The 144,179-nt window shown below is 42.8% G+C and overlaps 2 protein-coding genes and 1 pseudogene across 5 annotated transcripts; all 3 read right to left on the bottom strand.

The window, feature by feature from the left end:
• Window positions 1–232: 232 nt before the first annotated feature.
• Window positions 233–8,418, bottom strand: POLR2M (RNA polymerase II subunit M). Its single transcript, XM_040226617.1, has 4 exons — window positions 8,160–8,418; window positions 5,826–6,473; window positions 2,647–2,851; window positions 233–1,619 (listed from the first exon to the last, which is right to left on the bottom strand). Exons 1-4 carry the CDS (start codon window positions 8,270–8,272, stop codon window positions 1,473–1,475), a joined length of 1,113 nt encoding a protein of 370 aa, XP_040082551.1. The 5' UTR covers window positions 8,273–8,418; the 3' UTR covers window positions 233–1,472.
• A 17,479-nt stretch (window positions 8,419–25,897) lies between these two features.
• LOC120853768 lies at window positions 25,898–25,964 on the bottom strand (annotated as a pseudogene).
• Window positions 25,965–26,732: 768 nt separating this feature from the next.
• Window positions 26,733–143,389, bottom strand: LOC120853037 (myocardial zonula adherens protein). 4 transcript variants are annotated; one of them, XM_040226613.1, is made up of 13 exons: window positions 143,260–143,389; window positions 129,478–129,564; window positions 113,506–113,661; window positions 109,835–109,927; window positions 105,860–105,973; window positions 101,825–101,977; window positions 96,426–96,551; window positions 95,330–95,458; window positions 91,234–91,313; window positions 89,702–89,807; window positions 68,693–68,776; window positions 46,687–46,787; window positions 26,733–27,670 (listed from the first exon to the last, which is right to left on the bottom strand). In XM_040226613.1, the coding sequence occupies exons 1-13, from the start codon at window positions 143,323–143,325 to the stop codon at window positions 27,574–27,576; spliced, it is 1,392 nt and encodes a 463-aa protein (XP_040082547.1). In that variant the 5' UTR covers window positions 143,326–143,389; the 3' UTR covers window positions 26,733–27,573. The 4 variants fall into 4 exon arrangements, with proteins under 4 accessions (XP_040082547.1, XP_040082550.1, XP_040082548.1 ...); XM_040226616.1 differs by lacking the exons at window positions 129,478–129,564; window positions 143,260–143,389 and adding an exon at window positions 113,834–114,013; XM_040226614.1 differs by lacking the exons at window positions 26,733–27,670; window positions 46,687–46,787; window positions 68,693–68,776 and adding an exon at window positions 81,070–81,342 and having other exon boundaries at window positions 143,260–143,358.
• Window positions 143,390–144,179: the final 790 nt, after the last annotated feature.

Here is a 144,179-nt window from a genome sequence, read left to right as displayed (position 1 = left end):
TTAAAAACTAAAAATAATGAAACTGTGCAGGATAGTCCTACACTTGCTTTTTGAGGGGAGGAAAGCAAAAGGGCGATAAAGTTACTCCCAAAAGGACAGGACACAGAACTGAGCCTTTCCTACCACACCTACATCTCCCTAAATGTATCCTAATTCAAATTTCATATATGAAAAGCCTCCTTCAAAGCGAAGTTACATTTAATTAAGCAGCAGTAAAACATCACCATCAGCATTTTCAGGTTGCTCTAATTAATATTTTATTCTTTCAACACTGCTTAAAGGCACCAACATGTTAGACAAAACTTTGACAACATATTTGTTAATTTCTCTGGAGACAACCATATAATCCTTTGAAATTATACATGAAATTGAGATTTTTGCAGCCTACATAAGTCTCTTTGGGGGTGGGGGCGGGGAAGCAATATATATTGATAACAAAACAATTGTAGCTTTGGAAATTTTTTTGGTTGTCTTATCAAATTGAACCTATCATCTGCTAGAACAATGAAGTCAAGTCAGGCCAAGCCTAACAACAGATAGGGCTTCTCCAGTAGCTCAGCAGTCAAGAATCTGCTTGCAATACAGGAGCCACAGGCTCGATCCCTGGGTCAGAAGGATCCCCTAGAGAAGGAAATGGCAACCCACACCAGTAATCTTGCCTGGAAAATCCCATGGGCAGAGGACCCTGGCAGGCTACAGTCCATGGGGTCGCAAAAAGTTGGACACAACTGAGTGACTAAACCACCAACAGCTATTCCCTTCACAAACATCAGTCACCTTAAGACTTCTCCTGTTCCTCATGTTACTCATGACCAGGCCAATCTGGTCATCTAGAAAGACCACCCACCCTCTAGAATTAACTAAAAGTACCGCATATTCCTTATCAGAAGAAAGAAAACATATTTCCTAAGGGAAGACAGAAACAAACAAATATTTAAGCATTTTCTTTGAGTGTCTTCCTTGGTATTTAACATCCAATACTGTAATAGCCCCCATGCAAACATGCACAAAATTCTCTAGGCTTCTTCCTTTGTTATTCAAAAAAAGAGGGAATTATATCTTCATAATTCATTTTAGGTGATGCCTGGGACAACTAAATAATTCACTAAGACATGTAATAAACATTATTTGGTAGAGGTAAGTATAAAGAAAAAAGCAGTTTAATCACCTGCTTTCATTTGGCTTAGAGAAAAAATGTGCTTACTATATACTAAAATATCAGACCAACACAGGACATACTGCCAAAATTTAATATAGTGTCATTAAACACAATATTCAAATATTTAACTTTTCAAGGACATGAAAACTATCATCTGAAAGTGGGCTCTTTTTATAGTTTCCTTAGCGTAACTTTACAAAATTCTTTCTCTCAACAATGTCTGACACTGATCTTGATACTTGTTAGGCAGTCTGATGTAAGATAATGAGATCTCAACAGGCAGAGATTTGGGAGATGATCTGAACGTCCATCTTCAGAGTTCATCCTCGGAGGACTGATCATCATCTTCGTCCCTTACTTCTCGGTATCTCCTTGAAGACTCCCCTTCTGGATTATAGCTCTGCATTTTAATATTTAGTCTTTCAGCTAGCTTCTGTGCTGCGAGCTTGGCTTGTATCTCCTTTAAGACAAAAATGCAAAAAGTTAGACACTCATACCTTTTCCCTACAATTTTTCAAGGGGAAGTCACTGGAACAGAACCAGTTTCACTGGAATGGCATGCCCCTTTACTTCTGGGCTCTCTACCGCCCTCTGAGAGAATGAGGCACAGCCATCACAGGGCAGGGCTGGAGAGAGCTACCAGCCTGCTACAGTGGCAATGACAGACTTCCACTGATGAACGGTGTGCACTGATATCCGACTTCTATGCGAGAAACTGAGCAATCAGCTTGGCACTGTGACAGTTATACACAGGAAACTACTTTCTAGCATGTGGGCATGCGCATGTGCATAGACAACCCTGAAGAGCAATCTGAGCCATCCCTGTCAAAAGCCACCAGTGCTGTACTGACCCTCCAACTGGAAGAGCCTTCTTTCCTAGATTAGATTACGGCTTCTAGGCTCGAGAGTGACATTTCAGTGCCACAGTGAAAAATCAAAGAATACTAAAAATTGATTATCCCTCACCAAATTAACTCCCATGAAAATCACTATGCAATAAAAAGCCTAAGTAAATCTTAAACAATGGCAATGTGCTTGCAGACACCCAGTGACGGTGTCAGTGACTGACTGGCAAGCCACAATGCTCATTCCTCATCTGGTTCACTTTTCTCAGGCTGCCCCCAACCCAGTCAAACTCATTTATGTCCCTCCTTCAGGCCACGGGTAGTACAGGTAGGTGGGACTGAAGTGGAATTATTACTTCTCTGCCAAGGAAACCAACTCCAAACTGAACAGTTTAATTCAACCTAAAAATAACTTCAGACAGGCATTTAGGGTCAAACAAGGTAAGAAGCAATTCCTCAATGCTTAGTCACAACTATGCAATAACCTGAATGAACTGAGAGGACGAAAACTGGCTTTTAAAAACGGGTGCCTTGAAAATCCATGCCAACCTAGCTTTTGTGAAAACCAAAGGCCTAGAGTAAATTCTGACTCATGTAAGCAGCATCCAACATGCAGACAGGAACAAGCCATGCTCTAAATACCTCGTAACTCTGCTTCTGCTGTCTCTGAAGTGCCAGCGACTCCTCTATGGAGAGCAGCTGTGTCGGCAGGTGGTGCAGTGGCAGAAGCCGGGCCGCCGTGATGTCATCAAGATGCTTCCTGTCCCTGCGCCGCCTCTCCTCTGAGGAGATGGGAGACCCTCTCCTCTGACAAGCACTCGATGAATCATGCGGCTGTGAAGGTAATCTGCAGGCAGCAACCCTTATGTTACACCACCTTTTCACAGACACACATTTGTATCATTCAACAAAAGTGGCCTTTAACCTTAGCAGCTAACTGTTCTACAAAGGTAATAGTAAGGCCTTTACCACTATTTACATGCAGAGATAAAATGTTCTTTTTAAATATATTTACCTCAAAAACAAATATTTAAATTGGCACCTTTTTTGGTAATTTGACAATGCATTCCTCTAACAGCAGCTACACTCATTGCCTCTCCCCTCTCTCCAAATACTAGAGTGGGTTGTCATTTCCTCCTCCAGGGGGCTCTTCCCCACCCAGGGATCGAACCCTCATCTCCCACGTCTCCCACATTGGCAGGCAGATTCTCTACTACTGAGCCACCTGGGAAGCCCCCCCAAAAGCTTATACTCGAGCTGAAGCCTATTCTCATTCAAAAACGCCTGCAAAGGGGCTTACTATCTAGCAGAGGGAATTAAATTTGTGAACGGTTTCAGTGTAATGTAATGTAATATGGGTACTATGGCACAGGCCCACTGGAACACAGGCAAGGGAATGGCCTGTTGTAATGGGAGACAAGACGGCTGGCAGAAACACTTCAAAAGGAGTGCAATCTGAGGAGTCTTGGAATAATAAGGATTCAACATGTAAATGATAGGATCTCTGATGGCATTTCACCAGAGAGTAAGGACTGACAGGGCTGCAGCTCACAGGAAGCATGGGAGCTGGAGAGTACAGAAAAGGCTGGGGCAGCAGGCTGGGTGCAGGCCACATAGACGACTTCTAGTCTGCATAACAGGTTCAGGTTAGTATTCTACAAATTGCACTCTGGCAGCAGTGGACAGGATGGACTGGTGTAGAGTTAAGACTAGGCCAGGACAGACCACAACTACAGGCCAGGACAGTGATGAGCATCTTCACTTGGACAGGAGAAAAGATGAACATAAGGATGATTAGACGAGGGTCCAGGAAATACACTGTGAGGCCCCATGGCTGGCAGAGATGGAAAGGAGGGGAAGAAAGAAGGTGCTGGCACTACTGGCTTAGGGAATATGGGACAAAGTAGTCTGGGAAGAAGTGAGTTCTACTTTGTACAGGACAAACCTTAGGTGCACAGATCACCCCCATGTGGCCGGGTTTCATAGGTAACTGACTGCAAATCTGAAGTTCTGGGTAGACAAGGGCTAGAAGAGATGAGAGGCAGCCTCCCGCATCAGAAGAGCCGGAAGAGCATGCAAGAGGCGGCCAAGGGACACCTGCATCCCCCGCCACTTCCAACTGTCTACCGCCTGGCTCCCCAAAGCCCAGCCTCTTCTGATGAGTGCACCTGTCTCTATGGCTCACAAACTTCCCTTGGGAACCTTCACAGATACTCCCTTCCTCTCCTCCCACTTCCAGCTAAAGGACCACAATACAGAATCAGGGTCAGTGTACTCTCTGTTTTATGTATTGACTAGATGATGCTTCTGGTTTTCTGCCTCCCTCGAAGTGAGGAAAGATACCTCACCACACACAAGATGAGTAATTACTTAATCAAAGATTACTTTTTATTCCTAACTAAAAATTAATTCTGGTTTTCTGCTAAGTCACTTCAGTCGTGTCCAACTCTGTGCAACCCCATAGATGGCAGCCCACCAGGCTCCCCTGTCCCTGGGATTCTCCAGGCAAGAACACTGGAGTGGGTTGCCATTTCCTTCTCCAGTGCATGAAAGTGAAAGTTGCTCAGTTGTATCCGACCCTCAGCAACCCCATGGACTGCAGCCTTCCAGGCTCCTCCATCCATGGGATTTTCCAGGCAAGAGTACTGGAGTGGGGTGCCATTGCCTTCTCCGCTGGTTTTCTACTCAAAACTATTTGTTCTGGTTTTCTATGCAGAACAAATAGTTTTGAAGTTTAAAAAAATGAATAGTGAGATACAATTGAACTTTAAAGTTTCTATAATAATAATAAAAAAAATTGGTTTAGGTACTTGTAACTACAAGCTTTCAGTTTTTCAAAGAAAAGCAGTAGTGGTTAAACTTTGTATCTGTTGTTGTTTAGCTGCTAAGTTGTGTCAGACGCTTTGCAAACACATGGACCGCAGCCTGCCGGGCTCCTCTGTTCATGAGATTTCCCAGGCAAGAATACTGGAATGGGTTGCCATTTCCTTCTTTAGGGGATCTTCCTGACCCAGGGACTGAACCTGGGTCTCCTGCACTGGCAGGTGGGATTCTTTACCACTAAGTCACCAGGGAAGCTCCCTGTATCTGATATTAATGTCTTATAAAACTACTCCCTGATTTGAGTGTTATAACTGCACATAAATAAATAATACTCTTTTTGAAGAGATTTTTTTCTGAAGATCTCAGAAACAAAACTATGACAAGGAACTTAGTACAGTTCACTTGCCCCTCCTGCCCAAACTTGTGTTGCCTTTTTAACCCTTTCTCAGCTCCCTTCCTCCTGAAATGATTATATACTTTAATGTTCTTCCAAGTGTGTAAGCCTCGAGTCCTTATCTAGACCCTAAACTCTATGAGGAACAGAATCTTTACTTGTGTGTCGTCACAGCACCTACTGCTTACATACAGTGAGCACACAAATATTTTTTACTGAGAATGGCCGCTGGTACCTACAATTGTTTTCCTCTTAGCTTATAGTCTAGTTAGAGGAGGAGCTATGTACAAGAATATGGTTCTGGAAACAATTATAATAAATTCTCTAATTCTATGTTTTATATAAAATTTTGCCTAAGTATCCTGAAGTTTAATGCTCCATCTGCTACTGAAAACCTTTTCAATTACTTGGCTAAAAAAAGAAAGCATTTTCCAGCCAGAATCCTCCACTCCAGCCATGTTCGTTTTACTGCTTCTACAATACGCTCATTCCCAAGTACAAGCAGTTCTCACACCAAGTCCACTGAACTTAATGCAGTCTCCCAGTTTTGGGAGTTTAACAAAGATCATGCTCCTGTAACAAGCCTGTGTCTGATGGCACTTACACATTGGTTTTAAATTTATGTGGCGGGGGCATGGGATTTTTAGCTCGCGTTTCCAGCACTTCCATGTAATGAGGCTTCTTCTGCGGCCTACTCCAGAGGCCGGCCAAGTTCTCAGGACTCTGGTTTCCTTCTGAGTGGTGTTCAGTGGGATCCGCAATTGTGATCCTTTGTAATCTATCAATGAACAGGTTGTCTGAGCTGCCAGGATGATCCTCCACTTGACCTACAGCACGGTGCTGAGGGAGACCCTCACTAGCTTCAGATGAGGAAGGCGCTGGGGCTCTGCGGCTAGAAGGTGAGTGCTTGCTCACTGTGTGTTCAGCCTCAGTTGCCTCAGCATCATCTCCGCGAGTCGTGTGTGCCAGTCCCTGTTGTCGTGAGGTTGTCTGAGATGATGTGATATTAGCTACAGAGGAACAGCCAGGAACAGGTGATGAAGTATCAAGTCTCTGGTCAGAATTCTGGGCCTTATCTCTGTCCCCATCAACAACTGCAATCGCTTTTTGCCTCTCCTTACAGTCTAAGCTAACAGGATAAAAGAGTTCACTTCTTCCTCTAACTTCTTCATGTTCTGCAATGGCAGCTTTCAGTTTGGTGACAGCGTCTGAGATCTTTTTACCTTTGTCGGGCAATTTGCAAATGAATTTTCTACAAAAGGAAAAGAATAGGTATACGTTACATAGAGCCATGTTTTTAAACTTGAGATATACAAAGTAGTATTCTTAAAGGGAGAAAAATCGACCGTTAAGTCAAAAAACTGATTTCCAGCTGCCCCAGAAATAAGAGAATCATTACCCAAATACCCCTCAAAACAAGGGACTACAGGATGATTAGGGACTATGTCTTGTTTGTCTCATCTATTAACAATTAGAATTTCTGCAAAAGTATTTTAAGCATGATATTAATATAAGACATGCCCCAAATCAGTTTTTAAAAGTGTGATTTCCAAGACCTTCCTGGTGAGGGGAGGTGGATGGATCTGCAAGGTCAAAACTATTTATAATAACTAAGGTACTATTTGTCATTTTCACTCTCATTTTCTTACCATGAGTACAGGGGAGTTTTCCAGAGGCCACATGATATGGATGATAGCATTGTTCTGATGGCTAATAGAATGCGTTTTTGTATTCTTGTGTTTTAAAGATTCTCACTTGTAACTCTTAAGACAATGATAACTATCAGTCGATATAGCACACATACAACAAGAGCTCTTCAAAATGTTCAGTAAGTCTTCAGAGTTAAAGCGGTCCTGAGATTAAAAAGTTAACTCACTCATTCTCACAGTCAAAATAGTTGTCTCTACCAGGAAGTCCCCAAGTGATCATTTGCCACTTTGGCTAAGTGGCAAAAGTTCTTTTTCTGATTTCCTTTTCTTTAGCCATACAATAAATGTGGAGGGAAGGTTACAGCTCACACCATCTTTTCTTTATGACACTACATTCATTCTCCCAATTCTATTAACATTCCTCCCAGTTGAGATGTCTGTATTTTCCCAATGTTCTCTTCTCTCTCCAGCCTCATGACCACTTCTCCAGCTTTTAATCAAATGTAATTAACTTTTCCATTAACTAAGCTCCAGTAAGTAAAATCAATGTCAGACTATTACCCTCCTCCAGTTTTCCTACTTTTATTAATGGTGCTCCATACAGGTTGGAAACTTCAGCCATCTCTGTCAACCATATATTCAAATGATCCTAAGCCTGATCTAGTCTCCCCAATCCCACAGCTACCCTTGTAGTTCACTTTTTTAGAATCCCCTTATTGGGGAACTTCTCTGAAAATACCTCCTAGTCTCTTCTGCCTCTTATTCCTTCAAACTATCCTGCACCAAACTGCTAAAATAAGCTTCCTAAAAAATCATTATTTTTACACCTATCCTCTGCTAAAACCCATTAAGTCTAACAGCTAAGTGTGAATCAAACTTACTTTGCCTAATAAGCCACTCTTTTACCCTACTCTTCCCACTTCCTCAGTTCCTGTTTAAAAAAAATGGGATCTAGAGATGAAACTGACTAGGTGTTTGGGGCACTATTTGGGGGAAAGGGAACGAAAGGATTGGCCCCTTGGAGGGCCGACACAGGCACTGAGTAAATAAAATCAACGAGGAGCTGATGAGGAGCCGAAACGCTGGAGAGCCAGAAACACGGGCGCCCGGCGCCCGGGCTGTACGCGGTAGCTCTGTGACTGTAGGCCGGCCACTAGCCCGTGGACCTGGAACGGACCTAAGACAAGGTGACCTTCCAGGAAAGAGATCGGGATGGGGGCGGGGAGGGGCGCGTCCCAGCGTGCCGAACCCGAGGAACCCTGCGGTGACTTCGCGGGACCCAAGCTTACACGTTGCGCAAAAGTCTCTCCTGGCGCTTCAACATTTCCCGTAGCTCCGCCAAACTCCGCTGCCCCAAGTCCTCGGGAGTTTGGGGCTCGAAGCCGCGGGGCAGCGAGGACATTCTGCGGGGGCTGAGGCTGGCGAGGCGGTGGGCACTCGGCGTCCTCGGCAGCCCCCGTGGCTGGCGCCAGATCCGCGGCCGGCGGGGACTCCGGCGAACGAGCGGGAGTCGCCATTTTCCCGGAAGAACAGGTCTTCTTCTAGCCGAATCGAGCTTTATTGAAATGCCGGAAACAAACACGGACAGAGTTGAGGGAGTGGCGGCCGGGGCGGGAATAGCGGGGTGACGTCACGCGCCGGCGTGGCGCGCTTTCTAGTTTGCTTATTTTTCACCTGTGCCTTGGGTCTCGGCTTGAGTATTCAGAAAAAGTGAGTTCCTGGGGCCCTGTCCTTAAGGAGTCTGCTGAGTGCGGGAGGAGAGCAGACATTAATCAATTAACAAATGGAAGAATTGTAAGACGGCTATGGGCACCAAGGAAGGAATAACGAAGTGAAAGACACGTGGAAACAGGAGTGATGAGTTGGTTAACCATTAGTGAAGTGGGGGTATGTACCCGGCACGTGAAGCCCTGGCCTATGGCGTGGCCTTCCTAGTTCTGGGTTTAGTGAAGACCTCAAACATTAATGTTGGAAGGATCATTCAGAACCATCAGCGTTTCTTAAGGCGGCTTTGTGGCATTTGAAGCAAGACTTTTCCTCGTTTTCAGGACTGCCTCAGGTATTGCAAGATATTTGGTGTCTATTTGATGTCTGGGTTTCTGCTCTCTAGTTGGTTTGGCATTCCTGAATCCTAACAATACAAAACGCACCCCCGCCCCCTGCCGCCCCAACACACACACTCCTGAGTCCTTGTAACGGTACAAAATGCATCTCCCCAACACACACACACACACACACACACACACACACACACACACACGATTTCAAAGGCCCACAAGAGGTGATGATAGTGGGAGGTGCACAACGAACGGAGAACCTCTTTTTCACAATTACCCTTTTTGCCCTTGGAAAAACAAAGGCACAAAAACTGAAGTTTTCCCAGGGCACAAAACTAGTAAGTGAGAACATCATTGTTGTAGACACAAATGCCCAGGTGGTCTTTCTGCCACCCCAATTCAAAAATCTTCCAAAGAGCAAGAAAGTTTTTTAGGCTGCTGAGGAAAGCAGTGTAACTGCTAACTCTTCAGTGTAACACCTAACTCTTCTCTATAGTTCAGGTAAGAAAGCTGGATCCCAAAGAAAAAAGTAGGAAGCATGCTATAGCCTTAACAGACATCAGTTGTGAGGTTTGAAAGACCCTATAACCTCCAACCCCAGTCTCTCCCTTCTTTGATATGGAAAATTTACATTTGCTAGTCCTTTGTAAGGTGCTGTAACAAACAAACAATTCCCCCCCCAATCAGAGGGAAGCTCTAGATAAAATATGAGGCTACTTCAGGAAGTACAGCTGAAACTGTGTCTGTATCCTTACAGTCTAGTCCATTCTGATCAGTTTAACATATCAAAAGTCTCAACATAAACTGCTTTGAAACAAGGATTTCAGTAACCTGCTCCATATCTTTCTAAATGAGAAATACTCAAGAAAGGCCCTTGTCAGGTATCTGTCCTGTGGCAAGCTCCCCCAAGGCCTTCCTCACTTTAGCCTTCTCCCTCTGTTCCTGGACTGGACCTGAAGGCCTTTATTCCCTCCCCACCTTCTCACCCCCATCCCCCCACCCGGGTGATAGTAAACCCTTTCTTCCGACCTGGGCCACAGGCACCCTCCAAGCAAGGATGCTTTCTCTCAAGCCTCAGAGTTTTGCCCCCAGCTGTTTTCCTTTTGTGGAAGGCTGTCCCTTTTCCCCTAGCCCATTTTAAACCTTAGTTCAAGTCTCCCCTCCTCCCCGAGCCTTCCTAGATTATTCCAGCCCAAATTGCGCTCTGAGCATAACTATAGTGCTTAGAACACACCGTGCTTCTCCAGGGGTGTTGTGCATGGCGATTTCTAACAAACTGTGAAGTCAGGGAATTCTGTCAAGGAGCTGTTATTTGTGCCTTTCTGTCTCCCCTAAGGCAGGTAGCAGATACTAATTGATAGAATCTCCCTCTCTCATAATTTTTTCCCTGTCCTTCCCTTATATTCACCTTCTTAATGAAACACCCTTCTATATATTGCAGATCTTAAGCTTTTAATATAAACTTTAACCATAATTTTCAGTGGTATGGGACAGAATCTTTTACACAACATAGTTTAGGATTTCAAGTTACTATAATACAAATCTGAATTCCTCACAACGGGTGCCCCAGCTATCTAGTTCTTTAATCAATAACCAAGAGGCTTAGCAAGTGAAGAGATTTTTTTTTTTTTTTTTGGCTGTACTAGGTCTTTGGTGCCCAAGCTTTTTTGTAGTTGCTGTGAGCAGAGGCTGCTCTCTAGTTGCAGTGTGTGGGCCTCTCATTGCAGTGGCTTCTCTTGTTGCCAAACGTGGACTCTAGGGCTCACAGCGTTCAGTAGTTGTGACACATGGGCTCAGTAGCTGTGGTTCTAGAGCCCAGGCTCAAAAGTTGTGGTGCATGGGCTTAGTTGCTCCACAGCATATGGGATCTTCCCAGATCAGGAATCAAACCTGTGTTTCCTGCATGGGCAGGTAGATTCTTCACCATGAGTCATCAGAGAAGCCCCACAAGTGAATAAATTTGTCTAACATTATTCTACATGTTTCAGTGAAGTTATTTTCTGGTTGAGATTAACATTCAAATCATTGGACTTTGAGTAAATCCAATCACCCCCTAAAATGTGCATAGGCCTCATCAATCAGCTGAAGCCCTTTAGAGAGCAAAGACTGACCATCCTTCTCACCCACCCACCACACAGGAATTTTGCCAGCAGAAAGCCTCCAGACTTGAACTGTAAGTTCCTGGTTCTCTAACTTGATGGTCTACCCTGCAGGGATAATTACCTGAGCCAGTTCCTTAACATGAATCTCTCTCTGATAATGGCTGATACACAAATCACACACCCTACTGGGTCTTTTTTTCTGATGACCCCTAACTAATGTTGTTCAGTTGCTAAATTGTGTCTGACTCTTTGTGACCCCGTGGACTGCAGCATGCCAGGCTTCCCTGTCTTTCACTATCTCCCAGAGTTTGCTCAAATTTGTCTCCGTTGAGTTGGTAATGCTATCTATTTCATCCTCTGCCACCCTCTTCTTTTGCCTTCAGTCTTGACGCCTGACTAATACAAAGCCTAGTAGCATCAATCTGTTAGGAAAATCTAGTAACCTGACCAGGGGTCAAACTCAGGGCCTCTGCATTAGGAGAACAGAGTCTTAGCCACTGAACCACCGGGGAAGTCCCTTGATGGGTCAGTCTTGCTGGCTGCCTCATCTGTGCCTCAGCACAGAACTTATCAAACAACTGACAGCAGCCTTGCCAGGTAGGGAAGAGAAGGTAAGGGAAGGAACAGACAATTGGAATTGGGTATGAGAAAAAGAGTGAGAAAAGGAAAGAGGAAGAAATGGGTAGAAGGGAGACAAAAAACTGGACGGGGTAACAAGGGGAATCAGTTTCTCTCCACAGATACCAGAAATAGAAGGTGTCATAGGAAGCTTTATGCTGAGGAATTCACCCACAAACTCATCGCTCTTCCAGCTCTGAAATTTTATACTTCTACACAATGTCACGTTTCCCCCCTTTGCATTTCACTGTGATCCCACTGCAACAAAAGGTTTTCCTCAGCTACCCAAGAGTTTAGGCTGTAAAGTGCATATACTCCACATTACAGGTAGAGTCTTACATGAGTTATCCAAACTGTTTGAAACAAGGAACCAAATTTTCAGCTCATATCTCTCTCTTTATCAGCAAATAGTAATTTAAAGCCATTTTCCAGGACTGTGGTTCCCCAGTGACAGACTGTGGAACTATTAAAATTAATCCTGACAGAAGATCCTTGCTGCTTTCTCCAAGCACATTCAGGCCGTTGGTTTATGAACAGGATGAACAGACGGCCCATCCCAGAGGGCTGGAGGGAGGAAGCACGTTAAAATGGCTGCCTCCATCTTTGTTTGCTCAGCTGCTTGGAAAAACGAAGACTGAGGGAAATGGGATTAATCAAGGGGGCAGTTGCCCATGGAAAAAAAATAGGAAGACTCTGGTGAGAAAATCCCAGTCAAATAAGGTTCAAGTCAAAGGAAAAGAACACTTTTCTCTTCAGACTTTCACACAGTTGAGTGTTGTTTGGTGACAAATTTCTCATTTCGGGCCATCACAGTGTTTTATGATATTTCTGTTAGCATGGAAAGAGATAATTCAGGAAAAAAAAAATTATTGGTACACTAAAGTTGCAGGTGATTTTACTTTGTAATTAGCAACATTAATGAAGATTATTGGTTAGATATGTGACTGATGGTGATTAAATAACACCTCTCTGTGAATTTTATTTTTATGTCTATTTAGATCCTTTGCCCATTTTTAAAACACTTGTTTGTTTGTTTGTTTGTCTTTTTGGCTGCACTGGGTCTTCATTGCTGCAAGCAGGTTTTCTCCGGTTGCGTTGCACGGGTACTGACTTCTAGTCTCATGGTGACTTCTCTTGTTGCCCAGCACAGGCTCTAGGTACTCAGGCTTCCATAGCGGTGGTACATGGGCTTAGCTACCCCGTGGCATGTGGAATCTTCCCAGACCAGGGACTGAACCAGTGTCTCTGCATTGGCAGGTGGATTCTTAAGCACTAGACCACCAGGTAGGACCAGGGAAGTCCTTCTATGATTTTTCATATGAATAAACTCATAAACCAGAAGAAAAAACAACTTCTTGAAAGAAAGCATGTACTCATTGCTATATTTAAAATAGATAACCAACAAGGACCTGCTGGAACACACAGTTCCAGGTACTGAAGCACATGGAACTCTGCTCAATGTATGTGACAGCCTGGATAGAAGGGGAGTTTGGGGAAGAATGGATACATGTGTATGTATGGCTGAGCCCTTTTGCTCTCCACCTGAAACTGTCACAACATTGTTTATTAGCTATATCCCCAGTACAAAATAAAAGGTTTAAACCTGCAAAAAAATTATGTTGAGATAATCATATGATTTTACTCCTATATTCCTTCAATATGGTAAATTTTTAAATACTAAACCACCCTTAAATTCATCTGGAAAAAAAAAAGCAAGCATGTGCTGATATGTGTTATAGAATATACAGACATTGTAGCTGAGGCCCCTCCTCTCTCATTAAAAGAAGGACTTTTTTTTTACTTACATTTTATTGAAAAATAGTTGATCTACAGTGTTGTGTTAATTTCTGCTGTACAGCAAAGTGATTCAGTTATGCATATATATACTTTTCTGTATTCTTTTTCATTATGATTTATCACAGGCTCTTTAGTGTAGTTCCCTGTGCTGTACTGTAGAACCTTATTGTTTATCCATCCTATATAAACTAGTTTGCATCTGCTAATCCCACTCCATCTACCCACTATCCCCCCCCCCCCCCACCCCACCTCTGGCAACCAGAAGTCTGTTCTCTTTGTTCAAGTCTGACTTACTTCACTTCCCTTTGATGGATTGGCTAAAATTCCACCGATAAGAGAATCACTAGGTTAACAAGGATCTTCCTTTGAGACGTAGATATTTCTAGAAGGGTTGTGGCCTATCAGTCATTTACACTTGAGTGTGAGTTTGTTCCAAATGGCTTCCTCACAAAAGGCTAACTGAGGTGATATCTGCACTAAAAAGTGGGCTTTGTTAGAAGAGAAAGGGAGAAAATGGAATTTTGAGGCGGTGGAGAGGAGTAGGCCAGAGAGAGTTTTGCAACAGAGAGAGCTGAGGTGGCAGAAAGACCGCAGAAGACCACCTTTTCACAATTGGGCAAATATGTAGGGTAGGCAAAAAGTGAGCATATTAAAACCAAAGTTTGGTTAGACTCGATTCAGATTCTGTGCCGAAGGGCAGATCCTTCTATACTTACGTGGGTCTTGTCACCCAAGATTCTTGGTAAAACATCCAGTGCGTTGTTTAAGGAAGGTAATTTGCAAAGTCACTAAAGGGTGAGATTTAATAATTTTCTTCCAAGTGTCATAGGAGAGGGACTTGAGAGTTGTGCCTTTAGTGGAGGGAAAGAATAACCAGGTCTCTACTTCAGTGCCAGCACACTGTTTATGTCTCACTCTTTGGAATCCAATGTACATTGGAGGCCATGAAACAAAGAAACCGATGATCAGCAGCAAAATGGATTTAGAGAAAACTATCCACCCCTCTCCTCTCGTGAGACCCTGGCCAGAATCAAATATCTAGTCACCTTTAATTTTCTGTTTTGCATAAAGAAGAATACTGCTCTGAAAAGTTTCAGCAAGGGGGAATAGGAGAAAAGGAAGAAGGGAGGCCCACACAGCATAGAATCGGGAGAATGACCAAGGGGAAAAAGTCCTCCTTGATTTTCTCCAAAATTTGGAGGAGAGAATAGTCAAGTATAGTATATGGACAGTAAAGGTGATCCAGATCAGAGAAGTGAAGTGAAGGGATAGTGGTGAAACTTGTTGATCCACAACGATGATTTTGGGAAGAGAGGGTCTGTGTACCACCAACTTTGTATCCAGTTAATTTTCCTAGGCCTCAGTTTTCTCCCATTTAAAATGAGGGTATTGAACCAGATGAACTCCAAGGTGCCTTTCAGGGCTTAAATTATAGGATTCTAGGATGATGGATGTTATAATACATTCTTTGGCAACATCTGCATCTATTTAAGCTCATAAATGTTGAAAAGAAATATTTGGTATGCAGGAAACCAGGAAGCAGGTAGCTCCCTTTAAATAAATAGTCATTCAACATTGATGAAATTTAGGGTTTTATCAGCCTTTGCTGGACTCCCGTGGTTGCCCATATCTTATGGGACTGGATCATGTTTTCCATCACCTAGAATTCTTGGGCTTAATTTAATTTTTATATCTAATGGATGACAGCTCTGAGTAATTTAAGATTGTTTATAAGGTTAAAAAAAAACCCTGAAGTTGTCAAAATAGCAGAAGACAGACAAACTTATAATGAATGATGTGGGAGGAACATCACTTCATGCTGACTAGAGAAAAAAAGTGGTTTAAAGGAATAAGTTTTTTCTTTATAATGCACAGAAAGGAAAACATTAGAAAATGTAAATAAAAGGTTGCAAATTGTGGAGTTTTGGCCACATCGCATCTACAGATGAAGCTTCCCTGGTAGCGCCAGTGGTAAAGAACCTGCCTGCCTGCCTGCCTGCCTGCCTGCCTGCCTGCCTGCCTGCCAGTGTAGGAGACGTAAGAGATGTGAGTTTGATCCCTAGTTTGGGAAGATCCCCTAGAGGAGGGCATGGCAGTTCACTCCAGTAGTCTTGCCTGGAGAATCCCATGGACAGAGGAGCCATAGGGTCCCAGAGTCAGACATAACTGAAGCAACTTAGCATACATGCAGTCTGCAGATGAGTTTGTTTGGCAGCACAGAGTTTTTCAAAATTACAAATTTGAGTGACTTTAAGATGGACATGTTACTAGTGATCCTGTTGAGTATCCTTCTTGCTCCCCACCACCAGCCACTTACCCCCAATATCCTACCACAGACCCTTGCCACCTTGATGCGAACTTCCCGGCCACCAGGACATTTGAGTTTGGTGTGTGAAAAAATAAGTATAAATGAAATTTTAGGCCTTTTCTTTTTTGAGAGGCTGCAATTACAGTCAGTCCTCCATATATGTGGGTTCCACATCCACAGATTCGAGAAACCTCTGAGCCAAAATGGGGCTTCTCTGGTGGCTCAGTGGTAAAGAATCTGCCTGCAGTACAGGAGATGCAGGAGATGGGGGTTCAACCCCTGGGCTGGGAAGATCCCCTGGAGAAGGAAACGGCAACCCACTCCAGTATTCTTGCCTGGAGAATCTTATGGACAGAGGAGCCTGGCAGACTACAGCTCATGGGGTCACAAAAAGTCGGACACAACTAAGCAACTAAACCACCATGGAACCAAAATACTCAGAAAAAGAAAAAAGAAAAGGAAAAAAAATCCTGGAAAATTCCAAAAAAGCAAAACTTGAATTTGCCTGTGTACTGGCAACTATTTAAAAAGCATTTATGTTATATTAGGTATTATAAATAATCTTGATGATTTAAATTATATGAGAGGATGTTTATGCAAATACTGTACCATTTTATATAAGGGCTTGAGCATGTGTGGATTTTTATATCTGTGGGAATGGAGAGCCTGGAACCAAGTCCCCCACTTTTGATACTGAGGGATGAGTGTAATACCATGGAAACTCCCTAGATCACTAGCAGATCACTTCCTAGGGATCACTTGTTATAGGGAGGTGTTCTTCACTTCTAAATCTGTTTTCCTAAAGATCATCTGTGTTTTAAGAATTCCTACAGGAAATTCCTTGGCAGTTCAGTGGATAGGACTCTGCGCTTCTGCTGCAGGGCACACAGGTTCAGTCCCTGGTCAGGGAATTAAGATCGCTGATTTTGTAGTTAGTGTCCCTACAGGTTGTAAACTTCACTGACATTGCAAGCTGTTGGGCATTTGTGTTTTTTTTTTCCTAGAATCAAATGTAAAAAGTGGATATTAATTCAAAAGAACCTAAGTCTTTTCTGGGGGAAACCAGTTTGCTTATGTTGTAGTCAGACTAATAAATGCTGTAGTCAAAGGATATAATTCTGTTATTTTGAACAATTGCTAAGAAGTTGTTTGCAAGCATCTCTAACAATATATAGGCTTTGTTTACAAAGCTTGATTTATCATTTTTATCTATAGCAAAATGGATTTTAAAGGGTCAAAGAAAATGATAAATCTTTATGATACTGTAGCATCTTTACAACTACATTTTCTATTTTAAATTCTATTTTGGGATTTTGTGACAGAAAAGGTCAACTTGAGACAGCATTTATTTCTTTCCCCCAGCCCATCAAAAATTTTGTTTAAATAAATTTGTGGGTACCATAAAGATATTTTATTTTAGGGTTGGACCACAAAATGACCAGTTAAGATTTTTCAGGCTGAATGTGCTTTGTTTAGGAGGTGGCAAGTTAAGAGGAAAGGGGAGAATTAAAATATTTGCAAGATGTCATTAATCTCCAGCAAGAGCCAAGAGTTGTTTTTTTTCCCCCTTCATTTCAGAACTAATCCAGCTTTCTGTTATTTGGCTCAGAAAAGTCTTAAATCTGTAACAAGAGAGTAACTTCCTGTTCTCAAGAGTATGGCTGCCAAAGAAAACATTTACAAGAAAAGTCCCAGGGCCAAAAAATTGCCTACTAATTATTTCTCAACCCCCCTCCCACCCCAATTCAGGAAGGTGAATGCTGTAAATGCTGTATGTTAAAACTCGAAAGTATGTGTTGAAAAATTAAGAGAAAACCCCCAAGAACTGTTTGCCATTTATTTATATTTTATTGCATTCAAATTACATCAGTTTTATGGCCCTTGGGCACAAATTAATGTTTCTTATAATATTTTGTTCAGAATTCCATGAAAGTTTTTACCTATTACCTTCCCAACTGAAGACAGAAGCAGCCCCAGCATGGAACTCACCTAGTCTTACCAGCTCCAAGCTGGCCTGATAATCAACAGTGGGTCTTGGTTTTCTCCTTGACGATCTGTCCATTCAGTGTGTGTGTGCGTGCTAAGACACTTCAGTTGTGTCTGACTCTTTGCGACCTTGTCGACTGTAGCCCACCAGGCTCCTCTGTCCATAGGATTCTCCAGGCAAGAATACTGGAGTGGGTTGCCATACTCTGCCAAACTCCAGGGGATCTTCCTGACCCAGGGATGAAACCCATGTTTCCTGTGGCTTCTGCAGTGCAGGCAGATTCTTTACCACTGAGCTACTGGGGAAGCCCCGTCTATTCAGTGCAATGTCAGTCAGAATCCCAACAGCCCATAGGCAGAAACTGAGAGAGAGAAAAACTCTTATGGAAATGCAAAGGGCCTAGACTAGCCAAAACAACTTTGAAAAAGAAGAGTCAAAAAGCCCATGCTGCCTGACTTCAAGGCTTAAGATAAAGCTACAGTAATCAAGTCAGGGTGGGACTAGTGTTAAGACAGGCAACTAGATCATTATAACAGACTGTACAGAAATATACCTATGCACCAGTATGACCAGTTGATTTTCCACAATGGTATGAAGGCAATTCAGTGGAAAATGCATGGTCTTTTTCAACAGATGGTGCTAAAACAATTCATTGGACATCCATATGCAAAAACTTCTTTGATTTATACTTCACACCATGTATTAGCAATCTAATCCTGCCTAACAAATTACATCCAGATTTAGCAGCAGTCTCCCACTGGTCTCTTTCCAGAAACTCATCTCCCGTCTTACTTTGGGGCTTGTCCTCCTCTGACAAAGTCCAGTGAGTTATTTTCAAATTTGCCTATAAGAGAAAGAAGTCTATGGTTTATTTAATCCTGTTTATCCCAACATACTTTTCTTTTGCCCTGCTTTCCTTCTACACAGTCCTACTCACAAGTAAGCCTTATTCATTAAGTCTGTAATATGTGTCCAATAAAAGGAAATCCTTGGGTCTGCAGATATTCTTGGTACAATACCTCCTTCACAATAATGACTAGTACTAATAGCAGGGGTCAATGTTAGTGTCGATTGTAGGCATGTCTCTGGAAACTTCTCCTGTGCTGTTTCGCATGATGAGTCCAGCCAGCCTCTTTGGGGTGCAATTCCATTTCCTTCCTGGGCAGAGCTGCTCATGGGAGCACTGCACCCGAGAGCCACCCATGGACTATTGCAGTTTAGTGACAATACCAACTCCAGCCTTCCCACCCCTGTTCTGAAGTCAGACAGGTCTGGTGGTTTCAGACAATTTTTATCTCTCTTTGACTTTCCATTTCTTTACCTACAAAATGGTGGTAGTGACATTTTCTACACAGAATTGCCATGAGGATTGGAGTGGTTGCATGCTATGCCTAGGTCAGTAACTCTTAGTCTCCTTTACTTTCTCTAGCCAGGGCTCTTTCTGGATACTTTTCGTTTATAGATTTCTCCATGCTTGTTGAGGTGTGGAATGTCCCCTCCTTTATAGAAAACTGTCCCCAAGGAACTTACCTATATGGTTGTTGTTGAGTTGTGTCCAACAGTCTTTGAGTTGTGCCCAACCCTTTGTGACCCCATGGACAGGAGCACGCCAGGCCCATCTGTCCTGGACGTGATGGTCTGTCATCAGATGTGAGAGTAGAAAAGATAGGATAGAAACAAATACCCCTGGGATTCGAGAAAGCAAAGATCGGGAGGAGACAGACTCACTGGGAACAATTTTGGAAAGGATGAATGTCTTGAGGGTACACATCCGTGTCTCTCCAGCACCTGGCATGTGCTGGTGGAGCTGAACTGGGCCTCTGAGTCTGGATGTCCAGGAGAGCACTATGGTCTGATGTGGGCTGAAGCAGGACAGAAAGGAATCCTGGAGCAGGCCAGTGGCATTTACTGGGGAGAAGAGGGTGCCCGGAGTAGACAGATCCACTTGGACCCGCTGGGGATCAGTCTTGGTTGGTACGCCCTCTATTGGGAAGACCATGTCACATCACCAAGCCCCAGACACTTCCCAAACATTCTCTCCCCAGCTAGCCCTAAAAAGAACTCCCTGGGGCACATGCCACCCAAACTCAAACTTCCTATCAGACATATGGTGAATCTTTTGTCACGATGGCCAGTGCTAGCTTCTGACTCACTAAGCGGCAGGCCTTCTCTGATTCCAGGATCCTGGAGGACGCCAGCTCCTAAGTAAGCCCAGTCCTGTTTCCTGTCGGCTGCCCTGCACTCTCTGGACCATGGGGACGCTGCACGCCTGCAGCTCACACCTGCACAGTCCGGAGCTCAGGTATCCACAGGCCATATCTTGAAGGTACTTTCTGCACTGTCTGTTTTTGGGGGAGGGGTGTGGGCCTGCCTAAAGCTACCAACTTTACACATGCCTTCATTGCTCATTCCCAGAGTTGGCAAAGAGGTAGGGAAAGACTATTCTCGTTCTGTTGGTGAGAATTTCAGTGGACTTAAATCTCCAGAGGCCACATTGGACCACATGCACTGAAATACTGAAATGTACCTAACTCGTGACCCAGTGATCCCTCTTCTAGGAACTTATCATAGGATTGCTTTAAAAAGAGTAAAGACAATTCCGAAATTCTAACAGCTGGGGATAGGACAAATAAACCACAGTACACGAATAAAGTAGAATCCAACTAGCTCTCAGAAACATCAGTGTAGCTCTATACACCTGTACCTATATAGAATGCTGTAGTGTGTAAGTGAAATGTGATTATCAACCATAGGTAACAGTTTCCAAGTGCTTACTATGCACTATTCTAGGAACCCCACAGATATTAACCCATTTCATCTGCACACAGTGACAGTTAGGAAATAACTGTCACTGATCCCATTTTACAGGGGCTCAAAGAGGTTCTGTGACTTGCTTAAGGCACACACTTGTGACTAAGCTGAGATAGTCTCAAGAGCCTATGTTCCTGAGTGCCATGATTCTGCTTCTGTTTAGAGTCCTGTGTATTCTAAAACAATAAATGGTCTGTGTGTGTGTGTGTTCAAGAAAGTCTGGAAGGATTGGAATGAGAATATTAATTGAGGCATTATTATAGGAATACATTTTTGGAATAAATTCAGAGTAAATTTGCTATGTGATATTAGTTTTTCTCTCCAGTTCTACATGAAACCTGTGCTTAGGAGGAGGTTGAAGAACAAACACCACTCTGTTTCAGACGGTAGCTTGAGTGTCACTAATTTTGACAAAAGGGTGAGAATGATCAGCTCTGGGGTTTTTTTTTCAGTTTCAAGTCTGTATCACTGAGGAAGTATCTTCAGTGGTCTTTCTGAATAGTTCAAATAATGTTTAGAATTCTCCACATGTTGCAGGTATATTTAAAAATTTATAAATACAAAAGGCCCAGGGACAGACCACTTTTAATATTACAGAATGATTCCTAGCATTCTTTGAATTTAAAATTACTGATTTTTTTTTTCCTTTTTTGGTTATTTTAAGAAGGAGGGTGTAGAGTGTTTGCCGAACAGTCTCTATTTCTTTCTTGTTATCACCAAAACTGACATTTTTTATGCCACCACATTTCATTTAGAAGCTGTTTCCCCACCAGCTTCTCCAGGGGCCCAGGGGTTCCCAGAACCCTCTGCCACTCCGAGTCCTGCTTCATTACCTCCTGGTCCCAGAATCTGCCTTTTCCTGAAATCCTCTTCCTTGACACTACGCTAGGAAAAGGCTTCTCACGCTAAAGCACCTTGGAGAGGGAAGGTAGCCAGCACTCAACAGCAGTGCTTTAAGACACACCTCCGGATGACAGGACCCTCCTGTGCACCAAGCCCCGGGACCTACCTCAGTTGGCACTCACATTGGCCTATCAGGTAGGTGTGATTTTTTTTTAATTAAAGTGCAGTTGATTTACAGTGTTGTATTGATTACTGCTGTACAGCAAAGTGATTCAGTTATAGATATACATTCTTTTTTATCTATTCTTTTCCATTGTGCTTTATCATAGGATATTGAATATAGTTCTCCATACTACACAGTAGAACCTTGTTATTTATCCATTATATATATATACCAGTTGGCATCTGCTAATCCCAAACTCCTACTCCATCCCTCCCCCCAGTGCCCTCCCGCTCAGCAACCACCAGTCTTTTCTCTGTGTCCGTGATACTGTTTCTGTTTCACGGATAGGTTCATCTGTGTCATATCTTAGATTTTGCCGATAAGTGATATCATAGGGTATTTGTCTCTTTCTGACTTAGTTAGTATGATCATCTCTCGTTGCATCCATGTTGCTGCAAATGGCATTACTTTGTTCTCTTTCATGGCTGGTAATATTCCGCTGTATGTATGTGCTGCATCTTCCTTATCCACTCACCTGTAATAGACATCTGGGTTGTCTCCCTGTCTTGGTTATTGTGCACAGTGCTGCTGTGAACATAGGGCTGCATGTCTCTTGTTGAATTATAGTTTTGCCCAGATCTATACCTCATGCGAAGAGTTGACTCATTGGAAAAGACTTGGATGCTGGGAGGGATTGGGGGCAGGAGGAGAAGGGGACGACAGAGGATGAGATGGCTGGATGGCATCACTGACTCGATGGGCGTAAATCTGAGTGAACTCCGGGAGTTGGTGATGGACAGGGAGGCCTGGTGTGCTGTGATTCATGGGGTTGCAAAGAGTCGGACACAACTGAGCGACTGAACTGAACTGAACTGATGCCCAGAAGTGGAATTGCTGGATATATGGTCATTCTATTTTTAGTTTTCAGAGAATTTTCCATACTGTTTTCCACAGTGGCTACCCCAACTTACACCCTCACCAGCAGCCATACGAGAGTTCCCTTTCTCCACACCCTGCCCAGCATTTTTTATTTGTTGACTCTTTAATGATGACCATTCGGACTAGTGGGTGCTGGTACCTCATTGTAGTTTTGATTTGCATTTGTCTAATAATTAGTGATGTTGATCATCTTTTCATGAACCTACTGGTCATCTGTATTTCTTCTTTGGAGAAACGTCTGTTTAGGTCTTCTGCCCATTTTTCCTTTTTCCTCCTTCATACTTACTTATTTTTCTGGCTGTGCTGGGACAGGACTTTCCATCTTCGTTCTGGCATGAGGGATCTTTTAGTTGTGGCATGAACTCTTGGTTGCAGCATGTGGGATCTAGTTCCCTGACTAGGGATCAAACCCAGGGCCCCTGCTTTGGGAGCACAGCCTGCAACTGGGCCAGCAGGGAAGTCTTCTCCTTTCCATTTTTCAGTTGGGTTGTTTGCTTTTTTTGTTATTGTGTGAGCTGTTTGGATATTTTGGAAATTAAGCCCTTCTTGGTCACATTGTTTGCAAATATTTCTTCCATTCCATAGGTTATTTTGTTTTTGTTTTCCTTATGGTTTCCTTTGCTATGCAAAAGCTTGTGAGTTTGATGAAGTCCTATTTGTTTTTGTTTCTATTGCCTTGGGAGACTGATCTAAGAAAACATTGAAACAGTTTATGTCAGAAAATGTTTTTCCTGTGATCTCTTCTAGGAGTTTTATAATGTTATGTCTTATGTTTAAGTCTATAAGCCATTTTGAGTTTATTTTTGTGTAAAAATATGGAACACTTCATGAACTTGTGTGTCATGCTTCTTGTTGTTCAGTCACTCAGTCATGTCCGAATCTTTGTGACCCAAGGGATAGCAGCACGCCAGGCTTCCCTGTCTTTCACTGTCTCCTAGGGTTTGCTTAAACTCATGTCCACTGATTCGGTGATGCCATCCCACCAGCTCATCCTCTGCCTTCAATCTTTCCCAGCATCAGGGTCTTTTCCAAAGAGTTGGCTCTTTGCATCAGGTGGCTGAAGTATTGGTGCTTCAGCTTCAGCATCATTCCTTCCAATGAATATTTAGGATTGATTTCCTTTAGGATTGACTGGTTTGATCTCCTTGCTGTCCAAGGGACTCTCAAGAGTCTTCTTCAGCACCACAATTCACCCATGGCAGATTCATGTCAATGTATGGCAAAACCAATACAGTATTGTAAAGTAAAATAAAAAGTAAATAAATAAGTTAAAAAAAAAAATCAATTCTTCAGCACCCAGCCGTCTTTATGCTCCTAATCTCACATCCATACATGACTACTGGAAAAACCATAGCTTTGACTGTATAGACCTTTGTCAGCAAAGTGATGTCTCTGCTTTTTATTACCCTAAGTTTGTTATAGTTTTTCTTCCAAGAAGCAAGCATCTTTTAATTTCATGGCGGCAGGCACCATCTGCAGTAGCTTTGGAGCCCCCAAAAATAAAGTCAGCCACTGTTTTCACTGTTTCCCCATCTATTTCCCATGAAGTGATGGCACCGGATGCCATGATCTTAGTTTTCTGAAGTTGAGTTTTAAGTCAACTTTTTCACTCTCCTCTTTTACCTTCACCAAGAAGCTCTTTAGGTTCCCGTTAGCTTTCTGCAGTTAGGGTGGTGTTATCTGCATATCTGAGGTTACTGATATTTCTCCCAATAATCTGATTCCAGCTTGTGCTTCATCCAGTCTGGCATTTCACATGATGTACTCTGAATAGAAGTTAAATAAGCAGGGTGACAATATACAGCCTTAACATATTCCTTTCCCAATTTGGAACCAGTCCATTGTTCTAACTATTGCTTCTTGACCTGCATACAAGTTTCTCAAGAGGCAGGTAAGATGCTCTGGTATTCCCATCCCTTGAAGAATTTCCCACAGTTTGTTGTGATACACACAGTCAAAGGCTTTAGCATAGTTAATGAAGCAGATGTTTTTCTGGAATTCCCTTGCTTTTTCTGTGATCCAACAGATATTGGCAAGTTGATCTCTGGTTCCTCTGCCTTTTCTAAATCCAGCTTGTACATCTGGAAGTTTTTAATTTACATATTGTTGAAGCCTAGCTTGAAGGATTTTGAGCATTACCTTGTTAGCACGTGAAATGAGCACAGTTGTGTGGTAGTTTGAACATTCTTTGGCATTGCCCTTCTTTGGGACTGGAATGAAAACTGACCTTTTCCAGTCCTGTGGCCACTGCTGAGTTTTCCAAATTTGCTGGCATATTGAGTGCAGCACTTTAACAGCCTCATCTTTTAGGATTTGAAATAGATCAGCTGGAATTCCATCACCTCCTCTAGCTTTGTTCATAGTAATGCTTCCTAAGGCCCACTTGACTTAGGACTCCAGAATGTCTGGCTCTAGGTGAGTGATCACAGTATCATAGTTATCTGGGTCATTAAGACCTTTCTTGTACAGTTCTTTCATGTATTCTTACCACCTCTTCTTAATCTCTTCTGCTTCTTTTCAGTTCAGTTCAGTTGCTCAGTCATGTCCAACTCTTTGCGACCCCATGGACTGCAGCACGCCAGGCTTCCTTGTCCATTACCAACTCCCAAAGCTTGCTCAAACTCATGTCCATTGAGTCAATGATGCCATCCAACCATCTCATTCTCTGTTGTCCCCTTCTTCTCCTACCTTCAATCTTTCCCAGAATCAGGGTCGTTTCTAAGACAGTTCTTCCCATCAGTTGGCCAAAATATTGGAGCTTCAGCATCAGTCCTTCCAATGAATATTCAGGACAGATTTCCTTTAGGATTGACTGGCTCGATCTCCTTGCTGTCCAAGGGACTCTCAAGAGTCTTCTCCAACACCACAGTTCAAAAGATCAATTCTTCAGCACTCAGCTTTCTTTATGGTCCAGCTCTCACAAACCATAGCTTATGGATCTTTGTTGGTAAAGTGATGTCTCTGCTTTTTTCTGTTAGGTCCATAGTGTTTCTGTCCTTTATTGTGCCCATCTTTGCATGAAATCTTCCCTCGGCATCTCTAATATTCTTAAAGCGATCTCTATAGTCTTTCCCATTCTATTGTTTTCCTCTATTTCTTTGTTCTGCATTGTTCACTGAAGAAGGCTTTCATATCTCTACTTGCTATTCTTTAGAACTCTACATTCAGTTGGGTATATCTTTCCCTTTCTCCTTTGCTTTTTGCTTCTCTTCTTTTCTCAGCTATTTGTAAAGCCTCCTCAGACAACCTTTTTGACTTCTTGTATTTTTCTGGGGGATGGTTTTGATTACCACCTTCTTTACAGTATTATGAACATCTATCCATAGTTCTGGTACTCTATCAGATCTAATCCCTTGAATCTATTTGTCACTTCCACTGTATAGTCATAAGGGATCTGATTTGCTTGCTGAGGGGCCATGCTAATCTTCTGTATATCATTCCAATTTTAGTATATGTGCTGCTGAAGCAATCAGGTAGGCATGATTATCCTAAGTTAGTAGAATATGAAGTTGATATTCAGAGAGCTTTGATGATACGTCCAAGGTTCCACAACGTCAATTTAAATACAAATTTGACTTCAAAATAAGCCATTTCCTCTTGACACTATGCTGACTTGTGGTCATTTATTCAACTGAGTTGCTTTGCTTTCTTTCTTTGGCTTTTTTTTTTTTTTAAGGTAAGAGGTAGGGAGTTTGGGTGGGCTTCCTTGGTAGCTCAGCTGGTAAAGAATCCACCTGCAGTGAGGGAGACCTGGGTTCGATCTCTGGGTTGGAAAGATCCCCTGGAGAAGGAAAGATCCTCTGGAGTGATACTCACTCCAGTATTCTTGTCTGGAGAATCCCATACACAGAGGAGCCTGGAAGGTGACAGTCCATGGGGTCGCAAAGAGTCAGACATGACTGAATGACTAACCACAGCACAGGGAGTTTAGGCACACAGGAGGATTTTTTTTTTTTTTTAGTAAAAATGATTTTAATGTTTTATAAACATGAATGCATCTTAATCTTTCTAGAAGGTAAGTTAACTAGATTAATCTTTCTAGAAGGCAAGTTAACTAGATAAATTTCAGGGTTTAAATATATACACACAAATGCACACACCCTCTCATACAGTTTATAAATGATTCTAGGGACTGTAATGATTGAAAGATTATGATGCCCTAACTTGAACAGTCCAGAACCTGGTTCTGTTCTTTACCCCTCTACACGGTCATGAATGACACACAGTGACAGCATCAGTAGAACAAAATATATGGCATTTATTAAACGTATGTGACATAGGTTATAATATCAAAGTAGAGCATGCATGAACAAATTATTCATTCTTTTAACAAAAACAATAATTGATACTGAAAACATTAAGTGATTAAATTTTCACAACATACAACATTCTCTTTTATTTAAAGTGAGAAAGAAAAAGTAAATCACAGGTTGAAGAAATACAGTGATTTCAGCTGGCCCCATAAAGGCATAAGGCACAAATTAAACTGAGGGATTAGCACATCAGAATGAAACATGTCTGCCCTCACAAAGACTGGCTCCAGCCGAGGCTCCCAAGCCCCTGCATGGGTCCTCGGCACCTGCCCCTTCCTGGGGTCACATTTCCCCAGGTGCCCATGCTTCTATGGACAGGCTTCCCTGTAGCAGAGAAACACTGCCTCTAATACTTTCACAGGTAAATAAAACTTTCATGCTGTAACAAATGATCCTGGCATGAGTAGCATGAGATTTCAAGTTAATACCCTTTTTCCTCCCAACCGAAGTCTAGTAAAACAGAAAATAGAGAATTCTCCTGCCAGGACTCAGCGTCTATATGGAAAGCTGATGACGGCCCAGTATAGCAGGGTACATACATACACCAGTTGGGGGTTTGAAAAACAACCTTGAAACCTCTCTCTCCTGCCCTCCCCCCTCCACCTCCACTTTGCCTCATGTTTTAGAAGTGGAGCAAAACCTCAGCAATTTCCACTGGGACTTAAAACAGTGTACAGGAGGAAGCAACAGTCACCCTTTCCAGACTTCAGGCTGCAGGGTTCCAGGGCCTTTGTCCATCAGTAAAAAGTACACATCTCCAAGTGCTTAGGTCAGAGTTTTCTTTGTGGTCAACTCTAGGACTCGTGTGTACGGGGTATAGTTCCTGGAAGGCATTGCGATCTCACGAGTCCTACCTGTTTGGCTGAGAAATGAAAAAAGGCAAATCAGGAATATGAGACAAAACTCACCATATGCTTCACATGATAAGATAACTCTAGGAAATCCATTTTCAACACTTAGAAATAGACTGCAGTAATACAGTTGAGTATTTAGAGGGACCATTATTTTTAGTAACTTTAAAAAAGTTATTTCTTTGGAGGATAATTGCTTTACAATATTGTCTGGTTTCTGCCATACATCAACATGAATCAGAATTCAGGAATATCCCCTCCCTCGTGAAACTCCCACTCCTTTAGGCTGTCACAGAGCACCAGGTTTATCTCCCTGTGTCATACAGCAAGTTCTCACTGTTGTTCAGTCACTAAGTCGTGTCCGACTCTTTGTGACCCCATATGGACTGCACGCCAGACTTCCCTGTCCTCCACTCTCTCCCGGAGTCTGCTCAATGGAATCATGTCCATTGAGTCAGTGATGCTATCCAACCATCTTGTCTGCTGTCACCTGCTTCTCCTCCTGCCTTCAATCTTTCCCAGCATCCAGATCTTTTCCAGTGAGTTAGTGCTTCGCATCAGGTGGCTGAAGTATTGGGAGCTTCAGCATCAGTCCTTCCAATGAATATTCAGGGTTGATTACCTTTAGGACTGACTGGCTTGATCTCTTTGCTATCCAAGGGACTTTCAAAAGTCCTCTGTCCATGGGATTCTTCAGGCAAGAATAGTAGAGCGGGTAGCCATTCCCTTCTCTAGGGGATTTTCCTGTCCCAGGGATCAAACCGGGTTTCCTGCATTGCAGGCAGATTCTTTACCATCTGAGCCATTAAGGAAGCCCTCAACTTTCCATTAGCTATCTGTCTTACATATGGTAGTGTATATAATGGAGAAGGCAATGGCAACCCACTCCAGTACTCTTGCCTGGAGAATCCCATGGACGGAGGAGCCTGGTAGGCTGCAGTCCATGGGGTCGCTAAGAGTCGGGCACAAAAGAGCGACTTCACTTACACTTTTCACTTTCATGCATTGGAGAAGGAAATGGCAACCCACTCCAGTGTTCTTGCCTGGAGAATTCCTGGGACAGAGGAGCCTGGTGGGCTGCCGTCTATGGGGTTGCACAGAGTCGGACACAACTGAAGCAACTTAGCAGCAGCAGCAGCATGCATATATTTCCATGCTACTCTCAAGCATTGGAACTTCAGCTTCAGCATCAGTCCTTCCAATGAATAGTCCAGGCTGAATTCCTTTAGGATTGACTGGTTTGATCTCCTTGCTGTCCAAAGAACTCTCAAGAGTCTTCTCCAGCACCATAGTTCAAAAGAATCAGTTCTTCGGTGTCAGCCTTTTTTATTGTTACACATGCATGTATATTCATTTATTGATTCTTTTCTCATATAGGTTATCACAGAATATTAGTAGAGTTCCCTGTGCTATATAGTAGGTCGTTGTTGGTTATCTTTGTTATGTATAATAGTGTGTATATGTTAATCCCGAGCTCCGGATTTAACCACCTCCCACATTTCCCCTTTGGTAACCATAAGTTTGTTTTTTTATCTGTTTATCCACGTTGCTGCAAATGACATTATTTCATTGTTATGGCTGAGTAATATTTCACTGTATAAACGTACCACATCGTTATGGATTCCTGTCGATGGACATTTAGGTTGCTTTTATGTCTTGGTCATTGTACATAGTGCTGTAATGAACATTGGGGTGCATGTGTTTTTTTGGAATTACGATTTTCCTTGGCTATATGCCCAAGAGTACAATTGCTAAATCATATAGTAGTTCTAGTTTTAGTTTTTTGAGGAACCTCCATACCGTTTTCCAGAGTGGTGGTACCAGTTTACCTTCCCACCACCAGGAAGGTTGAGAAGGTTCCTTTTCTCCACAGGTTTCCTTCCTACCAGTGTAGGAAGGTTCCTTTTCTCCACTCTCTCTCCAGCATTTACTGTCTATAGACTTTTTGATGAGGCCATTCTGACCTAGGTGAGGTGATCCCTCACTGTGATTTTCTGTTTCTTTGATAATTAGTGATGTTGAGCATCTCTTCATGCGCTTTTTGGCCATCAGTAGGTCTTCTTTGAAGAAATGGCTATTTAAAGCCTCTGCATATTTTTTGGTTGTTTTTTCTTTTTTTATCTGACATAGAGCTGTGTGAGCTGTTTGTATATTTTATAGATTAATCCTTTGTCTGTTGCTTCCTTTGAAAATATTTTCTCCCATTCTGTGGATTGTCTTTTTGTTGTTTATTATTTCCTTTGCTGTGTAGAAGCTTTTAAGTTTCACAAGGTATTTGTTTGTATTTTTATTTAATTTTATTTTTATTGAGGTATAGTTGATTTCCAACGTGTGCCAATCTCTGCTGTACAGCAAAGTGGACTCAGTTATATAGAGACATTCTTTTTCATATTCTTTTCTATTATGGTTTATTATAGGATATTGAATATAGTTTCCTGTGTTATACAGTAGGACCCTGTAATCCATCCTATATGTAATAGTTTATATCTGCTAATCCCAAATTCCCAGTCCTTCCCTTCCCCTTGGCAACCACAAATCTGTTCTCTATGGTCTATGAATCTGTTTCTGTTTCATAAATAAGTTCATATGTGTCATATTTTGGATTCTACATGTAAGTGATATCATGTGGTGTTTGTCCTTCTCTGTCTGACTTTAGTTAGTATGCTAATCTCCAGTTGCATCCACATTCTGCAGATGGCATTGCTTCACCCCTTTCATGGCTGAGCACCATTCATCGTATGTATACATGTACTGTCGTCTCCACTCATCTGTTGCTGGACGTTTAGGTTGTTTCCATGTTTTGGCTATTGTGAATAGTGCTGCTGTGAACATAGGGGGGTATGTATCTTTGGGGATTAGAGTTTTGTCTAGCTACATGCCCGGGAGTGGGGCTGCTGAATCATATGGTAATTCTATTTTTAGTTTTCTCAGGAACTTCCACAGTTTGCCACAGTGGCCACACTAACAGACGTTCCCACCAGCAATATAGGAGGCCTCTCTTTCCCCACATTCTTTCCAGAATTTGTTGCTTGTTGACTTTTTTCTCCATTATTCAAGTGTATCTTTAAACAGTTTTTAATTGGAGGGTAATTGCTTTAAGTGCTTCCCCAGGGGCTCAGCTTTACAATGTTGCGTTAATTTCTGCAGTACCCCAGCATGAGTCAGCCATAAGTATACATATATCCCCTCCCTGTTGAGCCTCCCTCCCATCTCCCACCATCCCACCCCTCTAGGTCATCACAGAACCCCAAGCTGAGCTTCCTCTTTTTTTTTTAATTCATTTTTTAATTGGAGGAAAATTGCTTTACAACGTTGTGTTGGTTTCTGCTGTACAGCAGCACAAAGTCAGCCGTAATTATACTTATATATCACCTCCTCCTTGAGCCTCCCTCCCTCTAGTCATCACAGAGCACCACGCGGGGCTCCCTGTGTTACATGGCACCTTCTCACCAGCTGTCTGTTTTACACGTTAGTGTATATGTGTTAGTGCTACTTTCTCCATTCACCCCACTCTTTGCTTATGCCACTGTGTCCACAGCTCTGTTCTCTGTGTCTGGGTCTGCATTCCTGCCCTGCAAATCGGTTCATTAATACCATTTTTCTAGATTCCATATATGTGCGTTAATATATGATATTTTTCTCTTTCTGACTTAATTCACTCTGCATAACAGGTTCTAGGTTCATCCATCTCCCTAGAACGGACTCAAATTCATTCTTTTTATTTATTTTTATTTATTTATTTTTAAATTTTTATTTTTACTTTATTTTGCTTTACAATACTGTATTGGTTTTGCCATACATTGACATAAATCTGCCACAGGTGTACATGAGTTCCCAATTCTGAATGCCCCTCCCACCTCCCACCCCATATCATCTCTCTGGATCATCCCCGTGCACCAGTCCCAAGCATCCTGTATCCTGTATCAAACATAGACTGGCGATTCATTTCTTACATGATAGTATACATGTTTCAATGCCATTCTCCCAAATCATCCCACCCTCGCCCTCTCCCACAGAGTCCAAAAGTCCATTCTATACATCTGTGTCTCTTTTGCTGTCTTGCATACAGGGTTATCATTACCATCTTTCTAAATTCCATATATATGTGTTAGTATACTATATTTGGTGTTTTTCTTTCTGGCTTACTTCACTCTGTATAATAGGCTCCAGTTTCATCCACCTCATTAGAACTGATTCAAATGTATTCTTTTTAACGGCTGAGTAATACTCCATTGTGTATATGTACCACAGCTTTCTTATCCATTCATCTGCTGATGGACATCTAGGTTGTTTCCATGTCCTGGCTATTATAAACAATGCTGTGATGAACACTGGGGTACACGTGTCTCTTTCAATTCTAGTTTCCTCAGTGTGTATGCCCAGCAGTGGGATTGCTGGGTCATAAGGCAGTTCTATTTGCAATTTTTTAAGGAGCCTCCCTCCACACTGTTCTCCATAGTGGCTGTACTAGTTTGCATTCCCACCAACAGTGTAAGAGGGTTCCCTTTTCTCCACAACCTCTCCAGCATTTATTGCTTGTAGACTTTTGGATCCCAGACATTCTGACAGGTGTGAAATGGTACCTCATTGTGGTTTTGATTTGCATTTCTCTGATAATGAGTGATGTTGAGCATCTTTCCATGTGTTGTTAGCCATCCGTATGTCTTCTTTGGAGAAATGTCTATTTAGTTCTTTGGCCCGTTTTTTGATTCATTCTTTTTACAGCTGAGTAATATTCTGTTGTATATGTGTACCACATCTTTATCCATTTATCTGTCAGTGGACATCTAGGTTGCTTCCATGTCTTAGCCATTGTAAATAGTGCTACTGTGAACATTAGGGTACATGCATCTTTTTGGATTATGGTTTTCTCAGGGTATATGCCCAGTAGTGGGATTGCTGGGTCATATGGTAGTTTTATTCCCTTTTTTTTTTTTTTAAGGAATCTCCATATTGTTCTCCATCGTGCCTGTTATCAATTTACGTTCCCACCAACAGTGCATGAGGGTTCCTTTTTCTCCACATCCTCTCCAGTATTTACTGTTTGTAGATGAGGTCCCTGTTTCGTACAGCAACTTCCCACCAGCTATCTTACACATGATAATAATAGATATATTTCACTGCTACTGTCAGTTCACTCCACCCTCCCCTTCTCCTGCTTCCACTTGTATCCACACCTGTGTCTCTATTCCTGCCCTGAAAATAGGTTCATCAGTACCATTTTTCTAGATTCCATATGAATGCTTTAATATACAATATTTCTATTTCATTTTATTTAATTGGAGGATAATTGCTTTATAATGTTGTGTTGGTTTATGCCATACAGCAACATGAATCAGCCATAATTATATATATGTCCCCTAGCTTGTGACCCTCCCTCCCTGCTGCCATCTCACCCCTCTAGGTCATCACAGAGCACCCAGCTGGGCTCCCTGTGTTACACAGCGGCTTCCCACTAGCTAGCTATTTTACACATGGTAGTGTACATATGTTGGTGCTACTTTCTCAGTTCAGCCTTCCCTCTACTTCCCCCGCTGTGTCCACAAGTCTGTTCCCTGCGTCTACATGTCCCTTCATTCCCTGCAAATAGGTCCATCAGCACTATTTTTCTAAATTCCATATATATGCACTAACGTTCAATACTTGTTTTTCTCCTTCTGACTTAACTTCCCTCTGTATCACAGGCTCTAGGTTCATCTACCTCATTAGAACTGACTCATATTCATTCCTGTTTATAGCTGAGTAATATACCACTGTGGATATGTAGCACAACTTCCTTATCCATTCATCTGCAGATGGACGTCTAGGTTGCTTCCATGTCCTGACAGTTGTAAATAGTGCTGCAGTGAACACTGGGGTACATGTGTCTTTTTCAGTTACGACTTTCTCTTCATATATGCCTAGTAGTGGGATTGCTGGGTCACATGGTAGTGTTACTCCTAGTTTTTAAGGAATCTCCATACTGTCTTTCCTAGTGGCTGTATCAGTTGACATTCCCACCAACAGCACACGAGGACCTCCTTTTCTCCACACCCTCCCCAGCATTTACTGTTTGTAGATTTTTTTGATGATGACCATTCTGACCAGTGTGAGATGATATCTCATTGTAGTTTTGAATTGCATATCTCTAGTAATAAGCAATGTTGAGCCTCTTTTCATGTGTTTGTTGGTTATCTATATATCTTCTTTGGAGAAATGTCTGTTTAGATCTTCTGCCCATTTTTTTGATTGGGTTGCTTTTCTGATATTGAGCTGCTGGTATATTTTGGAGATTAATCCTTTGTCAGTTGTTTCATTTGCAATTATTTTCTCCCATTCTGAGGGTTGTCTTTTCATCTAGTTTATAGTTTCTTTCGCTGTGCAAAAGCTTTTAAGTTTAGTTAAGTCCCATTTGTTTTTTTATTTTATTCCCATTACTCTAGGAGGTGAGTCAAAGAGGATCTTGGCTGCACTTTATGTCTGTTCTGCCTATGTTTCCTCTAAGAGTTTTATAGTTTCTGATCTTATGTTTAGGTCTTTAATCTATTTGGAATCTGTTTTTGTATATGGTGTTAGAAAGTGTTCCAATTTCATTCTTTTACATGTAGCTGTCCAGTTTTCCCAGCACCACTTACTGAAGAGACTATCTTTTCTCCACTGTATACTTTTGCCTCATTTGTCAAAGATAAAGTGCCCGTAGGTGCAGAGGTTTATCTTTGGGCTTTCTAGCCAGTTCCATTGATCTGTATTTCTGTTTTTGTGCCAGTATCATATTGTCTTGATTACTGTAGCTTTGTAGTATAGAGTGAAGTTAGAAGGTTGATTCCTCCAATTCCATTTTTCTTTCTCAAGATTGCTTTGGCTATTCAAGGTCTTCTGTGTTTCCCTACAAATTATAAAATTTTTTCTTCTAGTTCTGTGAAAAATGCCATTGGTAATTTGATAGAGATTGCATGAAATCTGACTTTACTACCCAAAGCAATCTATGTTTTCATACTATAGATTCTTCCAATCCAAGAACATGATATATCTCTCCATCTGTTTGTATCATCTTTGAGATCTTTCATCAGTGTATCTGCATAGAGATCGTTTGTCTCCTTAGGTAGGTTTATTTCTAGGTATTTTATTCTTTTTGTTGAAGTGGTGAATGGGATTGTTTCCTTAATTTCTCTTTCTGATTTTTCATTGTTAATGTATAGGAATGCAAGGGAATTCTGTGTATTAATTTTACATCCTGTGACTTTACTAAATTCATTGATTAGCTCTTATAATTTTCTGGTGGTATCTTTATCAATGTCATCTGCAAAACAGAGTTTAACTTCTTCTTTTCCAGTCTGGATTCCTTTTATTTCTTCTCTGATTGCCATGGCTACAACTTCCAAAATTATGTTGATTAATGATGATGAGAATGGGCACCCTTGCCTTGTTCCTGATCTTAGAGGAAATACTTTCAGTTTTTTACCACTGAGAATAATGTTTTCTGTGGTCTTGTCCTATACGGCTTTTATTATGTTGAGGTAGATTCCTGCTGTGCCCATTTTTCTGGAGAGATTTTATCAAATGTGAGTTGAATTTTGTTGAAACTTTTTCTGCATCTATTGAGATTATCATATGGTTTTTGTCTTTCAATTTGTTAATATGGTGTATCACATTGATTGACTTGCATATATCAAAGAATCCTTGCATCCCTGGGATAAACCCCACTAGATCGCAATGTATGATCCTTTTAATGTGGTGTTGGATTCTGTTTGCATGTATTTTGTTGAGGATGTTTACATCTGTGTTCATCAATGATATTGGCCTGTAGTTTTCTTCTTTGTGTGATAACTTTATCTGGTTTGGGTATCGTGGTGATGGTGGCCTCACAGAAGGAGTTTGGGAGTATTCCTCCCTCTGCAGTTTTTTGGAAGTGTTTGAGCAGGATAGGTGTTAGTTCTTTCAATGTTTGATAGAATTCACTGTGAAGCCATCTGGCCCTGGGCTTTTGTTTGTTGGAAGGTTTTTGCTCACAGTTTCCATTTCAGTGCTTGTGATTGGTCTGTTCATAATTTCTATTTCTTCCTGAGTCAGTCTTGGATGGTTGTTGTACTTTTCTGAGAATTTGCCGATTTTTTCCAGGTTGTCTATTTTCTTGGCATATAGTTGCTCGTAGTAATCTCTGTATTTCTGCATTGTCTGTTGTAACTTTTTCATTGTTTGCTGACGTTTTAATGATGGCTCTTCTGACTGATGTATGTTGGTACTTCATTGTAATTTGCATTTCTCTACTAATTAGTGATGCTGAGCATTTTTTCATGTGCCTACTGGTCATCTATATTTCTTCTTTGGAGAAATGTGTGTTTAGGTCTTCTGCCCATTTTTCCATTGGGCTTTTTTTGTTGTTGTTGTCTACTTATATAAGCTGTTTGTGTATTTTGGAGGTTAGGCCCTTGTCTGCCGCATCATTTGCCAATATTTTCTCCTGTTCCGTGGATTGTCTTTTCATTTTTTTTTTATAGTTTCCTTTGCTGTGCAAAAGTTTGTAAATTTACTTAAGTCCCATTTGTTTGTTTTTGTTTTTATTTCTATTGCCTTGGGAGACTGATCTAAGAAAACACTGGTACAATTTATGTCAGAGAATGTTTTGCCTCTGCTGTCTTCTGGGTGTTCTATGGTGTCATGTCTTGTGTTTAAGGCGTTAAGCCATTTTGAGTTTATTTTTGTGCATGATGTGAGGGTGTTTTCTAATTTCATTCATTTATATGTTGCTGTCCAGCTTTCCCAGCACCACTTGCCCAAGAGACTTTTCCCCCATTTTATATTCTCTTCTCCTTTGTTGGAGATTAATTGACCCTTAGATATGTGGGTTTGTTTTTGGCCTCTCTGTTCTGTCCTGTTGATCCATATGTCTGGTTTTGTACCAATAATACACTGTTTTGAATGCTGTAACTTTGTAATATTGCCTGAAGTCTGGGAGAGTTATGCTTCCTGCTTTTTTCCCTTAGGACTGGCAATTCTGTGTCTTTTATAATTCCATATAAGTTTTGGATTATTTTTCTAGTTCTATGAAAAATGTCATGGGTATTTTGATAGGGTTTGCATTCTGTAGACTTTTGTGTCGCATGGCCATTTTAATACGTTACTGATCAGAGATGTATTAATATGTGTTTTGTTACCTGAACATTATTGACTAGAGATGTTTCTGTATTCATTTAGATAACAGATCGCCGGCCACAAGTGTTAGTTTCTGCAAAAACCCCCTGGTCAGTAATGTGTTAACAGTATTAATTCTTCCAATTCAAGAGCATGGGATATCTTCCCTTTCTCTGAATGCTCTTTACTTTCCTTTATTATTGTTTTGTAATTCACAGCATAAGTCTTTCACCTACTTGGTCAGGTTTATTCCTTCTTTTGGTGCTATTTTAAAAAGTTTTTTTTGTTTTTACATTTCTTTTTGATATTTCATTGTTAATGTAAAGAAATGCAACCAATTTCTGAATGTTAGGCTTAAATCCTGCTACTTTGCTGAATTCATTTATTAGCTAGAGTAGTTTTGTGTGGAGTTCTTAGGATTTTATATATATATGTATAACCATGTTGTCTGCATACAGTGACAATTTTACCTCTTCCCAGTTTGGATACCTTTTATTTCTTGTCTGCTGTGTCCTAGACTTCCAGGAGTATGCTGAATAGAAGTGGTGACAGTGAGCATCCTTATTTTAGCAGGAAAGCTATTACCTTTTCACCATTGAGTATTTTGTTGGCTGTGGATTTGTCATAAATGGCTTTTATTATGTTGAGATATGTTCCCTAGGAAATGGATCCAAAAAGATATTGCTGCTATTTACATCAGAGTGTGTTCTGTTTTCCTCTAGGAGTTTTATAGTGTCTGGGCTTACATTTAGGTCTTTAGTTTGAGTTTTATTTTTGTGTATGATGTTAGGGAGTGTTCTAATTTCATTCTTTTACATGTAGCTATCCAATTCTCCCAGCACCACTTATTGAAGAGACTGTCTTTTTTCCATTGTACAGTCATTTGGATACTACTTCCAATCCAAGGATATGGTATATCTTTCCTTCTTAAAAGCTCCCTCCCTGGGTGCAGGCCCCATCCCAATTCTTTCGTTTCCCTTTTATCCTACCCAGTTATGTGGTGATTTTCTTGCCCTTTCCAAAGTCTGAGGTCTTCTTTCAGCATTCAGTAGATGTTCGGTGTGAACTGGTCCACTTGTATGGCTAATGTTTTTGTGGGAGAAGGTGAGCTCTACGTCCTATTCCTCCACCATCTTGAACCCCCTTCTCCCTGGAGCCAGAGAGTAGTTTTAGCAACTTAAGGTTGCTAGGTATCCATGATTCAGAAAAATTTTTAAAAACACACACACAAAAAAACCCATGCGTTCAGGAGCTCACAATTAGATGGGAAAGATACATACTTAAATCGTTGTAATGTCTGAGGTACTGTATAAGGAAAGGCATAAGGAGCCATACTGGATGCTCTGTGTTTGCCTGTTCAGATCCTTCTCTCCCCTATGCCCTGGGAAGCTGCCCAGAAGGTGGACATCAGTGCACCCCCTCCCCCGTTACCTTCCAGCTGGTTTGGACCTGTTAGGAGGTGGAGGCAGAGAACAGAGCACAGGAGACCAAGTCATCTGCTCCCTCTGCTCAGGCTGCAGCTCGGTAGTTGGCTACATTCCTCTAGCAAAGACTGCGCTATAGCTCATCCCTTCATCTCCTCTACCAGCTTTCTCTCCCCATCTCATCAGGCCCAGGCTGGAAACAGCTGCCACTGTTGCTAGCTCCAGAGCAAGCCAGTGTCCATTTTTTATTTCCCTAAAAGCTGCCCTCAAATTTGTACACAGTCATTTCATTTAAGTGTCTTCCATTTTCCCTTCCTGCCAAGACCCTGAGCAGCACAAGAACAAACACATTATGGGCAAACTGAGGGCAGAACAAGTTAGCTTCACTGGGAGGAAGTCAGCCCCGGGAAGGTGACTCCTGAAGGATGCCTAGGCATTCCTCAGGTGAGTGAGGAAGAGGTAGGAATTCCAGGCAGAGGCAGTACAGGCAAAGAAGGGTGAACACAGAGGCCACAGTGTGAAAAGGAGACATACTTAGCCAGGACTGGAGCAAAAGAGTTCAATGTGAAAGTGGCAGAAGATGAGGCTGGGGTGGAAGGGGGAAGAAGGGCCCTCTGTGCCCTGCTGAGGGGTTCAGAATGAGACAGTGAGCCGTTTTTAAGGAGGGCAGGATATGCCCCTATTTTTATTCTAGCAAGATTCCTTGGCACCTCTGAGGGTTGACTGTAAAGGCCTTAGTCTGGAGGCCAGAGGTTATTTAGGAGAGTTTTGCTATTTAGAAAGTGAGAGAGACCATGAGAACTCAAACTGTAAAAATCGCACTGGAGGTAAAGTAGCAAGGAAATGTTAAGATGATATTTAGGAGGCAGAAGTAACAATTTTGTGATTAGAATAGAGAAAAATGTCCCATTTCTTTTTCCTTATAGACATATAACTACTTTTCCCAGCTTCCTTTGAACTTTGGTAGACCACATGACTCTACAGGCAGAAATGATTTCTGTTACTTGCAGGTTTAGCCCATGTCCATTTTGCTGCCAAAGATATTTTCCTAAAAGGACAATTGGAGCATACTACTATTCTTCAAACTCTTCATTCTCCCCCTTGCTTCCTGGGTGGACTCTCATCTCCCCTGCAGGCTGTAAAGGCCTCTACCATCTACTGTTCTGTCTCCCGCCTGGCCCCTCCTCATTTACACACTGCTTCACAGTCTGCCATCCTCAGCTGTCCCCTCATCAAATCAATCTGATTAATTCCTACCTGTATTTCAAGAATCAAACCTTGTCCCCCGATTCTGCACAGCAGTGATAGAAACCATCATCCCTTTCTCTGTGTGCCCTCAGTTTTCTTGAGCAGCGCTGCTCAGTTTTCTCCTTCCACAAGGTTCACTTTTGCTAAATTTGCCCCCATCAGTAACACCTCCCATCGGGCTTCCGTGGTGGTTCAGTGGTGAAGAATGCACCTGCCAATGCAGGAGAATAATATCTTGCCATTTGCAAAATATGGATGGACCTTGAGGGCATTAGGGTAAGTGAAATAAGTCAGACAAAGTATCTTATTCGTATGTTAAAAAAAAAACCAACAACAAAAACCAAGTTCACAGATACCAAGAAAAGATGGATGATTGCCAGAGGAAGGGGTTGGGGGATGGGCAAAATGGGTGAAGGGGGTCAAAAGGTACAGACTTCCAGTTATAAAAGTCATGAGGATATAATGTACAGCATAGCAACTATAGGTAATAATACTGTATTGCTTGTTTGAGAGTTGCTAATAAATCATCACAAGAAAAAAGTTTTATAACTATATACAGCTACCCAGGTGGCTCAGTAGTAAAGAATCTGTCTGCAATGCAGGAGACGCAGGTTCGATCCCTGCATTGGGAAGACACCCTGGAGAAGGAAATGGCAACCCACTCCAGTATCCTTGCTGGGAAATCCCATGCAGAGAGGAACCTGGCGGGCTACAGTCCATGGGGTTGCAGAGTCGGATACAACTGAGTATCTGTGCGGTGATTTTCAACTATGGTTGGGAGACAACTTCTTAATAAGGTGTATTAATTAGAAGCCTGGGTGTGGGGGATGTTAGTCTTCACATAACTCTCCCAAGCGATTCAATGTCTTGCACACTCTCCTCCCCTTGAAAATGACTGTCACAGAGGCTTGTGACACCCATGGAAGTATCTCACTGCACCTGCTGGTCTGCACATCCTCTGCTAGCTATAATTTCGTGAAGTGTGAAAACCACATCTTGCTTATCTTCATGACCTCAGCAGCTCACTCAGGCCAAACACAGAACTGTCAGTACACAGATGAATGACCAAGGTAACCAGAGGACAATGGATTTTGAGGAACGAGTGGTAACAATTTCACCATCACCTGCTACAGAGAGGAATCCACAGGATATCACAGGTCAGGAGTCCCCAGGGACCTGACCAGGCAGTTTAGTGGAGTGCCAGGGGCGTGAGCCAGATGGCAACTTGTGCCAACTCCTGTGAAAATTCCACAGAACAGAAATAGTCTCTGGTGACACTATCCTAAAAGCCCATAAATTTCAGAAATATTTATAAAGGTGAACCCTCTGGGTTTCAGAAACAGGCTCTCATATCTCAACCTTTCAAAAAGAATTGAGGTTAGTTTTTTTAGTTGATCACTAAGAAACAACAGGATTTCAAGAACACAAATAATTTCAACCACAGAATGAAAATTCAGCCATTTTCTTTAACATATTAAGGCTATTGTTAACCTTTTATTAATCCATAAAGGGGCAGTTCCCTGGGGCAAACAAAAGCAGAGTCAGCAAATAATGCCTTGACAAAAAGCTACTTTGTGTTCTGGTTTCTACAACAGAAATATTAAAATGTAGGCATTTTAAAGTACTTACTATGCGCCGGGAACTTACGACTGCAAGGAATATTTTTCATTAAAATGTACCTATTAAGACATAATTTATGAGTTTACTGGAAACTGAGTTTCACTAAGGGACAAAGGAGAGAAGTCTTTTTTCTTTTGGTATTTTGTTTTCCACTTTTCTCTTTGAAGGCTAGCTGACCTAAAATTGCTCTCAATGGCCTTAATTAATATATATCGAACTTCTCAAATCTGACTCGTGAGTTTTGCCTTTAATGAGGTGTTTAGAAGCCCCTGGCATCAGGGTGAATGCCTTTGACCCCTTCCCTCTCTCCTTGCTTTCCAGAAATCTATGCCACGCAAAGGTGAGATGAAGGAGAAGAATTTGAGAAGGCAAACCTGGAGCCAGGGATGGGACTGAGATGAGACGGAACACTGATCTCCAGGAGGCTGGGGAAGCGGGAGTAGAGCGTATGAAGCATGTCATGAAGGAAAACGCCAGCTCTGCACCAGTGAGTGAGTCCAGGTGCAAAGCTCAAAGGTGAGTGCAGAACCCTGAACTTATGGCAACTGGGACTGTGGTGATGGCATCAACAGAAATATGCAAACATGGCCATATACACTGGACACTTTATATCTGAATCACCTTAGCAAGTTTCAGTAGGAATGACGATCAGAATCTTCCCCTAGCTAAGGAAACTGAGATTCAAAGAGGTTAGGCATTAGTTCAAAGTTATAGATATACCCAGAGGCAGATCTAGGACCCAAACCCAGGGCTGATTTCCAAGCCATTGCTCTTAACCACAACTAGAGGATCTGACTTTGATGGAAAAAAATGTGCTCAGCTATGGATAGGGTGGCTATGAAGATGAGGCGGTGCCCAGCAGGCAGCCAGGAATGAGGACTTGTACGCAAGAGAGGTGTGAGCTTCCTAACCTCTTCAAATCTGTTTCCTTACCTAGGGGAAGATTCTGATAGTCAACTGACTTCCAATTAGAGCTGCTCTATTTTTTCTGTGCTCTCTGAGCAGCTCTAATTGTTAAGTCAGTCATGTTTTACTCTTTGCAACTCCACGGGGCTGTAGCCTGCCAGGCTCCTCTGTCCGTGGAATTTCCCAGGCAAGAATATTGGAGCTGGTTGCAATTCCCTACTGCAGAAGATCTTCCCTACCTGGGGATCAAAGCTGGTTTCCTGCGTGGCAGGCAGACTGTTAGCCACCAAATGCTGTTAGCAGTAGCACAGCATGTAAAACTTGCAGGTACAGGGAGAAATGGGCCGTAGGTGCCATACAGCTTTACAGCAGCACGGGCTTTGTGCCCAGTGCCTGGGACACACCGTGACACCCGATAACTCAGCTGAAAGACCTCATCGATCACTGGGGCTTCCAGAGTTCTACACAGTGTCCAGCGTAAACCACTGATACCAAACTGCCGACAACTGAAAAACTCAACACATACGGAAGCACTAGCCCCTAAATTAAGCTGTCAACCAACCAACCCAATCAAAAAATTGGCAGAAAACCATAATAGACGTTTCTCCAAAAAAGAAGAAATACAGATGGCCAGGAGGCATATGAAAAGATGTTCAACATCACTCATTATTAGAAAAATGCAAACGAAAACTACCATGAGGTACCAACTCACCAGTTAGAATAGACATCATTAAAAAGTCAACCAACGACAAACGCTGGAGAGGATGCTGAGAAACGGAACCCTCCTACCCTGTCAGTGCAAATGTAATTTAGTGCATCCGTGATGGAAAGCAGGGATTCCTTGGAAAACTAAGAGTAGAATTACCATATGATCTAGCAATGCCACTCCTGCTAAGTCACTTCAGTCGTGTCCGACTCTGTGCGACCCCATAGACGGCAGCCCGCCAGGCTCCCTGGTCCCTGGGATTCTCCAGGCAAGAATACTGGAGTGGGTTGCCATCTCCTTCTCCAATGCATGAAAGTGAAAAGTGAAAGTGAAGTCACTCAGTTGTGTCTGACTCTTAGCGACCCCATGGACTGCAGCCCACCAGGCTCCTCCATCCATGGGATTTTCCAGGCAAGAGTACTGGAGTGGGGTGCCACTGCCTTCTCCACTCCTGGGCATATATCTAGACAAAACTCTAATCCAAAAAGACATGCACCTCGATGTTCATAGCAGCACTATTCACAACAGCCAACACATGGAAACAACCTACATGTCTATTGACAGATGAATAGCTAAAGATGTGGTCCATATTTTCAACAGAATATTTACTCAGCCATAAAAAAGAACAAAACAATGCCATTTGCAACAACATGGATGGACCTAGAAATTATCATAGTAAGTGACGTAAGAGAAAACAAATATCACTCGTATGTGGAATCTCACTTTAAAAAGATGATACAAACTTATTTTGGAGAAGAGAATGGCAATCCAATCCAGTATTCTTGCCTGGAGAATTCCATGGACAGAGGATTCTGGCAGGCTACAGTCTGTGAGGTTACAGTCAAACCCAACTGAGCAACTAAGACACAAACTTATTTACAGAACAGCAGCAGACTTATATCAAAAACAACTCACAGTTACCAGAGGCGAAACACTGGGGAGAAGGATAAACCAGGAGCTTGGGATGAACACGTGTACACTACTATGTATAAAACAGATAACCAACACAAACCTACTATAGCACAGGGAACTCTATTCAATATCCTGTGATAACCTATATGAGCAAAGAATTAAAAAAGAATGAATACATGTATAACTGAATCACTCTGCTGTACACCAGAAAGTTACACAACATTGTAAATCAACTATACTCCAATAAAATGTTAAAAAAAATACTTGATACCATGTCTTATATGTAAAATCAAGGTTTGATTTAGATAATAGGAATACTAGCTATTTATTAAGTTATTCAGTTACCATGCTAAATTCTTTACATACATGTTTTCATTTAATTCTCATAACAGTCCAATATGATTTGATATTGTCATCATCATTTCCACTGTAAGGAGGAAATCACAGAGGCTTAAAGGAGACTGAGTAACTGGCGCAGGGCTGTTCTCAGCTGGCTGGGCAGGGACCCCCCAGCCTAAACCTTCCCAGCTGGAGGGTATGGCAGAAGACCCAGAAGGAAGAACAAAACTCACCTGCATAACAGGCTTAATTCATTACTTTTTATGGATCTAAGATATTTGGGGAGCCTGTTTTTTAAAATAGTCTTGAAAACACCATGGAATCTTATTAGTTAGATGCCAGTTTGAAGTCTTAAGTGAGAACCAGGGATTCTTTTAGAACATACGGAACACAATTTAGCAATCTCTACTGAGCATTTTAAAACTATGAAGTATGGCTCCAATCCTGGCTCTGTGGCGTCTAAGGAATCCCTGTATCTCTCTGGGCCTCAGTTTTGGTGTCTGTAAAACAGGGAGACTAGATCCAGGGGTGGGGGTTCCCATTTGATTGTGACTACAGAGCTCTTTGTTCAAGCAAAATCTTACTTGGAATCTAACATATAAAACACACTAAAAACTGAGTTTCTCAGGTTGGGTGTTTTTTCTGTGAGGGGAGACAGTCCCCACAGGCCAGCTCCTTGCTTACCTCATCGCCCCCACCCCAAACCCCCTCCTGGAGCCTGAGCACAGAGTGCACAGTTCCAAAAAGCACAGGTGGGAAACCACAGCCCCACCTCACCTCTCAAGAGGCTGTGCTCCTCGCCCCCCAGACGTGCACGGCGCCTGTCACATAGTAGGCACTTCATAAATACTTGTGAGAGAAAGAATGAAAGATTACCCTGCCTTTTCGGAAATGGGGATACGTAGTTTTCATTTCCTCTGCTGATTGCCCCAGGTAGTTAAAGTGCTAAGATGGATCCTGGGGGAAACCAAATGTTACATTTATGGAAAAGCTGCTTTTAGATACTGAAGTGGCTTCCAAGTTCAGCGCGGCCATAAGTTAAGGGTCTGTCAGCACTTCCATTATGAACACCGCTTTGTGGTTTCATAACTTAGCCATAAAAGTTTGCTTCAGGCTATCCCTCCGCATACAAATTGAAAACCCTGTTTTAGGCCAAAATGTGGGAATTAGAAAACAAACAATTTATTGGTTTCAGACATAGTTTTGTACCCGTCTCAACCAAATAAGATTTATTATGTGGGCAATTAGAGGGGACTAAGCCACTTGGTTCTTGAAAAATTAAAAAAAAAAGAGGAAAACAGCCAACCTATTTATATTTTAACAGTTGTCCCTGGGTATGATCAATCATTCTTTTGGGTCCTATTTTTATCAAGTACTTTATCCCCTGCACTGATGAGACCTGGAGTCTATTTATACATTCTTTTCCCTTCTTTTTTAAACATTTTCTGTTAATGGTATCAGAATGAAAAATATTGCCTTGTTTTTAACCAAAAAACAAGCAACATAAATGAGACTTACCTCAAAAAAATAACTAAAAGAGCTTAATCCTGCTTTTGGTAAATATTTTGAGAATGGCAAGTATCTCATTTTAATGAACAAAAAAGACAACATCAGTAATGAATAAACAGGGATATGAGACATTGTTCTACAGTGTGAGAACTGGTTAGAGCTGAGAAGTCACCTGGTCAACTCGCTGACTTACCAGGTCAGGAAACGGAGGTCCCAGCTTACAAGAGTCCAGCCTGAACATGTCCCACAGCTCCTAACCCTGAGGATGAGAGCTGGGTGTTCTACAGCCCAGCTTGGCGATCAGCTCATTCCTGTTCCCCATGGATATAACCATTTAAGCCAGGAGTCTCCATTTTCCTGACCTACTCATATCTACCACCACACACACACACACACACACACACAGGCCCCTAACCATACAAGAATACACCTTCCTGTAGAAGGGTATGGCACTTTGTGACTCTGGTTACCCAAGTCACAAGCCATGTACCATCAGTGCCCTTGGTATGCACTTGTTTTCTGTCCTCTTGGAGCCAAGCACAGTTTTGAGCACCTAGAGACACGGGGTGGGTTGCTGGGTCACAGGCGCTAACCTGACTAGGGAGAGACCCAGGTACTGGGCTTGTGAGCAGCTTAACAACACATGGCTCAGTCCTCTAGCTCAGAAATACAGCTGAACAAACCAGGTTATAGTTCCCGTTGATGTGCTTGTGACTGAAGAGATGATGTATTTGTGAATCTGGTCTAGTGCATGACAACATTGTTACAGTACTAGGGAGCAGCAGGGCTTAGAGTCTCCCTACTCTGTTACTAAAGCACCTCACAGGGCCCTCTCACACTGTTGAGAATGTCTGCCTGTACATCTGATTTCCCTTGCAGCCTGCACTCTGGGGCAGGAACCCAGTCTAATTCCTCTCCTTATCTTCACTGTCTGGCACAGGGGAGGTGCTCGACAGATGTGTGCCGAATGAGCAGATAAATGAACAGATGAAGGACCAAATGCACACACTTGCTAATGGGGCTCATCTCTCTGCAGTGGCTTCCCCAGGTCTCCCCTGGGCCATGCATGCCCTAGGCCTCCGCACAGCCTCCCCACTCCACAAATCCAGCCAGACCCCTCAGCAGCCACCACTTCTCTTTGCAGAAATACTTTTGATAGAAAGAATGCAATTCTGGGAATAACAGCACAGTGAAAGTATTTTCTTGAGTCAAAGGGGAATTTGAGTTGGAACAATAGGAAATTCTTAAATACCTGGGTAGAAGATCACAGCCTACTCCAGCCTCTCTGGTTTCCACTCCAGTCTTGGACTGGGTTTCTATTAAATAGTCCAACCTGCTTTGTAGTTCATTATTCTAGAGATGAGGGGAAAAGGGCTGTTAGTAAAGCAAATGCGTTCCCCCACAAATACATATGATACAATTTGTATGTATTATCCGGATTTTCCCTAGACACAGACATCTATCACAGTGTATTTTTAAGTGCCTCTTCTACAGTAGGAATTGAAGGAATACATTGACTGAATTCTTACAAATAGCTTTATGTGCATGGACATACGTATGTATCCAATTTTACCTGAATGGAAACAAAACAAAATATCCTACTCTGTACCATTATTTGCTGCTTTTCACCCACTCAACAATGTGTTGTGACTCTTTCCATGTTTATTAGTTTTCTTTTTATGTCAACAAACTATTTTAATGGGTTCATAGCATTCCATTGTATGGATCTACATTATTTAACTAGTCTCTTACTGATGACCTTTAGATATTTATCACATTTTTTGTAATTATAAATAAGGTACAGCTCATGTTTTAAAACTCCCTCATTAAACTATAAAATGAGTTTAAGTCTGTTAACTTAATTTAGAGGGAAATACCTCTGTAACTTAATAATTAGTACTTTGTAGGTGTGGAAAATTCAGAATCTCAAACATATAAAGTAGAACAAGCTCCTTGGGATTAAAATTAGCATTCTGAAATAGTGTTTTTTTTCCAGGCCAGAGCCAAACATTACATAGGTTGATTAGATGCTCAGGAATTGGAAATTTGCCCCGTGGGGGAAATGAAGGACAAAGGAGCAAGAGAGTTGAGGATATTGAAATGAAAACAGATGAAGTGCTGCTGCCTAAAACCCAAAGGACAGGAAGACACACCTTTTTAAAAATTCAGACAGTGGTTATCTCTGTGTATAGAGATTTTTTAATTTCTCTTTTAAAGTTCTATGTATTTTCTGTAATGCTAGACTAAATTTTCATGAGGCAATAACCATAACTATGCTCCTGACTGTATTCCTCAAAACACAGTATATAGTATATGCAAGATAAATATGTATTGAATAAATGTATAAATGCCTTTGAAGTGTGTTAGTCGCTCAGTCATGTCCAACTTTTTGTGACGCTATGGACTGTAACTTGTGGTTCCTCTGTCCATGGATTCTTCTCCAGGCAAGAATACTAGAGTAGGTTACCATGCCTTTCTCCAGGGGATCTTCCTGACCCAGGGATCAAACCCAGATCTCCTGCATTGCAGGCAGATTCTTTACCAACTGAGCCACCAGGGAATGAGTGTTTTATTTGCATAATCAGAAAAAAATAAGCATTTGTCTTTTCTAAGCTGATGCTGAAGCTAAGGCACTGTATTCTAAGACACTCAACAACACATGAAAGTTGAAAAGTTATTTGGAAACAGAAGCTCATTTGTTCTGAAAGAGCTCTTGCTCTGGATGGGTGATAACAAGGTGCAAAGCAGCAGCTCTGGTGCAGACTCCCGTTCTGCAGGATGTAAAGGTCTAGGAATCCCTTCTGATAATGGGAAACGGCGTAAAGGAAGAGAAGGCACTCCAGGTTCCCTAGCTGCTGACAAGCCATGACTGATCTGTGAGCTCGGCATCTGTCACCTGGTGCTCTGGGAGAATGGTGTTGGCTAACTGCCAGGGGTTAACCACCATTTACACACACACACACACACACACTGCTTCACCAACAATATCTGAACTCTCCCATTCATATAGAAAGAGAGGCCTGCCCATTAACAATCAACAGTCCCACTGTTTCATTAGACTGTAATCATGAGGATTCTGTAAAATGCTGAGCTGAGTACCTATAGTTAGGGGCAAAAAGGCAAGGTTAGCAAATGTACCCCAATTGGTATACAGTGAGTAGTGGACTTATAGTCCTAAGTCTTTTGTTCTATTTCAAAGGAACTCTTGTACAAGTCAAGCTTCCCTGGTGGCTCAGATGGTAAAGAATCTGCCTGCAGTGCAGGAGACCTGGGTTCAAACGCTGAATCAGCTATTCACTGAAGCACTGATATGAAAATCTTTAACTTTTAAAAATGTAATACTATTAGTTAAAAAAAAAAAAACCTGAGTATCTGCTGGGAATCAGGTAGTATATAAAATCAAGTGAGGGGAGGAAGTTGGCAGCTAAAGAAATAGGGCATAATTTGTAACCTTTGAGGAGTTCAGTCTTTTGGGGGTACAGACATCTAAGCAGAAAATAACAGAACAAACTCCTAAGTCTCATGCCAGGGGGACCTAAGTCTCATATCATGGGGGCACTTCAGAGGGGATGTCTAACTCAGAATGGAGGACTGGATTGTCTGTGAAGATTTTCTGGAGTTATGCAAGGGACAGAGAGTAAGGGAAATAAAAGGAATGAGTAATCCAGAATTATGGAAGAATACTAGGTTGAGAACAGGCCCCTGACTGTAGTACACAGGGACGCAGGAGTTGGTTATGAAGGGCTGTGTATGCCACTACCAAGCCTCTACACCCAGGCCCATGAGACCAAACTCAAATTTTACTTCAAACACTTGGGCTCCAAGTGAAAACTGTATTGGGAGGAAATAAAACTATAAGGAAGGAAGATCAGTCAAGGAGGTCACTGCAATTTTCTAGGTAGAGTCAGAGCCACACTTCTAGTATATAGAAGTAAGCAGTTAAATAGAGCCTCCTCAAAAATATACAGTGGATAAAAAGACAGTCTCTTCAACAAGTGGTGCTAGGAAAACTAGTCAACCACATGTAAAAGAATGAAACTAGAACACTCTCTAACACCATACACAAAAATAAACTCAAAATGAATTAAGGATCTAAATGTAAAACCAGAAACTATAAAACTCTTAGAAGAAAACATAGGCAGAACACTCTCTGACATAAATTACAGCAAGATCCTCTATGACCCACTTCCTAGAGTAATGGAAATAAAAATGAAAATAAACAAATGGGACCTAATTAAATGCTTTTGCTCAACGAAAGAATCTACAAGTAAGGTGAAAAGATAGCCTTCAGAATGGGAGAAAATAATAGCAAATGAAGCAACTGACAATTAATCTCCAAAATATACAAGCAGCTCATACAGCTCAATACCAGACAAATAACCCAATCAAAAAGTGGGCAAAAGAACTAAACAGACATTTCTCCAAAGAAGACATATAGATGGCTAATAAACACATGAAAAGAAGCTCAACATTACTCATTATTAGAGAAATGCAAATCAAAACCACAATGAGGAATCATCTCACACTGGTCAGAATGGCTATCATCAAAAAGTGTACAAATAATAAATGCTGGAGAAGGTGTGGAAAAAAGGGAACCCTCTTACACTGTTGGTGGGAGTGCAAACTGGCACAGCCACTATGGAGAACAGTGTAGAGATTCCTTTAAAAAACGGAATAGAACTGCCATATGACCCAGCAATCCCACTGCTGGGCATATACCCCAAGGAAACCAGAATTGAAAGAGACTCATATACCCCAATGCTCACTGCAGCACTATTTACAATAGCTAGGACATGGAAGCAACCTAGATGTCCATCAGCAGTTGAATGGATAAGGAAGTTGTAGTACATATACCTAATGGAATATTACTAAGCTATAAAAAGGAATGCATTTGAGTCAGTTCTAATGAGGTGGATGAACCTGGAGCCTATTATACAGAGTGAAGTAAGTCAGAAAGAGAAACACAAATACTGTATATTAACACATAGATATGGACTTTAGAATGGAGAAGGCAATGGCACCCCACTTCAGTACTCTTGCCTGGAAAATCCCATGGACGGAGGAGCCTGGTGGGCTGCAGTCCATGGGGTCGCTAAGAGTCGGATATGACTGAGCGACTTCACCTTCACTTTTCACTTTATGCACTGGAGAAGGAAATGGCAACCCACCCCAGTGTTCTTGCCTGGAGAATCCCAGGGACAGGGGAGCCTGGCGGGCTGCCATCTATAGGGTCACACAGAGTCGGACACGACTGGAGTGATTTAGCAGCATGGACTTTAGAAAGACAGTAATGACTATCCTACATGCAGGGCAGCAGAAGAGACACAGATGTAAAGAACAGACTTTGGACTCTGTGGGAGAACACGAGGGTGGGATGATTTGAGAGAATAGCATTGAAACATATATATTACCGTATGTAAAATAGATGACCAGTGCAAGTTTGATGCATGAAGCAGAGCACCCAAAGCCAGTGCTCTGGGACAACCCAGAGGGATGGGATGGGGAGGGAGAGGGTTCAGGATGGGGGGACACATGTATACCTCTGGCCAATTCATGTTGATGTATGACAAAAACCATCTCAATATTGTAAAGAAATTATCATCCAATTTAAATAAATTATTTAATTTAAAAAATAGAGACTCGTGCAAAGAATAGCTATCAACCTTGGACAGAAGACAAACAACAACTGAGGTCTTCAGAGACTGAAGGACAGGTAAGTTTTAGACAGGAGTTAAAACTTGGAGCAGATGACAAGCATTGGCTGGGTTCTCTGTGATTTTTTTGTTTCTGTTTGCAGCTTTGCCCAAGAGCAGAATAGTCATAGTGGAGGCAGCACAAACACAGTAAAAATTGGGTAGAAAGATCATCTGTCTGGTAGGGAAAAAAAAAACAGTAGGAGTCTACGGGATAGAAGTGTTACCAAGAGTGAGAGGGAAGCCAAAATGGAAGGGTCAGAAAAGACTAAAATTCTATATTCTGTGTATAAACTCAGTTCCAGTCTCCAGCAGACCCCTGAACCATGTACATGTGGAGCAAAGTGAAAGCAGTATGAAGCCAAGGCTTAAAGAACTGAACTGAGATCTAACCCATCACACACCATAGCAAGGCAGGATGCAGTTGGGTCTAACCAGATTCTTTACCTTCTAAAACAATTACAAGTCTATTTTCCTGCACATCACTGATGAAGGAGGGAAAAAAAAAACAAATAGAAAATATAAATAGAAAACAAATGGTAACTTTTGAGCAGAAAAATACAATGCCTGAAATTAGATCAATCACTAGATTGCCCTAAGAAAAAAATGGATATGCCAAAGGAAGGAGTCAGTAAACTTGAAGACATTAATAGAGGTCATTCAATCAAGATAAGATAATGTTGAAAATAATAAATGAAACTTCATGGAATGTGAGACAATTTTTAAAAGCCTAACATAGGGACACTCGAATCACAGAAGTAAAGAAGAAACTGGAGCAGAAAAAATATTCAAAGAACTAATGTGGGGGCAGTGGGCTGGGCAGTAGTACATCTCCAGGTTCTTGGGGAAAACAAAGAATGGCTGAAATTTTCCCATATTTGGCAAGAGACATAAATTTATATAAATTCAAGAATTGAATATAACCAATATATTGATTATATATTATTGAATATATATATATAACCGATATATTGATTATATATTGATTCAATATATATTCTTGAATATAACCGATTCAAGAATCTCATCAAACTCAGACAACCAGTTCAAAGAGAAACCTACCTTGGCATATTACAGTCAAACTATTGAAAAACACAAAGAAAAATCTTGAAAGTCATCCTGTTACATATAGGGAAACAGTAATCTGAATTACCAAAGGTTGCTCATCAAAAACTATGAAAGCCAGGCGAGACTGAATACTAATGAAGGAAACTGTCAACCTAGAACTCTCTATATATTTCCATAGTGAAGGTGAACTACAGGCCTTATTTTTGAATAAGAAAAACTAAGTGAATGTGTCCCCATCTGGTCTGCACTACACAAAATGCTAAACAAAAATTCTTCACCCTGAAGAGAGGTATCAGAAACTCAGATTTTTCAGGAATGAGTGAAGAATATCAGAAATAAATACTATATGAGTAAATATAAAAGACAATTATTTTCTCTTAATTTCTCCAAAATACATACAACTTAAAACTTCTAGCAATATACTGTGGGTTTATAGTAATATATAGATAACTCAGGTAACTCAGACAGCAGAGGGAAGGGTTGATGGACCCTGCAAGATTTCTATATTTTATAGTAAGTGGTACAATATTACCTCTAAGTAGACTGTGAACACTTAATGATGTGTATTATAGTACCTAGAGCAACCACTCAAATATTAAAGACACAATGCCAATTGATGAATGGATGAATTAAAATGGAATTCTAAAAAATGTTGGAATAGTCCAAAAAAAGGCAAGAGAAGGAACAAAACCAGCAAACAAGCCAGAGGGACTAAACAGAAAACAAACAATGGCAGAACTAAATCCAACCATATCAATAAAAATTAAATGTCAATGGACTGTATACTTCAGTATAAAAATATCAGAATGTATAAAGAAACAAAACCTAACTATATATTGTCTACAGGAGATGTACTTTAAATAACACAGATCAGTTAAAAATAAGTGGATGGGAAAAAATATACCATGCAAACAATAAACTTAAAGAGTACAGAAATTATAATACCAGATAAAAGAGACTTTAAGGCAAAGAGTATGAACAAAGGTAGTGACCATATTTCATAATAAAGAGATCAATTCATGCCAAAACACAACAGTCAAAAATTTGTATGTACCTAATAAGAGAGCTTTAAAATATATGAAGTAAAAAACAAAATTAAATAGACAGTCTGAAATCATAGCAAGGGACTTTAATACCCCCTCTGAGCAACTAAGAGAACAGTTATACAAAAACCAGGAAAATCATAAATAATCCAGACAATATTATCAAGAACCTAAATCTAATTGATATTTATAGAACACACACAAAAACAGAAGAATATGAATTTTTTTATAATGGTCAACCAAGAGAAACCATATGCTGAGCCATAAAACAAGTCAAACTAAATTTAAAAGAATGAAAACCATACAAAGCATGTTCTAGGACCATAACAATTAAATTAGAAATAAAAAACAATAAGATATCTAAGAACACCACAAATGTTTGGAAGCTGAACAACACACTTCTAAATTGATAAGTCAAAGAAGAATCTCAAAGGAAATTAGAAAATATTTTGAACTGGATGATAATGAAAATACATCTTATTAAAGCTTGTAGGTTGCAGGTGAAGCAGAGCTGGGAAAGAACATTCATAGATTTAAAAGCGTGTATTAGAAAAGAAGAAAGGTCTAAAATCGCTGACCTAAGGTCTACCTCAAGAAGCTAGAAAAAGAAGAGCAAAGTAACACCAAAATAATTAGAAGGAAGAGAATAATGAATATCAGAGCAAACGGCCTCAATAAAACAGAAAACAGATAATATTCTCTATCCACAAAGCCAAAAGCTATTTTATTTTAAAAAGAAAACAGCAAAATTAATAACACTCTACCTAGATTGATCAAAGAAGGGTGGAAGGGGACAAATGATCAATATCAGAATAAAGAGGCATTAAAAAGAAATGATAGGATATCTATGGTGAAAAAAACAATATCAAGCCTTACTTCACACAAAACACAAAAATTAACTCCAAATGGATCTTAAAACTAAAAGCAAAACGCCTAGGCAAAGATTTCTTAGGAACTAAAAAGCAGAAACCATAACAAATTGATAAATTGAACTTTACCAAAAATAAAAATGGATACCAAAAGGTATCATTAAGAAAATGAAAAAGCAGGTCATAAAATGGGAGAAAATGTTCACAATACATATATCTGACAAAGAACTGGTATCCAGAATGCATAAAGAACCCTTAACACAATAAAAAAGAAAAGTAAAACTCAATGAAATAATGGGTCAAAGATCTGAACAAGCACTTCAAAAAATAATATATACAAATGGCTAATAAGCACTTAAAACATGCTCAGCATCACTGGTGACCATGGAAATACCACCATAATGAGATACCACCACATACCTTCCAGAATGGCTACATTAAGAAGACTGACAGTATTAAGGGTGAGGATGCAGAGAAACTGGAACAGTCCAACTTCTGGTGGGAAAGTAAACTCCTTTGATAAACAGTTTCTTTAAAAGTTAGACCTTTATCTACCATACATCCCAGCCATCCCATTACTAGGAATGTATTCAACAGGAATAAACCCGGCTTCAGGTTCAAGATGGCAGAGGAAAAGGATTTGTGCCCATTTCCTGCAAGAGCACCAGAATCACAACTAGCTGTTGAATAAGCATCAACAGAAAGACGCTTGAAACCGACCAAAAAAGATACCCCACATCCAAAGACAAAGAAGAAGCCACAACTAGATGGTAGGAGGGGCACAATTATGATAAAAACAAATCCCATACCCTCTGGGGAGCCCCTGCTGACCCACACCTCCATTGGAGACCCACAAACTGGAGAACAATAATACCAAAGGAGTTCTCCCACTGTTGTGAAGGTTTGGAACCCCATGTCAGGCTTCCCAGCCTGGGGACCCAGCAAAGGGACTGGGAATCCCCAGGGAATCTGACTTTGAAGGCCAGTGGGATTTGATTACAAAATTCCCATAGGACTGGGGGACCAGAGACTCCAGGGTCTCTGATGAAACAAAACCTTGTGTGCACCAAGACTCAGAGGAGAGGAGAAGTGACTCCACAGGAAACTGAACCAAAACCACCTGGTTGTGTTGGAGGGTCTCCTGTGGAGGTGTGGGTCAGCAGGGGCTCCCCAGAGGGACGGGGGCGGGGGGAGGTGCATGGGACTGGCAGCAGCTGTCTGGGGAGGTCACCTTCGGGGTAAACCTTCTTGGAGGCCACCACCAACCTGACCATAGAGCCCATAGACCCGAGGGCTGGGTTTCCTTAGGCCAAAAAATTACCAGCAAGGGAGCACAACCCCATCCTTCAGCAGATAATTGGATTAAAGCTTTACTGAGAAAGACCTAGTTTTTCCCACCACCAGTCCTTCCCTTTTAGGAAGCTTACAAAAGCCTCTTAGCCTCCTCCATCAGAGAGGGTAGACGGAAGAAGCAAAAAGAACCATAATCCCACAGCAACTAAAATAAAACCACATTATAGAAAGTTAATCAGCATGAAAAAGCAGAAAGTTATATCCCAGATGAAGGGACAAGATAAAACTCCAGAAAAACAACTAAATGAAGCAGAGATAGGCAACCTTTCAGAAAAAGAATTCAGAATAATGATAGTGAAGTTGATTCAGGATCTTAGAAAAAGAATGGAGGCAAAAATTGAGGTGATGCAAGAAGTGCTTACCAAAGACCTAGAAGAATTAAAGAACAAACAAACAGAGATCAATAATATACTAGAAGGAATCCACAGCAGGATAACTGAGGCAGAAGCATGGATAAATGACCTGGAGGACAGAATGGTGGAAATCACTGCCACAGAACAGGATATAGAAAAAAGAAGGAAAAGAAATGAAAACAGCCTAAGAGACCTCTGGGACAACATTAAATGCATGAACATTAGCATTATAGGGGACCCAGAAGGAAAAGAGAGAGAAAAAGGACCTGAGAAAATATTTGAAGAGATAATATCTGAAAACTTCCCAAACATGGGAAAGGAAATAATCAACCAAGTCCAGGAAGCACAGAGTCCCAGGCAGAATAAACACAAAGAGGAACACACTGAGACACATAGTAATCAAACTGACAAAATTAAAGACAGAGATAAAATATTAAAAGCAACAAGGGAAAAATGACAAATAACATAGAAAGGAACTCGCATCAGGCTATCAGCTGATTTCTCAACAGAAACTCTACAAGCCAGAAGGGAATGGCATGACATATTTAAAGTGATGAAAAGGAAGAAGCTACAACCAAGAATATTCCACCCAACAAGACTGTCCTTCAGATTTGATGGAGAAATCAAAAGCTTTCCAGATAAGAGAAAATTAAAGAGAATTTAGCACCACCAAACCAGCTTTACAACATAAGCTAAAGAACTTCTCTAGGCCTAAAACAAGAGAACAGAAAAGCCCTACCTACAGAAAATAAACCCAAAGCAATTAAGAAAATGGTAATAGGGTTATACATATGGATAATTACCTTAAATGTAACCATTTACATTTAAATACACCAACCAAAAGACATAGACTGGCTGAGCCGATGTAAACATGTGCACGTTTGCACTTTCACTTACCACATCACTCTGCTTGACCCCCCAAATTGTATGTAATTATTTTATATTGTTAGGTTAATCATGTTTCCATTATGGCTTGCAATTGTAATTATCTTTTTATTTTTTGTCTTGTTATTGATTGTGAAAACTGATAAACATCTTTCACTATTGTGAAAGAAAGTGAAGTAGCTCAGTCATGTCCAACTCTTTGCGACCTCGTGGACTGTAGCCTACCAGGCTCCTCTGTCCATGGGATTCTCCAGAAAAGAATACTGGAGTGGGTTGACTTTTCCTTCTCCAGGGGATCTCCCCAACCTAGGGATCAAACCCGGGTCTCCCGCATTGGAGGCAGACGCTTTAACCTCTGAGCCACCAGGGTATGTAACTATTACTCAATACCATTGTATTATGATTGGTCAGCAGAAAAATTACAGAATTCTGTATCACCAAAACTACCATGTAATAGAAAAACCTGTAATCACTTAAAAAATCCATATGCATATGAGAATTATTTTGGAATTTTCTGAAAAATACTGGTATTGCTGTTTTTGCCAGCACTCCAGATATGTTTCTAATGAGTAGACATGTTTAAAAATAACTGGACTATGAAGATCTTTTATTTTTATCTAGTTTGTTTCACTTTTTCTATTTCATATTCAGTGCTCCCATTTCATTTAGTTTATGGTTCCCAACTTCTCCATCTCTTTTCTTTTTAATGTTCTTTCTCAAGCCTTTATCAAGTATAGTAGAAAAGCTTTTGTATACATATGTATAATCTATATAATCTATATTTTAGAAAACTTATGAAATTTTTCCTAACTAAAAAATTTATGACATTTAGATTCCACTTGCATCACTTCATGGGAAATAGATGGGGAAACAGTAGAAACAGTGTCAGAATTTATTTTGGGGAGCTCCAAAATCACTGCAGATGGTGACTGCAGCCATGAAATTAAAAGACGCTTACTCCTTGGAAGAAAAGCTATGAGCAACCTAGATAGTATATTCAAAAGCAGAGACATTACTTTGCCAACTAAGGTCCGTCTAGTCAAGGCTATGGTTTTTCCTGTGGTCATGTATGGATGTGAGAGTTGGACTGTGAAGAAGGCTGAGCGCTAAAGAATTGATGCTTTTGAACTGTGGTGTTGGAGAAGACTCTTGAGAGTGCCTTGGACTGCAAGGAGATCCAACCAGTCCGTTCTGAAGGAGATCAGCCCTGGGATTTCTTTGGAAGGAATGATGCTAAAGCTGAAACTCCGGTACTCTGGCCACCTCATGCGAAGAGTTGACTCATTGAAAAAGACTTTGATGCTGGGAGGGATTGGGGGCAGGAGAAGAAGGGGACGACAAGATGAGATGGCTGGATGGCATCACTGACTCGATGGACGCGAGTCTGAGTGAACTCTGGGAGTTGGTGATGGACAGGGAGGCCTGGCGTGCTGCAATTCATGGGGTCACAAAGAGTCGGACATGACTGAGCAACTAAACTGAACTGAACTGCTTGACTTAGTGTGAATAGAATGCTAGATTTCTAATTTTAAAAAATAAATATGCAACAAGCAACAAAGGTTTACTGTATAGCACAGGGAACTATAATTGATATCTTATAATAACCTATAATTATAATGGAAAATAATTTCAAAAATAACATAGGTGTATATGTATAACTGAATCACACACACAAAAAAGAAATTTTGTAAACTTTTTGAAATTTAGTGATGTTTACCTTTTTGCCAGTTTTTCTAAATGTCCTATGGACTTCTAATAACATATGAGATAAAATTTTAAATATATTTATGTAGGATATGATTAATATAAATTAAATAGAAATCTGTTATATTTAAATCATTAACGACATCATTCAAGATGCCCCTATTCTCATTTTTTCTGTACTTGATAAAATATTCTCAGGGAAATGTTAGTATGTCTATGATTAGATATTTTTTCTTTTCCCTTATATTTCTTCTGATTTTTGCTTTATGTGTCTGTTTCTTTGTTGTTAAGGTGTCTAATAGTTTATGATGTCTATCTTTTTTGTGAATTGTACCTTTTATCATTAAAATTATTCATCTTTGCTTCATTTAAAATAAATTAATTACTTTAAAAAAAGAAGAAACCCTAAGTTCACATAATGACTTGTACAGTAATGTTCCCAGCAGCTTTATTCACAATAGCCCCAAACCAGAAACAACCCAAATGAGTATCAGTAAGGAATGGAGAAATAAACTGTGGTATCTTAATAAAAATATCCTGCCACAAAAAAAGAACGCATATAAGATGGATATATCTCAAATCATTACACTGAGTGAAAGAAGCTAACTAGACATGAAAGAGCACACAACTACACAATTCTATTTATATAAAATGCAAACAAGTCCAAAAAAAGATCCCTGGTTGCCCGGTGGTGAATAGGGAGGGAGATGGACTGCAAAGGGAAATAGATCTTGAGAGCGATGGAAACGTTCTGCATCTTGTCTGCAGTGGTGGTTTCACGGGTATATACAACCATCAACACTCATTAAATTACATACTTTCTTAAAAATGGAGGCTTAATTGCCATATAATATTCTGTTGGTTTCAGGTATCCAACATATGATTTGGTGTTTGCACACCCTATAAAATGATCAGGGCAGGATGTCTAGTTAACATCTGTCACCATACACTTTAGAAAGCTGCAGCTTTATTTGTATGAATTAATACAAGGTTGACAGGACCTAAAAAAGGATGATGAGAGCCTGAATATGGGCAACAGGAGGACAATTAGAGCGGGATGACAGAAATACTTAAAAAAACAATAATTTTAAAAGGTAGGTCTTGATGCAGGAAAGCAAACACACTCTGCTCTGAGCCTCACAGGCTATGACTAAAGAGCAGCCCTGGCTGACTGCCTGGCTTGTGCTGCAGAACAGATTGCTCCAGGACTGAGAATCAGGTTCCAGGGTTTTCCTACTCTCAAACACCACCACCTTGTGTTGAGCTGTGAAATGCAGACCACCCAGGAACTTGGGAGGCTGTGCGCCTTCCAGAAAGGAAGGACCTGGTGTGGCACCTCTTGGCATTTTTGGGAAATTATGTCACAGATGAATGGCAGCCACCTCCTTCCCCAGCTCCCGAGGCCCCAGGGAGGGAGCAGCCGGAGCTGCAGCCCGAGCTCTAAACAAGAATGCACGTCCAATAAAACCTGCACGTGGTGCCTGGTGCTGCTGCCCCAGTGTCACACAGGAAAATTCATAATTGACCCAGGAATGCACAGCAGACACGTTGAGAGGTTTATGTACCACACAACACACGTTAAATGCAGGATGGACAAAACCAAGACATCTGACTCCCTTCCTCTGACTTTGGAGTTGGAATGTAAGTTTAGGATTTTCAGCAGAGAAAAATGAAATGGGATCTGTTCAGTTTCAGAAAGCTGATGAACCTTATGAAGCCAGATGCTTATAACTTTATTTTAATAAAAGTTTCTCAGCAGGTAAAGAACCGCCTGCAATGCAGAAGACACAAGTTCAACCCCTGAGTCTGGAAGATCCCCTGGAGAAGGAAATGGCAACCCACTCCAGTATTCTTGCCTGAAAAATCCCATGGACAGAGGAGCCTGGCGGGCTGCAGTCAATGGGTTACAAAGAGTCAGACACAACTGAGCTACTAAGCACATAAAGCAAGACATATTGGAAATAAGGGATGCGGTATTTGATCTTCAAGAGATGAGTGAATAAAAATATATTTGGAAAAAAAATAAAATAGAATGGGCATATTTTTGCATCAAGGAGATTTCTGAATCAGCTGATGAAAACCTAGTCTGATGGGGCCAGGCTAGCACAAACTTCTAGGGATCTGGTGGAGGAAGGGGTTGCAAAATCTAATGAGTTTCTGCACCAGTAAGTACATATGATGGATTCAGGGACCAGAATAATCTACATTCTCTATTTAAAAGAAGGAGGAAGAGAAGGACAAAAAGGAAATGTAAATCAGTTGACAACAGAAGGAGTCCCTGGGACCTAGCTATTGAAGAAACAGGAAACACATGGCATTTACCGGGAGCTATGTACTTTTCTAATCACTTAGTATTAACTAATTTAGTCTTCCTAACAACTCTGTGCAGAGGACTCCCATTTACAAATGAACAACCTAAGGCACAGAGCAGTTAAGTAACTTGCTCAAGACCACATAACTAGTAAGTGACAGAGCTGACACTGGAACTCAGGCAGTCTAGCTCCAGAGTCTGAAGTCAGGCCCTTAACAAAGGGTAGCTAGTTTATTCGGAGAAGGCAATGGCACCCCACTCCAGTACTCTTGCCTGGAAAATCCCACGGATGGAGGAGCCTGGTGGGCTGCGGTCCATGGGGTTGCTAAGAGTCGGACACGACTGAGGGACATCACTTTCAATTTTCACTTTCCACTTTCCTGCACTGGAGAAGGAAATGGCAACCCACTCCAGTGTTCTTGCCTGGAGAATCCCAGGGACGAGGGAGCCTGGTGGGCTGACGTCTATGGGCTCGCACACAGTGGGAAGTGACTGAAGTGACTTAGCAGCAGCAGCAGCTAGTTTATTAATCAGACAGGACTAGGATACTCGCTCTGTCCACCAAAACTTTTTGAAGATAACTAAAACACCATCATTGGCATCATTACAGTAAAGCAGAGAATGGAAAGTCAAGGAATAAAAACTCCTGGTGTTAGAATAGGTCAACATAACAGAAATTCTTAGTGGCCAACAGGACCCTGTATTATAAAGCAAAACAACTAGATAAATTTGGAAAATGTCAGTGCAACCTCAGAATCTTTAAAAAAACACATATTTTCCCCAATTTTGACACTACTAAAATGGTCTTTAAACAACAGGGTTCTAGTGTACAGCATAAGAAATTATATTCAATATCCTGTGATAAAACATAATGAAAAAGAATATAACTGAGTCACTTTGCTATACTGGTACACTGGAGAAGGGAATAGCAAATCACTCCAGCATTCTTGCCTTGAGAACCCCGTGAATAGCATGAAAAGGAAAAAAGATATGAAACTGAAAGATGAACCCCACCCCCACCCCCAGATCAGTATGCTACTGGAGAAGAGCAGAGAAAGAGCCACAAAAGGAATAAAGAGGCTGAGGCAAAGTGGAAATGATGCTCAGTTGTGGATGTGCCTGGTGGTCGAAGTAAAGTCCAATGCTGTAAAGAACGATGTTGCAAAGGAATCTGGAATGTTAGGTCCATGAATCAAGGTAAATTGGAAGTGGTCAAACAGGAGCTGGCAAGAGTGAACATCAACATTTTAGTAATCAGTGAAATAAAATGGACAGGAATGGGTGAATTTAATTCAGATGACCATTTTATCTATTAGTATCTACTATTATCTACTACTACTACTGTGGTCAAGAATCTCTTAGAAGATATGGAGTAGTCAACAAGAGTCCAAAATTCAGTACTTGGGTGCAGTCTCAAAAATGACAGAATGATTTTGGTTTGTTTCCAAGGCAAACCATTCAACATCACAGTAATCCAAATCCATGCCCCACAGAAGAAGAAGAGGAAGAAGAATGGTTCTGTGAAGACTTACAAGACCTTCTAGAACTAACACCAAAGAGAAGATTTCCATTTTATCATAGGAGACTGGAATGCAAAAGCAGGAAGTCAAGAGATACCTGGAGTAACAGGCAAGTTTGGCCTTAGAGTTCAAAATGAAGCAGGGCAAGACTAACAGAATTTTGCCAAGAGAATGCACTGGTCATGGCAAACACCCTCTTCCAACAACACAAGAGACGAGTTTACACATGGACATCACCAGATGATCAGCACCGAAATCAGACTGATCATATTCTTTGCAGCCAAAGATGGAGAAGCTCTATACAGTCAACAAAAACAAGACCAGGAGCTGACTGTGGCTCATATCATGACCTCCTTATTGCAAAATTCAGATTTAAATTGAAAAAAGTAGGGAAAACCATCCAGGTATGGCCCAAATCAAATCCCTTATGATTATATATTAGAAGTGACAAATAGATCAAGGGATTAGATCTGATAGAATGCCTGAAGAACTATGGACAGAGGTTTGTAACATTGTACAGGAGGTGTTGACCAAAACCATCCCCAAGAGAAATAAGTGCAACAGGGCAAAATGGTTGCCTGAGGAGGCTTTACAAACAGCTGAGAAAAGAGAAAGGAAAGGCAAAGGAGAAGAGGAAAGATAAACCCATTTGAATGCAGAGTTCCAAAGAATAACAAGGAGAGATGAGAAAGCCTTAAGTGATCAATGCAAAGAAACAGGGGAAAACAACAGAATGGAAAAGACTAGAGATCTCTTCAAGAAAATTAGAGATACTAAGGGAACATTTCATGCAAAGATGGGTACAATAAAGGACAGAAACAGTATGGACTTAACAGAAACAGAAGATATTAAGAAGAGGTGGCAAGAATACACAAAAGAACTATATGAAAAAGATCTTAATGACTCAAGATAACCACGATGGTATGATCACTCACCTAGAGTCAGAAATTCTGGAGTCCAAAGTCAAGTGGGCCTTAGGGAGCATTACTATGAACAAAGCTAGTGGAAGTGATAAAATTCTACCTGAGCTATTTCAAATCCTAAAAGATGAGGCTGTTAAAGTGCTGCACTCAATATGCCAGTAAATTTGGAAAATTCAGCAGTGGCCACAGGACTGGAAAAGGTCAGTTTTCATTCCAATCCCAAAGAAGGGCAATGCCAAAGAATGTTTAAACTACTGTACAATTGTGCTCATTTCACATGCTAGCAAGGTAATACTCAAAATCATTTAAGCTAGACTTCAACAGTATGTGAACCAAGAACTTCCAGATGTACAAGCTGGATTTAGAAAAGGCAGAGGAACCAGGGATCAAATTGCCAACATCCACTGGATCATAGAAAAAGCAAAGAAATTCCAGAAAAACATCTGCTTCATTGACTATGCTAAAGCCTTTGACTGTGTGGATCACAACAAACTGTAGAAAATTCTGAAAGAGATGGGAATACCAGACCATCTGACCTGCCTCTTGAGAAACCTGTATGCAGGTCAAGAAGCAACAGTTAGAACTGGACATAGAACAGGGACTGGTTCAAAATTGGAAAGGCTGTATATTGTCACCCTGCTTATTTAACTTATATGCAGAGTACAGCATGTGAAATACCACGCTTGATGAAATCACAAGCTGGGATCAAGATTTCAGGGAGAAATATCGATAACCTCAGATATACAGATGACACCACCCTAATGGCAGAAAGTGAAGAGGAACTAAAGAGCCTCTTGATGAAGGTGAAATAGGAAGAGTGGAAAAGCTGGCTTAAAACTCAACATTCAGAAAACTAAGATCATGGAATCTGGTCCCATCACTTCATGGCAAATAGATGGGTAAACAACAGAAACAGTGAGAGACTTTATTTTCTTGGGCTCCAAAATCATGGCGGATGGTGACTACAGCCATGAAATTAAAATACACTTGCTCCTTGCAAGAAAAGCTATCATAAACCTAGACAGTGTATCAAAAAGCAAGAGACATCACTTTGCTGACAAAGGTCTGTCTAGTCGAGTAAAGTGAAGTCACTCAGTCGTGTCCAACTCTTTGTGACCCCATGGACTGTAGCCCACCAGGCTCCTCCATCCATGGAATTTTCTAGGCAAGAGTACTGGAGTGGGTTGCCATTTCCTTCTCCAGGGGATCTTCCTGACCCAGGGATCGAACCCGGGTATCCCACATTGCAGGCAGGTGCTTTAACCGTCTGAGCCACTAGCTAAAGCATTGATTTTTTCCAGGAGTCATGTACAGATGTGAGAGTTGGACCATAAAGAAGGCTCAGCGCCGATGAACTGATGCTTTCAAATTGTGGTGGAGAAGGCTCTTGAGAGTCCCTTGGACAGCAAGGAGATCAACATAGTCAATCCTAAGGAAATCAGTCCTGAATATTCATTGGAAGGACTGATGCTGAAGCTGAAGCTCCAATACTTTAGCCACATGATGCAAAGAGCTGACTCACTGGAAAAGACCCTGATGCTGGGAAAGATTGAGGGCAGGAGGAGAAGGGGGTGACAGAGGATGAGATGGTTGGATGGCATCAATGACTCAATGGACATGAGTTTGAGCAAACCCCAAGAGAGAGTGAAGGACAGGGAAGCCTGGCGTGCTTCAGTCCATGGTGTTGCAAAGAGTCATATACGAATGAGGATCTGAACAACAACAACAATAACAACAACTTTGCTATACAGCAGTAATACAACACTGTAATTCAACTGTACTTCAATAAAAAATAAATTAACAAAACAAAACAAATAAAATGGGCCTAACATAAGCTCAGCAGTTTAGCCCACTACCAATGCTCATGCCCAGGTAGTCAGCAGCACTGTTCTCCACTAAAACCAGGGCTCTTGAAAACAGGTCAGTATCATATCATATCTTGGGACTGGACAACAACAGGAACAGATCTGAAATGCCTGTTGCCAAACAGCAAGAATGACTCCACAGGTATCAGGAGCTCTGCTCCATGGGAGGGGAAGGGACTGCAGAACTCTCTCCCCAGATGAGCTGTGACACTCTGCGCTTCGAAACGTAAGAGAAGGGAAAATCACCGTGGAAGCGACATGAGTCTGTCAAATCCCTTTTGTTCATGATGTCCTACAAAAGGAAAGTTAATATAAAGTGAAGAGAAAGGAAGTTTTCATAGCAAAGAAAGATGAGAATAATAAGATATGTTATAATTTGTTATTGATCTTTAAAACTGAAAAGCATTCCTATATAAGGCCATGTAATTTCTTTTACAGAGTGTTAATTACATGTCTGTTTTCTGTGATTTCTGTGGTGAGTAGGAAAAAATAACAAAAGGAACTATAAGTCAAGTCACTCAGGACTTGCAGGCCCTTGGAAGGACTGCTTGGCACTGGAGGTCATACAACAAGCAGGTGAAAAGAGAGACAGAGATGCACTGGCATCGTGGTCACACACAATTAACAAGGAGATGAGAGCAGTGTGTTCGTAACATCATCCACTGCTCACACAACCTGAAGAGGAAAACCAAGAGCTCAAACTCATCTCCTAAGAGGTGAAATCTCTACCTGGTCCGACAAAGAATGGTAAAGTATTAATAAGGAATATATACATTTTTAACAGTACTAAAGATAAGTCAACACACCCCAATGATAAGGGGTCCTGAGTTTGAATCACCTTGAAGCCACCTAGTCCTATACCATAAAGCAAGAATGTGTCCCTCCAAGAGTCAGCATCCTGTAGGCTTTGCTGCTCAGAAAAGGTATTCCTTGTCCTCTGGATATGAAAGATCAGTTCAACTGTCTGGAAAATGTCACAATGACATTTAGGTTAACTCTAAGAAAACACTGAAATAAATGAAACAATGGCCTTTCCAAGATCTTAAAAACCAAGAACACAACGAAGATATAAACTAAACCCAAGATACTTAATATTTTAGAATGTTAAAGTATAAATGTATTATTAAATCTTGACATGTTGTATATGTTTTATCTGTTGTTTAAGATAGATGATCAAAAGGAATTAGCCATTCTAAATTTGTAGTAGAATTTAAATAGTTTAGGGAAATTTTATCAACCAAATCTATAGTCAGTGTTTAAATGCTCAAGGAGAAATGGTTTTCAAACCATTCTGAATGACTTTTTGGATACACATAGCAGACACAGCCACCCCACCCCCATGCTCTGGATACTCACCAATTCCTGACATGCCTTCATGACTTTTTACCTGGGGGGCTTCCTCTGCCCACCGGAGCCAATTGGCTCTGCCCAGGGCAGACCAGAATTGCCACAACCTCCTGGAGCAGGTCTCAACCAACTACTGATGGGTGTTAGTGGACAAATGCCCCAGCTTTCAGACCTTCTGGTAAGGATATCTCAGAAGCTAGTGCGAGCCATCTCCCCCGGACACCCAGGGCAAGTGAGCCGCAGCCGTCCCCAGTGGCAGTCTCAGGAAGGTCGTCGGTAGAGGCCTTCAACGCTTTCCCTGACTCACTTCTCCTCTCCCCACTGGGGCTTTCAGGGATCACCTCCTAACTAAACTAGCAGACTCACATCCACATCTCAGAGTCTGGGCAGCCCAAATGAAGAGAAGAGGAGAGTTCACCAAATCAAAAGCACTCATGTGTAAGGCTCTTCTCAAAGCACAGTCCTCCGCTGGGCATTTTCTAATTTCCCAGCAGGGGAGCCGGCTTGAGAGCACAGCCAGCCAGGGGAGACAGAAGAGGGTGGGCACGGTCTTGGGTAACCCTCTGCCTCTCCTGTCAGCGTCTCCTTCCTGGAACCAGCCTCTCTCGGGACCCGTGACTTTCACCAGGTCACACGCTCTCTGACTCTCACTGTGGAGCTGTGATTCCTCCACAGGGAGCTGTGATCTCAGAGGAAAGTCTTCGATACAGAAGTCTCCATTCATAAAGCTAGAGCTGGACTCAGGGGACAGGACAAATGTCCACTTACTCAGCTGTCAGGACAATGAGCCCGTGGCTCTGAGTCTGCTCTGAGGTCCCTCTGGGCCATGAGGGGCTTCCGCTTATGACTTTTATAGGCAGCCCCCCCGAAACAGAGGGAACAAAGACCCTGCTCGCACCCCTACAAACATGGTGGTTTAGTGCTCAGGCTTACTCACTTATAATTGTCGCTTTGGGCGGGTTCCTTAAATCCCTGAACCTCAGTTTCTTTAGCTATAAAATGGAGGAAATATAATCTAACTCACCCCTCTTACTAAAGAAAAAATGATTGATTGCTTAGGCATGCCAGCCACTCTCTATGCACTCCCATCACATGGACACACACATAGGTGCAGTTATCATCCTCAGGTTCTAATTCTAAGAAACCTTTCCAGGGTCACCCAGCTAATAAGAATGTAGGGCTCAACCCTAGGCAAGCCTGATCCACTCATGACTCTATGGTATACAAAAGACACAGAAAGTAAAAGCGCCCAGCACACACTAGGAGCTTAATTGCTGTCATTACTTTCCTGTGTCCTTACTTCCCCATTCTCTCCTGGGCTGTCTCTCACTGGGGAAGGACCATAAAGAGGACACACACAAGGAGAGATTCACGGAGCCTTAAATGAAGAGGCTCAATGCCAAGTTCTTAATAAAAAGCCTTCAGAGAAAACAAAAGGCTTCCACTTCTATTAACACCTAAGCTCTTAAAGTTCTTTCAACGCCGTAATTTCCTTCCCTGGAACCTCCACAAAATTCCCAAAATGCCTTTCAAAAGGCCATAAAGTCAGGAATACTAAATATCATAGAAGTTTCCAGGGAAATTAAGTCACCTCTGGGGCTTCCCTGGTGGCTCAGTGGTAAAGAACCTAGCTGCCAAGCAGAAGATGTGGGTTCGATCCCTGGGTCAAGAAGATACCCTGGAGAAGGAAATGGCAACCCACTCCAAAATCCTTGCCTGGGCAATCCCATGGACAGAGGAGCTACAGTCCATGGGGTCACAAAGAGTAGCACACGACTTAGTGATTAAACAAGTCACCTCTAAAGCGTGTTGACTCGATGTCACAGAAGAGCTCTGGGTGAGGAGTCTGTCTCTCAGCCTGGCTCTGGCACTGAACTGTGTAACCTTGAGAAAAGCTACTCGCCTTCCCTGTGCCTTTTTGTTGTTATTATTGAGAGAATAAACCTCATCTTGCCTTTCTTAAAGTTGTTGAGAAAATCATGTGAGAGATGTATGTGAAAATACTTGGCAAATTATAAAGCACAACACAGATGTGGGGAGTTATCAGTATTCATCAGCAGCCTATCCAACTTGCTAAGAAAATTCCTGAATAAGAAAAATGGGAGCCAAAAAGCAGCGGTGAGTAACAAGGGGGGATAAGGAGAGTCAGATGGTAAAGAAAAACTAGCTGTCAGAACCTCATTTTCAATGTTGGCAGTTAACCTTCAATCAATTTTATAAGGCCAGGAAATAGCCATATTTTTAATTAAGTGTCGGCGGTAGGCTCAGCAACATAAAATTTAATGGTAGGGAAGACACCAGCATGAAGAAACATAGTTTCTTACCTCTCCTTCTAAGAAAGATATCTTTTCTAAAAGCTGCAATATTAAGAGTTGTTTCTGCTGCACCTTCTTCTTTAGTGATTCAATCTGGAAAGAAACAAATTGGACATTGTTAATCAAAAATGCAGAACTGTACAAGTTAATCAACTAGAAGAGCTTTCATTCATACAGAAGCTACATATTGGTTCTTCTGTGTTCTGTACAAGGGTATTAACATGAGTTGCTCCATGGAGAGGGGGGTTCTGTGCCCAGGTAAGCTTGGGACATCAAACATGGTTGTGGAGCTGTTTCATTAGGTTTATTTAGCCCAACATTTCTGCACTGATTTTGCTGTGGAACCCTTAGTAAAACTTCACTGATGAGAAGTACGGACGTAACTCTACATAAAAAATTTATTCAGCTTGAATTTATGCCACAGCCTGTATTTCCAACATTCAGCTCTGTTGGTCCTGTTTGTATATTCATATTTGTTCGACTAAGTGTCAAAAGTTTTGCTCTGGGAAAAAGGTCACTGTCACTGAAAGTAATAATGAAATTCAGAGGATTGAGGACTCATGAGGCCTGGGGCAATCAGGGAAGTCCTCTGAAAGACAGGGGCTTGAGCTGGGTTTTTTCTCTTTGTTTTTATACTATATCTATCTTGGAGTACCATTTGTTTTTCACTCACGAATCATGTCTCCACAGACAAATCGCAGGTTTCCTAAAAGCAGGAACCAGAGTGCTCTGTACCAGGCCATGTCTTGGACAACAGTGGGAACAGAGTGTGGGTTCAATAAATAACATGTGATTTGGAAGAATGCGCTAATTTTCCAACAATTTTTATATGAAATTTGAGCATTTGCATACTAGAGTGGGTTGCCATTTCCTTCTCTTTTTAAAAATCCCTCTCTGTGCAAAATGACACAATTCTTACGGAAGGGACTCTAGCAATAACTAAAAGAAGTGCAAGTGTACAATTATACTTAACCTTTGACCCAGCAATTCTATTTCGAGGAATAGATCCTATAGATACATTAGCCAAAATATGAAATGACTTGGACATAGGATTTTAGAAAACACACACACACAAAGACAGAACTCCATCAATAAGTGGCTGATAAACTATGGTACATCTTAACAATGGATTTCCTTGTAACCTTCAAGAAAAAGTGAAGATATTGTATATTGTAAGGAATGTATGGTATGCTGGCTTTGGTGTAAAACTACTGAAGACATATGAATGAATATTTGCAAAAAGAAACTCTACAAAGATCAAACAAGTCTTAATATTTACCAAGAGGGAGAGGGAGGAAGGAAATTAGAAGGAAGAGACGGAAGACTTTTCTGATAATAACCTTGTTATACAGGTTCAATCTTGGAAGTACGTTTTATAGATTCAAAAAATAAAAACCAAAAAGGCAGGGGGAAAGTGAATCCTAAAATCTGAAAACAAGCTGAAATAAAGGAAAGTGTAAGTGAAGTCACTCAGTCGTGTTCGACTCTTTGCAACCCGTGGACTGTAGCCCACCAAGCTCCTCCGTCCATGGGATTCTCCAGGCAAGAATACTAGAGTGGGTTGCCATTTCCTTCTCCAGGGGATCTTCCCGACCCAGGGATCAAACCTAGGTCTCTCACATTTCAGGCAGAAACTTTAACCTCTGCACCACCAGGGAAGCAACTTAACTGTATATCAAATTGTTAAAAGAAGTAATTCAGGCACTGTTAGAACAAGGTAATTTGACAAGATATTTTTAGTGGATGTATTCTAAAGATAAAAAGAATTGCAAGAAACCTCTCACTCACTGGGAAAATTTGGATAGTAATGTTAGTATTATATTTTGAAACTACTTGATAGATTGTATAATAACATTTGGAGCCAAGGCCTTTAGTGTAAGAGAAAGAAATATGAGTATGAAATCAAAGAGGTTAAAAAAAAAAAGTTTTGCTAGATTTGAAATGAAAGTTATCAGTATGAACTCATAATTTTTGTTTGCGTTTTTAAAAATATACTAGATAAGCCTGAGACACCTTATTCTACCTGAAAACAAAGACATGAAGGGTCTCCCTTGGGTCAAAGACAAGACAATTTGTACATCAAAAAGAGTGTAATTAAGTAAAACACATGGAATATATATATATATTTTTAAACCCTGAGCATTTTATGATTCTTAAAAAAGAAAAAACAAAGCAGCAACAATTGGAAATGACAGTGGAACCAACTCCTTACTTAGAAACTTGAAGATTTAGAGAAAAGGATAAAGCATTTATCCTGCCTTACTTGCACAAACTGCATGTTGAGATTACTTTAAAAAGTCCCAGTTTATGAGGAAAGAAGTTTTACTTTACAGAAGAATTCCAGGTAATAAATGGAGAAGGAAAGAGAAAATTTGGAAATCACCATTGTGTGATACCTAGGAAATATTACTAACAGACTGAAGCAAATTTCATGGACAGATGAAATACTGAGGGGCAAAGCTGATGAGGAACCTGATAACTGTGTTGAGGGCTGTCACCACCTGAATCCATAGCCAGCCTCACCATCACCCAAAGTGGGATCACCAGACAATATGTGCCCCCAGAGCAGTACAAAATGAATCACCCAGGAAGTAGTCTTGCCTCCCCCGACTAAAAAAAGTTGAAACACAATCTAATCAAGCTAATAAGGAGACAAAAAGTCAAATTCAGAATGTGGGAACATTTACAGGACAGCTGACTTAGTTCCTGCAGTAAGTCACTGGGTCGGGGTAAACTTGAGTTGGGGGTGAGGGGAGTAAACGGAGCGTGCTCTAGATCAAAGGACTTTAGAAACCTAGCAACCAAGTATAGTGGACTTCTCTGTATGCTGATTGGGGCAAAGTACTATTAAAAGACTTTTTAAAGACATTTTGGAAAATGTTATTACAGACCGATATCAAATGGGACCAAGAATTATCATTGATTTTGTTAGCTGTGAAAACTAACATGCAATAATAACTAATTATGATTACAGAAGGAAAAAGTGCACATGTTTTAGAGATGCCTAGTGAAACACGCAGAATCTCTGGGATTTGCCTTTTAAAATAATTGCACAAAGGAAAAAATAAAAGGAAAAGAAGGTGGAGATGAGGCAAATGTGGCCAAATCTTGCTGTTTGTTGAATCTAGGCAATGACTCATTATTACTCTCTTTGTCCTGAGTGAATTAGACATTTTTTGTGATTAAATATTTTAAGTTCTACCTGGTGTCAAAAAATATAATACTCCATCATGAAAAGCAAACCATTTATACAAAATAGAACACAAGAAATATACTTAAGGAAAAATGTTCAATGTTGATAAAAAAAAATTTTAATTAACAATTCAAAACAGTCACTAGTTATCCCTTCATATCTATTCAATTTGCCTGAAACTATGGACTGAAAACACTGGTGCTGGAAGGGCGGGGAGAGACGGCCATTCTCATCTGCTGCAGGTGGTGCTGTAAATTAGAATGACCCTTTGGGCAACTTAGCAATAAATATTAAGAGCCATAAAGCTGTTCATACCCTTTGACCTACTAATCCCACTCCTGGGAATTTATTCTAAGGATATAATTCAGCTGTAGGAACAGAGCTATATATACAAAGATGTTCTTACTCCTATTATTTATAATAGAGAGAAAATGGAAATAACCTTAATGTCCAGCACTAAAGGAAGTGGTAATAAATTATGGAATATCAATTTGATGGAATATATTACACAAACACTAAAAACAAATCTATTACAAAATGGAAAAGTGTTTACCAAAAGCCTCAAGGGATAGAAAAACAAGAGTTTACAACGATGAAAGTAGAAGCTGGAAGAGAAGTTAGATAAATGAAATCATTCTGCAGTTAGGGTAGGATTATGGGCAAAACAAAAGTCTGTTTTATTTACATTTCCTTCACTTTTTGTAGGAAAATTTGCAGAAATTATCCTTATTGTGTCCCTTTTTCATTCCTTCTTATATTGTTAAAATTCTTAAAAGCTGACTTTTAAAGTCTTTAAATGATAGGCAAAATGTGTACTGAAGTGAACTAAAATATTCCAAAGTCAGGAGTAATCTTTCATCAAACAACACAAGTGACTTCACACACACACTAGCTGCACCATCTCTGAAGTAATCAGTGAATCAAGAGAAGTGAGAGGGTTAAGGATACCCTCATGAGCAGCTCATAGGAAGAGACCAAGATTATTCTACTCAACTTTTCCCTAGATTTTAGTTTTAAAAAGAAATCAATGCAAAGCAGAGATATCATCTAGGGAAAGAGAGCTGAGGGGAGATTTCTGGGCTAATGTTAGTGTGAGGAGGCACCTTGCCCTGGAGGAAAAAATGGGTGTGGGAAGAATGTAAGAAATCTGAAGCTTCTGATGACAAGGCTCAAGTTTTTCAGCAACTGATGCTTCAAGAAGCAGTCATGCTCTTGCACTAAAAATGAAAGCCGTGCACACTAATTTGCTTTCATCCTTGAGCATTTCTCATAGAAGCATCCTGTACAGTATATTCTGTGGTCAGAGTTGACGTGTTCAAATTAGGGACAAAGGATGCTTAGGCTGGCAGGGAGTGCATGGCAGGCCCTCATGCCCTACAAGGTGTGCCAACTTCTAATTTCAAGTTATTCCCCTACAGATGTCTGCTCCTGAAGCACACACCTCATGCCTTCTCCCAAGTAAGTCATCCAGTTTCTAAAATAAGCAGACTCTCATGTGTCTGGATGGGACTTCCCCGATGGCTCAGTGGGTAAAGAATCTGCCCACAATGCAAGAGACATAGGAGACACAGATTCCCTCCCTGGGTCAGGAAGATCCCCCAGAGAAGGAAATGGCCACCCACTCCAGTATTCTTGCCTGAAAAATCCCATGGATAGAGGAGCCTGCTGGGCTATAGTCCAGTGGGTTGCAAAGAGTTGGACATGACTGAGCAACTAAGCACGCATGCCTACATGTATCTGGGTTTGCCATTATTCTAGCTAACATATGATTCCCAAGCCTTTGGTTCTTTTCCATCATCTAAATCACACTTTTGTGTGAAAAATGCTGTTATTTCTGACTGCCAACTTCAAAGAGCCTTGACATATTGTCTCCTATATCTTACTCCTATAGTAACATAAACTCTCAAAAATCAGCTACTACTACGTTATTACTGGTATTTCTTCCTCCCTAGACTGTCAGCTTCTTGAGAGTAAAGGCCTTGATCAGCTTCATATTCTCAGACACTGAATGAATGAATCAAAGAATCTGTCCATCCATTACCTCTAAACAATCCACCCTGTAGACTTCAGAAACAAAATTGTTTGGAAGACTCTGGGAGGACCAGAGGAACCAAGACAGACTTGCTAAATACATAACCTCCAAAGCACCCCCCAAAATTGGGGGCATCCCAAAATCCAGGGAACCATGCAGGCAGTATGCAAGTGAAATCCATTTAGCACATTTGCTCTCACTTCTTAACTCGTATCAGTTTGTAAATTTGACTGTTAAGAGGTTTATGTACTTCACAAAGCTGCATTTAAATCTAGCTGTCACCAGGTGGTGGTAAATGACCCAAGTTACCAGGCTCAAGTCAAACCATTAAGAAACAAGAAATTAGATGAAGTCTGGAAAATAAGTGCTTCTATCTTACTTACCCAAGAATGTCATCTTGTAGTTAAATTTAAATATCAAACAGCAGGGGGGCTTCCCTGATGATCCAGGTGAAGAATCCACCTTCCAATACAAGGAAGATGGGTTCAATCCCTGGTTGGGGAACTAAGATCCCACATGCCACAAAGCAACTAAGCCCATGGGTCACAGCTACTCAGCCAGGCGACTCAGCTAGAGATCCCGCAAGCCACAACTAGAGAGAAGCTCCCATACCACAGTGAAGATCCTGAGTACCTCGACTAAGACCTGACACCGCCAGAAATCAATTAATTAATCTAAAAAATCAAAAAGTAAACCCTCTTAAAGAACAAAGGGAAGAAACCCATCTTGGTAAAATCTAGAACCAAAACCCATCTTGGTAAAATCTAGAACCTTTTACTTGATGCTAACTCACTGAACTGACATCTAATTTTGTCTTCATTAACAAGTTTTTTTTTTTTAATTTTTGTAATTCAAACTGAATATATGTCTTGTAGCCTAACTGATTATGCAGGAACAGGCCAGTTTGATATTTAAGGCGGGTTTAGGGGGTCATCTAGTTTCTAAAACGGTAACAGCTTTTCTTTAGCCACAATTGAGTTACCTGGATAGATGGCTGGAGCCAAGCAATCCCTTTCAACTATAGCCACTCACTGGAGTCACCTGGACCAAGTCCACTTCTAGGCTCTACTTCAGAGATGGTCTCTTACTCAAAAACCCTCCCAAGCTTCTAAGAGGGAGGGACATATTAGGAGTTTGGGATTCACACACACACACTACTATATATAAAAGAGATAACCAACAAGGGCCTACTGTATAGCACAGGGAACTATACTCAACATCTTGTAATAACCTATAATAGAAAAGAATTGGTGATATATAACCAAATCACTTTGCCATACACCTGACTCTAACACAACATTGTAAATAAACTACACTTCAATAAAAGAAAACAGTAACAAAACAGAGCAACCCTCCCAAGCGGTCTAATGTTCCAGTTCCCTAGTGTGGACAAGAGATGCTTCTGCTGTGGTCCCACTTTATCGCCCCAGTTTCCTTTCCGCCAGCTTTGGCCCACAATGAACCCTACGAAGAAGCCACTCCATCCTCTGGGTGTGCTGTGAACACAGTGGGACCTCTGCCCCAGCTGGCCTTCACCAGGCGTGGCCTCCCACCCTCCATGCCCTTCTCCACCAGGAAATCTGCTGGCCGGGGTACTCCACAGTCGTCACTTCCCAGGCTAGCTCTTGCCAAGTCCTCCAGGCTGCCTTTACATCTGTCTCTGTTCATTTCAGCCCTTCGAGCAAACCCCTCACAGGAACCGTCACTGCCACTACCACGGTCTGTTTAGGTCTTCCCCTTGCACCAGACAGCAAGCCCGCACGGAACAGATGTTTAGTGTATCGATTATCTTATATGAAAGAGCGGTCCTCTTAGGAGGTGAAATCACTGCTATCCATCCACACATTTTTATAAACTGCTTTGGAAACAGATTCCTATAGTGAAAGGATCCCTCCCAATTTCTTTCAAAAAGGACCTTGTATGTCAACCATACTAAAATGAAATTATACAAAAACTCAGTAAGGTCCTCTTATGGATTCACAACAACCCCCGGAGGTTGCAAGGCTTGTCAGCTTCCTGGAATTTTTTCACATTGGTGACAGACATGAAAGACACGGGTCATTTCATGTTAGATGTCAGAATGTGATACAGCCTATAATTAAAAGGATGTGAATAGTACCCGACTGTGCAAGACTCATGAAACATAACTCAGTACGGAGGTTGGTGATGTGGAGAGAAATGAATGAATATAAGAAATAGAGCAGCAAATAAGTACTAAATACTAGATAGCACTTGATACTTTTTCTTTAAGAGATTATGCTTTAGGGTGTTTTCTCTTACCAGCTGGAAAATGATAATACACATATATCTGCAAATGCCTTTAATAAAACAGGAGATACACTGAAACGGGGCATAATATAGAAGGTACATTAAAACTGACTGTCACAGTGAATTAAACTGTTTAAAATCTTGTAAGAGTAAGGAAATTAGATTTTTTTAATCCAAACTAAGTTTATGATATTATTGTTTATTTTCTCTGAAATTTGTTTTGTTTTCATTCTAATTTTAAGAATAGCCAAGGAAAGTAAACCAAGCACTTTTATTCAAAATCAGTGTGATGGTTGGTATTTGTGTGTGTGCTTATCATGAAACTCAACACATTAATAAAAAGTTTCCAAACCTCTATCACCAGTACCTCTTTCTGTTGCTCTTTCTAATGGACTCATAAAGCCTTTAAGATGAATGGTATAGAACCCTAATTTGACATGAAAGATGCTAAAAATAAAGCAAGTTATAAAACAAATAAATAAAAAGACTTTCTACTTTAAACCACCTTGGTAAAGAAAGAAGTCATTTTCCCATTGAAAATATACCAAAAATGGACACCTGCCAATCAAAACCTCTAATCAAAATGAGAGAACCGGAGTTCTGAATTCTAGGTCAAAGAGAAGCAATGGGATACTTGAATATGAGTCTTTCTCGACTTTTCATGGGAAATGCATGCTGCTCAATTATTTGAAAATTTTACAGAAAAATAGACTGATGATCCCTATTATTGTTACCCACACTGAACCCCCAGTTACCCAGAGACCCAGTGGACTGACTGGGTTACAGCTGGCACAGGACAGGCAAGAATCTTCTAGAACTCACCTGGGGTTTTATCACCTCCCCTTGCTCCCTCTTGTCCTAACCCAGCCTAGTTTTCAGCTCAACATGCTGTGATCTGGCAAATAGTTTTCTCCATTTCTCTCAACAAAATAGGAATTGTGCCTGATACCCAAACACCTCACCATGAAAACTGAGAACAATTGATATCTAATACTCTTCCTCTGAAAAGGTTTTGTTTTTTTTTTTTGCTACAGTTTCTCTTTATTCTATTTTATAAGTGCTATAACAGTGTAATTTCATAGTTACATATTTTTAAAAGTGCATTCCCTTTGGAAAAAGCCACCACAGAAAGAATTTAAAAATAAGGTTACCTTCTTTTCTTAAAAAATGATCCAACACAGGGGCCTATGACAAGACGAGGCTCTGCCCTGCACTAATGCAGCATGAAAGGACAGTTTAAAAAGGACAAGGAAAATGGTACCTTATCTCATTCTGGGGGGAGCGGAGGGATGAGTTAAGGCCACAACAAAAGGAAACTGAAAAATTGCTAAATGAAGCTCTGAGTGGGGAAAATGAAAAATCAATGAAGGAACGGAGGGAAAAAGGTACATTTTTCATCTTCATGATGTTTGATTGGGTCTGGAGAAATTCATTTTCAATTAATGTGTCTTGTGGCATTCAGCCAGGCCAGATATGAACAGGGCACACATTTTAATCAATTTTTTTCTATTAAGTTTGAAGTAATATATAATCATAGAACTATACTATTCTAAAGGATCAGTTGAAACTGGCTTCTGTGGTAAAGTAATCTAATTTGGTTTGATTTCTATCTTATATTACAGATCACCCCACTTCTACTGAAGAAGAACCAGCCCCCTGAATCTCCTGGGTACCCACTCATAACTGGACTAAACAAACATCAGTGAAGGATGGATAAACTGGCATCCCAATCTGTGGGCATTCACTGGCAAGGAAGAAAAAGAGCATACTGGGCATCAGGGCTTTTGCTGGCTTAGCTCATTATTCTCAGAAACAACCCTGAGAGTCATTACCCCCATAGACGAAGGAACTGGGGTTCCTAGAGTCTCATCGTTCATTCACTCAACATCAGCCGTGAGCCAGTGCTGGGTTCCAGGAGCACAGCCGTGAGCCAGGGAGACCCGGTCTCCGCCTGCAGGGAGCCAGCACGTGGAGAAAGAAGTGCATGAGTTAGCACAATAGGGGAGCAGGCAAGTGATGTTTGGTTCCCCTCCTACCCAGAGACGGAATGCACCAGCCATCTGCCGATGGCGTGAGGGAAAGGTTCAGACCACAGGACCAAGAGGGGACCAGCCCGTCCCAGCTGGCCTGGAACTGCCTAGGTTTTAGTCTCATGTGTCAGGAACCTTCTCCTTTGCAGGCAAACCAGGACCGTTGGTCACCCAAGAGCTTGATGCTGGCAGAGCTGAGACCTAAACCCACGTCTTTCTCTTGACAAGGCCTGGGCTCTTCTGTTCACACCAGCCTGAGGTCCAGAGGGTGGCCTCTGTCCTCCCTGTGATGACAGCCTATCTCGGCAGTGCTGCCTGCAAATTAGGCCAGGCAGGGAAGAACACTGGCAGGCAATACCTTCTTTTGCAAACGGTTTGCTGGGGCCCTACGTCTTAAGGCTGCTCTTTTCTCCTCTGTGACTTTAGAGGAAGGTGAGGTGGGAAAGCAGGAAGGAGGGTCCTCTAAGCTTCCCTGGATGGACACAGGATCAGGGACAAAAGACCACACACTGAACAGGAATATCCAGGGAGAGAAATGTTTCAGGCTAAACAATCAGCGGATGTACAGGCATAACTCGTTTTACTGCACTTCGCTTTGTGGTGCTTTACACATACCGCATTGCTCACAAATTGAAGGTTTGTGGCAACCCTGCATTGAGCAAGTCTGTCGGCACCATTTTTCCAACAGTATTTGCTCACCCTGTGGACCTCAGGAACTTCCTAGGTTTTAGTCTCATGTATCTCTGTGTCACATTCTGATGATTCTCACAATATTTTAAATCCTCCACGGCAGCAAAAAGATTACGACTCACTGAAGGTTCACATGATGCTTCTGTTGTTGTTCAGCCGCTTAGTCATGCCTGACTCTTTGAGACCCCATGGACTGTAGCCCACCAGGCTCCTCTGTCCATGGGGATTCTCCAGGCAAGAATACTGGAGTGAGTTGCTATTTCCTTCTCCAAGGGATCTTCCCAACTCAGGGATGGAACCCACATCTTCTGCATTGGCAGACAGGTTCTTTACCACTGAGCCACCAGGAAAGCCCCAGATGATGGTTAGTGACCAGTTTTTAGCAATAAAGTATTTTTAATTAAGGTCTGTACATTTTTTTATACATAATGCTATTGTACACTTAATACACTACAGTATAAACATAACTTTTATATGCACTGGGAAACCAAAAAATTCATGTGGTTCACTTTAATATTTGCTTTATTACAGTGGTCTGGAGCCCAACCTTCAGTATCTCTGAGGTAGGCCTGTATACAGAAGCACCCAGCTCCACACCTGAAACAAAGCTGATGCTTAAAAAAAAAGAAAAAGTGGCTTAAAAAAAGGTTCCTATTGATAGATGTGCACTACTATATACAATATAGATAATTAATAAGGACCTACTGTATAGCACAGAGAACTCCACTCAATACTCTGTAATGACCTACATGGGAAAAGAATCTTAAAAAGAGGGGATATATGTATAACTGATTCACTTTGCTGTACAGCTGAAACTAACACATCATTGTCAATCAACTATATTCCAATAAAATCTTTTTTAAAAAAATAAAGATTTGTTTACTAATTGTGTCAATTCTAAGACAAAACAAAACAAAAAATAAAGGAGGCTTCAATTAAACATACACACATACACACGCAGGTACACGTCACACAAACACATGTTCCTAAAGTTCAGATGGTCTGGAACATGGACCCTCACCTGCACTGACCGGGACTCTCCAGGGAGCCTCTGAGCTGCCCTTCTTGCCCCTCTCCTCTCTGATTCTTCAAGAAACCCCTGCCAGAGGCATTGGCAATGGGGAGCCATCGAGGAATCAGGAGCTGAGAAACAAAGGACGTTATCTCGGGTTGTTGCTGCTAACCCACCACAGTTAGGCTCAACCTACATTTCCAGTCTCTTCATCATTACTCCCTGTCATCATTACAGTTGTCATCTCAAACTGGGATATTGCTCGCTGAACTCACCTTATACTTTCTGGCCTTCACGCTTGTGCCTTTAATTGATTCTATGTCTAGTCTGGCATGTCCTTTTCCACCTACTCAATCCCTGCCTAGAAAAATCTAACCCATGCTGCAAGACCCAGTCAAATATCACCTCCTCCCTAAAGTTTCTCCATGCACACTAGAATTAGTGAGTATTTGCAGGCACTGACCTACGCCCTTAGTGTACATTCTTTCCATCAACAACCTCTGAAGCAGGTATTATTATCATCACTCACATTTTTTGATAAGGAAATTAAATGTTGGAGAAGATAAGTAAATTGCTCAAGATATAAAGCCCAGTGAGAAGCAGAGGCAGGATGCAAAGACAGATTTAATTTACTTGATGCCTACAAACTTAACCACTGTGTTCTCCAGTTTCTATGTCCTCAGCACACAGCTCATTGCCTGCTCAACCCTTATATTCTGCCTTGAGTTATAACAGCTTTAATCCAGCAGGTCTCAGCTCTGCCAGCATCAACCAGAAAATCCTTTGAGGGCTTTGAGGACTCAGGTCTGTCTTTGCATTTGGTTCATAAAAGGTGCTTCTTAAATGTTTACTGGCTGACCCATCAAAAAGCACTCTCCATAAACAGGGCCTAGCTCTTCATCACCCCCACTCCCACTGCTGTATGTGGAAGGCTGACTTTCCTGCAAACTTTAGCACAGAGGCAGGGGAATGGGAATATATAAAGACAGTGGCGCAAAGGCTTGATAAAGGCTTGATAAAGGCTGAATGAAAAAAGTAAGTGGTGGAAGGATGGACTATTCAATGAATGGTGTTAGAGAAACAAGCCTTCCATGAGGGAATAAAAGGTGAAATTTCTATCCATACTATATACACAAAAAATAAATTCCATACAGATTACTCTTTATTTGTTCAATAAAATTTATTGAGCACTTATTATATGCCAGTGACTATTCCAAGTGTTGGGGATACAGGCATGAATAAAACAGACAAAACCCACTGCCCTCAGAGAGCTTACATTCCAGTGGAGAGAAAGAGACAATACATAAACAAGCAAAACAGGTAAGTGTAGGATATAGCACAAGATGATAAAGTGTTATGGAGAAAAACAGAGTAAGGAAGAACGATGGGCAAGAACGTGGGGGCGGGGGGGGGGTGCGGGTGGTGATTACAGACCTAAAAATGAAAAACACAACTCTAAAACTTATGACAAACAAGACACACAACACAGCACAACAAGACTGATAATTTTATAACAAAATTTTTAAAATGTGTATATTATACAAAACCCCATAAACAACCAAAAACCATGAACTGGGAAAAGATAATAGCATGCAGTTAGTTTGAGAAACAACTAATATTGGCAGTATACAGAATTCCTACAAATCAGCAGGAAAAAAAGAAAAACCACCAAACAGAAAAATGAACAAAAGATGTGAACAACCAATTTATAAGAATGGAGCTTGACTGCTGAGAAGTTTAGGGTCAATTTCTCTAGTTGTAATGAGCAGTTACCAGGCTGATGCAAATTAAAACTAAGCCAAAGAAATATTATTTCACAACTGGCTAAAATTATAGTCTAAGAGGTGGTGAGGATGTGGGGAAATCTGCCCTTATACATGACAGGTAGAAGTCTATGCACACTTTGGAGAGTGACACAGGTGAGACTGTGCCAACCCCAGTCCCTGGCAATTCCTCCTCTAAGTTTATTCCCTCGATAAGCATAGACACATGTACAGTATTGTTTGTAAAAGAATAAAAAATTGGAAACAAGCTAAATGTCTATCAAGAGGATACATTATAATATATTCAGATAGTGGAATATTAGAGAGCCATCAAAATGAATAATTAAGATCTAGTATATGGAACAACACCAAAAACAAAATTGGGGAAAAGAGTAAGTTTCAAAATAAATACAATAAAATTTATTTATACACTATATATAAAATTTTACACCTTGTTTTACTATTTATTTGTATTTTGTCCACACAACACAGCATGTGGGATGGTTCCCCGACCAGGGGTTAGACCCAGGCCCCTGTGATGAAAGCACCAAATCCTAACCACTAAGGCACCAGGAAACTCCCTGCATACCTTTTTAAACCCAGAAACTAAGCTATATATTGACAATAAACATATGTGTGTGTAGTAAAAGCAGAGAAACATGGTCTGGATAGAGGTCAGTTGCCTCTGAAGGAAGCATTGGGACAGGATTGGGTGGAGGGTAAGAAGGACAAAGATTTGAAATGGGAGGAGTAAAATGAGAACTTCTTTAAAGTTCTTTATTTAGGAAAAAATACAAAATATGCCAAAATGTTAATATCTTTCAATTCCAGAAGAGAGTACATGGGTTTTATTTTTATTATTCTCCATATTTAATTTTTTTCCCAGGCCTTCCCTGGTGGGCCAGTGGTTAGGGCTCTGCGTTTCCAATGCAGGTGGCACAGGTTCAATCCCTGGTTAGGGAGCTAAGATCTCACATGCTGTGCAGTGAGGCCAAACAAAACAAAAATTATAATTTTTTCCAACTGCTAAAAAAAAATAAGCAAAGAACGAGGCTAGCTTGGGAGTCAAAAATCTGGGTGTGGGCCTAGCACCATCATCACCTGTGGAGAGGCTGCTGGCAACTTATTTTTTTAAGACTAAGCTTCAGTTTCTTGTACTAAAAAATGGTGCTAATAATACCGCCCACAGAGAATTAACATGGCATGGGAGGTCTAGATGCACAGCCATGCAACACGACGAACACCCACTCTCTGAGAGTTACTCAGATGAGAAGCACAGTCACAGAGACTGCCACGGACAGAATATGAGCCTCCACGTCTCTGAGAAATATATCTGAGCCAATCAGAAATGATTTCAACAAACAGAAAGTGGGTTCAATGACATTTACAAAGAAAAGACCTTCTCCCTTGAAAGGACAGTTCGAATCGTGAATACATTAACCAGTACCAGCAATACCATGAACCTGCAACATTTCAATAATGCATAGAAAAAAGGTTTACATCTGTGTGAGCTTTCTGACACCTTCTCAAACCTTCATATTTTACATCAAGCATCTAAGATTTTTAAATCAAGAAGTGGCTAATATAGTGTTAAACACCAGAATTGAAAACTGTAACATTTTCAATTACTGTAAATTCGGCCTCAGCTTATTTGGGCAGGAGTGTGAGCAGCCCTAGGACAAAAGTATAGTCTTAAAAAAGAGTCCAAGGCTTAGGATCCAATTAAGGGTTGGAATGGGGTGGCAGTGTGAGTGGGGGCGGGGGGGCAGGGTTTGAGCACCTAACTCATGTTTGATGTAATAAGTCAGGTTCACACCATATCGCTGTCCTGGCAGGAGCGGTAAACTGAGGCACATGGGCAAAGGCAAGGAGGAGCAGATGGAGGGAGGTCCTGAAAGGCAGGGGACCCAGATCTAAGAAGGTCCCCAACCAGACCAGGAACCAGCATCAGGCCAAGGCGGAGGTGTATGGGTCATCTAGTTAAGGCAAAATTTCGGAGGCACTCTCAGGGTCTCACAGACAGTCTCAGCCCCTCACTCACTCTCTGCCCCACAACAGAAGGCTCATCTGGCCCCAGGACACTACCCATGGCCCAAAAGAGAGAAGGAACTCCCAGAGCAGGGCAAGAGCACACAGTCCTAGGACAGAGGCCCACATGGGTGCCCTACTTTCTCCAGAAGTCATTACATTCCCTGGTTTGATATTATTTCACTTTTTGAAGCTGAGTAGCGAGTCTACTCCACTAGAACAAATGCTAATAACTTTTCCACCACAGACTTTGAAAAACACGAGGGCAGTAATGGAATCTCTAGCAACAATGTAGGTCCCTACGGTAGAGTGATATCTAGATGAGCAATTCTCGGATCCGACTCCAAGCTCCCTGGTGGCAGTTGGGAAACCCAGCAGAGTATCTGGGGATCTGCATTCAAACAGAACACTGGCGGAGAGTAAAACTACATTGCCAGTTCACTACTCAAGTGAGAAGTTATCCATGTGCTCCCTTTCTGCTGCACAGAAACATCTAAAAGGAGGACCAAAGCCAACTAGTGACTAGAAAGCATTTACCTGCCCACTTGGCCACAGAGACGTGGATGGAGTGGAAAAAACTACCCAACGTCTAAATGACACCCACCCCCTTGATGAACCCACTCCATTACTAGGCTAATACCACCCACTGACTATTATTACCGCTGCTGCTACTACAATTCTCAGCAACACTGTTTAGTTGAGATACCAGGGCCTGTGGCTGTCTCAAGGCCTCTATAAAAATATAGCATGCATGAAGTACATTTCACATCAATATATTGGGTGAGTCAAAAAGTTTGTTCAGGTTTTCCCATAAGACGTTATGGACATTTCAGCCAAATACATTTCTCTTTTCATCAGATATACTTCTTTTCATGAAGTGAGTTGAGCTGTGTATTCGCGGTGATGGAAGCAAACCAAATGGACTTAAACAAGGACAGTGCTAAGATGACTGGTGTTGTATCTTGATTTAGCAAGACATCCTCAGGGCCACTTCCCACATACAAATATAATCAAGCGACAGAGACACTTGGCTGCTTCTGTATTTCCTGGGGTGTGATCAGGTGGGGAGCACTTCCTCCCAGAGCACCGGAGTTCTTCGAGCCTGCTTCCCATCTCCTTGGCAGGCGTCCTTGATAGCTTTTCCATAAATAAGGCTTCAATCTCCAAGATCTTAGGACCAGCCTCCACCTGGCACTTTTAAATTATATTTTAGTACTATGGTTCACCACAGTTCTTTCTTTGATGTCTAGGAACCCACGTTGCTAGAAATACTCTGTGGGTCTTGGAGTTCTCTTGACTCTGTAGTGTCAGGCCATAGAAGCTGAGGTTACAGAATGTGGGTGTTTCCACCAATAAGAGCCCTACGTCATCACATTTTCCTTTCAATAGCACGTCCTTCGTGTTTTGTTTATCCGCTCATCACACATACACACCACCTCTTCCCCGCAGAGAGAGTACAATTGTTCTTCTAACCACGAACAATGAAAGCAACTGCTTCCAACCCGGAGCAGGCTACCATTTTGTTATCTTCCAAAGAGCCGGAGACTAAATCTGGAGAAGAGCTCGTGGGACATGATCTGGAAACAGGGCAATTGAGCGGGTTAGGGTTGTGGGCTCATGGCCACGGCTCCTTTCCCCTTCCCCCAGGTGGCTAATTATCTGAATCTTCTAAACACAGGGTACTTGGTGAAAACGTGTTTTGCACTGTACATTTCAGCACACCGCACCACACAAGAATTTTAAAATAAATTGCGTGCTAACAAATGATGGATCCATGTAAACGGGAAGATTCTTGGAACTGAGAGAATTTAGATTTTTTTAATTGCTTTCCTCCAGATAATTTTCCCCTGGGTAGAAAGCTGCATTGATTGGCAGGGGACTGGGCCTTGATGAGAGCAGGGAAGGAGGCGTCAACCCCCTGTTGACTGAAGATATTTAAAGGTATGTCAGATGTTCACTGCTCGCGCTGTAGGTTTCTTGCAGCCGTGTGCTCATCCCTGATCTCCTGTGTCCTTTAGCAGCAAGCTAAAGAACTCTACCTGATTTGAGACAAAAGACCCAGACCCAAGACAGCTTGGCAACTGAAGACTGAAGCCCAAGAAGCAAGGATGACTGGAACTCAGCTAACAGCAGATAGTAAGATCCAGGAGGGCAGAGCCACTATCTGCCCCGCCCCCAACTGGTGCCCAGCCCCAGCAAAGAGAAAGTGCAGGCAGGGATCTGGTAAATGGATGGATGAGTGAGTTTCTTCATGACCGTTAGTTTTTTCAGTGCCTCTGTATTTTCTGGAAAACTCTTGAAAGTCTAAAAGGGGCATATTTGGGCGCACGCGCGCGCGTGTGTGTGTGTGTGTGTGTGTGTGTGTGTCTATTTGTCAGATCCAGAACTAGTCAGAAGAACTAGTGGTGGGAGGGAGATGACCAATCCCTGATAAACAGCACAAAAGGAGGCTTAACTGAGTACAAAGATCTAGCTAAGTGGGGGTATCTGCTCTCACACTTCACACAAGATACTCTGTATCTTTTCTCAGTGAACTTGACCCAATAAGATACATATTAATCCTTCATTTCAAAAGGGCCCCCTTTTACACGCACAAATCCCTGTGGAAGTATACTGTCCCATACAATGAAAAATCATTATTGAGCTAAGGATGGCAATACCAAGATTGGTTAATTTTTATTTAGTATATTTTTAAGAAATTACACTCCACTGGAGTGGAAGTGAATATGCTGCTTAACATGTCAGGATTCAAAGAACCTCAGTAACAATACCTAGATGTTTTGAGAAGTAGGAGCCTATCATTTTAATAAACCAAATTTCTTCACAGACATTATGACTCAGATGACAGCAACGATGGATGGGGACTGTATTCCTACCCCTGTTGAGTATGAAGCCGTCACAGGGACAGGCTTCCAGACTTCATGGAAGAGAGGGAAAACTGTCCCTAACACTGGTGACACGTAAAGGTTGCCTATCTTCCAGTCCAATTTGCCTCCATGTCTGGGTGGGTGGAGTTCACAGAAAGCACTTCTCTTCTCAAGCCAGAGTTGAGGACTCCACATGACTAATTCAGCCACCTAGATTTTTCAAAATTTGGTCCAAATTTAGAATATCTTTGCTGATTTCATTCATTATGCAAAGCAGTGAAAAGGCTGAGATCCTATCAACAGCACCACCTAGTAAACAATAGAGAATCCTTTATATAAAGAGTTTCTGTCTTGTCTTCTTCTCTCCTCATAAATGCATACCTGATTAAGGGCTAAATGCCTTTCAGGGCAGCCAGTACTACAAATGTTTCCTTTATGTTGAACAGAAAGCTGAAATGTGCCTCTTTGCAAGTGCCACCCAGTGGCTCCAATCTGGCTTTGCATTGCAATACAAACGAAAATATATCACCTCTTCTCCATGACAGTTTTCCTAAGCTGTGAACTCCCTTCTCATGTCTCCCTGTGGCCATCGCCTGTCCAAGTCCTTCAACCATTCCCTGGATTACTAGAGTTCTAGGGTTCTAATACTTGCCAACCTCATCCTGGACTTCTCAGTGTGCTCATTTGTCCCTTTTCCATGTTTCTAACTTTTAAAAAAAGAATTGGCTACAGTGATTGAGATTTTAAACCATCCTCCTGTTGTATGAGTTAACACGGTGTACAGGACAAATACCTTAATTTTTATTAGCTGATAGAAGTAATTTTTAGTTTAAATTTAGAATTAAAGCTCTTCTCTGTCTCCACCTAACTGTTGAAACCCAGCTGGCCCCAGCTGGCCTCTGAGGATGCCATTCTAAATTTCAGCCTGCGATTTCACTTCAATGGTTGGTCTTTCAGACATCATCGGCACTTAGAATAGCTATATTTGGGAGATATTACATCAGAGACACTAAAGCAAGATATGGACAGTGATCTTTAGATGCTTCCTTATTTCCATATATAAATACTCCCCTGTGCTGTGCTAAGTCATTTCAGTTGTGTCTCTTTGCAACCCTATGAACTGCAGCCTGCTAGGCTCCTCTGTCCATGGGATTTTCCAGGCGAGAATACTGGAGTGGGTTGCCATGCCCTCCTCCAGGAGATCTTCCAGACGGGGGATCGAACCCCCATCTCTTACATCTCCCTGCATTGGCACGTAGGTCCTTTACCACTAGCACCACCTAGGAAGTCCTAATTATTCCCCTACTGCTTCCAAATCGGTATGTTTATTAGATTCCAGAAGTAACTTAGAATTCTAAACTTGAAAATGTCTTTTTAAAAAGACCTATCAGGGCTTCCAGTGTTTAGCGGTGAAGAATACACCTGCCAATGCAGAAGACACAGGTTCAACCCCTGGCTGGGGAAGATCTCAGGGCAACTAAGTCTGTGTGCCACAACTACCGAGCCTGTGCTCTACAGCCCAGGAATCAACTACTAAGCCCTCATGCCACAATTACTGAAGCCACGCACCCCAGAGCCCAAGCTCCACAAGAGAAGCCACCACAATGAGAAGCCCTCACACTGCAACCAGAGCGTAGCCCCTGCCCGCCGTAACTAGAGAAGCCCCACAGAAGCCCCGAGCAATGCAGACCCAGGGCAGCCAAAAAATAAGTAGATTTTTTTTTAAAAAAGACCAATCATTAAACCCTTACAGACGAAAACTGAATCAGAAGCCAATGCACGTGAGGTTTTATGCACTGTTCTCTAATATTAGACAGGGAAACAATGCAGACAGTACCCTGTGGTGAGGTGGGAGAAATGCAGTATGCCACAGCCAAGGAGCCCCTTGGGGAAATGAGGGGCAGCTGACCGCAGACACCATGAGTGTGGAGTCAGAAGCAGAAAAGCCACAGTCTGACTGCCACGGCTCCTGAGATCCTAACTGTGACAAAGTGATGCTTTTCCTTCGGAAACATTCCTGACATCTACCCAGTGCTGATATGGGGCAAGAGCTGCCCATCACTTCTGCTGGCAGTGCTCCTGCCCAGCCAGGCCAAGGGACCGTGAAACTGCATCAGGATTTCCTCATTTGAGCCCCTGCTCCCCCTTCTCCTATTCTACTCCACCCGGGCCAATCACACTGTGTTAGTGGGCTTCTCATTTGAGTGAAGATTTTATCTAATGTGTGTTTATCCTACACACAATTGAAAAAGGTGTCCCTCCCCATCCTCACAATTCCCTGACTTTAGCCCCACTCATAGCTCCAACATTTTAGAGATTAATTTAAAAAAAGATATATGTTTAATCTATCATATGTGTAAATTATTAGAAGTAGATACTTTTCATTTTAATAATGCATTAACAAGTAACTTTTCAGAGTTGTGCTTAATATAAGCACATATAATGCTTTTTTCAGTTTTTCTGCTGCCGACCAAATGTTTAATTAAAACGAAACCTTTGCAACTTAGAGAATGAGTCCCTAGGGACTTATAACCTTGTTAGTACTAACTGCTCTTGTTTCTGATTTTTTTAACTGAGTAAGAAAAAGATAATATGTTGTACACAGCATGGATTTTCTCCTATGGAGCATACCACAAGAGAGAGACAGGTTACTATAACACAACTTAAAAGAAAATTTTTTTTCCTCCTAGAGAAATATAAATGTTCAACTTACCTGTTTTTCATTTAGAAAAACAGGATAGTAAACTATGTCCAACAATTAGTAAGCACGTACCTTGGTTTCATACTATACAGTTAAAGAGAAAAGGGACCCTTTGGTCCCTGAGCTGAAGGCACCCACCCTCTTAGGGTGGTGAACTTATGAAATGTGAACTTAGGGGGTGAACTTATGAAATGTGCCTCCCAGCTTTCTTAACTGTAACCTTTTGATCTGGAGAGAGCCCTCTTTTAGAGGGATCATCACTAGTCCAAAGGCGACATATGAGGAGCTTCTCCTTTGGGCCAAGACAGCAGTGGCCTGAGCTAGTTCACTGCAAACTACAGAAGACGGAGCTGAGAGTTATATCTGTCCCTGCGGCTGAAGAGTCCCCACCACAGGAAGCAATCTCATGCCCATGACCCTTCACAAGGACTCACCTCCTCAACCATCTGCTTGACTTTCTTCTGCTGGCAATGCACCATGTCATCTAGGTGTCGGATCCGCTCCCGGAGGCTGGCTGACGCCTCCTCCAGCTGCTGATACCTAACACAGATAGAAGACAGAGCCAGTGAACCCTTGACCAACGCAGCATCACCAGCACACGAAGTCACCGCTCGAAAGAAACACCGCCCAGAACAAGATGCACTCTTCGTACTTTGTATGTATCCTAGTTTATTAACCACCGACCAACCACCCCACTGAAGAAGGAACACAGGACCCTTTTTCTAATTCCCACTTGCAACTTTCACCCTGTGTAAAGACAGTTACTTTACCTCCCAAGAGCTGAGAGAGAATTTTTTTTTTGCACCACTTACAGATATGAGAGACTGTTTCTTTGGGGGTTAAAACAACATTGGAACATCCAGTAATTGCTACAATTAGGAAAACAGAGAAGAGTCTAGCAACACAACAACATATCTGAAATCAAGTGGCAGAGTACTGGGAAAGCAGGAATTACAGTTGTTCCACACATCATTTATTTTGAAAAAATGGGAAATATGCTGAAACACCCTTCCTCCATCAAAACAGAATAGACCACCTCAGAAAATATTTCATGTTAAAAAAAAAAAAAAAACAGCACAGATTATCCTCAGACTCTACTTGGTTCAAATAAACCCAAGGAACCAACAGATGGACTCTTTCTTTGGGGCCACTAAACTAGAACTCAGACAAAGGGTCTGGTGGTCTGCTTACCACTTCCCATCTCTGCTGGGTCCCTCCTTAGCACAACCTTAAAGACTAGGGAGGATTCCTAGAACTCTGCAAACTCTGATGTCACGTAAGAGGAAGGAGAACAGGTATTTTTCAGCATACATTGTGGCAGGCAGTACAGCCAACAGTTCTCTCACAATAATAACCCAATGAGATGGGCACTATTAGTATCACTTTAATTCATCCCACTTTAAGAAAGAATTCTTATTTTACAGAGAAGCAAAGGATCTCAGGCAGATTAAGTAACTTGCTCAAATGCTCAGCACATGCCAACCTCGTTTCCCTTCACTAAAGGGCCACGTGTGGACTCTCTGCCATCTGGTTTCCAGAATAGGCAGTTCATTGATCCTGCATTTCCCATGCAGGGCTTTATATACTCACAGACAAGGGACAAGGCAAGGTTTCACTGAAGAATGTTTGGAAACAAAGACATTGTAAAATTCATTTCCACGGCAATGGTATTAGTCACTGTTGAGTTTTCTCATCAACAAGGTGCATCCTGTGGAGCTCAAGGTTATGAGGAACATTTATAGACAGAACTTTGGCACTAGTGACAGGCATTGACGTGTTCCACTGTTCTAACAACCACCCCTGGGCTGCAAGATGTGGCTGGAAGCTCCCAGTCCAGTGTTTTACATGTTATCAGTCTGCAATGAGTGATAACCAAACGAATGAAAATGCAAGGACCAAGTGAGCCCACACAAACACAGTGTGCCCACCATTAATCCATTATAAAACAAAGGATGGTATATCTTACCTTTCTTTGTTAGAATCGGTTATTTCCACTGACATTTCTGTTTCATGCTCCAGGAGTTGAAGTTGAAGTTGATGGCGTTCCTAAAACAGACAGACATTCATATTTAACCAATGGATCCCAAGTTGGCTAAAGAATGTACAGCAAGCAACTCCAATACTAGTCAGCTCAAATCTATGTGACACCTATGGGCTTTTACACACTCACTCACCAGAGTCCAAACAAATCTCAAAATTTCAAATTTGCTAGTGCGTATTTATAGACGTATTTGTGTGTTAGAGACAAATAACATGGGTAAGCCATTCAAGATTTATCTTTTAGAAAGTATTTCATCAGCCAAGGCTCAGATGTCTTATGAAAATTTATAGTTCTAAATAATGATAATCAATACTCTAAATGAGCAAGCAACCTGTGATACTACGAATTTCTTGATTATTTTCTGAATCCTCAGGAGGGTCTGGAATTCTATGATATTCTATAAATTAACTGGGGGTAGTGTTTACACAGCTGTGTTTACTTGTAAAAATCAGAATAAATGTGCTGCAATGACCTCCACATTCTAATCCCTGAAACTTGTGAACATGTTGCCTTACGTGGAAAAAGGAACTTAGCAGACATGATTAAGTTAATAATCTTGAAATGGGGATGAAATGGGGAGATTATCCTGAATTATCTGGTTGGGCCCTTACAGGAAGAAGGGTTAGGTCAAGAGATGGACACAGGCTGGGAGGTGCTATAATGCTAACTTAGCAGCTGGAGGATGGGGCCATGCCCCAAGGAATATAATTAGTCTCTTGAAGGGAGCAAAGGCGAGGAAATGGATTCTCCTCTGGAGCTCCCAACAGCCCTGCCCACACCTTGATTTTAGGACTTCTGACCTCCTAAAGATGGTAACTCTATGATGTTTTAAAGCCACTAACTGTAGTAAATGATTGCAGTATCAATAGGAAACCAATAAGTTGTGCATGTAAGATTTGTACAGGGATTTCCCTGGTGGTCCAGTGTGGCTAACACTCTACACTCCCAATCCAGGGGGCCTGGGTTTGATTCCTGGTCAGGGGACTACATCCCACATGCCACAACTAAGGCACAATGCAGTCAAATAAATAAATATTTATTAAGAAGATTTGCACACATTTCTATAAATTTAGTTTACCTTAAAAAAGTAAAAAGAATATGGACATTTCTTTGAACACAGTGAAAAATATTAATAAAGGTATAGTGTCCATTACCACCAAAATTGCACCAGAAATACATTACAACTGTTAGTATGACAAATTTCCTTAAAATGAAATTTATCAAATCCTGCTCACTAATTGAGAGGAGATTCTTCTGCTTGAGGGCTTTCTTTAAGTATGGCTGTGTCTCATCTTTACCCTCAGAAATTCTGCCCAACAAGCTCTGACTAGTTATACAGATCCCAAACTTCTTTCCCACCAAATATGAAAAGCAAATCCTTGAAACTTGAACTCCCACAACTTCTGAAGCTGTCGGCAGTAGCAGACAAGGGATAGTCAGAGTGGGAAGCAGGACACTCTGGAAGGGAGGGTATGTTATCATTGACATATTCAAAATAAAGGGAGACCAACTTTTTCGTGGGGTTTTGTTACTTCTTTTAAATCTCTACAGTGGATGCACAGACTAACTGTCCCCATGGTTTCTGCCACTGGCTGGAAGTTTACATGAGCCCTGAAATAACAGTGATGAATTCTTAACAAGTGAGCTTTCCCTCCAACTCCCCAAAAAGCTGTCATAAAGTAGGACAAGCCTGGCTTACAGTATACTTTAAATTTTGATATTTTCCTAAGTTGAGGTACAACAAATCTTAAGTGGACACTGCACAATCCCTTGACATATCTGTATTCACATTACCTGGTGGAACCACCACCAAGATCAAGGCATAGAGTACTATCTATTCTGCAGAAGGGTCTCTGATAGAACACACTCCTTAAAAGACTTTAACTGATGAAGAAAAAAAAGAAGCTGTTTTGGACACAATGTTGAGAAACAGTAAACTAAGGGGTACAGCAGAGAAGCCATTCAAAAGCACATGGTTTGTCCTCGAGAAAAATCCAAAAATATGTGAGAACAGGATACAAACTCTGTAGGCATGTTGTTCACAGCGTGTGACAGAGGTTTGCCATGGTTCCTGCTCTCACAGATTTAGCTGTGAAGGGCAAAAAACAGTAAATGGCCATATCTAATCTTAGCTACCTAAAGCAAGCATTTTGCTAGCCTAAATGAGAAAAGTTATGAGGAAGGACAACAGATTCTCAATCACTAGAGAAAAAGCCAAGAGGACGTGGGCAACATTTTATGCCACACAACCACGGGGAGGGAGGAGCAGCCTTACTAGCACCCTAGCCCCCCAGCCACACACCCCCACGCAGGCTCCACATGGACATCAGTGGGAAAATGTTGGGAACTTTCCAGAAGCCCAAGGAGACAAAGAAACTAAGCTATAGAACAGGTCCAGCTGAAAAAAAAAAAAAAGTTGACACCGGGGGCAGACATTTATGCAAGTCACAACCTAAAAATCAGAGCCACACATTTTTTGAGCCCCTACTCTATATATGCCAGGCACTGCCCTTAACATGTGGCCTGGATTTTTCTTGTTGACTCCTCACAAAAGGCCTAAGAATAAGAATTACTATTATCAACATTTTACAGAAGAGGAAACTGAATTCGGAAGAGTCAAGTAACTTCTTGCAACTAGAAAACGAGGCAAGACTCAAACCCTAGGTTCGTGTGATTCTAAAACATGGATAGTCTCTCTGTCTGTGAGTGAGAACCACCCGCTCACCTGGCTCCTGTTTGCTGCAGGATAGCCTGTCACTCGGGGGGAGTGTGCATAACCAGCACCTTCTGCTGTTGCAGGAGCGAGGCGATGTAGGGGAAAGCTTGCCTGCATTCTAGAAAATGCCTTCACTGCCCAATCATTACAACCACCATCTACAACCAGTACTGACGTCAGCCCTAACCATGCCACTGATCTGATCTTCAAGACAAGATAGGATTCCACTTTCCCGGAGGGTAGAGGTGAAATTGTAACTGACTCTCTATTTGTTCAAGTCCCTCCCCTCAAAAGATATTACTTAAAAGAAGACCCTCTGGCCAGCTGAGAAGCTCTGTTTAAGGCTATTCCCACCTTCCTGGTTAGAGGAGTGTAGACGGGACCAGGCCACAGACATCATAGGTCAGCCCTCTTCTCGGAACCAGCCGGAAGCCCAGCTGTTGACCCTGCTTCCCCTGTCATTCCCGCCCCCTCCATCACTGGCCGGGGGATTCCCAGTGTCCAGTGTGGGTCACAGGATGCCGAGGGGTGGTCTTAGCTGGTCCCCACTCTTTTGTAAACTCACACAGCTAGAGAGCCACTTCCTAGAACCCACAGCTCTAGTCCTCAAGCACCACTCTCCCTTGGGAGTCAGCTGTCACTTGCTAAAGGTCACCCTCCCTTCATCTTTCTTGCTTTTTCTCTTTCCTCTCTCCCACCTCTCCTCTTTTCTCCACTTCCCACCTCATTTCTTCCCTCTCTCTAGACTGGCTCATTATCCCAGCTGAGCTCCTGTCTCCTGCAGGCCTCTCCCTGCTCCACCCCCCACCCACGGAGAGCAAAGTCCTCTACTCTGACGCATAACCAACCCTTCAGACCCCGGTCCCAGAAACAACTGGCTTGGGGTGTCGATGTAACATGGAAATAGGGCTTGACTGCCTGCCAGGGAAACCAAGTTCATGCTGAGGGCCCCAGCAAAGTAGGGCTGCTAAAAGATTAATTTCTGTAAATAATGTTACATATAATAATATGTAATGATGTTAGAAGCATCAAAATTTTCAACATAGGAATACTTAGGACTTGGTGGAACTTCCATATACTTTACTTTTTGCTGTCTCTTTTTTTTCTAGATTTTTAATTGGAGGATAATGGCTTTACATCCATATACTTTATTTTATAGTTCTGTCTTTGTTATTTCAAGTCATAAGTTGTAGGAATGAGAGGGATCTGTGGTGATGGCTTCTCACACCTTTGGGCAGGCCTGAGGGGAGCTGTTATACTACAGGGAGGCTGGGCAAGGGGCCTGCGGGCTCCAAGCTGTGTCACCTTCTCCATGCGCTCAATCAGCCTGTCCAGCTCCCCGATCCTCTGGTCCTTCTCCTCGAGGCTGATCTCTGCTGCCTGCATCTTTTTATTGGCTTCTTCAATGGCTTTCAGAAAACTATTGGTTTCTTCCTGCAAAAGAAACACACTCTTCTCAGAAGAGCACGCAGTCACTACCAATCAGGGTTCAAACAGCTCAGGCCTTGCTAAATCATCTTGTCTCTTTAGAAGCATGACTCGGCATGACCTGGAAGCCTAGAAGAGTCTCAGAGAATCATGAACCCAAATTCCATGATTCTGGTTCTAACCAATGAATAAAAGACACATTTCAAGGGCCTAATTATCTTTCTGCCTTCCCCTCACCCCTTGAGGACAAAAGAACCTACAAATGTTATTTATCTCCTGACGAGATGCTCAAAGTATCACTGTATTTGCCAACAACATAAAGGGAATTAGAGCTGGAAGTGGAATTGAATGCAGAGTGCCCAGATCTTTCTCCCAAACACCAACTCAGTCAATTATTCAGCACATGTACTAAGCCTGTGGGGACACAAGATAAGGCAGATTGAGTCCCTGTCCTCAAGGAATCAATGCTCTGCTAGAGAACCCAAGATTGGAGATGCACAGCCCAGCTCTAATAACAGGGACAAGAGAATTCCACAGCAGAGAACAGAGAGAACGGGCTTCCCCAGGACAGGGGACACTTGCAGCTGTGTGAGGAAGAAAGACTTCATTCGTGAAGATGCTGGCATCGTCAAGACTCTCAGGGAGCATAAGCAGGATGGGGACAGGGAAGGAGGAGAAGATGCGGTAAGGAAACGCACAGCTGCAGGTAAGCCAGGATCAGCCTGGATATGGCAAATGGTCAGACTGGCTGGAGAAAGGGGTGTACTGAGTCAGAGGTTGAGGGCTCTTTTAAGCAGGGAGGAAGGTGAGTAAAGGAAGGGAAGGAGAAGGGAGAGGAGTGAGTGGCACATACTAAACCCATGTTAGAGTCCACTAACTCACCTCCGAGCACACACCTTCCCATTTAAAGCTCACCAACAATAATGCACCCAACACTCCCTGGTTGTTCCATCAGCAGGTGGGACATACACACCAGGAGAGCCTCCTTCTCCGCATTGTGCCGCTGCTGCTCCTCCTGCAGCCTCTCTTCGTACTGGCTGTACAGCTTCCGGGTCATCTCTCTCATCACCTCCGCGTTGGCTTGTTGGGAGGATTCCACCTGCAAAGAGACTCACTTCAGAGCTACAGCTTCAGGAGGTTCTGGCGAATCTGCACCTTACACTCTGTATGTGTCGAGCATGAACTCACAGAGGAGTGGGCCCAGGGGCCAGGGCTCTGCAGGGGACAGAGGCAGCAGGAACTGATGGGGAAAGAGATAGAAGGAAGAAGGAAAAGGGACGAGCAGGTGCATGGAACATTAAAAGTAGCCCTGTAAACTTCTTTACTTGATACTAATATTACCAGGAAAAGGTGTTCCATGAGTGACTTTTCACAAGGCAGAAACATACTTCTCTATCAACACTGCACCTCAAATCTAACTGTTTTAAAACTGAATTCTCTCTAAAACGTGCTCCACTGCCTTATTTTTTTCTCTATTTGTATTTGGCTGTGTTGGGTCTTAGGGCACACAGGATCTTTGTTGCTTCATGTGGGATCTTTTACTGTGGGACACAGACTCCAGTTGTGGCACACAGACTCAGTAATTGCAGCGGGCAGGCTTAGTTGCCACACAGCATGTGAGATCTTAGTTCCCCGACCAGGGATCAAACCCATGTTCCCTACATTGCAAGGTGGATTCTTAACCACCAGGGAAGACCCTGCACCGTCTTATTAACCCCTTTCTTCAGTGTCTTTTCCTGTGTAATGTTATTTTGCTCCTGAAATTTTATCATACTTTATTCTATCAGTTTTAACAACCCTTTTTCTCTAGGTAATATTGTTGTTCAGTTGCTAAGTTGTGTCTGACTCTTGCAACCCCATGGACTGTAGCACGCCAGGCTTCCCTGTCCCTTCACTATGCTAGGTGATATATCCTCATTCTAACTGGCCTCAGAAAGACATGCTTTTTGAAAGTCTTGAGTACTCAAGAATCTAAGCAATTTGAGTTATAAATCATGAGGGTATTCTCCCACAAGGCATCTCCTCTAGAACAGCCTAAGGCTGTGCTGAACACAATCTGAAAAGCACAGATTCAAATGAAAACAAATTCACTCTGTTGTAGGATGAAAATAAGACCACTACATTATCAGAATTGGGTCAGAGCAGGATAAACTATAAAATTAAAAAATAAAAAGGTTTGCTACATGAAGAAAGAGGGAATAAGAGAGGAAAGGGCAGATACAGAGCTTCTATTTCTTACACTTGTTTCATAGAGCTGACTTTGAAACCAATAATTTACCTGATATAAAAATTAAATTTTAAATAATTATCTTGTTTAATTGTTTAAACAATGAAATTAATAATTAACAATTTTAAACAATTACCAAGATCATTCACTGTGAAAAGTAGAGTCTTTTCAAAAAATAGTGCAGGGACAATCGGATTTGTCACAAATAAAAGAATGAAGTTGGGTCCATAAAACACCATATATAAAAATGAACTCAAAATGGATGAAAAACTTAAAATCTTAAAGCCAAAACTACGAAACTCTTAGAAAGAAAATTTGTGACCTTTGATTAAGCAATGGCTTCTCAGATATGACTCCAAAAGCACAATTGACAAAAAAAGATACACAAATTTGACTTCATCGATCTTCAATATTAAAACCTGCTGTGCTTTAAAGGATAGCACCAAGAAATTGAAAAGACAACATAGAGAGTGGGGGGAAATTCTTTCCAATTATACATCTAATAGTTTGTAACCAGAATATATAAAGAATTTTTACAACTCAACAATAAAATATAAATAACCCAATTTTAAAATGGGCAAGGGATCTGACAGACACTCCAGAAAAAATATACAAATGACCAACAAATGCATGAAACAATGTTCATCACTGGTTATCAAGGATGCAAAACTACAATTAACTTCCACTTCACACGCACAAGGATGGCCATAATCAGTAAGAGAGTAACCAGTGTTGGCAAGAATGGGAAGAAACTGGAATTCTCCTACATGGTATGGTGGTAGGAATGTAAAATGGTGTATGCCTACCTCTACATTACCTTTCATATTTGTTTGACATTTTCCCCCCAGGTGCATACACTAAAAAAAAAAATTAAGTCAGAAGATCAGGAAAGCCTTTGAAGAGAAGGTGCCACATGGAATTGAAACCATCTTATTAGCTGAACTCACCAATCACTCCCTAGAGAAGACTTTAGCTCATGTAAGAAATCTGGACTCATCCTTTCCATACTTTTGTGCTTTCCCAACTGTTGCAGTTGGAAATGTTCCCATGTGGTTTGCTGAACCTAATCTGGGGGCTCCTCGGGGCTTGCACAGACCCAGCTTAGGAGATGAGAAAAAGTAAAGTGGGCAGACAGGCATATGTTTGGGGTGGCTGCTGCTTCCTTTCTGCCTAGGCCCTGCCCTCGCCTGTAAAGCTCAAGCCATTAATTTTATGCCTCTGAAAGTGTGTTTGTGTCTCTTCCCTCCAGCTGATTGCTAATTCAAGAGAGCTGAGTTAGCTGGGTAGATAATCTCTATAAAAGCAAGGTATACTACAACCTTAAGAGGTTACATGATGTTTATTTCAAAGACTGGACCAAAGTCTCCCCCGATGTCCTCTACATCTCCTTTCTCATCACTAGGCAAGTTTTGCTACCAAGAAGCCACAACATGGGAAATCCTGAACAGAGATTATCATGAACTGAGAGAGACCCAGTGTGTCCTGTGCTTCATCTCCACTTTGAGAACAAGCTCTGTCCCTCATGTCCTGCTGACACTGCATCCAGGTTACGTGAAATACTGTCACTTCTTAAATTGCTATTTTGAGGAAAAGCATTAGCCTCCAAAACACAATTGCAGGCTGGATTAGAGGCTTGGTCTCCCTGACGCCACAGCACTGGAACAGATGGGTGCAAAGCATGGCTGCAGAGAGCAGACACTGAATACATATTTGTGAGATGAATGACCACATAAAGAGCCTGCCCTGGGGAAGAAACTCCTAACAGTCACTTCAGAATGTTTCAGCAACAAACCCCTTTTTTTCGAAGTAACTCTTGTGCAGAAATACAATACATGAAAGCATAAATAGAAGAACAGCCCTGTCTGAAGTGAAAGCAGGGAGGAGCTGACTATGTAGTTCCCTGGCTCCTTCCTCTCCCCCAGATGGTTGTGTTTGGCCAAGTGGGTGGTGATGGTAGGGCCCATGGGCAGCTATCGTGGAGACCACGCAGTGTGGGACAGCAGCCTGTCCTCCCCATCAGCTGCCCCGGGGGTAGACCTTATGGAGATGACCATGTAGCCCAGGCTATTCCCCTAATTATTAACAGCACTTCCTTTCACTCCGAAACATACTCATTCGTGCAATAAATCATGTGAGTACACAGCCTGTATATTGTTGTGTACTGTATATTGTCTGTATATACTGTATACTGTATATATACTGTATATCAAGGCTGTATATTGTCACCCTGCTTATTTAACTTATATGCAGAGTACATCATGAGAAACGCTGGGCTAGAAGAAGCACAAGCTGGAATCAAGATTGCCGGGAGAAATATCAATAACCTCAGATATGCAGATGACACCACCCTTATGGCAGAAAGTGAAGAACTAAAGAGCCGCTTGATGAAAGTGAAACAGGAGAGTGAAAAAGTTGGTTTAAAGCTCAACATTCAGAAAACGAAGATCATGGCATCCGGTCCCATCACTTCGTGTCAAAAAGGTGGGGAAACAGTGGCTGACTTTATTTTGTGGGGCTCCAAAATCACTGCAGATGGTGATTGCAGCCATGAAATTAAAAGACGCTTACTCCTTGGAAGGAAAGTTATGACCAACCTTGACAGCCTATTAAAAAGCAGAGACATTACTTTGTCAACAAAGGTCCATCTAATCAAGGCCATGGTTTTTCCAGTAGTCATGTATGGATGTGAGAGTTGGACTATAAAGAAAGCTGAGCACCGAAGAATTGATGCTTTTGAACTGTGGTGTTGAAGAAGACTCTTGAAGAGTCCCTTGGACTGCAAGGAGATCCAACCAGTCCATCCTAAAGGAAATCAGTCCTGGGTGTTCATTGGAAGGACTGATGTTGAAGCTGAAACTCCAATACTTTGGCCACCTGATGCGAAGAGCTGACTCATTTGAAAAGACCCCGATGCTGGGAAAGATTGAGGGCAGGAGGAGAAGGGGACAACAGAGGATGAGATGGTTAGATGGCATCACCAACTCAATGGACATGAGTTTGGGTAAACTCCGGGAGTTGGTGATGGACAGGGAGGTCTGGCGTGCTGCAGTTCATGGGGTAGCAAAGAGTCAGACACGACTGAGGGACTGAAGTGATCTGAACACAACCCACAAGGCACTCTCCTCTAGAACAGTCTAGGCTGTGCTGAACACAATCTGAGAAGCACAGGTTCAAATGAAAACAAATTCATTCAGGAAATAATTTGTTGAGTGACTTCTGGGAGCTGTTTGTGGCTCTGCGCCTGGCACTGGGTAGGAACTCTCACCAGAGCCAGGAGCAGACCCACGGATGAGTGAGGGCTCCATGCTTCACATATGGAAGGAGCACTGAGACATGCAGGGCCTTAGAGGATGAGCTGCAGAATAAGCCAGGCCTGGGGGCAGGGGGGACACTGCCCAGAGTCCTTGATCACCCATTCATTTTCTTCCAGGGGGCCCCTCAGCTCTTCATTTTCAAACCAGACAAAAAGGTCTTGGGATCTAAAAGAGAAGCTAAACAGTCAAGTTTCTTTTTTAAATAATTGATTTTGGGATTGTGCTATGTCTTCGTTGTTGCATGTGGGTTTTCTCTAATTACAGTGAGCGGGAGCTACTCTTTGTTTTGGTGCTCAGGCTTTTTGCTGCAGTGGATTCTCTTGTTGTGCAGCACGGGCTCTAGAGAGAGGACTCAGTAGTTGCGGTGCATAGGCTTAGTTGCCTCGTGGCATGTGGGATCTTGCCAGACCAGGGATCAAACCCGTGTCCCATGCATTTGGCAGGTAGATTTTTAACCACTGGACCACTGGGGAAGTCCACACACTGAAGCTTCTCAAGCCCCAAACTTGCAGGCATCCAAGGGCCCCCTCAGTACATAAGGGCAGTGCCATGATGAGGTCTCAGCAGCTGAGGCTGCTGGGATCGAGGCAGGAGAGCCCAGTGGGGTGTGTATGGGGTGCCCCCAATCTGCACTGACAGCTCTGAACACAGAAACCCTCTCAGTGCCATCAGGTCAGATCCTGCAGGGCTGGCCACAGAAGGGCGCCGAAACCCAACAGAGAAGAGAATGGAGAAATCAGAATGGGAGAGCTGATGATGGAAGGAGAGAGAGGAGGAGGAGGAAAGAAGAGGAGGGAACGGTGAGCAGGAGATCCATGCTCCTGTATCTACCTTCATTTTCAGCAGCTTGTTTTCAACCTGAGCTGCATCTAACTGCCTCTGCTTCTCCCGCAGCTTGTCCATGGAGGCTGTGTACGTCTGCTGCAGATTTCTGATCTGATCCTTGATGTTGCTGTTCTCCAAAGTAACATCCACGAGGGTTTTCTGATGGGATGAAAATAAAAACCAGATCTAGCGGTGTGAGAAAACGGGCCAGACCACACCAGGACATCCCTTTGTCATTAACCGTTGAGGGAGACATCAGCCACAGGAGCTACAAGCCTGGGCCCCTGGTATTAGAGCACCTGAGGGCCCCCTGGTGGCCAGGAGGTCTGCTGCCCTGTACTGAGGCCAGCCAGCTTCCCCATAATTCCCCATCACTGCTGCCAACACCACGTGCCACTGCCTAGGATGGATGGAAATGGATCAAACCCCTTTCCAAGGAAAAACGTTAATGAGACATAATTTCACATGTAAAGAAATTGGGTTTGAAAACAGTAAGTACAGAAGAACCCCACTTTGAAAAAAAAAATTCATAAGCATCTGTTCAAATGCCCAGGGGGAAAAAAAAAAAAGGCTAGGAGGTTGTCGTTCTTGCTCTTGTTTCGTCACTAAGTTGTGTCCAACTCTTGGAACCCCATGGACTGTAGCCCACCAGACTCTTCTGTCCATGGGATTCTTCAGGCAAGAATACTGGAGTGGGGGGCCATTTCCTTCTCCAGGGGATCTTCCCAACCCAGGGACTGAACCCATGTCTCCTGTATTGGCAGGCAGATTCTCTGCTGCTGAGCCACCGGGGAGAGAGGGGAAGACTAGGAGAGTTACCCAAATTCAAAGAACTGCTTTCACTAGGGACAGGAGTATGGGTAGTACTAACTTTCTTCTCTGTTAAAATCTTCTGCATTTTCCAAATTCCTAAGTCAGAAAACAAAATAGGTATTTTATAAAAAGGAGGTATTCCCCCTTTTTCCTTAAACAGGCTGTTTCTTCAGTACCTTTAGACGAGCTGCCAGAACAGCAACAACATGGCTGAGGCTACTGTGATGCTACACGCTCGTCACGTTCCTCCCTCAGGCAGAGAAGGGTGGTGATGAAGGGGGGACGGGCAGCAGAGTCTACAACAATTGCCTGACAAGTGTCAGATGCCTGATGCTCATTAATCCAGACCGCCCATTGAAGCAGGAATGCTTAAATTAACACTGTTGCTATTTCATGCCTACCTCTCATTACAGAGGAATGTCTTCCACAACCCCAGAATTCCCAGCACTAGACACAAGGCAATTTCTACCACCTCCTACCGCCTCCTGAAGTTACCTACAACTCATATAGAAGAGCTGGAAATTCTTCTAATATAAGATGTTGGTGTTGGACTCACTTCCTAACACCTGTGTCCTCTTTGTAGCTGGCCAGTCTCTGAAGCTCCTCCACTCCTGAGCCTCCACCTTGGATAATAAGCCTCATTCCTAAACCTATTTAAGTCAGTAAAAAAGGATTTTTAATGGTGGTATATAGGTATGAAAGAAAATACAGAAGCCATTTGGAGGCTGGAATCACAGAACACTGGAGATGCAAGGAGCTTGAAAAACCACCTGGCCAAGCATCCCCTCTCCAAGTCCCACTGGATTTACAGAGATCAGTCCTGTGCTCAGAACCTGTATCAGATGCCAAGAGACCAGGACTGGAGCAACACTTTGTTCAAGCCATTTCTGTTGGTCTCAGTTTGTTTATCCATCAAACAAGGGGGTTGGAGATCATCTCAATGGTTCTTTCCAGCTTTGACATTCTATAAAGTCGAACTGAAGACCTGGTCTTATGGTCATTAATAATGAAAATGGGGTAGACTAGACAATGGAGAAGGAAATGGCAACCTACTCCAGTGTTCTTGCCTGGAGAATCCCAGGGACGGGGGAGCCTGGTGGGCTGCCGTCTGTGGGGTCGCACAGGGTCGGACACGACTGAAGCGACTTAGCAGCAGCAGCAGCAGACAATGGAAGAAATGAGAAGTTAATATCTTCAGACTCATGTGAGTTTCCTGGCCATAAGACAGTATCTTTCTTTCCTTCACTCCTCCCCTTCCCCTGCCTCCACCCACTTCTTTTTTTCACTCAAGCAATTTTTAATCTTTCCCTAAGATTAAAAGGCCCCCCTGACTGCCCTGGAATAAGAGACTAGACTGTGATGAGGAATCAGGCAGGGTCCCTGGCTTAGGGTGGACCCTGTTCTAACAAACAGCTGACCTCTGAAGTGAATGCCTGGAGTGTCAGTGATGGGGACAAAGATGTTGCCTGCCTGCCTGCCATTCCAGGGAACAATGAATGCTGCTGGCCATCAGGCCATCAGCCAGGGCGGCCCACCTGACAGTGTGCCCTGAGGGGAATTCAGGATGGGGAAAAAGCCGGATACCAGGCCTAGAGAGTTAAGACGCATACCAAAGAGATAATGTCCACGAGCCCAGACTCTTGCATCTTATCATACACAGAAAAGCATTAAAAACATTAACTGAAGATGTCTCTCTTTTGTGATTAACAGCAACCTTCTGATGTTTGACTACATTTTTTTTTTCAGCCAAAACTCCTGTATATCCTGGTCCTCCCTGACTTCTTTGGAACAGTTCCTCAGAACTCTCTGAGAGACTGAATCCTGGGCTATAGTCCTCAGGGAGGTCCCCGAATAAAACAGAACTCTCAACTTTCAGGTTGTATGTTGTTGTTGTTGTTGTTTTCCAGGCAAATCAGAAGTATGACGGGGAAGAAAAAAACACAGATACCAACCAGATGTGAAGTCAGGTAAGATACAGCCTTTCCTGGTTGGCCAGGGTAAGAACATGTCCAAGAGGGAAGGAAAGGGAGCCTGGACAAGCCCCCTTGATGGTAGGAGGAAAGGAAAACAAAGGCTACTGAATAAACCAGACCCAAAGCAGGGCCTGGCCTGAGGCCAGGGGAAAGCTGGCATGCTCTAAGGAGAGCCAGGAAAAGGGTGGGACTCAGAGCCCCACCAGAAATGGGCTTCCAGACAAACCCAAACACAAGGCCTGCCCCCACTGTGGGACTATATCCTAGCTTTGATGCTGGCACTACCACCCAATCAGCTGTCAGCAAAAAGTACTGGATCCTAGGGGAAGTGGATCATCCCAACATAAAATTTGTTTGCTTATCTAGCAAATTATTTATAGAGAACCAGAAAGGATATGAAATAGCTTGTGTGAACTTTGAAGAGGAAGGTAAAGAGATAAGAGCCAAATAAAGTTGGAAGGGGACAGAATCTATTATTTGCATGTTTGGAAATTAAAGCCCGAGGAGCCTGTTGAATATAAAGTTGAATCTAATGCTTGGCTGTAAACATTTTCAAATTTATTTGCATATTACATGGGGGGCTCAGCTGAAAGAGTAACAATAGGCAGCATGTGAGGGATTAACTCCAAACAAATCAAAGTAATAACGAGAAGAATCCCCTTGGTGTGGGTTGACCACACATCTGCACACGTGTAGGAGCCTGGCTCTTTTTGGCATCCCTGTCTGGCACTACCAGGTGTTCTCTGGAAGGCACATGACTTTTTCTTTTAATGCAAAATAATTTCCACATTAGGAAAACATGCCTAAAAGCCTTTGGGAGTTACTCGTCATGAATAAATGAGGATTGCCTTGGGTTAAGGCCATCTTTCCTGTGACTGGTGAGACTTCTCCTAACACTGTGGCATGAGGGAGCAGGTGATATGTTGTTTCAGGCACTGATGCTTAGGACCACTCAGGTGTCTAGTGGGACAAGTGACATCACTAGCGCTGAACTCAGGATCTAAACCCCCATTTTAATAAGGGCAAAAACAACTGCAACTGCAAGGTTGGGAGTCTCAGCTTGGAAGCATTTCCATCAGCTTCCTTCCTTAACCGTCTCCCTGGCTCAGCCTTTACTGTGACTGAGTGTATTCTGAATAATGAGCCGAGAACATTCTGTGACTTACTCTAATACAAAGACACAGGGCCCACCCTTGGCTAAGCTCATATGCACTGGAACAGAGGATAACCCAGCCAATGGGGAGCAGAAGCGTACCTGCAAGCTGATGGAGTCTGATGCCAATGCCGCGCTCATGGCATTAAAACTGTCCAGGGCTGACGACTGGGTTTGGATGTGATTCTCCAGGTAGTCCTGCTTTGCCTGTGAAACCTGGACAGATTGAAGAAACAGTTACACACAACCAAACCATACATGCTCACAAAAATCTTCAGCTAGGTCACAACTTTCTCCTGAGAGCAGACACCTCAGGGTCAATGATACTTCAAGTACAGCTTTACATTAAAAAGTCAACATCTGCATGACCCAGAGAGCAGAAAGGCAAGACAACTTTTCCTTTGGATGATATTCACTCCTTCCCCAACAGGGCCTCACTTACTTCTCACAACACTATGCAGCCCCCAGAACATGCCTTTTTATAGGGAGGAAAGGGAAGGAGAGCAGTTAAGAGGTTTGAACGCAAATGTATAGCTACCTTTACGACTAGAATCTAGCTGGATACGACTCTGTACAGTCTTGCTTTTGCCTACTCACCATAGAAGGAATATGCTTTGGGCTCACCCAGTTCCCAGGAGTTGTTTTGTGGCTGCTGCTGCTGTTGTGTTGTCTTTGTTGGATGTATATTTAACGTGTTTCAGAGAGCTTCATCAGAGCCCAGTCTTAAGCTAGACCTTAAAGAAGGGCTGGGCATATAGAAAGGCCAGGAGGCAACAGAACCAGAGGTAAGGTTCTGGGGGGCTCAAGGGTTGATCCTGTGAGGCCTGTGGGAGCCACAGGAAGCAGCCAGGCATGAGACTTGTACCCTTGGGAGAGGAAAGAAATAGCAGGCCAGGGGCAGGAGGTGTGTTCCTGCTCAGGGCACATTCAAACAGCCAATAAGTTAGCATCTTTTTTTTTTTAAGATTTTTTTTGATGTGGATCATTTTTAAGTCTTTATTGAATTTGTTACAATATTGCTTTGTTTTATGCTTTGACCTTTGGCCTATGAGGCATGTGGGAACATAGCTCCCCACCAGGGATCGAACCCACATCACCTGCATTGGAAGGTGAAGTCTTAACTACTGGACCCCCAGTAAAGTCCCACGTTAGCATCTGGACCTGGCTACAGTCTGTGGTGTGACCCAGAGGAGGAGGAGACTGCAGATGGAGATGGAGCTCCTGTGACAGTCTAGATGAGAAAACGAGGGTGTGCAGGAGGTGGCAATGGAAAGCAAGGGGCAGAGACCTGCTTATGCATGCAAATCCAGTCCTCTGGCTTTAATCACAGTCAGTGTCAGTGGATGGCAGAGGGAATTTCCATTGGCAGGTGACAATTTCACAAATCTCTTCCTACATGTCAATGAGAATGACAAGCTGGATATGCCTGTATACTCCCACACCATATAATCAAGGCAGTAGGTCTTACTTAAGCAGATAATTTCACAGCCCAGGCATAAACAAGACTCTAATACATGACTGTGGCAACTGTGCTCCTTTACTGCAGATGTTAACTTTTATGGGAAGTATGTCATACAGAATAGACTTTTCCTTCAAGGTTATTAACCACAAATATTCTTTTAAATGTTGTTCCCATAAAGCCAGGTTAAACCAGAGGAAGCTTATTTTTTCTTTAATTTTGAGTAGGCAATATATTCCTAGAGTTCAAAACATTTTAAAAGTAGAAAAGGCACTAAATATTTCTAAATATTAGACACTAAACGAAATATTTTTTCACTCCTGTTCCATCTGCTCAGTTACCACCATGTCCACTCTACACCTCAAGTAGGAACCACTGTTAATTACTTTCTTGATGATCCTCCCAGTAATTTTTTGTACACACACAAAACAATCTAGATATATTTACTTTCTCCTCTTAGTTTACATAAACGGTAGTATACTACACATGACATTTTCCTGTGTCTTGCTTTTTCACCACTTACTCTGTATCTTTGAAATTTTTCTGTATCTTTTTGAAGAACTTATTCATTTTTACTTTTTTACAACTCTGTGATTGTAGAGATGTAATATATATTTTTAAAATTTTCTCTTTCTTAATGGACTTGTAAGGTTTCCAATCTTTTTACTATTATAAACAATGTTTAACAACTAAGTTTATGCATACATCATTTCACATATGTGAGAGTTTTTCTATAAATTCTTAGGAAAAGAATTGCTGAGTCAAAGGATGTAGGCATTTGTAATTTGGGCGGATATTCCAAATTGCTTTCCCTAAAAGTAATACAAACTACATTCCAAGCAGCAATCTGCCTGATCCTCTATAGCACAGCTAATACAGCATCTTGTTCCACTTTTGCAGTTTTGCCAGTCTGCTAGATAAAAATTATATCACAGGACCATTTTAATCTGAGTTTCTCTTATTGAGAATGAGGAATTTAAGATCTCTTCATCTGTCCTTCACTATAAATTATCTGTCACAATATTTTGCCTATTTTTATGAGGTGTGGCCTTTTTCTAAAAAGAAATCAAAAGATTCATGGGCACTTTTTAAGTATCCAGGATATTAGCTTACTAGTCACTCAGTCGTGTCTGACTCCTTGTGACCCCATGGACTGCAGCTCGCAAGGCTCCTCAGTCCATGAGATTCCTCAGGCAAGAACACTGGAGTGGGCTGCCATTTCATTCTCCAAGCCTACTTACTACCTATAGTACGAAGGCAAATAATTTTTCCCAGGTTGTCATTTGACTTTGGTATTTTTGCCAGCACTAGTCTTCATTTTAATGTAGTCAAAATTATCAGTGTCATTAACTCTTCCTTTAGTGATTTTGGAATTGCATCTCTTCATAAGATAATACCTTCCCCTCTCCAAGAGTGTAAAACAATTCACATATATTTCCTTCTGGCACTAAGTTTAACAAAATCTACCCAGAATTTGTCCAGATATAAGTCTGTCCCAACAGCGTATACTGACTGGTCTATTTTTCTCCCTTCATTTAACGTGCCACATTTATCATAGATTGGGTTACATTTCTGGGCTCTTTTTCATGAATGTCTATTTATTTATGTGCCAATACTATACTGTTTTCATCTCTGAGGCTTTCTCAATTTCTTTCTCAATATTTCTCAATATTAAGAGGCCTAGTCTCCTTCATTGCCTTTTTATCTCCCCAGAATTTTAACTCTTCATATTTATTTTCTGTACACCATGGAACCACCTAGTTCAGTTGTAAAAGAACAACATAAAAATCCTTTAATACTTTTACTGGGTAATATTAAATTTACATATCAACATGAATGGTATTAATGTCTTATGATGTTGAATCTTCCTTTCCAAGTATATGACATATATGTCTTTCTACTCATTAAAATTTATTTTCAGATATCTGATAGTTTTTTGTTGCTTTTATTTTCTCTAACTGGTTTTTTGCATATTACAATCTATTTGTCTATGTCCATTAATATTTTACCTTGCTACTTTACAGAATTCTTCTGTTTATAGCAGTTTTTTCATTGGTTCCCTGGAGTTTTCTGGGTATGTAGTCATACAGTTTGTAAACTGTGCTAGTTTTTCATCTACCCGTCCAGTTTTTATACCTCTAAATCTATTTCTCTTGCTAAATTCCATGGCTAATCTCTCCAGTACAATGTCATTTAATAATAATAGAGCTGGCTTCCTCATCTTGTTCTTGACTTTGGAGGGAATGCTTTGAAAGTGAAAATTGTTCTTGCCACATAAATTTTCCTTCAAATAATAAACTTCATTCTGTGATAATATTCCCTCAATTCATGTAAAATATGATTCCAGGGACTTCCTTCGTGGTCCAGGCATTAGGAATCTGCCTTCCAGTGCAGGGGAGGTGGGTTCAATCCTTGGTCAGGAAACTAAGATTCCACGTGCTATGGAGCAATTAAGCATATGCCACAACTGGAGAGCCCATGAGCTGCACCAAAGACCCAGTGCAATAATGTTCCTATGATTCCACTCACAAGGAACATGGTAAACTCAAGTATCTCCAGGCACTAGCAACTGAGAGGGAGTTCTAAGCCCTAGCACCCCTTCACATGATGCTACTTACTGACAGTTCCTGGGTGAGCTGTCGAATCTTCTGTCTCATTTCATCATAGTCTCCATACATTCTCTTTCTTACTTTTTCCAAAGTGGCTCTCACCTGCAGCCCACAAAAATGCTGGTTAGAGATCAAGCTACAATATTTTCATGTGAGATTTCCAAAACATTTAAGAAACCCTAATAAGAGAAGGGCCTCACAAAAAAATAATCTTAGGAACAGGACAATTTGGGATATTAAGAAAGAGTATCACAAGGGAATTATCCAAATAATAGTGATAATAATAAATACACATTGTGGATTATATATAATTATTAATAAATATTAATTATCAGATAACATGCTCTGAAGAAAAAGTGGTTTATCGAAATTTACCTACCACCCTAAAAATCATATTCAGGCCGGATTTTCCCCCTTTTCCTATCACATATTTTGACAAGTAGGAACTGTTTAACTGGTCAGCTTCGTAAATGCACGACTATTGTTGTTGTTGTTGCTCTGTCACTCTGTCATGTCCAACCCTTTTGCAAACCCCATAGGCTGTAGCCGGCCAGGCTCCTCTGTCCATGGGATTCTCCATGCAAGAATACTAGAGTGGGTGGCCATTCCCTTCTCCAGAGACTCTTCCCAACCCAGGGATCAAATCCATGTCTCCTGCATCAGCAGGTGGATTCTTTACTACTGAGCCACCAGGAAAGCCAAAACATGTGACTAGGCAGACCAAAACAAAAAACAAAACAAGGGCACCTCTAATTTCCCCATCGCTGTCCTGACTGCCAGAGAACAAATAAGTGTTTGGGAGGTAAGGAAGGAAAGCATGAACTTAGAGAGCCCATAAATGTGAAAGTCAGTTCCTCAATAATCACCAACACTACAGAAGGCACTAAATATAAGAAAAGTCATGGTGATTCCCCCAAACTCCTCTTTACACAAACTCTGTTTAAATTTCTCTATAATACCACTTCCAGAGAAGTAATGGGGCCTTAAATACATTCTCAATAAAAACGAAAAAACCTAACAAATAGTCTCTATCTTCACTCTTCTTCTGGTGCTCCCTCGGTTGAATGAAGAACTCAGGGATTCTCATACAAAAAAGCAGCCTCAAAGGAGCCCTCTCCAGAAGGCTCTGGAACTTCTATCACAGGAAAGGCTCAAAAGCAGCAGTTTGGTTAGAATGAGGGGTTAAGGAGGCCACAGCATATGGGGACTTAATTTTGAAACTGTATTTATACAACTAGCACATTGCTTTAAACTGTATGTTTATTAGGAATGACTGGATACTGGTAGAGATTTCAGGGCAGGAGAAGGCAAGTCACAACACCTTGCCCTTCCCAAATGAACTGTAATGATAGAGTCTACTTTCTCACCATTGAATACAAACATTTTGGGGGAAATGAGGCCAAAAGCAACAACCTTTTCATTCTGGGCAGACAGAACGGCTTTCATCTGTGACCCTGAGTTGGTTCTCATCCTACTCACTGTTGGGGAGTGGGTGGAGTTGGATGTGACTCCCACTGGCAAATACTGCCAGAGTCCACCCACAAGTGAGGGAAGGCACACAAACCTATAAACACACTCAGGAATGAGTAGCCTGGGATGGATCTGAAGCCAGCCACAGAAAGTGGGACCAAAAAATTAATTTTAAATTGTAGATCATAGTGGAGGCTGGCAATTCAGGTCAGAAATTCTCATGTGATTTGGACATCTGACAGCCTGAACCTATGATTTTGTCTTGGACAATCTGCAACTCACCAATCTGCTTAGCAGGTTTACCTCTGAAGTGGTGCCATGTTATTTGGGACATCTCAGTGAGAAAGGCATAAGCATTTGCATGAGAAAAATAGGAGCAACCAAAAAGGTACAAGCTGTCCCTACATAGAAACATAGGAATGGGCTACTCTGAATGGTGAAAAATGATCTTCAGGGTTTGGATGACTGGGGCTCTGAGGTTGACAGTTGTCAGACAGGCTCTACCCACTTGTGTATGAGCATGGCTCGTCTGGCTTTTCTTCATTTTCTCTGTTAAGAATTTATTATCTTTTTTATTCCTTAAAATTGTACAACTATCCAAATCTTTCAAGACAATTAAGAAAGGTACATTTATTATTTTTTGATATTTGATAAGAGATGTTCTTCTCAAAAACTCAAAACAAAAGCTGACCACACGTGTTTGTGTCCTACTGGCAAACACAGCCAAATAAAACAGAGCTAGTTTTGACCTTAACGATCCCTCCTCAGCCCCCATGATCTGTAAATGAGAAAACTGAAGCTCAGATAGGGCAAAAGTTTGGCTGGGTCAAACAGCTGGACCTTGAACCAAGATCCATGGGGACTTCATTGCTCATGCTGCCCCTGCTTCTCACGAGCACTTTTTAGTCCACAGGCCAATGTCTGGGACAGCTCATATCCTCTCTACCTAATCATTCTGGTTTGACAACAAAGGCACTGTTCAATCTAGGGAGACACTGGGTAGACCAAGAAGGAATGGAGATGATGGATGGATAGAAGGAAGGAAGGAGGGAAGGAGGGAGGGAAGGAAGGAACGATAGATAGATGATAGATAAAAAGAAAAGATTACAAGGAAATACTCCAAAATGTTAACAACTGTTCTGGTTGAATTGTAGAATTATGGGTGATTTTGTTTTCTTCTTCATACATCTTTATATTTTTCAAAAGTTCTCCAAAGAACATACACTTTAAAAGAAATGTAATATTAATTACAAAGAAATGGTATTAATTGGCCTGGGTTGGACAGTGTCTATTGTGGTTGACTTCCCAGCATCAGTTTCAACCCAACTGATTGGCCTGAACCATCAAACCAATTCCCAAGGCCCATTCCCCTTGCCAGTGATGGATTTGGGAATGGGCATGTGACCTGGGTCCTTGACAATGAGACACGAGGGCAAGTCTGATGATGGGTCTCTAAAGGGTAACCAGAGATGATTGTCTCCTTTTCCTTCTCCGGACACCATCATATTTTCAGATGATGCTGTGAGCCTAAGGCTGAAGGAGGAAAGGACCAAGGGAATCTCAGTAGAACTGGTGCTTGGAGAGCCCTGCCTGGAGTGCACCTATCCCTAGACTTATCCCCACATGAGAAAAATTTCCTTTTAGAGCTGGCTTTTCTGCTACCTGTAGCCAAAAGTATCCAAATTCATACAGCTGTCCAAACTCTTATATTAGGAGTGTCCAATATAATACGCAAAACTACCTAAGAGCCTCCTTATCATACATGGAAGAAAAAAGCTATTTGGTCTACTGAGTATCCTTTCTTAATAACATATAGAACTTCATCCTATACCTCACTGCAAAATTACACGTGTGCTTCCCTGGTGGCTCAGACGGTAAAGAATCTGTCTGCAATGCGGGAGACCTGGGTTTTATCCCTGGTCGGGAAGTTCCCCTGGAGAAGGAAACGGCAACCCACTCTAGTATTCTTGCCTGGGAAATCTCATGAACAGAAGAGCCTGGAAGGCTACAATCCATGGGGTCGCAAAGAGTCGGACACAACTGAGCGATAACACTTTTCACATCACCATGAAGGTCTGTAGCGGCTTTTCCATCCAAAATGACGTTTAGAATTATTTCAAAATGACTTATTACGTTCGTATCAGAGCTTCCAACTCCACCCTCTTACATGCTACAAGAAGACTGTAAAAAAAAATCCTTAAACTACTCACGTCTTTGATGTAGTTCATCTCTTCTTTCAGCTGATTGGTGGTCCACCCATACACCACCATTTCTTTCTGCTGGTTTTGATCTGATCTTCGCACCACACCATAGACAACACCCTGAGGGAGTTTCCTGGTCGATTCTCCATTGCTCAGCTCACGATGCTGAAAGAGAGGAGGAAAAGAGAAGAGAATGGTGACTCTTTAGGCTTTGTAGAGGCAGCTGTCATCACGGGCCCACTGAACATGGTTATGCAGGTTGTGCCCAGCACTGAGATGCCTGGCAATGGGGGAGAGGTGGCACTGCCAGTAGAAATCCAACCTGGTCTCTACTCACCAAGTCATAGTTGGCCTGTGCCTATCTTTCCCCTGGAAGACCAGCACCTTGCCCTAATTTCCACCAAAGCTCTGTCCCTTTATCAAGCAGCACTTCTGCAGGCACCCATCTTCCCAGAGAAGGTGCCTTTTCGACACAGGCGCCTTCTGACAAAGGTGCCTAATGGACTTGTGCCATCCCTGATAGCAAGAGTGAGTGTCTGAAATCTCACATTCTTGGTAAAGCTGTTTTTATGCTGGTTCCTCTGTATGACTTCATCATCATCACTAACTGTGTGGCCTGAAATGCAGGAGGTTGAGATATGTGGGGGGAAGAATGCTGACAGCCATCTGGCAGCCAGATTATCCTCTGACATTACAGCTGACCCTGGAGCCAGTTTTGAGGAAGGGAGGTGGGGTCCCCTGTTGTGACTATTCATGAAATGCTTCTGAAAAGTCAGGCAGAGGCAGCATGACATCACTGCAAAAGAATCCTCTGCTCCTTGGCTCTCTCAGTTAAAACTCCCATCATTGCTGAAGTGCAAATACACCTGGGAAGCGGGGAGACGCGGTCAAGAGAAACTAAGATTTATTGAGCACCTTCTATAAGCTAGACATGTCCCTCACATATTTAATCTTCACAGCCACGCCACAACACAATGACTGTCGTTTCCACTTTATAGCAGAGAGAGCTTAAGTTCAGAGAGGTCAAGTCTCATCTCTTGTTCATGGCCACATACCTAGGTTCAAGCCCAGTTCTGTCTGATACTAAGGACACCTCCCCATAGGCTTTGTTGGATGTAGAGGGACAGAGTAGGCCATCACAACATGGAAGAGAGGGGACAGGAACAACTCAAGACGAGGGACTGAGATGACAGAGAAAAACCAGCCTATGTCTAATCTTCCTTGGGGCTGACAATGTCACAGGACAGAAGGCTGAGTTTCATAATGGTAACTTTGCTCTTGCACTAATTTTTAAACCATCTTTGCATAAATTCTTTCTATGCACTTGCAAAACATCATTGACATATAAAACTATAATAGTAAGTCCTTTATGGCCCATTCAATCAAAGCTTGTAAAAGTTACCAAATTATTAATCATTAATGACCTCTAAGCTGGGGCTTCCCTGGTGGCTCAGACATTAAAGTGTCAGCCTGCAATGTGGGAGACATGGGTTCAATCCCTGGGTCGAGAAGATCCCCTGGAGAAGGAAATAGCAACCCACTCCAGTACTCTTGCCTGGAAAACTCCATGGATGGAGGAGCCTGGTACGCTACAATCCATGGGGTCGAAAAGAGTTGGACACGACTGAACAACTTCACTGGTACTGGTAATGACCTCTAAGGAGGGGATGGTGGGGAGGAGCAGGGATGCTGAAGGTCAGAATGAAATTTGATTTTTTTTCTTTATAACTTCATGTATCATTTGCTTACAATGTGACCTTTTGAAAAATAATTAATAAGAAGGGCTTTCCTGGTGGCTCAGTGATTAAGAATTCGTCTGCCAATGCAAGCGACACAGGTTTGATCCCTGGTCCCAGAAGATCCTAAATGCCATGGAGTAACTAAGCCTATGCCTCACAACTGTGGAGCCCGTGTGCTGCAACTACCAAAGCCCACACGGCTAGAACCTGTGTTCCCCAACAAGAGAAGCCATCTCAGTGAGAAGCCCACACATCGCAATGAAGAGGTGCCCTCGCTCGCTGCAACTAGAAAAAGCCCACATGCAACAATGAAGACTCAGCGCAGCCAAAAATTTTTAAATAAATCTTAAAAAATAACAAAACATTCATTGCTTCCCATTCTTCTGTACAAACTTGTTAAGAGATAAAATATGAGAGGTGGGACACTTGCATTGCTTATGGAAAATGCTTTCACTAGAACTCCTCATACCTGGGCCCCACAGGCAATGAGGCAACTCTTAATGTTGATACCTAAGTTTAGGTGAGTCGGGGGTTAAATGGCACTCAGTGGAGTGAGAAGCTCGGATTAGATATCCCAGCTTTACTACACATATAATCAGGAAGAGGAAAAGCTCTAATGAAACTCCCACATACCAGGAAACAAAAGCAAGCTCTTTCAGTCACCAGCTCCACCCAGTTCCTGAAAAACAAGCTGATGCTGGCCTAAGGCTTTGGGAAAACTTGTTTCTGAAAAGCAAAGGTTTTCACAGGTGGACTGTCCTACAGGAAAATGCTCAGGTGACCAGATCAAGAGGACTTGTCTCCCTACCCATGAGGGGAGATGGGGACCACCACAGATGGAGGTATATACAGATAAGCCAGGGACAACATGGTCTGTGGAACACATCCCGAGAGGTCGTGGATCTGAAAGTTATACACATGGAAAGATATCAAAGATCTGTTAAGTAAAAAATAGCACATTTCATATTATTTCTATTTTTTGCTTTGCAAATTGAGTGTTTGAGTGAGTAAAACATCTAGAAAGTTGGACTCCACATCTTCAATAATACTTTTTCAAAAAACGACGACTAAAAAATTATTACAAAGTCAGAATCTAAATGAGAGACCCACAGGGAAGGGCCCAACACAGGAGCAGGCCCATATGCATGGGCCACCCCACAAGGAGAGGACTCCTGAGGAGCTGCTGGGCTGTGATGGGGAGGGGGAAGGGGTGTTTACGAAGAAAGAAAATATTTTTTGGCTAGCCATTTTACTATACAACCTTTTCTTTAATCCCCACATTAACCCTACTGTGTATATATTACTATTTCTTCCAAGGTGGCAGTATTCAAGTGCCTGTTTGTGTTTCCAAATCTAGGCTCTTTCTTTAACCACAAAACCTTCAGGATAGCTTGTGTGTTAATTACTCAGTCATGTCCGACTCTTTGTAACGTCATGGTCTGTAGCCCATTGGACTCCTCTGCCAATGGGATTCTCCAGACAAGAATACTGGATTGGGTAGCCATTTCCTCCTCCAGGGATCTTCCCGATCCAGGGATCAAAGCTGGCTCTCCGGCATTGCAGGCAGATTCCTACCATCTGAGCCACCAAAACCCCCAGGATAGCTTAGAGGAGAGGAAGTGGAGCTCACAGCTTTGTGTGGCCCCAGACCTCAGGGTTATGAGAGCCAAGAGGGGGGCTCTCAGATTCAGGGCCTCTGGGAGGAGGCGAGCCCAGGATGGGAGGCTCTTCTCCAGCCTCCCAGGATCCATGTCCCTCCAGTCCCCCACTTCATTCCAGCCTCAGGGCCTCTTTTCTCTTCCTTTATCAGCCAACCTCCTTCGTGCCTCAGGCATTTACACAGGCTATTCCCTCTCACTGCAGAGCCACTGCTGGGCTGAAATGTTCTTCTCTCAAGGTCATCTTCACCAACTCTTCAGACAGTCAGGTCTCTACACTTACACAAGCATGATGGAGTGACTGTTAGCATCACGATATGTGTAAGGCCTGTTTCCCTACCAAATCAAAGTTCTAAGAAGTCTAGGGTCTTATCTGTCTTCTTTTTCACCATAATCCCCAGCAACTAACAGTGACGGACACTTAATGAATTCTCAATAAATACTTGCTGAATGAATAAGAAGCTTTAAAAGTTGGAAGAGGTTCTGGGGAATTACTCAGAATATGTAAAGTTGGTCCCCTGAAGAGAACATCCTTTGTTCCTCTAAGATGAAGCCACAGGGTCGGGGTAGGGGGTGATATTTGCCCCAAGCATAAAATCTATATCCAGAAAAAGTTGCAAAGTAGCTGAGACTTCCATTACTTTGACAAAACGTGAGCATGCTTTTGGTCAAAAACTGGAAAACCCAGATAAAAAAAAGAGTTGACATGTTTGGCACTGTGTTTGTAGCTAAATTTTTCTCCTCCCATGTCCTTTAAAATAATCTCCCCATAAGATAAATATTAATTTTTAGGCATGATAACAGCATTGTGATTATATTAAGAGATAATCTTTATCTTTTAGAGAAATATACTAAAACTATTTATGACATCTGGGACACAGGGTGGAGGAAGTGGACGGGGGTGGAGATAGGGCGAGACAGACAATGGTTTGAGGGCTGTTAGCTGGGTGAAGGTTCCAATATTCAGTACACAATTCAGTCTCCTTTTGTTTGTTTGAAATTCTCCATAATTAAAAGCTTTTTCACGGAGAAGGCAATGGCAACCCACTCCAGTACTCTTGCCTGGAAAATCCCATGGATGGAGGAGCCTGGTGGGCTGCAGTCCATGGGGTCGCTAAGAGTCGGACACGACTGAGCGACTTCACTTTCACTTTTCACTTTCATGCATTGGAGAAGGAAATGGCAACCCACTCCAGTATTCTTGCCTGGAGAATCTCAGGGACGGGGGAGCCTGGCAGGCTGCCCTCTATGGGGTCGCACAGAGTCACTTAGCAGCAGCAGCAGCAAAAGTTTTTTCAACTTCTTTATAATGCTGCTCGGTATTAAAAAAGTCAAATTTTAAAAAATGTACACTAGGCCTACTAAAAGCTTCCTAGACATAAAACAACAGCAGATGAAATTGCCTTGAAAACAAAAGCCCTAATAAAGGCACAGAACAAAAAAGTTTTTGCCAAAGAAGGGAAAAGGACATAATCAACTGAAAGAGCATCCCAAGTTCCTCTGTGCAAAGCAGCAGAATTCAGGACAGGCATCATCAGTAAACTATACAGAGACTCTCTCAATGAAACTATTCCCTGGAATGTTTGCGTGACTTACAACTTACTTACAGGCTCATGCTATGGCTGTTTTCCCTAAAGATACTTGGCAGCAAGCGCCTTATAAAAGAAAAACGATAGAAAAGTAACTCAGCCTAAACTCCTGCTATAGAGGTTTTATTGCTATTGGAAAGCAGGGGTATAAATTCAGTGATAGATGACCATATTTTCTAAACCCTAACTCAGAATATAAGATCTTGCAATGAGATCACCTCTACAGAGGTTATCTATAGAGACGGTGGCTCTATCTGTTGTAGTCACTGCTAGACCCTCAGTGCTCACCATAAATAGATACTCAATAAGTATAGCTCGAAGGCAAGAAGAAGGAGAAAATAGTTGGAACTGTGCCTGTGTCAGAATATTTGGAGTTTGTGGCCATCCAAGACACTGATTCTACAAAAGAAAAACATCCCATGGTCAAAAAGGGGTCTCAGACATAAGGAACGGACTTGCGGACTTGGGGAGAGGGGAGGAGAGGGTGAAATGTATGGAAAGAGTAACGTAGAAAATTACATGACCATATGTAAAATAGACAGCCAACGGGAATTTGCTATATGGCTAAGGAAATTCAAACAGGGGCTCTGTATCAACCTAGAGGGGTGGGATGGGGAGGGAGATGGGAGGGAAATTCAAAAGGGAAGGGATATATGTATACCTATGGCTGATTCATGTTGAGGTTTGACAGAAAACAACAAAATTCTGTAAAGCTATTATCCTTCAATTAAAAAAGTAATTAATTAAAAAATAGAAGGGGTCTCAGAGAATAAATAATATCAGAAACACAGCCTACCATAAATCCAAACTAATGCTGGTAGACTGCCACACCAGCCCCTGGCCCCAGAGGCCAGGATAGGCAGCTGGTCACACGTCTGGCTGCCAGTATGGCTTCGACAGCCTGAAACATGAATTGAGTGACTTGAAAACTAGAAAGTGAAAGTGAAGTCGCTCAGTCGTGTCTGACTCTTTGCGACCCCATGGACTGTAACCTACCAAGCTCCTCTGTTCATGGGATTTTCCAGGCAACAGAACTGGAGTGTATTGCCATTTCCTTCTCCAGGGGATCTTCCTGACCCAGGGATTGAACCCGGGTCTCCCACATTGTAGACAGACGCTTTACCATCTGAGCCACCAGGGAAGTCATTTTCAAAACTTTTGGTTTTGGACTTCTCCTTCCAGCCAGAGGGCTTCCCTGGTGGCTCAAATGGTCAAGAATCTGCCTGCAATGCAGGAGACCTGGCTTTACTCCCTGAGTTTGGGGAAATCCCTTGGAGAAGGGAATGGTAACCCACTCCAATATTCTTGCCTGGAGAATCCCAGGGACAGAGGAGCCTGGCGAGCTACAGTCCATGGGGTTGCAGAGTTAGATACAACTGCGCAACTAACACTTTTCCCAGCCAGAAGGCAGGAGGTGACCCGGGGACTCTTTCAATGCTGAGTGTCTGGGCGCTGGATCCATCCTGCAGGCAGAAGCGATCACTTTCAGGAATGTGGTCTGACCTGTGTGTCCATCATAGCAAATTATGGTTCCTGGTCATTATTCATGCTTGACATTGTTCTGTCTGATTATGACAAAAATGGACACTATAACTGAGCCTCTGGGGCTCTTCCACAGTCTGGGAGAGGACTAAGACTATTCCCTCTGGAATACAGAGGGGATGGGCAGGCTTGTCCCCTCAGATAAGTGGAGACCTTTGAGTAACTAAGATATTTGTTGTTTTTAACTATCTCACAAGAATGAATAGAGACCACTTCCTACATAAACTTATGGTTGCAAAAAGACAGATCACTTTGAATGCTTAAAGATGAGAAGGAAAAGAAAATTTCTAGTCAAGCAGAAATCACACAAGAGGGACTTTCCTGGGGGTCCAAGTGGCTAAGGTTTCCAGTGCAGGGGCCAGGTTTGATTCCTAGGTCAGGAAGATCCCCTGGAGAAGGGCATGGCAACCCACTCCAGTATTCTTGCCTGGAGAATCCCATGGACAGAGGACCTTGGTGTGCTACAGTCCACAGGGTCGCACAGAGTCGGACACAACTGAAACGACTTAGCACGCACGCACGCAGAGAACTAGAGCCCTCATGCCACAAGGAAGAGTTCACGTGCTGCAACTAAGACCTGGCACAGCCAAAAAAAAAAAAATCTCACAAGAAAATTTAGTTCTATAGTATCCTTATAAGAATAACTTCTTAAAGATAATACTCCATTCTACGTCGACAATAGCTGCTTAGGCCTAAAAACTCCAGGAAAGAGAAGAGTACCTGGGGAGAGGTGAGGCGGGGCGGGGGGGGGGGGGTCAGTTCTCTTCTGGAACCCAGTGGTACAGTACACACCTTAGGTAAGTTACCTTGACTGATACCAGACCTTCCTGATAGGAGGAAGCATGCAAGCTGACGTCACCATGACGACTCGCCAGGGCACAGACCTGAGTAAGAACTGCAAAGCGTTACTAGCTGTGTGGCCCTGTGCACGTGACTTACTTAAGGTCCTGAATGTAAAATGGGGATAATACCATCGATTTCAGAAGCTTGTTTCAAGGAAAACACAGAACAACATAATGAGTCATCTGGTGCACTGCCGGGCATACTAACAGATACTGACAGATTCTATAGTTTGTGGCCGTGGCTTTAGATTTCTGAGTATCTGATTTCCTCCTAGATTCTCCATGTCCATCTGGATGCTTCTGCCTGTCTGTCCACCTCTCTCCTCTGGCGTCTTTTTGCTGTTCCATCTCAGTCATCAGATTCACTCTGACAGTGACATGCTCACGCTTGAACTGGCCTTGGTTTCTCCGCATGAGGAAAGAAACACAAAGTCTTGGGAAGTTAGGAAAATGGAAGAGTTGTGGCAGCAGTTTTTACATGGTCTCCCATCTCTCCTCAGTGTCTGATGAGGTGGGGGCGGGCACACTGCTGGGGCAGCCATTGAGCCCTGACCTTCTATTAAACCAGTCACTGCACCTTCACTGTTCTACAGATGGCACTGTCATTCATATTTATTTGAATAGAGAGTCCCAGAACTAAAGAAATTTAGAAAAAAGCTGCTCCAGGCTAACATTTCCCTTGCCAGAAGAGGAAATTGAGGCCCCTGGAGATGACTTGAGTGGCCTGCCCATGACCTTGAGTGGTCAGGCCGCCAGCACCAGAACCCAGGACTCTCTGCCCTTCCAGGGGCTGCTATCTCTGAGAGGCACAGAGAGTCCTACACACTATCACCAGGGAGGCCCCAGCCGCATCTGAATCACGGCAGTGCCGGGATATTGTATAAACAGTCACACCAAGGACAAGAACTCAGCAGGCCTATTCATCCGGGGCTTTTAGGCTTTAAAGACTTGGAAGACTATAAAACCAAACGGCGAAGGTTTCCTTTTAACCATTTTACTGGACTATGAAAGCCCCCGACTTTTCATACATACACATGTATCTGCTCTCTCTCAGTCAGGGTTCTCCAAGGTTTACAGAAAAACAGCTTCTTTAGAAACATACATCACTCCAAGGATATCTATGACAGTGGGATGTTAGCTATTCAAAATATTGTCTACTTCAAGCTACTTAGTCAACTGGGAAAAACTTCACCACTGCACAGACTGAGAATCGGCAGAGCTCAGACAGTATTCTCTAAAATTCAACTATACAGTGAGACCCTGATACAACGTGATAAAGGGGGTGTTGATTTGGTTTCTTATTTGTGTGTGTGTATGTCTATGTCTCTATAAAAATATACTCCATACAGATTTGGATAGGAATATAAATGTATACACATTCACAAAGTTCTTTGAAAATGACAGGGGTTTAATTTCAAAATTATTTACTACCAACTTTAATGTTCAACAATTTAGCAAACAGGTCAATTCCTCAACATGAAATGTGTGTCTACAACCCAATCAGCATTTCCTCTTACCTATAATTAACGAATTTTAATATGTAAATAAAAGTTCATCGCTCATTCACCCGAGTTGTTAATACAATTTAAGGTGATAATAGTTCACAAAGAAACTTATCATGGGTTGAACTGTGTTCTGCAAATAGAGAGCATGTTGGAGTCTTTCTCCCCAGAACCTCAGAATTGGACCCTATTTGGGGACAGGGACAAGTTAATAAGAGGTGATGAGAGTAAGAGCTAATCCAATATGACTAGTGTCCTTGTAAAAAGAGGACAATTTGGATCCAGAGACATATTCACACAGGAGAACACCAGGTAAAGCTGGAGTGATGCTGCCATAGCCACGGATTGCCAAGAGCCTCCGAAAGCTGAAAAAGCCAAGGATGGCTGCCTCCCTGGAGCTCTCAGAGACAGCAGGGCCCTGCTGACACCTTGATCCTGGACTTCTGGTCTCCAAAACTGTGACACTAGATTTCCGTTGGTTAAGCCCCCTCAGTTTGTGGTACATTTTACGGCAGGCCAAGGAAACGAATACAAAACTGAATCACCACAAGCCAGTCACTCACTAAGCACCAACTACATGCAAGGCAGAGATCTAGGGTCTGGGAGACAAAATTAAAAGACTGCACATTTTATGTGTGTGTATATAGGTACACAGGGCTTCTCTGGTGGCTCAGATGGGAAAGGATCCGCCTGCAATGCAGGAGACCTGGGTTCAATCCTGGGTTGGGAAGATCCCCTGGAGAAGGGAATGGCTACCCACTCCAGTATTCTTGCCTGGGAAATCCCATGTATAGAGGAGTCTGGAGGGCTATAGTCCATGGGAATCACAAAGAGTTGGACACGACTGAGCAACTAACACACACACACACACATATGTACATGTTGTATCAGACTTGGCAAGAATACGTATGTGTACATATGTGAAGTACTTAGCAGCAGATGGCTACGTGCTAAGGGAGAGGGCTGCCCGGGTGTCCTGATGCTTAAGAGAGGGAATAATCACCCAAGCACAGGCAGGCAGGAGGGTCTCAGGGAAGCAGGCCTTTGGTGGCGCCTTTGAGGATGAGAAGACTTGGATAAACTGAGAGACAGCTGGGGAGAGGCTCCAGGCACAGGCTAGAGACTTAGCAAGGATTCTAAAGAGGAAGCAGATGTCATGGGGTTGCGAGATGATAAGTAAACCTGTCTGGTGAGGGCAGACCAATGGGCCAAGTGGTCATGCAAGAGGAACTGGCTGCAGGGTCTGAGTCCTACAGTCCAACCAGCAGTGCAACAATGGAACCAACAAGTGAACCAATGCACACTACTGACATTTTGACATTTATTTCCTTACAATAATCAAATATAGCTATCTTATTTCAAAGAAGAAAGGACTTCCCTGGTGGTCCAGTGGCTAAGACTCTGCGCTCCCAATGCAGGGGGCCTGGGTTTGATCCCACATGCTGTAACTAAGAGCCCACACGTTGCAAATAAAGAGTGACGACCGAAGATCCTGCAACTATTTACCTGGTGCAGCCAGGTAAACACATAAATATTGAAATAAAGGGAGAGGCATCAACTTATCATCTTCTACCCTTTGTCATCATTTGCCATTTTATGTCAGAGGGCCAAAACCAGGACTTAATCAGGTAGGTTATTTGAGGAAGAAGGTTCCAGTAAAAATGAATTATTCTGGAAAAGAGAAGGTTGGACTAGAAAGAGGAGGAGGAAAGAAGGGAAGGGGGCGTCAGACTCCCAGAGGTATAGGGAGTTGGGTGCAGAGAACTGCCTCTCGATTCCCTCCCCTCGAACCCACACACCCTCCTCGTGGCGGCCTTAACATCTCTGCCTCATTTCCAAGATGACGCCATCAGTCCCCTCGAAGTACATGGCTCTGAAAGGGACACATATGAGGAAAAAATAAGAGAAGACACTCGTTCTCACTGGCCATCAGGAAATGGGCATTGAGATGCGTGAGGCGCTTTGTTCTCACAGGGTCAGAACATTGTCTAAGTGCGTTACCTATGTTCCAATCAAGATAACTTCCTGGTTATCTGCGTGTGTGTTTAGTTGTGCCTGACTCCTTGAGACCCCACAGATTAGGGCTGTATCACTTCAAGCAAGTTACTTAATCTCTTTGTGCTTCAGTTTCCTCAACTATAAAATGGGATGTGTATGGGTGCTCAATCACATCCGATTCTTTGGACCCTATAGACTGTAGCCCACCAGGCTCTTCTGTCCGTGGGATTTCCCAGGCAAGAATACTGGAGTTGCCATTTCCTACTACAGGGAATCTTCCTGACTCAGGGATCGAATCCATGTCTCCTACACTCAGGCAGATTCTTTACCACTGAGCCACCCATATCTGTGCACACCAATGATCCAGATTTCATACTTTTAGACAAGAACGGGCATGTTCGGGTGGTATGGCCATAGACTGGATTTCATATTTTTAAATACAAAAATAATGGTAAAACAGCAATAAAATATCTGTACATAAAAGAAACACCATGTAAAGAACACTGAACACCAGCATGGCCACAGTAGGACAGGGCTTGGGAGAGCAAGGTTGGCATATGAGGTGGTATCATCACCAAAGAAGAGTTCTCTGAGGCAAGGTCTGTGCAGAGAAGAAGCCAGGCCCAGGTGTATTGGCAGAGGGATGCTCAGAGGAGGACATACTATCCGAAAAGATGCAGCAGGCACAGCCCAAGAGGGAGGAGACGCAGGATGGGCAATTTCAGAAAGGAGAATGACTTCTCCCAGTGCCTGGGGAGAAAGGTGAAGAACCAGGGCCACTGGGTTTGACAGTCAAGGGGAAGCATCTGACATTTAACCCTCGCCTCTCTAGTCAGTGGGCTTCCCCTGTGGCTCAGACAGTAAAGAATCCACCTGCTCTGAGGGAGACATGGGTTTGATCCCTGGGTCGGGAGGATTCCCTGGAGAAAGGAATTGCACCCCACTCCAGTACTCTTGCCTGGAGAATCCCATGGACAGAGGAGCCTGGTGGGCTACAGTCCATGGGGTCACAAAGAGTTGGACATGACTGAGCGACTTTCACTTTTCACTTTTCTCTAATCAGTATTACAGGCCAGACGCAGTTGGGGAACCTTTGCATACTCCAACTCAGTTACTCTTTGCAACCAGGCTTTCATGTGCCTACTTGAAAGATGAGGAAACTAGCAGCAGAGGAACAAAGTGTCTGGGAGTCATCTGGTGGACTGGGGAAAGCAGGTTTGGGGCAGATGGGATGTTCCATTCGAGAAAGATTAAGAGGAACAGGCGCCCCAGCATCTGCCTCGGGAGCAGGAAGCCCTCCACACCCGCCTGAGGAACCCATGACTCCAGAGAAAGACGCCGCCTCTGTTGTCATTGCCTCCAGAAGCCTCTAAACACCCCATCATGAAGCTGGGCAACCTGAACCACCTGCCACACCCTTCCACCACTGCCCTGTGAGTAATTCCTCTCCCTAATGATTTGGGGCCAGTAGACAGAATGGCCCAGCTAGCAGTGGTGCTTCTGTGCAGCCAACTGCCCCATAGCTCCCTCAAAAGACATTATGCAGGGCTTACCTGGTGGTTCAGCAGTAAAGAATCCACCTGTCAATGCAGGAGATGTGGATTCGATACCTGATCCGGGAAGATTCCACATGCCGCAAGACAACTAAGCCCATGGGCCACAACTCTACTGAGCCTGTGCTCTAGAGCCCACGTGCTGCAGCTGCTGAAGCCCAAAAGCTCTAGAACCCATGCTCCCCAACAAGAGAAGCACTGTGATGAGAAGCCTGCACACTGCAACTGGAGAGTAGCCCCTACTTGCCACAAACAGAGAAAAGCAGGCACAGCAACGAAGACCCAGCATAGCCAAAAAAAAACAAACAAAAAAAACAACGCTGTGCATCTTCCCTGACTGTGAAAAAGAACAAGATCCAGCTCTGCCTTCAGTGGGCTGCAGCTCTAACAGGGCCCCGGAAATCCTCTGAGAAGTTCCGCTTCATCAGCATCCCATCAGGCCGTTCACAGCCTCTTTATCTGAGCGAGCTTCAGTCCCCCAGCTGTCACACCACAGACAAAGGAACCAAAGGAAGAAGTCACCTCTCCAGTGTTCTTGGTATCCTGCAATTTTGTGGACTACATACAATGTCACAGAGAGGGGCAGCCACACTGAAGGACATCAGGGGGGCTAGCAGCCCCAGGACCTCCTCGCTGGTGCTCACCTCTGGCTCCCAGTGACTCAAGACCAGGCACCTGGCCAGGAAGTGGTGACAGAATCACCCAGAACAGCCTCACAGTTACCACCAGGACCTTCAAGTGCTGCCACCACCCAAGGACTTTGGGTCTGGGGTAAGAGCCAGCCCCACCCTCCTCCTCTCTACCCGTTTTTCTGCAGTGAGTCACCAATTCATCAGAGATTGGCACGCAGGCTGCACACCTCGTCTGCCGAGTCTGGCATCTGGGCACAGTCTCTCCCTGGAGTTTCTGCCCTGTGCTCCAGGAGTTCTTGGGCAGGAGGGTCCTGGGGTGCAGGGAAACTGGGAGGACTTCGGCCCCCATGAGCACCACTTTCACCTGGATTACATGTGGCTTCAGGATGACATTTTGATTTTTTTTTTTTAAAGAGGGTCTAACTGGTTTTAAAAGTTTGAAAAGCACTGTTCAAGGTCAACAGACAAATCGGGACACAACGTGAAGACCAACACGCCTGTGACATAGAACAGATTGCCACTTTCTTAGGTAATACTTGACTCTTCTTGAGCAGTAGCATGCCCTCCGGTGCCTCACAGCACCTACTACCCCAGTGTTAGCACGCAGAAGCCCCTCACAAACATCTTCCCAGGCGTGCAGCTCAGAGCTAACACCAACAGACCCAACTCCCCACTGCGTGCAGCTCAGAGCTAACACCAACAGACCCAACTCCCCACTGCGTGCAGCTCAGAGCTAACACCAACAGACCCAACTCCCCACTGCGTGCAGCTCAGAGCTAACACCGACAGACCCAACTCCCCACTGCGTGCAGCTCAGAGCTAACACTGACAGACCCAACTCCCCACTGCCTCTACCATGCATTTGGGGCCCTTGTCCTGTCACCTGCCCCAGCCTGGGCCTCTTCTCCAGCAAGTGGTCATTCTGACTCCCCATGTGCTAAGCTGCCCGTGAGCCTCTGGACACAGCCTAGGGCCACTCCTCTGACCAATCTCTCAGCTCTGAAAGGATGGACAGAGAGGGGACCAGTGAGAGCAGAGGGGACCTACACCTCCAGCAACACAGGCCCCTGGTCATCGGCTGGGGTTCAGCAGCCAAAGCCTGACCACTCCCACTCTCTCTGCCTATGAGCTTTTACCGCTAAACTTTTTCTTTGGAAAATGTTCAAAGATAAAGAGAAGCCAAAAGAACAGTTAAGATATATTACCAATGTACCATTATCATGAGTAAGAAAAGTACCATTTTTTAATAATATGTAATATATGGGTTTATGTTCAAAATTGTACAACTTGATATTGTATCAAAAGATTCTCCAGGCAAGAATACTGGGGTGGGTTACCATTTCCTTCTCCAGGGAATCTTCCCAACCCAGCGATCGCTCCTGGGTCACCCGCATTGGAGGTAGATGCTTTAACCTCTGAGCCACCAGGGAAGATGTAGCAAAAGATACATACATATATATATATATATATATATATATATATATGGGACCCAGGATTTAATCAACGTTTAATTCATTATAATAATGTTAAGTCTCTCTCATCTCTTTTATCTCCAATAGATTCTTTTTTTTTTTAATAACGTTAAATCTATTAAGGGAGTCTGGCTAATTTTTTTATAGACAATCCCACATTTTGGATTTTTCTGTCTCCTTATTACTAGATTCAGTTACACAAGTTTGGCATGAATATTACAGGTAACAATTATTTATTTCTTAACTGCATCATACCAGAAGTCACAGAATACCAGGCTGCCCAGTCCTGGCAAAGCCGAATCAGATCTCCTGGTAGAACCACTGGCTGCCATACTGTGGCACTGTGCCTCTAGAGCCTGTAAGTGATCAGTGAGGTCATACTCTGAGCCCACATCAATATACTGCTCCAGGTAATCTTTCACCAACTAGTTTTTACATTCATTGATGACCTGGCATGGGGGTTACAAAACAAGAAATTATCTAAATTTATCAGCTGATGTTATATTAAAAAAAAAAAAGAGCTGTCCCTTTTATAATCTATTACTATAAACCCATGAGGGGTTTTTTTATTATTTAATGTGTCATAATTCATCATTGTCATTAATTCTTTTGATTTTGAAATGTTTCCATTTTTAGCAGTGAGAGCCCTTTCAAACAGGCTTTTGGGTCCTTTGATACAGCCCGATCCTCCATGTTCCCAGAGCCCTGCTTACACTTCAGGATCCTCACACTCGAACTATCACGGCAGCTTGGTTTATTTATATGTCTGTCTCACCTGAAAATCTGTCAGCTCCTCAAGGCAAGGCCAAGGTCAGACTTATCTCTGCAGCCCAGCACTTAGCACAGCAGCTGGCACAAAAAGGCCTGCTCGGCTCCTCCTCCCCGCAGCCGGGTGCCCTTGCCAGAGCTGCTTTGGGGCCACTCCTCTCCAGGCAGCAGCCCCATCCCAAGAGCTGGGCCTCTGGCTCCGGCCACAGAGAAAGGCTCAGGCCCGGCCGCAGCTCACAATAGGCCCTTTGACTCAACTGGTCGGGCTCTTTCAGGAAAAACCCGTCCCCTGCCACCACACCTGTCACCAAAGCCAGCGCCCCTAGAGTTGCAAGGCAACACACAGCCGGCATTCACCTAGAAGCGACAGCAGGGTCCCGAGGCCACCCCGCCGGCCAGGCCGAGCAGCCAGACTTCTGGGAAGATGGTGGGTGGGGGGCCTTTCATCACACAGCTGCTGACACGCAGGCTCTGTGAACAGCCTGGATGGAGGACAGCAGGGGAAGGGGTTCAAATAAAAGGGTACAAAGAGGGGAGGGACTTCCCTGGCAGCCCAGTGGGTAAGACTCTGTGCTTCACTGCAGGGGGCAAGGGTTCAAACTCTGGTCAAGCAACCGAGATCCCACATGCCGCACAGCATAAAACAGCAACAAACTGGTCAAGACTTCGCCTCAGAGATGGCTTACCTGCTCTCTTCTTTCAACCTTCTTTTCACTCGGCTCAGGCACCGGGTTCTCAGGAGGCACAGTCAGCCGTAGTCTGCAGACATTTGCCTGGGAGAGAAGAGAGGAGAGACCAGTTATAAACCTGCATGCGGGGCAGAAGGAGCCAGATCACCTGGGGTTTCTCGGAGCCTCCGTCGCCTCCTTAGCAATGGGAATGATGGCACAAATCACACAGGGGATGCTGGGGAAAGACCAGCTTCCGCCAGGCCCATCACAGGCACTCACCACCTCCCTGTTTGTTTTATGCTTTCCTTCTTTAGCAAACTACTGAATAGCTTCATAGAATTCAAACATTTTTTTAAATGGCTCACGTTCCATTACAGTACAGAATGATCTGATTTCAAAATACAGCTAGAGGGGTAGAGGCCAAGCTTTACACAGTGGTGGAGGGGTGGGAAAGGGCTTTCTACTTGACTCTATGTCGAATTTTCCTATAACAGACATGTACATGTTTAATCACACAAAAAAATGTTAAGTCTATATATCCATGTCCACAGCAGCATTATTCACAATAGGTGAAAGGTGGAAACATCCCAAATGTCCATCAATGGATGAGTAGGTAAATAAAATGTGTATATACATAGAACAGAATATTTACACAGCCGTATAAAGGAGCAAAACTTCTGACACATGCTATGACATGGAGCAACCTTGAGGACATGATGCTAAGTGAAATAAGGCAGTCATGAAAAGACAAACCTGTATGGTTCCACTTACACAGGGTCCCCAGGATGGTCAAATTCACAGAGACAGAGAGAAGAATGCTGGTTGCCAAGGACTGAGTTATTCTTTAGTAATATGGAGCTTCAGTTTGAAAAGATGATGGATGGTGGTGATGGTCACACAACAGTGACAATGTACTTAATGCCACATGATGTTTATTTCACCCTATTATCACAGCCTGATCCTACTGTGATATATTCTGGAGAGAAGTGGAAAATGTGTTGCTTTTTATCCTACCATTAAAAAACACCACCAAAGGAAAAAAACAGAGATTCAAAGCAGCACCCAGAGCGCCCAGCCCGCAGCCCCACACACTCATGAGAGCATAGCCTGTCCCTGTTATGGGTGCAATTCTGTCCCCCTACAATGTATACATAGGAGTCCTAACTCCTAGTACCTCAGAATGTGACTTTTTTTGAAAATAGAGTCTTTATAGCGGTGCTTGTTGTTCAGCCGCTAAGTCATGTCTGACTTTTTGCAACACCATGGACTGCAGCATACCAGGCCCCACTCTCCTCCATCATCTCTTGGAATTTGCTCTAATTCATGTCCATTGAGTAGGTGATGCAATCAAACTATCTCATCCTCTGCCACCTTCTTCTCCTTTTGCGTTGAATCTTTCCCAGCAACAGGGTCTTTTCCAATAAGTTAGCTCTTTGCATCAGGTGGCCAAAGTATTGGAGCTTCAGCTTCAGCATCAGTCCTTTCAATGAATACTCAGGATTGATTTCCTTTATGATTGACTGGTTGGATCTCCTTGCAGTCCAAGGGACTCTCAAGAGTCTTCTCCAACACCACAGTTCAAAAGCATCAATTCTTCAGTGCTCAGCCTTCTTTATGACCCAACTCTCACATGTGTACACAGTAATGAAAAAATGGAGCTTTGACTATATGGACCTTTGGACCTTTGTTGGCAAAATAATGTCTCTACTTTTTAATACGCTGGCTAGATTTTTTATAGCTTGTCTTCCCAGGAGCAATCATCTTAATTTTCTGGCTGCAGTCACCATCTACAGTGATTTTGAAGCCCAAGAAAAGAAAATCTGTCACTGTTTCCACATTTTCCCCTTCTAATTGCCGTAAAGTGATGGGACCAAATGCCATGATCTTAGTGTTTTGAATGCTGAGTTTTAAGCCAGCTCTTTCACTCTCCTCTTTCACATTCATCAAAAGACTCTCTAGTTCCTCTTCACTTTTTCCCATTAGGGTGGTATCATCTGTATATCTAACTAAGGTTGTTGATATTTCACCCTGCAATCTTGATTCCAGCTTGTGATTCATCCAGCCCGGCTTTTCACATGATGTACTTTGATACATGTACTTTCACATGATGTAAGTCAAATAAGCACGGTGACAATATACAGCCTTGACTTACTCCCTTCCCAATTTGAAACCAGCCCGTTGTTCCATGTACAGTTCTAACTGCTGCTTCTTGATCTGCATACAAGTTTCTCAGGAGAAAGGTATGGTGGTCTGGCACTCTCATCTCTAAGAATTTTCCAGTTTGTAAAATGAGGTCATTAGGGTAGGTCCTAATCCCAATGACTGGTGTCCTTAAATAAAGGGAAAATTGGGAGACACACATGCATACAGGGAGTGCACCATGTAAGCAAACAAAGGAGATGGGCCTGAAACAGATTCCGCCCTCACTGCTCTCAGAAGGAACCAATCCTGTCGACACCTTGACTTTGGACTTCCAATCTCCAGAATCAGGAGAAAATATGTTGCTGTTGTTTAAGTCACTTGACTTGTACTTTTTTTTTTTTTTTTTACAGCAACTCCAGTAAACTAATATATACCCCCCAACCTGGTCTGCAGTCACAGTTATGCACTGGTCCACAGGGCAGCCTCTGAGAAAAGCACCCTGCATCTAAGAAGCCCACAGTTGGATCCGATTGTAAAAGACCTTTGACATCCAACCTGCCAGCCTATGAAGGGACCTCCTCACCCAACAATGTACCTGGCAGATGGACACCCAGCCTGAGGGTAACATTTCCCCCGTAAAGGTGAGAGCCCATTGGGAACACACATTAGCACTTCCACTCTCACCACTGCCTTCCTCTGAGGCACCTCATTTTGCTACCTGACACCTCTAACTTCCTGATAACGGACTTAAACAGTGCTTCCTCAGACCTCCTACCTAACAGACCCAGGGTACCCCCAGGGACTGTAGCAGAATTCCCTTTGCTCTTCATCACCCTGAATGTCCTTTCTTCTGCACTAAACAATCCAGTCCTCTCAGCCACAAGATTTGGTTTCGAGATCCTTCTCCATCTCACTCTTCTCTGGGCAAGTTCCGGCTCGAGTGACCCCAGGGAGAGACGTGACCTGACCCGCAGCAATATCACTCCCTCTTACATGGCCAACTTTGCACGAACCTTCAAAGCTCATTGCCAGTCATGCTGGTCATAGAGAAACCAAGCCATTCCGGCACACAGCTCTCTCAGCTGACAAATAGTGCTGACGGGAATCCGAGGATCTCCAGAAAGAGGTAATCCTTTGAGTTCAAGCCACTTGGGCTGGTTGAAACCAGTGGGCATTTGCATGAACATCAAAATGTAACTCACACCAGGCAGGTAATCCAAGTCTGTGATGCTCAATAATCAACTCTGGTAGGCCAGATCCGATCCACAGCAGAGTTTTGCAGAGAAAAGGAAGTACTTTTCTCTTGTACCATACCCTGTACCACACACACACATGTCCACACAGAGATACACACTTGCACAGGTGTACACACATATTCACAGTTTCCAACACCTACTAGGCTGTGCTGACTATGAGGAAGCTATTTGATTTCTCTGAATCTCAAGGGTAAAATACAGGTAAATGAAGATTCTGGCACATAGTAAGCTTCTATCACTGTTAGATATTTTTATTTTTATCTAAATAATGTCATCAGCCTACAAGCTCCAAAATGATATAGGCTGACTTGGCTTTCTGGCTCTGCTTTCCATGATAAAAATAATTTGGCCAATGGATCTAGAGGGAATTAGTATAACAACTGATAGCTTTATAGGCTGATTGCCCTAGAGGAGTAATCCCTAATGGCAATCATTTTTTGAATAAACTGAAAACCGGAAGAAAAGACAAGGTCCAGAAGGGACTCCATGACTCCAATCACTCAAAACTGAGAAGCCCCTCCCCCCGATGGAGACAGTTCTTTATCTGTCCACCCAAAATGCTGATTTTCCTCAACACATTTTCTGCATCTCTCCTCAGGCTATATTTACACTACGGAACACAAATTCACAGGCTAAAGAGAATGCATTTCTCTAAACTATCAGTTTTACCTGGTGATAGATAATGAATTCAAATAAAACAAGAACGTAAAATAAACATCTGACTTCAAAGCTAACCCGCAGGTGCGCCAGGCGCTTGCGGCTCCACCCACCCCTGTGCAGTGTGTTTACTCTTGTCATTAGGAGGGCCTTTGTGGAAACCTGAGGGCATGGACTACACGCGGTGCTTACATTCTGTAATCAGCACTGATCCACAATGGACTGATGGCACAGATGCAATTTAAATCCAGCTTGGAACAGGATCTGATCCTTCTTAGTAAGATGCTCAAATGGACTGTCATGTGAAAAAAGACAAGTGCTGGGAAAAAATAACCTGTTTTTAAAATACACTCTGATAATTTGTATATATTTGTGGGGGAAAAAATGTCTTTAAGGAAACATGACTACCTGCTGGTGGTGGTGGTGGTCTTTTGCAAAGTGGGATTTCTGCAATGTCTGCACCTGTTCCAAGTATGTGTACATTTTTAAAATAAAAAACATAGTAGGGACTTCCCTGGTGGTCCAGTAGCTAAGACCCCACACTCCCAATGCAAGGGGCCCAGGTTCAATCCCTGGTCACAGAACTAGGTCCCACAGGCTTACAGGATCTAAGATCCCACATGCTGCAACAAAGACCCAGTGAGTGCAGTCAAACAAATAAATACAGATAAATATTTTTAAAATATCTTAGTAGTCAGAGAGGGCAACCCACTCCAGTATTCTTTCCTGGGATATCCCATGGACAGAGGAGCGTGGCAGGCTACATCTCATGGGGTCACAAAGAGTCAGACAGGAGCAACTAACAGTCGGTTACAGCAATAATAAAGATTGAGAGGGACTATATCAGAGACAGGGAAAGTTCTGCCAGCGCAGGAGACATGGGTTCCATCCCTGAGTCAGGAAGATCCTCTGGAGGAGGAAATGGCAACCCACTCCAGTACTCATGTGGAAAATCCCATGGACAGAGTAGCCTGTCGGGCTATAGTCCATAGTGCCGCAAAGTGTTGGACATGACTGAAGCGACTTTGCACAGCACAGTACATATCAGATGGGGCGGGGGCAGGGGAGGGCCTCAGTCCTTCCTAGACACGCAGGACTGTTTCAGGAGCAGCAAAGAGAACATCCCACGGGTCTAAAAGGTGCTCTGAATTTCTTAACAGAAGTACTAAGTAACCCCTGAATGACAGGCTGACCCTGTTGAGTTTTCCTCCATTAGTCATTCACTTTCAGGAATCTCCCCGTGGGAAAATCTCCCACTGGGTAAGATCAAGGCAGATCAAGGCTTATCTCTCTGAGCATTTGATGATGCTCACTTTCATGGTTTCCTGACACTCAGGTACATAATACCCTGAGTAACCCAGGTTGGACAGTATCTGAGAGGCAGGTAAGGTAGTTGGTCCCAGGGGTTCCCATAGCAGCTGGCTCCACCTTGTGTTCTGAACATTGTGGGGAGCTGAATCTTATTTGCCCTGAACACTAGTCCTGGACCTGCCATCCTTAAAATCAAAGGTCCCTTCCAGTGGATCAAAAGCAAGAAGATGGACTCAGTGTACTGCAAGTACTGAGCACCCACTACCTGTAAAACACTTAAGGGCTATGAGGGTACCAATATGGAAAAAAAAGAGCCCTGCTCAAAAAGGCTCATAATCCAGAAACATATCCACACAAGGCAGTATCACAACCAATACAATACCGGGCAGACAGGGAAGTGTGGTTAAGGCAAATGGAACTGCACGTCTGGGTTCCAATTCTGATTCTGACACCTACTAGCTGTGAAACCTTTGGAAAGCTACTCCATCTTTATTGTTTCAGTTACTTCAGTTGTAAAACTCAGTTAACAATAGAGCAGAAACAACTCTCTTGGGATTTTTGCAAGGATTTTTTTTTTTTTGGCCACACTGAGTAGCATGAAGGATCTTAGTTCCCCAACCAAAGATCTAACTCATGCCCTCTGCAGTAGAAGGATGGAGTCTTAATCACTGGACCAGTCCCTGTGGCTAAACTTTAATAAACTACTACATGAAAAGGGCTTAGAATAGTTTCTAGCACATAAGAAGCATTCAGTAAATCATCTTTTTTACCCTGGGAATTTAAGGAGGAAAACAGTCGTCTAAAGGAGGTGGAGTATATCAGAAGGGTTCTAGAGACAACATGTGAACCGCATATGGAAGGACAGAAAGGACTTCCCAGGTCAGTGATGTTGGGAGAATCCATCGTCAGAATGAAGTGAAGAAGTGAAGTCACTCAATTGTGTCTATTTGCAACCCCATGGACTGTAGCCCATCAGGCTCCTCTGTCCAAGGGATTCTCCAGGCAACAATACTGGAGTGGGTTGCCATTTCCTTCTCCAGGGAATCTTCCCGACCCAGGGATCAAACCCAGGTCTCCTGCATTGCAGGCAGGCACTATACCCTCTGAGCCACGAGGCATTCATTCCAGACGGGCCAAAGACACAAACAGGGCAAGTTCTGAGAATGGTAAATGGGCCTGCAGCCTGAGCAATACTGGGAGAAGAAAATGGCCACACAAGTAGGGGCCAAACTCTGAACATCCTACAAATGCCTGATAGCGAAGCAAGGCCTCTAATGGAAGACGTCGGGGAGCCACTCAAATTTCTAGAGGAAAGGACTATTGCTCAAACCTGAGTTCAGTGATTCAACAGCAATTATCAAGTACCTCCTATTATGTTCCACACCCTACAGCATGGACTGGAAGGGGAGAAATAGGGTTCCCAAGCAGGCTTTGTACCTAACTGCTTGTGGAGCCCTTACAGCACTCAGCCTAGGATCAACATGTAATAGGCCCTTGCTCAGTAAATGTCAGTGTGGGCTTCTTTCTAGGTTGAACTAAAACACAGTAAGGAGATTGTGCCTGACACTCCCCAGAGGGCCTTCCACTTTCTTCAAGGCAATCCCCACAGGACAGCAGGGGAAGGGCAGCAAGCATTCAAGCCTCCTCCACAAGAAGATCTACAGCCGAGCCCTTGTCTGCAATCAGGGCGCCTGGGAGCTAAGCAGGCCTCTGGGGACTTGTTTCTGACCCATTCTGTGGAGGCAGAGGGCTGGTCCCTGTCTAGCAGGGACTCTGCCATCCAGGTACCCTCATGCTCTCAGCTTCAGTATCCAGGCTGCCCATCTCAAATAAAAAGGGGTGGAGAAGATGACCCAGGGAGGTGCTGGGTTTGCTCACCAGTTTACAAACATGGATTTCCCCACGGAAATGAGCCAAGTGCATTTACATTTCCCTAGGGCGCGGTCCACTCTGTGACCGTGGGTCCCCGCTCAGCTCCACCTAACAGCAGACGGTGTGGCCACTGTGGCTGTGGCTGGGAGGTCGGTCTCTGCTCAGCACAAGCATTAAAGTCTCTGGGACAGGCAGGTGCAACAGGGCCCGCCCCGTCTGGAGAGGGGACTCTTAAGCATTGCTTTGACCCTGAGCTTGCAGGCCTGACCATCTACATCAGGGTGAGGTACACTTTTTCTGTAAAGGGCCAGATAGCAAATATTGAGGGTATGCAGGCCCTGTAAAACCATTCTTGGCTCAGAGTATACAAAACAGGCCAAGGGCTAGGTCTGACTGTGGGGTCAGACTGGCCCACCCTGATCTCCATACTTAGATACTTCTTCCAGGTGGTGTAAAGTGTCCTGGCACCCACTTTCCTGCCACGGCTGATTCTGGACAAAATTCCAAATTCCTAAGTAGGAGGACAGTGATTTTTCCCTCTTGTTCTAGCTGGCTCTTCCGTACCAGGCTCACCATGTGCCCCAAAAGCCAAGACCCAAAGAGAAATCGCAGGTCAATGAATGCACACAAAGACACCAGAGTCCCAGCATGTTAGGACTCTCCCATCCTGCCCCCATCTCCATCGTGCCTTTCGAAAAAGCCAAAGGGACCTTCCAGAACATGGACCCAGGATTGCCTGCATGTCCAAGAACACCGTCTGAGAGAGCAGCCCCAGAAGGAGGAGTTCTGATCCTTGGCCGCATAGAATCACTCGAGGAAGCTTCCTAAACAATGCTGATGCCGTTCTCTACTTTCCGAGGTTCTCATCTAGACGGCCTGGGGTGGGGCCTAAGGTGGAGAATTTTAAGCTTCTCGGTATTCCATGCGTAACCAGAGTTGAACCACTGACCTAACCAAAGGAATGAAACTTCAACAGTACAATAGCACCTGGACTATTTGGAGGCCTTCCCAGAGCTGTCAAGCTACTCACCCAGGCTGACACTCCCATCCACAGGGCACCTGCTTCCTGCCCAGGTGGGCCAGAGGTCATGGGCTGGCTTCATCCCAAGCTTCTCTTCCTGTTTTCCCATTTGCCAATTCAGTGTCAAGTATGGCTGTTTGAGGACCCTGGGGACATTCTTCTTTCTAAGCACCTATTACACCAGGCCTGGGAAGGGAGGGTCCTTAAACCTTCTCCTCTAGTAGTTAATCATAGGTAGGAGCAATGATGAGGGTCACAAGCCTCTAGGGGAATACAGAAGAGGGGGTTCAGGCAAGCTTCCCAGAGGAGCTGACCCTTCATCAGAAAAGAGGCATGAAAAATGGCAGAGGTGAGGAACAGCATCAAAATCTTGGGGAACAGCAAGCAATTTGGTACATCTGCAAAGAGTATTCGTGAGGAGGGGGCGGGGAGGGCAAAGGCCAGATCAGAAGGCCCTGGGTGCTAAATTAGGGGGTTGTACTTGTTCCTGGCAATACCGAAGGGGCTCTGAAAGCAGAAGAGTTAGGTAGCTGGATTCTGCATTTTAGAGAGACACACTGGCCTTAAAAGACAAAGAACAGTCAACAGTGTGACTGGTATTCAGGAAATATCACTTATCTAAGGAGGGAAAAGAGGCTAACACTTCTGTGTTACTATCCTGTGTGCCGGGTGAGATGGGGACTGTTTTTGGCTGAGAGACACGACCGCAGAAACAAGGAGTAAGGCACATAATTGCTGAAAGTATTTTAAATCAAAACATTTCAGCACAGTCTCTAGTCAGTTGGCCCAGGACCCACAACTCCCTGTATTCAGCTCTACAATTTTTGAGGCTGATATGAAAAGGTTTCATAAGTGACCAGAAGCTCAGTGGTAACACCAGCCTCCGGATCTCAGATTTCCTTAAGACTCCTCAGAACTCAGGTCCCTTCATCCTACATCTGACACAGTGAGATGGGAGAACCAAAGCAGAGAAGTCAGGACCCTTTTTTTTCTGAGCATATAACTATTAGTTCTGAGTGGCAGAGGGTCTTTGGCTGAATCCTGGGGACACCAAGTTCTAAAACTCCTCAACTGGGCTCAGGAGGGCCCGGGGGAGCAGCCAGCCAGTCTTCTGGGTACTGCAGGCGCCCTGCCAACCCCCTCCCTGGGGATGGCTGCAGCCAGCTTCCTTCCACCAGACGCTGAGTTCCCACAATGCTCTGCGTCCCTTCCTCAGAGCCCAGTAGGACAATATGGAAGCTATGCTCACAGATGTTTCTGTGAAAGGAAAAGGAAGTGAGGTAAACACCTGTCTGATCCATTCACTGGCCAGCTAAGGAGAATTCTTTGAGTCAATCAGACAGAAATGGGACCCAGGAGAGTACTGCCTGAGTGAGGAAGTGATGACTGGCCAGCCCATTCCAGTTTTTAACAGAGGAAGACTCTGCCAAATACAAAAATTACTGGCAAAAGCAGGCCAGGAGACAGTCCTTGCCCTCTGGCCTTCCTGGATTTGGTTTCATTTTTTAATGTGCCATGGAGGGGCCATGACACCAATAACACCAGTCAACAGTCTCCTATCATCAACACAGTGTGATGCTGGGGGAACCCTTGACAAGTCTATCATCTCACACCACCCTCACCAAACAGCTACTGCTGCTGCTAAGTCACTTCAGTCATGTCCGACTCTGTGCGACCCCATAGACGGCAGTCCACCAGGCTCCCCCGTCCCTGGGATTCTCCAGGCAAGAACACTGGAGTGGGTTGCCATTTCCTTCTCCAGTGCATGAAAGTGAAAAGTGAAAGTGAAGTCGCTCAGTCGTGTCCAACTTCGCAACCCCATGGACTGCAGCCCACCAGGCTCCTCCATCCATGGGATTTTCCAGGCAAGAGTACTGGAGTGGGTTGCCGTTGCCTTCTCCACACCAAACAGCTAAACCAGTAATATTTGGCTGCACCAAGCAAAAATGCCTTCCCCTTAAAGCACACACCCTGGCCACACAACTGCCCTTCCACTGCAAAGCTTCACTCAGCATGATTAACTGCATTTACAAAATTCCTTTCAAAATCACAAAGCAATGTCAATATTTTTTAAAACATTTTCTCCTGTTCTCCAAGGTCATCAGTCTATCTATGGTTATGCTCCTGCCAATTTATCTTCCTGCTGTTGCCATAGATAAAACTATTTTTAGTGCACAACAGGTATGAAGGCAGATTTTTTTTTAACTTTACAACCCCTGTTGATTGGCATCCATAAATGCCTCTCAGAGGTTTATCAGCTGACAGACATTACTGTCCCATCTGTTTGGTTTTTGTTTTTTTTTTTTCCCTTGAGAGATTTCAGATAAGAAGGAGGTACAAATTGTAGGTGGCAGCTATTAAACAAAGGATAACTAGTGACAGTCTGGTCTGGCTGCGCCACCCTGGGCAGCTGACTCAGAGAGCTCCCTGCTCAGTATCAGCTGTCACCACCATTTCTGGTTGGCCTGAAGGCCTGGCTGGACACATCCCGGTTCCCCAGCAGTCCCTAATTTGGTAAGCTCTTGGGATGAAACAGAAATGTTATTTTAATGGCTAACGTTTTACTGCACAAGGCCATCGCTTGTGGCATATCAGAGAGGAAAGACAAAACAAGATAGAGTTTACTGAAAAACTTTCAATTTAGGGTACACTTTTCACTTGTTTGGTCTACAACTTTATTTTTAAGACATCCTATCCTGGTTTATCCAAAAAAATAAGTGTTTTGCCCTAAAGCAGGTCCAATACATCACTGTTAAACAGTATATGCCAAGAGTTCCATTTAGAAGAAATGATACTTCCTTTTTTCAGTATCTCAATGATTGTCACTCGCCTTACAAAGTCTCGCTCCATCCTGCAAGACTAAACACAAATGTCTGCTGCAGAGGGAGGCCTTCCTCAGAAGCCTCAAGAAGAACCTTTCCTTTTAGCTTCCATGCAACCTGTCAACACTCTACCCTACTGTTACAACCATCACTCTGTATGATGGTAGTCTGGGACAAATGTCTATACCCACAGGGAGAGTGGACCCTAATATCTAACCCTTCATCACACAGAAGGTCTATAAACATTGTTTAAAAATCAATTAATCAATCAGAGATCACAGTTTCCATAAACACACACAGTACCAGTGCCATTTGCAAATTCTGAACAGAGTTGGAAATCACAAGGAAATCTTTAGTTATCTTCTTTGCAGAGCAAGTACCCACGTGCTCAAAGTAGTAGCCTTACACGGTCTGATTCAGGGCACTGACCACTTCAGACCAAAGTATTTCAGATGTGTTACTCAAAGGGCAAAGCCTTCTCAAGTGTGTGTTCATTCCATCAGACACCACAGAACGTATAGCTAAAGAAATACTTGAAAGTAAATATTTGAGAAAAAAATCTTCAGAAAGGTTATTTCCTATACTAATCACATTTGCATCCACCCATATCACTCTAGCCACTCAACGAGTACCCACTCTGGAAGGGGACCTAGAGAATTTCACACAATCTGGCAATCTGGTCCCACACAGGATCCTGTCCAAGCTCAGGGCTGGCTTTGCAGTGACTTCAATCTGTCTCAATCATAATTATGTACCAACTGAGAAGGATTTCCACAGAAAAAAAGACAAATACCCATCCTGGTGTAAGGCTAGGACTGTGGTTAGAAACCACTTGGACCTAACGGGAATCTTGCTTTACGAAGCCGACAATTGGCTTCCGTCAACCCTAAATGTCTGGTGTTCACACACATCTAAACCTATCACTTGGCCCAGACCCAGGAGTAACACAGAGTCCTTCTGGAGCCAAAGAAAAACAGCACTGAAGACGACTGCTAGTCATTTGAGTGAGGTATGTAAAATGAAACGAGCACATCTATAAGACTAAAAAACAGACAGGAGTATCAAAGGGGCCCCTGGCTTGGACTTAGCCACCTGTTTAGCCAAACATAGGGGAAATAAGTTGGTGTGGTTTAGTCGCTTAGTCGTGTCCAACCCTTGCAACACTGTGGACTGTAACCCGCCAGGCTCCCCTGTCCAGGGGATTTCCTGGGCAAGAATACTGGGGTGAGGAGCCATTTCCTTTTCCAGGGGATCTTCCCAACCCAAGAATCGAACCCACGTCTCCTGCATGCAAGTGGTCTCCTGCATTGCAGGGTGGATTCTTTACTGTTTGAGCTAGGTGGTGCTTATGGTAAAGAATCTGTCTGCCAGTGCAGGAGACACAAGAGATGCGAGTTCAATCCCTGGGTCAGGAAGATCCCCTGGAGTAGGAAATGGCAACCTATTCCAGTATTCTTGCCTGGAAAATTCCATGAGCAAAGGAACCTGATGGGCTACAGTCCATGGAGCTGCAAAGAGTCACAGACAACTAAGCAGACAGACAGACACAGGGAAATAGATTAGAGAAGTTTCAAGCACGGAAAAGACACACTGAGGTGATGAGTACTGAATATCATAGTGAACAGATGAAACTACAAGGCACAAGGAGATCAAACCCGTCCACCCTAAAGGAAATCAGCCCTGAATATTCATTGGAAGGACTGATGCTGAAGCTGAAGCTCCAATGCTTTGGCCACCTGATGCAAAGAGCTGACTCACTGGAAAAGTCCTTGATGCTGGGAAAGATAGAAAGCAGGAGGAGAAGGGAACAACAGAGGATGAGATGGTTGGATGGCATCACCGGCTCAATGGACCTGAGTTAGGGCAAGCTCTGGGAGATAATGAAGGACAGGGAAGCATGGGGTCGAAAAGAGTCGGATATGACTGAGCGACTGAACAACAACAAAAAAGGCACAAACCAAGGCCCTGGCAGTGTACTCTGAGGTACCAGTCTTGAGAGAGATACAAAATGGGAAAGATGTGGCTGGCGATTCTTTCATGGAGCACCTGGGGCAATGAGAAAAGATGCAACAAAGATGGCAAAGAAGTAGCACTTCCAAAGGGCAGCCTAAAAAAAAAAAAAAAAAAAAAAAAGGGCAGCCTAGGCGGAGATGGTGCCCACTGTGCTAATATTTAGATCAGAAAGAAGAAAGCACCTTGGATAAAGCCAGGTCCCACAACCCAGCTACTGGGTGGCCAGCTACTAATCCTCCTTTGTAAAATGAAGCCTACCTTAGTTAAGACCACTCCAAATCGGCGTTATTCTATCACCAATGGTGAGAAGTGGCCCTTTCTTTTCCTCTCTGGAAGGTGGAAAGTTTGGTTAAAGGCATTCATCACCTTTGAGTCTCCAGAGAGGGATAACGCAGAAAGTTCCCCGTGCTTTTTCTAAAACGGTGCCACCAATACACTTGGCTTGCTAGAGGAGGCAGGAAGGGAGAGGAAATCTCTGGGGATTCCAGAAAGTCCCCCAAGTCCCCTTTCGAGCCCATGGGGTGCCTCTGGGGCATAGAAAAGAAGGGGCTTGCTCGCGGAGCTGGGACAGAACCTAAAACTGAGTCCAGGTGGAGTGTCGGGCCGAGGGACCGGTTTCGCGCGTCTCCATCCCCAGAACCCCAAGTGGGGCTAGCTGGACGGGGAAGTGGGACAGCAGCAGCTCCCAATCTTAGCTACTCACCCTCCTGCTGGGAGCCCCGGAGCTGCTGCCCGAGAGCAGGGTGACCGTGGACGTGGAGCGCAGCATCCCGCAGCAGCGGCGTCGGTGGCGGGTTCGGCGCGGCGCTGCTCCCGGGTGTAATAAGCCGGCGGGAGGCGGGGAGGGCGGGAACCGCGCAGGCCACGAGCGCCGGCGGGGCAGGGCCGGGGCGGGGCAGAGGCCGGGCCGAGGGGCGGAGCCGGGGCGGGGCCCGCGTACTCGCCCAACCTGTCAGGCTGCATTTTCTCAGGAGAGCGCAGACCCAGCAGAAGCTGGTCACCAACCTTCCCCCACGGTTCTGCGTCCTCCCAGGGTCAGTCTTAGGACAGGACTGAGTGCCTACCATGAGTGCCTCCCAGCACTCAACACAATCTACCAATCCACCAATCCCCTATCCTGTGGAGTTTGCAATCTGGTGGGGATACTGAGAAATGACAGGTGTCGGTGCTTTGGTAGAAAAGATGATACACACAGGAGCTCGCAATGTGGCCTTAGGAATCAGCCTGTGTAGGAAAAGTCTCCCCAGAGGATGTGATGACTAACCTAAGACCTGAAATACACGCAGAAGCAAGCCAGGGATAGAGTGTTCATTACACCTGCTCATGTTTGTTTAATAGTTACTGCGACCCTGACTGGGAAGTACTTTGCATGTACTATTAACTCATTTAATCCTCACAACCACCCTTTGAATAGGCACTATTCCCATTTTGCAGATGAGGACGCTGACTCACCGAGAGATTAAGTAACAGAGCCGATGTCCCACTGCCTGGAAAGTGGCAAAGCTGTGATGGACTCCACAGTCTAAGCCTAGTGCCTTGCTTGTCCTCTCTGCTGCCCCCTAGCATAGAGAGGAGGGAATTACAGGCCAAAACAAACTGCGTGGAAAGATGGCAAAAGGCACG

The sequence above is a fragment of the Oryx dammah genome, unplaced genomic scaffold (assembly GCF_014754425.2).
Source record: "Oryx dammah isolate SB20612 unplaced genomic scaffold, SCBI_Odam_1.1 HiC_scaffold_26, whole genome shotgun sequence".
NCBI classification, from domain to species: domain Eukaryota; kingdom Metazoa; phylum Chordata; class Mammalia; order Artiodactyla; family Bovidae; genus Oryx; species Oryx dammah.
The sequence above is the reverse complement of the archived record's forward strand: the minus strand, read 5'-3'. Positions and strand labels throughout refer to the sequence as shown.

Excerpts from the sequence above, each read along its gene's own strand:
- LOC120853037 (XM_040226613.1), bottom strand. The coding sequence starts at position 143,325 with ATGCTGCGCTCCACGTCCACGGTCACCCTGCTCTCGGGCAGCAGCTCC. Across the intron at positions 96,552-101,824 it reads ACAAGCTGCTGAAAATGAAG|GTGGAATCCTCCCAACAAGC; the intron begins GTAGATACAGGA and ends GTCTCTTTGCAG. Across the intron at positions 91,314-95,329 it reads TGATTGAGCGCATGGAGAAG|GAACGCCATCAACTTCAACT; the intron begins GTGACACAGCTT and ends TGTCTGTTTTAG.
- POLR2M (XM_040226617.1), bottom strand. The coding sequence starts at position 8,272 with ATGTCCTCGCTGCCCCGCGGCTTCGAGCCCCAAACTCCCGAGGACTTG. Across the intron at positions 2,852-5,825 it reads CATAAATTTAAAACCAATGT|ATTACCTTCACAGCCGCATG; the intron begins GTAAGTGCCATC and ends TGCTGCCTGCAG. Across the intron at positions 1,620-2,646 it reads AGCAGAAGCAGAGTTACGAG|GAGATACAAGCCAAGCTCGC; the intron begins GTATTTAGAGCA and ends TTTGTCTTAAAG.